Source organism: Oncorhynchus gorbuscha, linkage group LG05 (genome assembly GCF_021184085.1).
Source record: "Oncorhynchus gorbuscha isolate QuinsamMale2020 ecotype Even-year linkage group LG05, OgorEven_v1.0, whole genome shotgun sequence".
Classification (NCBI taxonomy): domain Eukaryota; kingdom Metazoa; phylum Chordata; class Actinopteri; order Salmoniformes; family Salmonidae; genus Oncorhynchus; species Oncorhynchus gorbuscha.
In genome coordinates, this window is record NC_060177.1 from 19,895,430 (window position 1) to 20,039,608 (window position 144,179).

The 144,179-nt window shown below is 43.0% G+C and overlaps 5 protein-coding genes and 1 non-coding gene across 7 annotated transcripts in view; 3 read left to right on the forward strand and 3 right to left on the reverse strand.

Annotated features, from left to right (window-relative positions):
* The first annotated feature begins 24,946 nt into the window (after window positions 1–24,946).
* Window positions 24,947–51,110, forward strand: LOC124035634 (leucine-rich repeat-containing G-protein coupled receptor 4-like). 2 transcript variants are annotated; one of them, XM_046349186.1, is made up of 19 exons: window positions 25,602–25,729; window positions 27,612–27,638; window positions 33,871–33,942; window positions 37,508–37,579; window positions 39,802–39,873; window positions 42,085–42,300; window positions 43,904–43,975; window positions 45,212–45,280; window positions 46,330–46,401; window positions 47,509–47,580; window positions 47,846–47,914; window positions 48,096–48,167; window positions 48,276–48,341; window positions 48,468–48,539; window positions 48,752–48,823; window positions 48,972–49,097; window positions 49,265–49,362; window positions 49,482–49,535; window positions 49,633–51,110. In XM_046349186.1, exons 3-19 carry the CDS (start codon window positions 33,881–33,883, stop codon window positions 50,979–50,981), a joined length of 2,685 nt encoding a protein of 894 aa, XP_046205142.1. In that variant the 5' UTR covers window positions 25,602–25,729; window positions 27,612–27,638; window positions 33,871–33,880; the 3' UTR covers window positions 50,982–51,110. The 2 variants fall into 2 exon arrangements, with proteins under 2 accessions (XP_046205141.1, XP_046205142.1); XM_046349185.1 differs by lacking the exon at window positions 27,612–27,638 and having other exon boundaries at window positions 24,947–25,729.
* A 4,754-nt stretch (window positions 51,111–55,864) lies between these two features.
* LOC124035635 (myosin-binding protein C, cardiac-type-like) lies at window positions 55,865–97,954 on the reverse strand. Its single transcript, XM_046349187.1, is given in 35 exon segments — window positions 55,865–56,313; window positions 56,734–56,754; window positions 58,191–58,377; window positions 58,654–58,790; window positions 60,551–60,710; window positions 61,747–61,886; window positions 62,210–62,405; window positions 63,761–63,849; window positions 65,709–65,876; window positions 66,439–66,573; window positions 71,242–71,430; window positions 71,755–71,859; window positions 72,263–72,422; window positions 73,225–73,272; window positions 73,890–74,029; window positions 74,155–74,184; window positions 74,266–74,372; window positions 74,471–74,636; window positions 77,416–77,582; window positions 79,626–79,731; window positions 79,935–80,059; window positions 80,419–80,421; window positions 80,647–80,779; window positions 81,039–81,208; window positions 83,008–83,010; window positions 83,148–83,207; window positions 84,788–84,836; window positions 85,019–85,136; window positions 85,350–85,498; window positions 85,655–85,732; window positions 86,071–86,199; window positions 89,300–89,437; window positions 89,440–89,547; window positions 89,550–89,603; window positions 97,776–97,954. Coding segments are annotated over 35 exon segments (3,843 nt in total). The 5' UTR covers window positions 97,801–97,954; the 3' UTR covers window positions 55,865–56,263.
* On the reverse strand, window positions 62,967–63,021 carry LOC124036778. Its single transcript, XR_006839030.1, has one exon. It is a non-coding gene; the product is annotated as a U7 small nuclear RNA (small nuclear RNA).
* A 2,950-nt stretch (window positions 97,955–100,904) lies between the features above and the next one.
* LOC124035636 (transcription factor PU.1-like) lies at window positions 100,905–110,986 on the reverse strand. The gene is made up of 5 exons (XM_046349188.1): window positions 107,191–110,986; window positions 106,499–106,589; window positions 105,574–105,761; window positions 103,102–103,261; window positions 100,905–102,944 (listed from the first exon to the last, which is right to left on the reverse strand). The coding sequence occupies exons 1-5, from the start codon at window positions 107,236–107,238 to the stop codon at window positions 102,622–102,624; spliced, it is 810 nt and encodes a 269-aa protein (XP_046205144.1). The 5' UTR covers window positions 107,239–110,986; the 3' UTR covers window positions 100,905–102,621.
* Window positions 110,987–122,479: 11,493 nt separating this feature from the next.
* LOC124035637 (zinc transporter ZIP13-like) lies at window positions 122,480–134,923 on the forward strand. Its single transcript, XM_046349190.1, has 11 exons — window positions 122,480–122,572; window positions 122,696–122,861; window positions 123,953–124,300; window positions 125,514–125,627; window positions 127,955–128,088; window positions 130,772–130,894; window positions 131,145–131,234; window positions 132,097–132,147; window positions 132,365–132,497; window positions 132,868–132,967; window positions 133,117–134,923. Exons 3-11 carry the CDS (start codon window positions 123,976–123,978, stop codon window positions 133,190–133,192), a joined length of 1,146 nt encoding a protein of 381 aa, XP_046205146.1. The 5' UTR covers window positions 122,480–122,572; window positions 122,696–122,861; window positions 123,953–123,975; the 3' UTR covers window positions 133,193–134,923.
* A 7,750-nt stretch (window positions 134,924–142,673) lies between these two features.
* The window catches only part of LOC124035638 (transmembrane protein 178B-like), a 9,939-nt gene continuing 8,433 nt past the window's right edge, over window positions 142,674–144,179 (forward strand). Inside the window, exon 1 of the mRNA XM_046349191.1 lies at window positions 142,674–143,358. Coding sequence (XP_046205147.1) covers window positions 142,956–143,358 — 403 coding nt within the window. The 5' untranslated portion in view covers window positions 142,674–142,955. The remainder of the gene's footprint in view (window positions 143,359–144,179) is intronic.

The following is a 144,179-nucleotide window of genomic DNA, read 5'->3' on the forward strand; positions in this document are numbered from 1 at the left end:
CTTATTTCTTATTTTTTTCTTTGCACTGGTAACGTTCTGGTCATGATGGTGAATGTAAACGGGGGACCAAATCCCTCAGTTACCATTATATGTTCTTCTCGGCTGTCGACTTATAAGGTTAACCTATTCTCTCACACTGTTCCCCCTGAGCTGTCAGCCATTACATGACTCACTAACATGACTGTGCTGCACACAACATCAAATGCTATGGCATTGGGATTTTTTATTTTTTATTTTTTTTTATTTCACCTTTATTTAACCAGGTGGGCAAGTTGAGAATAAGTTCTAATTTACAATTGCGACCTGGCCAAGATAAAGCAAAGAAGTTTGACACATACAACGACACAGAGTTACACATGGAGTAAAACAAACATACAGTCAATAATACAGTATAAACAAGTCTATATACGATGTGAGCAAATGAGGTGAGATAAGGGAGGTAAAGGCAAAAAAGGCCATGGTGGCAAAGTAAACACAACATAGCAAGTAAAACACTGGAATGGTAGATTTGCAATGGAAGAATGTTCAAAGTAGAAATAAAAATAATGGGGTGCAAAGGAGCAAAATAAATAAATAAATTAAATACAGTAGGGAAAGAGGTAGTTGTTTGGGCTAAATTATAGGTGGGCTATGTACAGGTGCAGTAATCTGTGAGCTGCTCTGACAGTTGGTGCTTAAAGCTAGTGAGGGAGATAAGTGTTTCCAGTTTCAGATATTTTTGTAGTTCGTTCCAGTCATTGGCAGCAGAGAACTGGAAGGAGAGGCGGCCAAAGAAAGAATTGGTTTTGGGGGTGACTAGAGAGATATACCTGCTGGAGCGTGTGCTACAGGTGGGAGGTGCTATGGTGACCAGCGAGCTGAGATAAGGGGGGGACTTTACCTAGCAGGGTCTTGTAGATGACATGGAGCCAGTGGGTTTGGCGATGAGTATGAAGCGAGGGCCAGCCAACGAGAGTGTACAGGTCGCAATGGTGGGTAGTATATGGGGCTTTGGTGACAAAACGGATTGCACTGTGATAGACTGCATCCAATTTGTTGAGTAGGGTATTGGAGGCTATTTTGTAAATGACATCGCCAAAGTCGAGGATTGGTAGGATGGTCAGTTTTACAAGGGTCATGGCAGCATGAGTGAAGGATGCTTTGTTGCGAAATAGGAATATGATGAATAGGATGAAACACCCCCTTTGACAAAAGTAGTCTATGAATATAGCATTGTTTTGGTTCATACCCAAAATCTCTTTTGGTGTCAAAGTAATTCAACACAAGGATCTATCTTGTTGAAGAAATATGGATGAGCTGAGGTGTTGCCTATGAAAATAGGCTTCTAGGTGTGTTGAAACTCAGTGAAGAAGCCCACCCAAAACGACTCTCTAAAACAGCCAGCATACTCTTTCACATTTTTATTTTATTTTTTATTTCACCTTTATTTAACCAGGTAAGCTAGCTGAGAACAAATTTTAATTTACAACTGCGGCCTGGCCAAGATAAAGCAAAGCAGTGTGACAATAACAACAGTCATTGGCAGCAGAGAACTGGAAGGAAAGGCAGCCAAAGGAGTTGTTGGCTTTGGGGATGACCAGTGAGATATACCTGCTGAAGTGTGTGCTACAGGTGGGTGTTGTTATCGTGACCAGTGAGCTGAGATAAGGCAGAGCTTTACCTAGCATAAACTTATAGATGACCTGGAGCCAGTGGGTCTGGTGACGAATATGTTGCGAGGGCCAGCCGACTAGAGGTATACAGGTCGCAGTGGTGAGTGGTAACACATTAACATACACTATCAAGTGTACATCCTGATAATATTCTTGGTAACAACAATACAGCTTTAAAATAATTATAATTCAAGTGTTCTGCAGTATACATAGGGAGGTGTGGTGCATATTGGGATTGCAAGACAACGAGCCAGGAAATACAACAATTTCACTTGGGTGCCGTATAGTGACACATTTCGGGGAGTGTCCATGAAATAGGTGTTTCTTTTGCGTGTTGACTTACATCTTGTTGACTTGGAGACAAAAAAGCAGCTGAATGGAAGAGGACATTCAGTCTACCCTTGAAACTCGAAACCATTGAAGAAGAGAGAGAGAGAGGCAGAAGGAAAGAGCTGAGAAAGCTTGAAGAACCATGAGCCTTGTGTTGCATAAGGCAATGAGTCACACTCACTGTTTGGATCTTGGGAACCGATAGGAAATCGTTCCGTTGTCTCTCAGTGGGGAGGGTTTTTTTTTATCTGAAAGAAAAAGGAATACTGGTGGTGATTTGAGAGGAATGCAAGAGATGTCTTATTGGGGATATATATATATATGTGTGTGTGTGTGTGTGTGTGTGTGTGTGTGTGTGTGTGTGTGTGTGTGTGTGTGTGTGTGTGTGTGTGTGTGTGTGTGTGTGTGTGTGTGTGTGTGTGTGTGTGTGTGTGTGTGTGTGTGTGTGTGTGTGTGTGTGTGTGTGTGTGTGTGAGTGAGGGGGGGTGTTGAGAGATACAAAGTAAAGGTACACCAAATACAGGTAGGTCTCAGGAACATACAGTACTGTAATCTACATTTGGAGAGAGTTGGGCAAACAATGCATGAATGTTCTGTAAGCTGTCAGGAGAGCAGTGAGGGTCTAATGATGTACTTGATCCAACAGCATTCATAAGCTGTGATCATCATTAATAACAGAGGGAAAGCTATTGAGTAGGGAGTATAACTGGCACTGACAGTATGTCTCTGTATGAGTATGTAAGTGTTGGACAGCCCACAGGTTTCCATCTATCCAGCAGTGGTAATATTCCTATAGCCAACTCAATTAGATTACAATGGTACTCTGATTCCCCTCCCCACTCAAGGGTCTGACTTCTTTTCTCTAGAGGCATTTGGTCAGGAGAAGTATTTCTATACAGCAGTCCTCAGAGATATATTTCTGAAATCTCACATAATGTACATATGTTAGAGAGAACATGTTTGTTTGATTGTATTAGAACCACCACTTTCTCCAAATGGCGTCACAATACAGTCTGATAGGCCATTGTGAGTCATTCTAAAACTCAATAGTCCCATAGAATGCTTCATGCAGCTCCAGGAGATGACGTCAATCTGCAGGCACTGTTATTTCATCTCTACAGGGTCTGTGACCATGAAAATAACATTACAAAGCAGCTGACTCACCTGATCTGTGGCCCTAAGAAGATTCACACCTCTTAGTGATGAATTGCAGTGTGAAGATGAAACCATTTCTTTCTCTTCGTTGGGCCTAAAAAAAAGCTGCTATTCCACCTCCAAAGCTTCTCATAGAAATACACCTTTTTACCGCTGACAAAATGTATGTTTGAACATGTACGTACGACAACACAGAAAAATTGAAAAATAATCTGTCCAAACATTTTTGTGCCAGGGATTTTCTTTTTAGGCCAAGCATTTCCCGTCTTCCATCAAGAGGGTAAGCATTTAAGTGAACTAGCATCCACTGCACTGATTCCACCCCCCTGCTCATTGCCATGTTAAAATTACACCAATGTTTCAGTTCATTGTCTACGGCCAGTGCACTTTGTGGGTACACAAAGGGGGAGCAGCATGGTTTTCTGGCGCTTCATCATTTCCAATGCTGTTTCACAATGAGCCGACAGGATTAGCCAAACCTACCCATCAGCAGTTCTACCAGATTGAGAGGTTGGAAATTAATCTGACAGCGTGCTTTCAAAAAAGACCCTGGAGCTAAAGGACACATGGGCTTTGATATGTGTTTCTGCATCTCCTTGGTTTGCCTGTTTCAATTATTATTCAATGAATTGTGGTTCAGACTATTGGGGGTAAGTTTGAACACATGAACTCAGACACATTCTCTGTGGTTTCTGGGACTCACATTTGAATTTAGCATGAATCTGGTATGGTTTTCACACTCCTTTGCCATTTCATCTGAGTAGATCTGTGACCGATTTGTGAATCTCTTTTTTGAGCTGAAGCTGCAGTCAAATAGTAACTCACAAGTTTATGGCCAATTTGCATCTCAGTTGTCAATTCAGGAAGTGATGTAATTTTCATTTTCATAACATAAGATGTTCATTTTTTCCAGAGGATTCATTATTTGAATTGTAGAAAGGCATGGCTGAATGGTACATGAATGGACAATTTCCACTAAGGACCAATGTTTTACCAAAAGGGCTCAGACTTGCTCAGTGGACCTGCTCTGACTTGGGGCCAAGACCAGGCCACTGGCACTTTTCAGCTTTCATTTACATAACAATGGCTAACTGGGTACATGGATTAACACCTTCTCACAAAGCAACTGTCTTGATGATGCAGAAGTTGTTGATTCTGCTCTTCACAAGTCCTCAGTGTCAGCCCTAGCTATGGAAACACATTTCCCACAGAATAACACTAGAACTAACATTAACCTAATCACTGGTGACACACTAATGCTGTATAATGGAAACCCCCTAGAATTGTGATGTAATATGAATATTTTGCTTGTATGAGTATGAGTCAGACATATTTTCATATCTGCTGAAAATGTTCTGAAAATGTTCTCTGTCAAATCAACTTTACTAAATCAAACAAAAATATATAATGATCTGTTGTTCCATTGTATTGTTTACTGAACTGCCTGTTTCCTACAAAAAGGTTAGACAAATAGACAACTCATTTGACATTTCTATCTTGGTGCAAGCCCTCTATCCAGGAGTTCACATTAATAGAGTACTGTAAGTCATGAATTTATGATTTGGGCCAAATTCCTGTGTATTTTTGCAATTCCATAAATGTTTTATAGAGAATAATTCTCACAACATTATGCTATAACTGCAAACCAGTTAGTAACTTCACCACACATTCTTATTGCGGATGACAATCTGCACCATACATCCCATTACAACACAGACAGTTGAAGAGACAGACCAGGCTTATAGCTGAGGTCATCAACTCATGTTAAACAACAGCGTTTATTGTGTTGATGGTGTAAATGTCTGATGATATAAATCACTTGAGGCGAGTAACAAAACAGCCATTCATACCCAGTCACAACCAGTCATACCAGGCTTAGAGAATGAATGACAGGACCACACTAGTTGACCATCATATGCATGTAAATTGGACCGTCAAGACTCTTTGAACTCTATGGCGACAATGACAGATATTTGCTTTGTAAAACTTGTGGTTTCACTACCATCGCTATCCAAACCACAAGCCCCATTCCATTTCCATCTCGGACCAATCAAATTCATCCTCTGTTTTGTTCCCTGACAACAGGTTCTCAGTCAATACGGCTCTCTGAGGGGGCCAGTGGATGATATAATTGGTCCAGCAGACACACATTGTGATGTAATTGGTCCAGCAGACACACATCATGTGAGCAACAACGCATTGGCAACGACCATAGCCTCAATGCCTCCATTGACTGGTTACAAAAACGGACAATGCCCCAAGGTTATTTACGTAATGATGCCTGAGCAATACGACAAATATCTGTGCTTTCTGAAAGAAATTCATTTCCTCATAAGTGAATAATAGTTGTGAATTTATTAACAAATTTGTGTCTGTTTTGTTCTCTCATCCTCTGTGTCTGTGATGTCCTTCTTCTGCCAGCTGTATTCTACAGACAACCACTGCTTTATGATGGCCTGACAGCGACCATTGACCATCCACAGGCCTTTCATCAGGTGATCATCATGGACACATCTCTGAGGACAGACTGACAGCGTCATCTGGTGTTAATGCCTTCCTTTGCTCCCTGCTGCCAATATCTTAGGTCTCACACTCCATAGGCCCCTAAGGGGACTGTCTTCCTATTGAAAACTATGGCTGAAGGAAGAAAAGAGAAAATGATTGTCGGTGACACATTTTCTGCCACACAAAGAATCCTTATTGGAGTTGACTGTGAGGACTGGATGTCTGTAGAGCAGAGTGGAGATAACATGACTGGGGCACGGCTCATTAGTGTAAACTGGATCATCACAGTGAGGATAAATGGACATTTTGGCCTGTCCACCTCCAATATGGAGAGCAAGTGGAGCATTTGGAATGAGACCAATTTAGCAGCTTAAGATAACCAGCATACACAGATGCAATAATCAACTACCTTCCTCAAAATAACATATTTATTTCACTCAGTTAAATTAATCCTTTGACATGAAATACATTTGAGTGTTATGCAATAACAATGTATTTCTGCAGTGCAGTTACGATTCCCAGCCTGTCTTTTCTTCTCCTGTAGGCCTACATGGGAGACTAAGAAAAATCTTAGTAGAACTTTTAAATACTCACCACTAAGTGGTACTATTTCTCTACAGAAGAGTTGAGCCCTCTGTTTCCCTCACATCGGGACAAGATGTGGTGATATGAGAAAACAAGATACTAAATGTGCAAAAGATATCATGACATCTTATGTCACTAAATAGCATGTATCGAGGCAGTGTCATTTTCCATGTATTGGAAATAGTTATGATAGGTGTATGACATACATTACCCATCAAAAGTTGACACACCTACTCATTCAAGAGTTTGTCTTTATTTTTATACACCATAGAATAATTTAAAAACTCTGAAATTGTTACACCCTGACCTGTTTCTCCTGTCTTTGTGCTTGTCTCCTCCCCCATCCAGGAGTTGCCCATATTCCCCATTATCCCCAGTGTATTTATACCTTCTTTGTTTGTCTGTTGCCAGTTCGTTTTGTTTGTCAAGCCTACCAGCGTTTTTCCCCTTGCTCTTGTCTGTTTCTAGTTCCTGTTTTCTAGTTTTCCCAGTTTTGACCATTCTGCCTGCCCTGACCCTGCCTGCCGTTCTGTACCTTGTCACATCACATTGGATTACTGACCTCTGCCTGCCCTGAAACTGCCTGCCGTTCTGTACCTTTTGAACTGGATTACCGACCTCTGCCTGCCTGTTGTTTTGCAAGTAATAAACCTTTGTTACTTCGACACTGTCTGCACCTGGGTCTTCCCTAAAACGTGATAGTACCAAGAACATGTCCACCCAAGAACATGTGCGCCACATCCGACAGGTCCGCCAACGCCTCCTGGAGAACCAGCTTTTGGTGAAAGCAGAGAAGAGCGAATTTCATCGCTCCCTTGCAGTCCCTGGTCTCACATATTCCTGGACTTTGTCACGGGTCTCCCCCTGTCTGATGACAAAACCGCCATCCTGACAGTAGTGGACTGGTTTTCCAAAGCTGCCCACTTCATTCCTCTCTCCAAGCTACCCTCTGCCAAATAGATGGCCCAGCTCATGGAGCAGCAAGTCTTCCAGATCCATGGACTCCCATGGACATGGTCTCCAACCGGGTTCCTCAGTTCTCGTCCCGGTTCTGGAAGGCGTTCTGCACACTCATTTGGCTGTCGGCCAGCCTGTCCTCCGGGTTCCACCCCCAGTCCAACAGCCAGTTGGTGCGAGCCAAACAAGACCTGGAGATGACTCACTCTGCCTGATCTCTGCCAACCCCACCAGAGTCAGCAACTAGTGTGGGTTGAATATGCCCGCAACACCCTTCTTTACTCTGCCACGGGTCTCTCGCGCTTTGAGTGTCCTGGGTTATCAGCCCAGAGGAGAGATGCTGGGTCTCCACTAGGGACATTCTGGACCCAGGCCTCATCGCTAATTTCTAACGCTGACACACCGATCAACCAGGTATGCACCCAGGTAGGATGCCAGGTGGTGCCCCTAGAGGGGGGGGGTACTGTCACACACTGACGTGTTTCACCTGAATTTGTGCTTGTCTCCACCCCCTTCCAGGTGTCGCCCATCTCCACATTATCTCCAGTGCATTTTTTAAACATTATTTTTATTTCACCTTTATTTAACCAGTTAAAACCTCTAGTGAGGTTTAGGGGTAGCCAGGTGGAAAGCATGGCCAGCCGTAGAAAAATGCTTATTGAAATTCTCAATTATTGTGGATTTATCGCTAGTGACAGTGTTTCCTAGCCTCAGTGCAGTGGGCAGCTGGGAAGAGGTGCTCTTATTTTCCATGGACTTTACAGTGTCCAGAACTTTTTTGCGTTTGTACTACAGAATGCAAATTTCTGTTTGAAAAAGCTAGCCTTAGTGTTCCTAACTGCCTGTGTATATTGGTTCCTAAAGTCCCTGAAAAGTTGCATATCACGGGGGCTATTCGATGCTAATGCAGAACGCCACAGGATGTTTTTGTGCTGGTCAAGGTCAGACAGGTCTGGAGTGAACCAAGGGCTATATCTATTCCTAGTTCTAATTTCTTTGAGTGGAGCATGCTTATTTAAGATGGTTAGGAAGGCACTTTTAAAGAATAACCAGGCATCCTCTACTGACAGGATGAGGTCAATGTCAATGCTACTTAATATAATGTTTACATACCCTACATTATTCATCTCATATGTATATACTGTACTCTATATCATCTACTGCATCTTTATGTAATACATGTATCACTAGCCACTTTAAACTATGCCACTTTGTTTACATAACCTACATTACTCATCTCATATGTATATACTGTACTCGATACCATCTACTGCATCTTGCCTATGCCGCTCTGTACCATCACTCATTCATATATCTTTATGTACATATTCTTTATCCCTTTACACTTGTTTGTATAAGGTAGTAGTTTTGGAATTGTTAGTTAGATTACTCGTTGGTTATTACTGCATTGTCAGAACTAGAAGCACAAGCATTTCACTACACTCGCATTAACATCTGCAAACCATGTGTATGTGACAAATACATTTGATTTGATTTGAATATCGCAATTCACATGTCCCTAACACACCTTGACAAGAAGAACACCTATGTGTATGCGAGGATGCTGTTCATTGACTACACTTCAGCATTCAACACTATTGTTCCCTACAAGCTCTGGACATCACCCTCTGCAACTGAATCCTGGACTTCCTGACGGGCAGACCACAGGCTGTGAGAATTGGCAACAACACCTCCTCCACACTGACTCTTAGCACAATGACCCCCAGGGATGTGTCCTCAGCCCTCTGCTGTACTCCCTGTTCACCCACGACTGTGTGGCTAACACCAACTCCATCATCAAGTTTGCTAATGACACCACAGTTGTAGACCTGATCACTAACAATGACGAGTCAACCTATAGGGAGTAGATAAGTGAACTGGCATAGTGGTGTCAGGACAACAACCTCTCCCTCAACGTCAGCAAAACAAAGGAGTTGATTGTCGACTTCAGGAAGCAGAGGAGAGCAGTTTTAAGTTTCTCGGCATCCACATCACCGATAACTTGACATGGACCAACAGCACCACCACGCTTGTCAAGAGGGCGCAGCAGTGCCTCTACTTCCTAAGGCATCTGAAGAAATTTGGCATGCCCCCCTGGGTCCTCTCCAAATAGTACCACTGCACAATTGAGTGCGCCCTGATCGGTTGCAAGCACAGCAATACCGTGATGAGATCCTGAGAACCCCAAAGAACCCTTTATTCTAAGAGTGTAGGCGCCGTTTTGAGTAGATGTCCTGAATGGGTGGGAGCACGGCCTCAGAGATGTTCATCACCCGTTGGAGGGCCTTGCGTTCATGGGTGGAGCATTTCCCTTACGAGGCCATGGTTCAAATTGTCATCAATAAAATGCAATTGTGTTTGTTTTCAGTAGCTTATGCCTGCTCATACCAAAATCCCACAGCCACCACTGGGCAGTTGTGAGGCCGGTTGGACGTACTGCTAAATACTCTAAAACAACGTTGGAGGTGGCTTATGGTAGAGAAATGAACATTAAATTATCTGGCAACAGCTTTGTTAGACATTCCTGTGGTCAGCATGCCAATTGCACGCTCCCTCAAAACATGAGACATCTGTGGCATTGTGTTGTGTGACAAAACTTCACATTTTAGAGTGGCCTTTTATTGTCCCCAGCACATGGTGCACCTTCTTTATATGCCACACCTGTAAGGTGGATGAATTATCTTGGAGAAATGCTCACTAACAGGGATGTAAACAAATTTGCGCACACAATTGGAGAGAAATAAACTTTTTGCGTGTATGAAACATTTATGGGATCTTTTATTTAACTCATGAAACATGGAACCAACACTTTACATGTTACATTTATATTTTTGTTCAGTGTACAGTAGTGGCCAAAAGTTGAGAATTACACAAATATTAATGTTCACAAAGTCTGCTGCCTCAGTTTGAATGATGGCAATTTGCATATACTCCAGAATGTTATGAAGTGTGATCAGATGAACTGCAATTAATTGCAAAGTCCCTCTTTGCCATGCAAATTAACTGAATCCCCCAAAAACATTTCCACTGCATTTCAGCCCTGCCACAAAAGGACCAGCTGATATCATGTCAGTGATTCTCTCGTTAACACAGGTGTGAGTGTTGACGCGGACAAGGTTGGAGATCACTCTGTCATGCTGATTGAGTTCGAATAACAGACTGGAAGCTTGAAAAGGAGGGTGGTGCTTGGAATCATTGTTCTTCCTCTGTCAGCCATGGTTACCTGCAAGGAAACACGTGCCGTCATCATTGCTTTGCACAAAAAGGGCTTCACAGGCAAGGATATTGCTGCCAGTAAGATTGCACCTAAATCAAAAATTTAGCGGATCATCAAGAACTTCAAGGAGAGAGGTTCAATTGTTGTGAAGAAGGCTTCAGGGCACCCAAGAAAGTCCGGCAAGCGCCAGGACCGTCTCCTAAAGTTGATTCAGCTGCGGGATCAGGGCACCACCAGTACAGAGCTTGCTCAGGAATTTGCAGCAGGCAGGTGTGAGTGCATCTGCACGCACAGTGAGGCGAAGACTTTTGGATCATAGCCTGGTGTCAAGAAGGGCAGCAAAGAAGCCACTTCTCTCCAGGAAAAACATCAGGGACAGACTGATATTCTGCAAAAGGTACAGGGATTGGACTGCTGAGGACTGGGGTAAAGTCATTTTCTCTGACGAATCCCCTTTCCGATTGTTTGGGGCATCCGGAAAAAAGCTTGTCCGGAGAAGACAAGGTGAACACTACCATCAGTCCTGTGTCATGCCAACAGTAAAGCATCCTGAGACCATTCATGTGTGGGGTTGCTTCTCAGCCAAGGGAGTGGGCTCACTCACAATTTTGCCTAGGAACACAACCATGAATAAAGAATGGTATCAACACATCCTCCGAGAGCAACTTCTCCCAACCATCCAGGAACAGTTTGGTGACAAACAATGCCTTTTCCAGCATGATGGAGCACCTTGCCATAAGGTAAACGTGTTAACTAAGTGGCTCTGGGAACAAAACATCGATATTTTGGGTCCATGGCCAGGAAACTTGCCAGACCTTAATACCATTGAGAACTTGTCGTCAATCCTCAAGAGGCGGGTGGACAAACAAAACCCCACAAATTCTGACAAACTTCAAGCATTGATTATACAAGAATGGGCTGCCATCAGTCAAAATGTGGCCCAGAAGTTAATTGACAGCATCAAATCAAATCAAATGTTTTTATATAGCCTTTCGTACATCAGCTGATATCTCAAAGTGCTGTACAGAAACCCAGCCTAAAACCCCAAACAGCAAGCAATGCAGGTGTAGAAGAACGGTGGCTAGGAAAAAATCCCTAGAAAGGCCAAAACCTAGGAAGAAACCTAGAGAGGAACCAGGCTATGTGGGGTGGCCAGTCCTCTTCTGGCTGTGCCGGGTGGAGATTATAACAGAACATGGCCAAGATGTTAAAATGTTCATAAATGACCAGCATGGTCAAAATAATAATAAGGCAGAATAGTTGAAACTGGAGCAGCAGCACGGTCAGGTGGACTGGGGACAGCAAGGAGTCATCACGTCAGGTAGTCCTGGGGCATGGTCCTAGGGCTCAGGTCCTCCTCCGAGAGAAAGAAAGAGAGAATTAGAGAGAGCATATGTGGGGTGGCCAGTCCTCTTCTGGCTGTGCCGGGTGGAGATTATAACAGAACATGGCCAAGATGTTCAAATGTTCATAAATGACCAGCATGGTCAAATAATAGTAAGACAGAACAGTTGAAACTGGAGCAGCAGCATGGCCAGGTGGACTGGGGACAGCAAGGAGTCATCATGTCAGGTAGTCCTGGGGCATGGTCCTAGGGCTCAGGTCCTCCGAGAGAGAGAAAGAAGGAGAGAAGGAGAGAATTAGAGAACGCATACTTCGATTCACACAGGACACCGAATAGGACAGGAGAAGTACTCCAGATATAACAAACTGACCCTAGCCCCCCGACACATAAACTACTGCAGCATAAATACTGGAGGCTGAGACAGGAGGGGTCAGGAGACACTGTGGCCCCATCCGAGGACAACCCCAGACAGGGCCAAACAGCATGTCAGGGCGGATTGCAAAGGTTGTGAAAAAGAAGGGTCAACACTGCAAATATTGACTCTTTGCATCAACTTCATGTAATTGTCAATAACAGCCTTTGACACTTATGAAATGCTTGTAATCATACTTCAGTATTCCATAGTAACATCTGAAAAAAATATCAAAGACACTGAAGCAGCAAAATTTGTGAAAATTAATATTTGTGTCATTCTCAAAACTTTTAGCCACGACTGTATATAACCAATGAAAGCAAAGAACCCTGAGGGTTCTATCCCTACCTCAGATGGTAATGGGGATTTTAGAAAAAAACGAAAGCTAACCCAGTCACATCAAACTCTGAAATTACAGCTATTGTTCCCTTTTAATTTGTTTAGGCTGTTTTGCATTGATATTTACAGTGGGGCAAAAAAGTATTTAGTCATCCACCAATTGTGCAAGTTCTCCCACTTAAAAAGACGAGAGAGGTCTGTAATTTTCATCATAGGTACACTTCAACTATGACAGACAAAATGAGAAAAAAAATCCAGAAATGCACAGGAGTTTGCTTTGGCGTTTAGGACCTTGGCTGCCGGAGCTGGATGGAGCGATAGGGCCTTGATCGACCATTATCGTTGTAGTCTACGCGAGGACGTCCGTTGGGAGCTGGCCTGTAGAGACACCACCCTCACCTTCGACCAGCTGGTAGACATGTCCATCAGGCTGGACAACATGCTGGCTACTCGTGGACGTCTAGATCAGGGTCTGGTTGTTCCATCCTCCTGCACTCTCTCTCCCGAACCTATGGAATTGGGGGGTGCGCAGGGTGACCCGAGGGGCTTCCCTCTCGAGCACCATCTATGGTTGCAGAGACCACACTGCTGGTCGGTGCCGGGTTGGTTCCTTTGGGAATAGAGAAGGCAGGCAGGGCACTCTGGCATCACCCCAGGTGAGTAGGCACCATTCTCATCCAGAGCCCTCTGTTGCACTAATGTTTGTCACTTTCCCGGATTTTTCTGCGGTATTATTGCCAGGACCGGGCCGGGGGAGTGGACGAAGTTCGTGCCCTGGGCATGAATGGCCCAGAACTCGCTACATCACTCCTCCACTAACCTTACCCTAATACACATTGAAAAGGAGTATCAGCCGGTTCTGGCTCCTTGGCATCAGAGTCAGACCGAGGCTCCTGCGTTGGACAATTGGTTTCGGCGTGCTGAGGAAACCTGGGAGGCAGCCCACGTCCACCTTCAGCGTGCCATAAGGCACCATAAATTTGGCGCAGACCGTCGCCGCAGTGAGGCCCAGGTGTTCGCACCAGGGGACAGGGTCTGGCTCTCGACCCGAAATCTGCCCCTCCGCCTGCTCTGCCGGAAGCTGGGTCTGCGGTTTGTGGGGCCGTTTAAAGTCCTGAGGAGAGTGAACGAGGTATGTTATAGGTTACAACTGCCCACTAATTACCGTATTAACCCCTCGTTCCATGTGTCTCCTCAGGCCTGTGGTGGCTGGCCCGCTCCAGGAGGCTGAAGTGTGTGATGTTCTTCTAGACATAGCGGAGGTCCCGGCGTACTCTGTTCGATCCATTATGGATTCGAGACGTCGGGCGAGGGTCCTTCAGTACCTCGTGGACTGGGAGGGGTACGGCCCAGAGGAGAGATGCTGGGTTCCGGTGGAGGATGTGTTAGATACTTCCATGTTAAAAGAATTCCACCGTCTCCATCTGGATCGCCCTGCACCTCGCCCTCCGGGTCGTCCCCTAGGCCAGTATCGGGGGGTGCTCGGCGGTCGATGTCACCGGTCTTCTAGCCATCATTGATCCATTTTTCATTTGTTTTGTCTTGTCTTCCCACACACCTGTTTTCAATACCATTCATTACCTGTTGTGTATTTAACCCTCTGTTCCCCTCATGTCTTTGTCAGAGATTGTTTATTGTCAGTGTTGTGTTTATTGTATAGGTGCGCAACATGTCCTCGTACCCATGTTTGTTTATATTCTATTCTTATTAGTGTTATGGAGCATGTTACGTGGACATTCATTAAAAGACTCCACTTTACACTCCTGCACCTGACTTCCCTCCCACAAATACACACAAGTCTGACATTTATTTAACTAGGCAAGTCAGTTAAGAACACATTCTTATTTACAATGACTTCCAAACTCTAACACAGACGACGCTGAGCCAATTGTGTGCCGCCCTATGGGACTTCCAATCACGGCCGGTTGTGATACAGCCTGGTATCGAACCAGAGTCTGTAGGGATGCTTCTAGCACTGAGATGCAGTGCCTTAGACTGCTGCGCCACCCGGGAGTCTCTCAGTGTCTGTTGGAAGGCAGACTGAACCAGGTTTTCCTCTAGGATTTTGCCTGTGCTTAGCTTAATTTGGTTTATTTTTTATCCTGAAAAACTCCCCAGTCCTTAACGATTACAAGCCATGGCATGATATAATATAAATATGGATGGTGGTACTTAGTAATGTGTTGTATTGGATTTGCCCCAAACATAACACTTTGTATTTAGGACAAAAAGTGAATTGCCTTTGACAATTTTGTGCAGTATTACTATAGTGCTTTGTTGCAAACAGGATGCATGTTTTGGAATATATTTATTCTGTACAGGCCTCTTTCTTTTCACTCTGTCAATTAGGTTAGTATGTGGAGTAACTACAGTGTTGCTTCATTCTCAGTTTTCTCCTATCACAGCCAATAAACGCTGTAAATTGTTTTAAAGTCACCATTGGCCTCATGGTGAAATCCCTGAAGGGTTTCCTTCCTCTCCTGCAACTGAGTTAGGAAGGACACCTGTATCTTTGGGTGTATTGATACACCAAGTTTAATGAATAATTTCACCATGATCAAAGGGATATTCCATTTCTGCTTTTGTTTTTACCCTCTACCAATAAGTACCCTTCTTTGTAAGTCACTGGAAAACCTCCCTGGTCTTTGTGGATGAATCTGTGTTTGAAATGCACTGTTCGACTGAAGGACCTAACAGATAATTGTATGTGTGTGGGGTACAGAGATTAGGTAGTTATTTAAAAAATCATGATAAACACTATTGCACACAGAGTGAGTCAATGCAACTTATTATGTGACTTTAAAATGTTTTTTTTTCACGAGTATTACAGAGGAGAGAGTCCTTTATCACACATCCATCCTCTATCGCCTAGGATCAGCGATGGATCAGATGATGATGATGGAGAGGATGGATCGTTGGGAGAGGAATGGTCTCCCTACTACCCCACCGACCCTCCCACCAGCAACTCTCCAGCAACTCTACCATCTCCCCCATCTGGATCCGGTTCCAGCGCTCTGCGCATTACGCCTCCGAGGGAGTACGATGGAGCAGCGACGGGGTGCCAGGGATTCCTGCTTCAACTAGACCTCTACCTGGCCACCGTTCGGCCGGCTCCCTCAGAAGAGGAGAGAGTGTGGGTCCTCATCACATGCCTTACCGGTAGAGCCCTGGAGTGGGCTAATGCGGTGTGGAACGGGCTGGAGCAGGGTGGAACGAAGGGCCCTGATAGACCATTACAGATGTAGCCTGAGAGAGGACGTCCGTAGGGAGCTGGCCTGTCGGGATACTACACTTAGCCTGGATGGACTGATAGACCTGTCGATCCGGTTGGACCATCTGCTAGCTGCTCGTGGACGTTCTGAAAGGGTCCTGTCAGTTCTACCTCCTGACCCTCCTGCTCCTATCCCGATGGAGCTAGGAGGGACTGCGTCTAGGGAGATTGGAGGAGGAAGCTCCTCCTGTACCAGTTGTGGCCGGAGAGGGCACACGTCTGGTCGGTGCTGGAAGAATTCATCTGGGAATCGAGAAGGCAGGCAGAACACTCCTCGGTCACCCCAGGTGAGTAAGCACCACACTCTCCCAGAGTTTCCTGTTGGTCACATGTTCCTATTAATTTGTTTCCTTAATTATTCTCCTTCTCTCCACTGTTAGATTCAGGCACAGCTGGAAACTTTATAGATCGCGGACTCGCTCAGAGGTTGAGGATTCCGTTAGTAAAAGTAGACCCCCCCTTTTACCGTGCACTCTTTAGATAGTCGACCATTAGGGTCTGGGCTGGTGAGGAAAGCCACAATTTCGTTGGAGATGATTACGCAGGGGAATCACAAGGAGCGAATTAGTTTGTTCCTTATCGATTCACCTGCGTTTCCAATTGTACTTGGGATTCCCTGGCTAGCTATTCATAATCCTACGATTTCATGGAAACAGGGAACTCTACAGGGGTGGTCTGATGAGCGTGCAGGCAGGTGTGTAGGGGTTTCCATCAGTGCGACAACGGTGGAGAGTCCAGACCAGGTTTCCACCTTGCACATTCCAGCTGAGTATGACGATTTGGCTATCGTTTTCAGTAAAAAGAAGGCGACCCAATTACCACCCCATAGGCAGGGGGATTGCGTGATAAACCTCCAGGGTAACGCTGCACTCCCCAGGAGTCATGTGTATCCTTTGTCCCAGGAGGAGAAGGTGGCTATGGAAACTTATATCACCGAGGCTCTGGGACAGGGGTACATTCGGCCCTCCATGTCACCTGTCTCTTCGAGTTTCTTTTTTGTGAAGAAAAAAAGATGGTGGTTTACATCCGTGTATTGATTATAGAGGTCTAAATTCCATCAATGTGGGTTTTAGTTACCCACTACCTCTCATTGCTACGGCAGTGGAATCATTTCACGGAGCGCAGTTCTTCACTAAACTGGATCTCAGGAGTGCTTATAATCTGGTGCGTATTCGGGATGGAGATGAGTGGAAAACTGCATTTAGCACTACTTCTGGCCATTATGAGTACCTCGTCATGCCATACGGTTTAAAAAATGCTCCAGCTATATTTCAATCCTTCGTGGATGAGATTCTCAGAGACCTGCACGGACAGGGTGTAGTGGTGTATATTGACGATATTTTGATCTACTTCGCTACACGCACTGAGCATGTATCTCTGGTTCTTAGACGACTGCTGGAGCATGACCTGTATGTGAAGGCGGAGAAATGTGAGTTTTCCAAACAATCAGTTTCCTTCCTGGGTTATCGCATTTCCAGCTCTGGGTTGGTAATGGAGGGTGACCGCGTAAAGGCCGTGCGTAATTGGCCGACTCCGACCACGGTAAAGGAGGTGCAGCGGTTCTTGGGGTTTGCCAATTACTACCGGAGGTTTATCCGGGGTTTTGGACCGGTGCGTTTACAGTGGTCAGCAGAGGCGAACGGAGCTTTTTATAAGTTGAAGGCGATGTTTACTGAGGCGCCGGTGTTGGCGCATCCGGACCCTTCTTTGGCGTTTATAGTAGAGGTGGACGCATCCGAGGCTGGGGTTGGAGCGGTGCTCTCACAGCGTTCGGGTGCGCCACTGAAGCTCCGCCCCTGTGCCTTTTTTTCGAAGAAACTCGGGCCAGCGGAGCGGAATTATGATGTGGGGGATAGGGAGTTGTTGGCTATGGTTAAGGCCCTGAAGGTGTGGAGACACTGGCTTGAGGGGGCTAAGCACCTTTTCCTTATCTGGACTGACCACCGTAACCTGGAGTATATCCGATCAGCTAGGAGACTGAATCATCGTCATAGAATCTCGTATAGACCAGGTTCCCTCAACACTAAGGCCGACGCGCTGTCAATACTCTATGACACTGAGGACAGGTCCATCGATCCTACTCCCATCATTCCGGCAGCTAAGCTGGTGGCACCAGTAGTATGGGATGTGGACGCGGACATCGAGCGGGCGCTAAGGGAGGAACCTGCGCCTCCACAGTGTCCGGAGGGTCGTAGGTACGTGCCGCTGGTTGTTCGTGATCAATTGATTCGATGGGCTCATTGTCTACCCTCGTCGGGTCACCCAGGTATTTTTAGGACAGTGAGAGGTCTTGAGAGGAAGTACTGGTGGCCCACTTTGAGGAGGGATGTGCGATTCTATGTTTCCTCCTGTTCGGTGTGCGCCCAGAGTAAGGCTCCTAGACACCCGCCAAGAGGTAAATTACAACCTCTTCCCGTTCCACAACGGCCGTGGACCCATCTATCGGTGGATTTTCTTACTGACCTTCCCCCCTCTCAGGGTAACACAACGATCCTGGTCGTTGTGGATCGGTTCTCTAAGTCCTGCCATCTTATCCCATTGCCCGGTCTCCCTACGGCCCTACAGACTGCGGAAGCTCTTTTCACCCATGTCTTCCAACACTTCGGGGTGCCCGAGGATATAGTGTCGGATCGGGGCCCCCAGTTTATCTCCCGTGTTTGGAGGGCATTTATGGAACGTCTGGGGGTCTCGGTCAGCCTGACCTCAGGGTATCACCCGGAGAGTAATGGGCAGGTGGAGAGAGTGAACCAGGAGGTGGGTAGGTTTCTGCGGTCATATTGCCAGGACCGGCCAGGGGAGTGGGCGAGATATATTCCCTGGGCAGAAATAGCCCAGAACTCACTAAGCCACTCCTCTACCAACATGTCACCATTTGAGTGCGTGTTGGGGTACCAGCCAGTCCTGGCACCGTGGCATCAGAGCCAGACTGAGGCTCCTGCGGTGGAGGAGTGGGTGCAGTGCTCTAAGGAGATCTGGAGGGCTGTCCAAGAGTCATTACGCCAAGTGAGTATAAGGCAGAAGAAGAGCGCTGACCGTCACCGCAGTGAGGCCCCCGTGTTTGCACCTGGGGACAGGGTCTAGCTCTCGACCCGAAACCTGCCCCTCCGCTTGCCCTGCCGAATGCTGGGTCCGCAGTGTATAGGGCCATTTAAAGTCCTGAGGAGAATAAACGAGGTTTGTTATCGATTATTACTTCCTTCGTATTATCGTATTAACCCCTCGTTTCATGTGTCTCTTCTCAGGCCGGTGGTAGCTGGTCCCATGCAGGAAGATGAGGTTCCGGAGGTTCCTCCGCCCCCTCTGGACATCGAGGGGTCCCCGGCGTACAAGATACGAGCTATTCTGGACTCGAGACGCCGGGTGAGGGGCTTGCAGTACCTCGGTGACTGGGAGGGGTACGGTCCGGAGGAGAGGTGCTGGGTTCCGGTGAGGGATATTCTAGATCCATCTATGTTGAGTGAGTTCCATCGCCTCCGTCCGGATCGCCCAGCGCCTCGGCCCCCGGGTCGTCCCCGAGGCCAGCGTCGGCGCGCTGCGGGAGCTGCGCATCAGGGGGGGGGGGGGGTACTGTCACGAGTATTACCGAAGGTGACTCCCCTTCTTGTTCGGGTGGCGCTCGGCGGTCGTCATCGGCGGTCTACTAGCTATCGCCGATCCGTTGTTCTGTGTTCCTTTAGTTTTGTCTAATTGGTATCATCACCTGTTTCTTGTTTGGTTGTTAGGGTAGGGTTATATATAGTTTGTTCAGCCCGCTTCTGTTTCGTGCGGGCTTGTTCGTCTGTTTTGTTGTTTGATTGTATTTTTGTTTGTATTTGGGTTTCACGCTGTCCGTTTATATTTCTGATCAATTGTTTTCCTACTTTTGTTCATGTTATGTTTCCGGGACATTAAAGTGTGTTTTTTTCCCACATCTTTTGCTCTCTGCGCCTGACTCCACACCTCCCCACTCATTTATCGTAACAGTTTTATTCCTGAATTTATTTAGGCTTACCATAACAAAAGGGTTGAATACTTATTGACTTAAGATATTTCAGATTTTCATTAAAAAAAACATAATTCCACTTTGACATTATGGGGTATTGTTTATAGGCCAGTGACATAAAAACTCAATTGAATCAATTTTAAATTCAGGCTATAACACAACGAAATGTGGAAAAAGTTAAGGGGAATGTGAATACTTTCTGAAGGCACTGTATCTATATATAAGAGCATAAGTGTGGAGGACTAAATGTTTTGAATATTAAGGCACATACAGAAACTCTAAATCCAAACTGGTTTCCAGAAGGCTACTAAGGGAGGCACATCATATGTTTAAAATGGGGCTCTTTGCCCTTTTGCAGATTAAAACCGCACATTTATGGTGGATTGACAGTGTAATCCTATTTAAAGTGTCTTCCTTTTAAAATAAAAGCCATACAGAGTTGGCTGCAATTTAAATGTCATCCTCCAGAAAAGGTAGATCAAATATTACAGCAAAACTTCAAGATTGAGTTTATTAGCAAGTGTATCGGTGATGTTGTACCCATGGCGACAATTAAAACCTTCCCCTAAACAGAAACCGTGGATTGATGGCAGCATTTGCGCAGAACAGAAAACACGAACTACTGCTTTTAATCAGGGTAAGGCAACCGGAAACATGACCGAATACAAACAGTGTACCTATTCCCTCCGCAAGGCAATCAAAAAATCTAAGCGTCAGTATAGAGACAAAGTAGCGTCGCAATTCAACAACTCAGACACGACAGATGTGGCAGGGTCTACAGTCAATCACGGACTAGAAAAAGAAAACCAGCCCTGTCGCGGACCCGATGTCTTGCTCCCAGACAAACTAAACAACTTCTTTGCTCACTTTCAGGACAATACAGTGCCACCGACACGGCCCGCTACCAAAACCTGCGGACTCTCCTTCACCGCAGTCAACGTGAGTAAAACATTTTAACGTGTTCACCTTCGCAAGGCTACTAGCCCAGACACCATTGTTCCTGTTCCCAAGAAAGCTACAGTAACTGAGCTAAATGACTATCACCCCGTAGCACTCACTTCCATCATCATGAAGTGCTTTGGGAGACTAGTCAAGGATCATATCACCTCCACCCCACCTGACACCCTAGACCCACTCCAATTTGCTTACCGTCCCAATAGGTCCACAGACGACGCAATCGCAATCCCACTGCACACTGCCCTAACCCATCTGGACAAGAGGAATACCTATGTAAGAATGCTGTTCATCGACTACAGCTCAGCATTTAACACCATAGTACCCTCCAAACTCGTCATTAGACCCCGCCCTGTGCAACTGGGTCCTGGACTTTCTGACGAGCCACTCCCAGATGGTGAGGTGAAACAACATCTCCACCCCGCTGATCCTCAACACTGGGGCCCCACAACGGTGTGTTCTCAGCCCTCTCCTGTACTCCCTGTTCACCCATGACTGTGTGGCCATGCACGCCTCCAACTCAATCATCAAGTTTGCAGACAACACTACAGTGGTAGGCTTGATTACCAACAAAGACGAGACGGCCTACAGGGAGGAGGTGAGGGCCCTCGGAGTGTGGTGTCAGGAAAATAACCTCACAATCAACGTCAACAAACAAAGGAGATGATCGTGGACATCAGGAAACAGCAGAGGAAGCACCCCCCTATCCACATCGACGGGACAGTAGCGCTGAAGATGGAAAGTTAAGTTCCTTGGCATACACATCACGGACAAACTGAAGAATAAGAAGGCGCAACAGCGCTCTTCATCCTCAGGAGGCTGAAGAAATGTGGCTTGTCACCAAAATCACAAACTTTTAGAGATGCACAATCCAGAGCATCCTGTCGGGCTGTATCACCGCCTGGTATGGCAACTGCTCTACCCGCAACCGCAAGGCTCCCCAGTGTAAAGGGTGCGTGTTGGTGGCAGGAAAGTCAGGCGCAGGAGAACGAACTTAGTAAAAATGGAGATGTTTAATAAATGCTGATAAAATTCCAAAAACCAAAATGTACAAAATAACAAAAGTGGATACAAAACCTGTCGCACACCAACATAATACATGTACATCACATACAATCAAACAATCTCCAACAAGGACATGAGGGGAAACAGAGGGTTAAATACACAACATGTTATTGATGGGATTGGAACCAGGTGTGAAGGAAGACAAGACAAAACCAATGGAAAATGAAAAATGGATCAGTGATGGCTAGAAGGCCGGTGACGTCGACTGCCGAACACCGCCCGAACAAGGAGAGGGATCGACTTCGGCGGAAGTCGTGACACCCAGAGGGTAGTGAGGTCTGCACAACGCATCACTGGGGACACACTACCTGCTCTCCAGGACACCTACACCACCCGATGTAACAGGAAGGCCAAAAAGATCATCAAGGACAACAACCACCCGAGCCACTGCCTGTTCACCCCGCTATCATCCAGAAGGCGAGGTCGGTACAGGTGCATCAAAGCTGGGACCGAGAGACTGAAAAACAGCTTCAATCTCAGACATCAGACTGTTAAACAGCCATCAGTAACATTGAGTGGCTGCTGCCAACATACTGGCTCAAATCTCTAGCCACTTTAATAATAAAAAATTGGATGTAATAAATGTATCACTAGTCACTTTAAACAAATCCACTTTATATAATGTTTACATAACCTACATTACTCATCTCATATGTATATACTGTACTCTATACCATCTACTGCATCTATGCTGTTCGGCCATCGCTCATCCATATATTTATATGTACATATTCTTATTCAATTCCTTTACACTTGTGTGTATAAGGTAGTTGTTGTGAAATTGTTAAGATTACTTGTTAGATATTACTGCATGGTCAGAACTAGAAGCACAAGCATTTCGCTACACTCGCATTAACATCTGCTAACCATGTGTATGTGACCAATACAATTTGATTTGATTTGTAATTTTGAAAGAATTGGTAAAATTGTCACACAAGCAACTAACAACAGTGTATGGAGGTGTATGCTCAATACAAAATGATAACCAACGGCGGCTCTGCCACAAAATTGGAAGAGGCAATTATTTAAGGAAGAAATGTAAGAATTAGTGTCTGCCACTCATTTAAAACCATAAATGGCTTAAAATGATTAGTATAAATAAAAATTCAATTTTACCCAAAATTATAATGATATTTCCCATTGATTGATTGTGTTTTTTCAGATCCCCGAACAATACAGTTTGCAGATCCATCTGAACTCTGATATTATGACATAACAACCATTCCTGGACCTGACTCCAAAAGTGAGCCACAGATGGACAGTACCAGAAAAGATATTCTATTGATTCTGTTTGCTTGTGGCAGTCTGCACAGGGCTGACTGTTCAATGCCCTATATATTGAACATTATTTTTGTAGCAAGTGTTTTATATAATAACATAAATTGAAACAAACAGATTGATGTGTTAATTGTTGTTTTTTAATGTTAGTTCATAGACCCAATGCCAAGGTATTAGGACATCAAAGACCTGTTCCCAACTGACTGGAATTCTATGCGACATAGCTGTCAAATCTTTTGACTTTAAGTCAAACAGAATTTTTATTTATACTAATCATTTTAAGCCATTTATGGTTTTAAATGGGTGGCAGACACTAATTCTTACATTTCTTCCTTAAGTAATTGCCTCTTCCAATTTTGTGACAATCTAATATTGTATTACATACTCCATTTAACATCAAGGGATCCAAAACTTGTAAAATGTGTCACTTAAAACCAATGCTTTGATAAACCTGCTATGTTACATAGATATTTGCTTTGTCAATGTGCTTCTGTTTGGACAATTTCCTTCTCAAACAATCTATCATAACATGTGCCTTTGCACCTTTCACTTGCAAAATTATGCAAATATATTTACATGAAAACTGACAACCTTGCAGGATCTTCCTCTCCATCCGAACAAACTTAGCTGCTGTTGCGTTCACACACAGTGGCGGAATGTATGTTGCATGTTATAAGTATGTCACCAACATGTGCACTACTAACAGTTAGAACTTATTGGATGACATTGTTGTGACTGTCATTTTGGGGCATGAAAAATGTATGGCTTTTTGAAAACACTACATTAATAACCGACTCCACGATACCACGACTCTTTGACGTAAGAGAAACTTCAATTGAAAAGACAGAGTTCTTAATATTTTGTTGAGCAACATATTGATCAAACCCATATTCTAAAAATGTCTCTGTTGTATTTAAAAAGCACTGATTATCGTATGGGTATGACAAAAACTGTGTTATGAGTAATGCACAAGAAAAGGTCTTGACAATGAATGCTCTGAGCTCTGTGATGTTATTCATGCTGATGTCACTGTGGACCCAAACAACAAGTGTCATGAGCGGAATCAGTATTTCTCTCAGGTATGAAACAGAACACTGCCCTGATTCCCATGATGCTCAGAGCATGATGTGTACCCCTGTGTCTCTTTCAAAGCTGGTATTGCCGATTGTCACAATAGTTTGTAGAATTAACGGACCAAGGCGCAGCGTGTGTAGAGTTCCACGTTTAATTCATGAAACTCACCATAATAATGCAGAACAAATTAAACGTGAAGTCAAATGCAGTGCTCACAGGCAACTGCACACAAACAACAAGATCCCACAAAAACCCAGTGAGAAAAGGCTGCCTAAATATGATCCACAATCAGATAGAGCGATAGACCTCTGATTGGGAACCATACCAGGCCAACATAGAAATACAAAAACTAGAGTACCCACCCTAGTCACACCACGACCTAACCAAATTAGAGAATAAAAGGCTCTCTCAGGTCAGGGTGTGACACCGATGGTGGCATCCTTCTTCGCTGGCTGCTTAGTTCGGAGAGATGGCTGGTTCTACAACGTTTATCAATCATATGATAAAATATAAATAACCTGACAATTAGGCCTATCTAATAATAAAAACTACATTTCACTCAGTTGGGATTCATTAAAATAATAATGGTAAGCCTACCATTATATCAGATATTGACCAATTACTACCACAGGTCTAACCTGAGATGGTACCACACTCAAAGAAATGACCGAGGTGGAAATGAATTGATCATTTAAATTAATTGTTACACAATTACAAACGTATTAATTGCAGTATGTTGCTTACTAAAGCAAAAGTGTGACGTTGTGAAATCATTAATATGTAGGTCAATATTAACATACTGTATTCAGCAGATCGTGTGGCAGGTTGTCCGGCAGGGTGCTTACCGAGTGAGCAAGAAAAAGCGGGCTGCTGGTGGCAGGGAGCAAAGGAAGGAAACGTGAGGAATGGCTGAAAGCTGACTGTGTTTTTCTACAGGAAACAAATCAGGAGGGAAACGATAGCAAAAATAACGCACCTAGTGTTTCCCATTTCGGTTGGAGAATTGTACTGAGGCTTCTTATTTTGTCCACGCACGGATCCGTCTGGTTTGCTGATTTAATGGGACAACGAAAACGGAAAAAAGCTAAAGGTGTCGATTTTGTCGTCTGTGTGGACGGGTGATACTTATTTTTATAGGACCAACACTCCACACGGGATGAATATGAGGACACTTAGTGCAAGGTAAACAGCATTGTTTGAGTAAAGAAAATGTTCCAGACTTGACAAGGGTAGTTAAGGATATATGTTTGGTGGGACTGATGCATTAATCCTTGCAGTGGTCGACTACCTATCAATAATAATACGTATTCAAGCTTCTTGGACAAGCCATCACAACCGAGCAGTCACGCGAAAAGTAGCCTGCATGTCCTTATAAGAGAAACGTAAAGCCATTTTTGCTTAGTCTGAACAGAAGGAAAACATGCGCGTGTTTGTCATCTGGATATTTTTGCGGTTGTTTTCACTACCGGATGGTGCGGCTGGTCAAGGACAATCCACTCCGGCTATTTGTTCGTCCTCATGCAGCTGCGACGAGGACGGAGGCGCCGATTGTTCTGGGAAAGGACTGACCACTGTCCCAACTGGTCTAAGCGCCTTCACCTATTATCTGTAAGTATCAACACACATTTAAACTGTGTAATAAAACACGATTAAACCTATAATCAATATCTCTCCCTAGTTAGGACGTGTTTGTAACGGTAAGGTCGGCCACTACTTACTCGAGTAAGTACTGGAGCAAACTTTTGCACGATGGCTGTCAATTAAGCAAAATAATCGAGTGCGTTTTTACAACTTTGGGCTGTGGATCAGTTATTCAACTGATAGCAAACACATTGTTGTGGTTGGTATGAGAGAGCAAACACAAAGAATGATGAACAGCCAGAGGAAAAGTAGGCCTTAAAATTAAAGGTTGATACAGTATATACAGTATTGGCTAGGCAATGGTTGCCAAATGGTTCATGCTGGTCCAAACTCATTCACTTGCTGACCTTTCCTTGATATGACCCCTCTTATACCCTAGTATTTTACTCTACTGAAAAGCATACAAGCTATAGCATATTCCTTGTCCTGCGACCTGGACTTTCACTTTCTTAGACTACAGCCATGATTTTTTACACTTATATTCAGGGACATGTGGAATAGTAGCCCATCATCCATGTAAAGTAAGAAGGTCTTAATTAGCTGATTCTTCGGCCTGTCTTGGCTCTGTAGTCTGGACTGACTCTGTTGAGATGTAAAGGAATAGAACTAAGAAGACATTTTGTGCCTACTGCTGTGAGAAGTCTGAGGTTTGATCCAGCACAGGCATTGACAGAGGGAACCTCATGATGCTTTGGTGTAATCCTTTTCATTTGGCCTTTATAAAATTGGAGATCAAACATTAACAGATCCCAGAAATACCTGCCTGAGACTGTTTATCCTGAATGCGACTCCACTCACCAACTCCCATCATGGCAGAGAAAGTGTATGCCTACCCCTAAAAGACAACACTTTGGACACACTTACCCATCTCAGAGACAGTTGTTGTGGTTGGTTTTCTGATATTTGCATTGCATATCCTTTACATGTGCATTACATTTCCTTTACAAAGTGATGCAGGAAAACCTTTCAAATTCATCTTACAGGGAATTCAGAATGACCCAGAATTCACCTCCGAATGTGTCAGTTCAGTAACACTTTACTGTAATAATGAAGTCTTATTTACTTCCAAAGTTTCCTAAATTGCAATATTGTGGCTCAAGCAATTTATCAACATGGGGAAAATGTGCAATGTTAAATTATTTGTAGACTATATTTTTAACAAAATAAAAATGTTCTGAATCTTGTTCAGGAACCGCCGAAAGGAAAAAGCTGTTGTGATCAACACAAAATAACAACTAAACCAAAAGCCCTATGACATGGCTCTTTTAGTTAGCCTACAGTTGATTTTAAGGAATGATGACTGTTTCTTTTCTGTATTCCCTGTGATTCCGCCATCATATCTGTCTTTGTCTCTGTAGCAAGAAAAGCGAGTTGCTCTGTACTACCTTACTAAAAAGAGAGAGCATTACTAACTGAGGAGAAACTGAGACTGGGACTACATAGTTAATACATTTCTGGTTAACTAGCCTTAAAGGTTTCACAATGTCTTAGTTAATGATAAACAGAGCAGCCGCCCAAGGGCGTCAAAGGGTCTATGTGTTATTTATTGAAGGTGGATGAAGGAAATGTGCTTCCTAATGTGGAAAAGAAGGAAGGATCTGACCTTGAGAAGACTACCCTCTGGGCACACACTGGTTGAATCAAAGTGGTTTCCATGTTGTTTCAATGAAATTACGTTGAACCAACGTGAAATAGATGTTGAATTGACGTCTGGGCCCAGGGGTATTGATACAGAACAGTTTCATATCCAAGACTGAATGAGACATTTAAATATATACAATATCACCATCACCTTTATTTACATAACATAAAAGCTGAGGGGTTGGTTTTTACCTTTGTTTCCACCTAGGTGCCTGAACATTACACCACATTGACTGTAAGTACATTTTATTGACTTCTTGAGTTAATTAATATCCAGCAGAATTGTAGAAATACACACGCTCTAGAGTTGACCCAATGAACTGCCAGTGTTGTTTTGTGTCAGGTAAAATGAAGAGAAACAGTGGTATTTACCAATATGTCAACCTAGACACAGTGTAGTGTATGTATGCTGTTATCAAACATCATGATTTTTTTCAGACTTACATGTAAGTTACCAACATATCCCCAAATATTGTATTACAATTGTGATGTCTACTTATTACGATTGGAAGTGTGGGCTTGAAGGCTTCTTGTGCACCTACACTGAGCAAGGGTTAACCAAATGCTTTGTGACAGCTTTTTAGCTCATAACTACGTGATATATTCAGTTCAAGCCCTCAGAGTATTTGACGGGTTGCCTTGGAGCAATTCCACACCAACAGAGTGATTTTTCACTTTAAAATGCATGTCAAACAAAAAACAATTATTGCAAACAAATGATACAACTCCATGCACAGGGACTACCTGGCAATTTCCTCTGACAATTCAAGTAAATGTGTTTTTGTAAAAGGTACAGTGGAAATTATTAAAAGTGGTCAATCATTGGTTTTTGTTTGAAATGCATGTTATAGTAAAAATATTTGTCTGTTACTGTGGAATTGACCCTTAGTGCAGCTGTCTCTATTTCTCTCTCTTTGTATTTCTCTCTCTCCCTCTCTCCATTAATGTCTCTTCTCCGTCTCTTATTAAACTCCCCTTCTTTCCATTCTTTCTGTGTTTTGGTGAGTAGAGGGGGCAGGGGTCATGATGGATTAGTGCGACACATCACAGCTGTAGAAATACTTTTTTTGTCAGTGTTAATTCACAGGGAGGCTGTGCTGAGCTGGTAATGCTCCTAACCGGAAGTGAGCTAATGTTTGTTTAAAGAACTAAACAAAATATTCACCTCCATAATGTTAATTTAATCCCAGTTAGCGCTCATCAAAGGTGGAATTACATCCTTAGTACTCTTCTAGAAATATATTTTGGTAACACTTTTACATTAGGTTGCTTGTTCGCTGGCATACTAATATATTCATTGGGGTACACATTATCTGCTGTGACGTTTAGTGGAAATTATAAGCTTTTTTGCTCAAACAGCAGAAACACAGGGATCAATCAGCAAGACGGGCAAATAGTGAAGCTTGAGTAAAGGAAATACTGAAGGGAGAGATTAATGGACAGAAAGAGACAGTGAAATTGACACACACACACACACAGAGTGAGAGATAATGACAGAAGCAGACAGGTCCAGCAGTCTTACAAGAGGCACATTGCAGGCCCTGCTGTCCCCAGAGGTGGGAGAATGGTTTCCCAGAAGGTTGGCTTTGTTTGTGATTTTCCTCCTGCTGTGATTCCATCCAGTACAACCTGCCACCCCATGAATGTACTGAAACTGTTGTACATTGAAGCTGAGAGGAAAATGGAAGGCAGCAGTTCTGTTATGAAGAGAACTTACAGAAATAGGAGCACAAACAGTAACTTCATCTTTTGAAAGTCAGGCCTTGGAATTCTGGAATGTCTTCTTAAATTGGAATAGTTTCAGACAGTTATGACTAGACCTGCTCTTGTCCTGCATTTGTAGTTATTTAGAGCGGTACTTCAAGTTTTTATTTCATGTGTGGTCATTCTTCAAAATTATTAACCCATATACTTAGTCACAAAATAATATACAGTACTGTACATTGCCACTTTCATTGGCAATATCCTACAATACTTTAACATTTATGCATCTGTTGATTTACATAATCTTACGGAATTTGACACAGACAGGAATTGGCCTGTGCCCTTTGTTTTATCAGTCCATAAATCAGAGTGTTGGGTTGGCACCAGCCAGCAGCCCAGGGGAAGGTTGGAGAGGTGGAGCTGCCTGCAGCATGTTGGTGTGTACATTACGTTTTTTATTGGCAGCTGAAAATGAGACTCTCCTGCCTGAGGACAACAGGTGGGGAGAAAGAGAAATACATTCTGGAACCCCCTCACCCTGTACACCAATTTCCCCTCTGACAGAAACGAGTGACGAAAAAACATCTGTCTCTTGAGGGCTTGGTGACTGTGTGTGCACTCTCGCTCTCATGTGTGCGTGCGGGGGGGGGGGGGGGCATGAGGGTTTGGGATAGGAGGGGTTCACTTCTCACATCTCATCTCAATTGAAGTCCTTTCATAGTGTGAACAAGCACAAGTTTAGGGGAGGGAGGGGATAGGGGGACTAATGCCCTTTCACTCACTGGTCCAGCTAGCTCACTTGCCATTGGTGCCCTCTATCCATCTTAAGCTGAATGATACTTTTGTTCATGGTCAGCAGAGGTGAAAGGAGCCAGTCACTGGTTCCTGCTCCCAAACAGGATGACTACAAGATGGTAGAATGTTTACTCCCCCCCCTTTTGCTCTGTCTCTTTCTCTCTCTCCCTTATACACAACTCTCACTCCTTTTTTACTTCTAATCACTTACTCATCTTCACAATTTTTATCCTCTTTTTCCATAGTCCTCTCCAACTCTCTCATCATCACATTCTCTGTCAATCTCTCTCTCTCTTGGTTCAATTCAATGTTGTTAATTGGCATAAAAAGCATACATTTGAATAGCAAAATAACTAAGTTTAATGAAAGCCAACGACAACAACTCCCATACCCATATCAATCATTTCTCTCGCTCTGTCTCTCACCGTTTTAGGACTGACATGTTTGCCTTGCAGGCTGGTTGTTTGCACTCCAGCTACAGCGAATCAGTCTCCCCTTGTACCCATGTGGTAAATGCTTGACCTTCTCTGCACTCCCATGGTGGAACACTCTGCCCGTTTGTGTATACAAAGTGCCCTTGTTCATTTCCAGCATGGCAGCCAGGGAACCTCAGCCATCTTCCTCAATTCTCACCACCTTCACCTCTTTAATCAATAAGAAACAGCCGGCTGAGAAAATAGTTACCCATTACTTGCATTTTTTCCCACAACTCTGCTGTCAAGGGACCAGGGGGCTAAAAAGCCAAAGCATTACTGAGTTTGCTTTACTTCGGAGGTAGTCAATGGTAGCAGGTGGTTGGGTTGGTGCCCGGTTTGGCTTCTCTACCTCAACAAATGACGTACCGGCAGGATATCGATTTTCATTCAGATGACATTAGCCGGCTAAATAAACACTGCCAAAAGGTATTGAGGAAGTGAAGTTGTCCTCCTTTTGAAGATCACCTTGGGATTCATGGTACATCTGAACTAAGGCTATGCCTCCTTGAATCATGGCCCTTGCTGAGACTACATCAGATACTTTTTACACTTGCTACCTTCAACACCCTCCAACTCATCACCCAGAGAACTTCAAAGGACAGACATAGTAACCTTTTTTCCCAAATCTCTATCTTAGTTATCTGCCGTTGTCCTGTCTGTCAATCCTTGCTGTTCTTGGCACGGTAGCTTCCCCTCCCTCTCATGGCTCTATGCCAGCCAGTGTCTGATCTGCCCACACACATACCACATATACACGCCTTGGTTTTGGAGTCGCTTTAAGTTGAATCTCTTTTTGGTCTGCCTTTGCCAAGCAGTGCAATCTTTCCATGTATAGTTCTCTGTCTATAATGTGGAGCTCTGTGGTTGTTGTGTGGCTTTGCTGAGCTCCTTGTCTGGTCTGTGGACAAACACCAGTAGCCTGTGTAATTGTGAGGGGAAAGCTAACTCCGAGCTCAGGTTAAAATCATTCTGACCAAGATTTGTTTCGGATCAAAATGTTGTCAGTAAATCAGTGAATTGGGAGCATAAACAGTGTGCAGGCCTTCTTCATTAGCCCTCCACCAAAGTCTTTTAAGGATGTGCTTATAACCACAAGCTTTTCTAAAACCATGCTCTAACCATCAGAGACCGCACAATAAGCAACTAAATAACAAGTATAATTTCTCACTTGCCAGAGACTTGAACAGGATTTGACGTCTTTTTGACCCTCTTACCATGGAGAGATTGTGGATGGCTTTGAGATAATGCTGAGATAATATATTTATTCTCATCTTGCATCATAGCAGATGAATTATTGCTTATTTTTTTTAAATTGTTTCAAAGGTATAGATTTTGTCTTTGACATTGACCCCAAAAGTGAGTTTGGAAAGGTATCATGTCTTTTAGCAGACACTTTTTTCTGAGTAAAGATGATCTGTGTGTCTCTGTTTACTTGGATAGGCAGTGAATTCCCAGGGAGTTTTAAAGGTGCTCTGTTGAGACTTGACAACAGCCTCTGCTGCCGGCTCCCCATACTTTCCTCTTTTTGATGTCTTTGTCACTGATCTCCTTTTTTTTCTGTAGGGAAATCTCGCTTGAGAAGTGAAACTTTTGGCAACTCTTGCTAGAAATGTGATTCTTTCCGTTTCCCACCAAGGCTGATATGAGCCCAAAGTGACACCTTTGCATTATTTGATGTCATGTTGACATTTCATACCCTCAGAACAGTGGCATGTCACTGTTTTGCTTCAGAAAGAGTGCTGTCTTTTCTATATGTATCACAGCTGTATTTCTAGGTAGGTCCCCTGATGACCAAAGCAGCTGGGAGGGAGGGTGACAGCATTCACAGACCACCCCTTTCATCCTGTCCCTGTGGCTGCCTGCACTCTTGACCATGGCAGCCAACAGCCTGTGGAAGATGGTTACAGAGTGTGGGTGTAGGGGTGCTGTCAGCAAGACCGAATGTATCCAAAGGGACCGCCGGGAAAGCCTTCCAAATAGTGGCCACACAACGCCCCAAGGAGAGTTCGTAGGGGGGTGGATCAAGGTGGAAGCTCCATTGTACAGCGCCTCGAAGGCAATTGGATAAGCTAGGTAACCTGGAGATGGGGAAGATAGATGGCAGGGATGATGAGGGCCTTTGTAGTTAGAAATGTGGGGGGTGGGATTGTGGCGGCCGATATTATCCTTTAAGGATCCAAAGTCCTACATGCACACACATGCAAGACGTTGGGGAGGCCTGGTAGTGAAATTCAAGATTGGCCCTTTTATTATTATTTATTTTATTTTTTTCGCACCAATTTCGTAGTATTCAATTCTTTCAACTCCCGTACGGGCTCGGGAGAGATGAAGGTCGAGAGTTATGCGTCCTCCGAAACACAACCCAACCAAGCCGCACTGCATCCAACCCGGAAGCACCAATGTGTCGGAGGAAACACCCTAGCGACGTGCGATGAGACAAGGATCTCCCTACCGGCCAAACCCTCCCTAACCCGGACGACGCTAGGCCAATTGTCCCCATGGACCTCCCGGTCGCGGCCGGCTGCGACAGAGCCTGGACTCGAACCCAAAGTCTCTGGTGGCACTGCGATGCAGTGCCTTAGACCACTGCGCCACCCGGGGGGCCTAGATTGGCCCTTTTTTGGGGGTTTCGCTTCATTATCAAAATCAGGATGTTTTTTTCAGTCCTGTTGTGGTTCAACTCTAACATCTGATGTCTATGGACTCCTCTTTGAAACCAATGAATGGATTCCTAATCAAGATGAGAGTGGCCCGAAGTTAAAAGCTACTCTCTGTTGTGGAACACAAGGGAATTGTTATGGTGTCATACCATTTTTGCTCTCTTTTTTATTGGAAGTAAAGATGATCTGTACTAATCTGTAGGCTGCTTTAGGATCATTCTAAAAAACAGTTTACAGTCTTTACTAAACCTGCCTATATAACAATCTCTCATCAATTCCTAGAACTTTAGTTGGATTCGATGACAATTTTTCCCTACAGTTACTCTCTATGTATTACATATGTAAGTCACATACTGGATTAGTCAGGTGGGGAAGAAACGTGAGTGCTGTCTGCATAGTTGTCGTGCTGCTACATGCCTGTCTTTCTCTGCAGTGAGTTGGAAAAGTGAACGTCCCCTGGGCAATATGAGGAGGGTTTCTTCAAGGGTTTACAGTATTGCTGGGGACCTGTTTTGGCCCAAATGAAGCATTATACTGCTGGGGAAGATGACAGCACTTCCCCTCTACCAATCTACAGGAAAACCAAAATAACAGTGTTGAAAGCATGCTTCTGAGCAGTTACTTCCTAGTTATGCCTCAAAAAAGATACATGTGTTACACACAACCATGGCATCAAACATTATATACTATTTCTGCAATTCTCTGTTGTTGTGTCTTTAGGAGTATAAATCCAGCTTGATTGTTTGAGATTTGAATTGGATTCAGGGCTGTGTTCCGTTTCTAACCTGAGAGAAATGCTGATTCACTCATGACACTTGTTGTTTGGTTCCAGTGACATCAGCATGAATAACATCACAGAGCTCCCGGCATTTGTCTTCAAGAACTTCCCCTATCTAGAAGAACTGTGAGTATTCATCTTTCCTAGTACATTACCCACTACAGTTTGTCACATGCATATGATAATCAGTGGTTTTCAACCACAACAGACCAGTTGTATTATGTGTTTGATCAACAAGTTGCTCAACGAGATATGAAGGACCTTGTAGTTTCTCTTACACCAAAGAGTCATGCCTTGTGTTTCCAGAAAGGGCAAGTTACACCATGATGACTATCAAACAGTACCATGACTATAGGCTACGTATGTTTCCAGAGAACTTGTATGTGAGATGCATCACATTCTTTCTTTCATTGTATTTTCTTTGAGAATTTACAGGGTGGCAACCGCATGTCTCAGTTCTGGGACCCATTCAATGAGCATATCTAATCTTAGTGTGTTTGTCCTTTTTTTACTCTTGAAATACCCCTCTGTCTGGTTCAGAGCTAGAAGTAAAGATAAGATCTGTCTACCTGATATCAGGTAACATGTCACCCTGAGAATGCAAAATGACCAGCTAACATTATTCTGCTTCTGAGCCCATGTTATTTTAGCCTGTCTGTGTCTATCATCTCGGACAAGTCTTTGCTCCCTTTTCTTCTGAACACTAGGTCTACTTCATCTGCTCTGTCAAAGGGCAATTTACATTTCATCGCATTGTAAGTGGAGGAATGCAAGGCAGGAAGGAAGAAGGCAAAACAATGGTTTCCATGACAACCTGGCTAAAAAGGCACTCTCGCTGCACTCCACCACTCAACATTACCTTTCAGGCAGGGGCAGGCTCCTGCCCAGTGTCATATATACTTAGTGAAACCTGTTCTCTGGGTTCCATCCTGCTCTGGAGCTGAGCAGTAGGCTTGGGAGATACCGTATACCGGGATATTTTTCAAAATACTGTCTATCATTTTCAATACTGTTTTTTAAAAAATGGGGTGCGTTTTATTGATTTATTATTATTTTTTATTTCACCTTTATTTAACCAGGTAGGCTAGTTGAGAACAAGTTCTCATTTACAACTGCAACCTGGCCAAGATAAAGCATAGCAGTGTGAACAGACATCAGAGTTACACATGGAGTAAACAATAAACAAGTCAATAACACAGTAGAAAATAGAAAAAAAGAGTCTATATACATTGTGTGCAAAAGGCATGAGGAGGTAGGCGAATAATTACAATTTAGCAGATTAACACTGGAGTGATACATGATCAGATGGTCATGTGCAGATAGAGATACTGGTGTGCAAAAGAGCAGAAAGGTTAATAAATAAAAACAGTTTGGGGATGAGGTAGGTCAATTGGGTGGGCTATTTACCGATGGATTATGTACAGCTGCAGCTTTCAACTATAAGAAATCCTAAAATGTGTCAAAATCAATTATATCCGGCAGAGGGCTCCAGCTACGCATTTGGTTTGCTAACTTGCAAGCTGAGTGGCTAGATTTCAAGATCAAGCTTCTTGGTTACAGCAGAGATATTCAATCCCCTCCTGGATCAGGATCCCTGTTGCCTAAATTGTTCTGTACCCCAAAAAAACTAAACAAAAAAACGAGTTTTGTTTTGTTTGAATTAGCTCCCCTTGTGTACACTGCCGATAATCCCGCATACCCCGGTATGGTACAGAATCGGTATCTCGTATGAAAATCAGGATACCGCCCAACCCTACTGAGCAGCGCTGTAGGGCCTAGCAGTTATTTTTGTGCTTCGGAATGCTGTTTTGTTGACAGCTGTCTAGAGTTTTTAATTTGTGTTTGTTTAGCCTTATCCTCGAAACAAATCATAAGGTTTCATTAAGTGAACTGAGAGGATGGCGTGGTGGTGTTGTCACTGAACCACAGCTCCAGCCCTGAGGGCTTACTGAGAAGAGAGGGGGACATGCCCAGAGAGAAACATTCCCTCTCTGATAGTCACGCAACCCTCCTTCATACACACCTCCCATCCTGAACAAAGCGCAACACAGCCTAGCTACCATGCTGACCGATAAAGAGATGTAGGGGGGAGTCCCCCTCAATTTGTGTTTGTATGTGTTTGTCTCTGTACACATTTGTCTCTATGAGCGTGTGTTCCTGGTCTCTTCACCTTCTGATGTTGAAGTGTATGTTGTCTACCAGTGAGTTTCTTAGTGAAATAGAATGGTTGTGGGAGTGGTGCTACAGAATGGATTTAGTCTTTCCTCAACAAGGCTTAGCACATTCTTCTGCCTTCATCAAAGCCTAGGGGGACGTGTTCTGAATTTGTTGACAGAAAGGGAATGGGTGGGAGGTTCTTCACCCTGAAACATGAAGGACGTCTTAGCAATTTGTTAGCAGGCCAACGTGTGGTGGCTTGGCCATAGACATGTGGGCGTTTACCAGCTCCAAGACTGGATGTAAAGTTTACAGTACCATATAAATGTGGCAGACACACTAACCACATACAATTTGCACATGAATCCTACTCTGCTTTCAAACCTGATGCTTTGTTACTTGAGTCCTAGATTAATAATTAATAATTGTCAGTAGTTGGGCTTGCAGTTGCAGCAAACTTAGTGCAAGAGAGTCAACAGGTAGGCTTAACATATGTGCATGAAACTGGCCCCTTTGACTACAAGTACTTCAACAGTTCATTTACTGCTGGGAAACAATAAAAATGCTGTCAAAAGGAAACAATTCCGTCAATGAATAGTTGATAAAGACTCATGAGAAGCCAAATTGATTTGGGTGTTTGATGGTGAAGCGTGTCCTGTGGAATCCTGTGGTTTGAGCCAGAGCCAAGTCAAGTTGTAGAGCATGTACCATTATATAACCTTCCAAATCCAGCCATGTTTGTCAACCACAACAAATATTATTTTAAACATGGTCTGCCATTGGATCACAGTGGAAGTGTGCCACTAGCATTTGTGTGTTTAGACTAGAGACCCTGTCATATGATCCTGTCTGGTTGTTAAATGATGGACCAACTGTGTTCGACATCCCTGGAAGTGTGTCCCCGAGTAGGCCCCAGTAAGGGGGTGCGTTGTGGGGTTGTATTAGGGCATGGTGGGAGTTGTTACTCAGATTCCCCAGGCTCTCAGTCTCACACCCAGCAGCTATTGGCTGCAGGGGAATCTAATGCCACCCAGCTCAAGTTGCAGAGGGTGATAAATCTGGTGCTAATCTCCCAGGCCAGATTTGGTGGAACTATGAGTCCCTGACATCCCGCCCCCACATGATTATTCACATTGCCAGTTCTTCCTGATATCCTGGCTGGAAGGGAAGGGGAGGTAGACCAGGCCCAGGAAGGGAAACCTAGGCCCAGTCCTAATGTGTCCACTCTCCCCAGAGGGTCTGGTGAAGTGACAAAATGCTGTCGCACTGACACGTCTCTCTGGCACCCCAGGCGTTATGTTATGTTATGCTATACTATGCTATGCCTGGTGACACAAACTGGAGCCTGTGGGGTTTTTTTTGGTCAATGATTTTCAATCTTGTATGTATTAACATTTCAAAGTGAAGCTGTTAAATTGAGAGCTTTGAAAGTTGTACCAACAACATATAGATTACTATATGAATCATTGCTTTCGATGCAATCATGAATTGATCACCATCTTTTTCTCTCTCTCTTCCTCTCTCTCTACCTCAGGCGACTGGCAGGAAATGACCTCTCATTCATCCACCCTGACGCTCTGTCTGGACTGCATCAGCTCAAAGTCCTGTTAGTGTGCCGCTCATTGGTCCTCCACACACACTTACAACACGTACACACAGACAAACACTCATGTAATACCTGTATGTTCTGTGACTGTACATTGAGCCAAGGGTTCAAAGACCAGTACTGGTGAGTGCTCGGGCACAACCCACACAAAATCAAACACACAGACGTTCACATGCACACACCTGTAAATAAAACTGGTGAATGAAATAAAACGGAGGTGTTCACTTCCTTCCCAACGAGCGGTGGCCATGTGACGTGTGTGAAGAGGCAGGAAACCAGAGGGCCTGTTCCCCTGGGCCCTAGCCTGCTTTGACGACAGAGACTACTGATAGTAGAGAGGAAGGGAGATAGTCACCATAACCACATCTGTGTCCAGTAGAGACTAGAATCGACAGATGGATACTAACGCTCATCACTACAAGGTCGAGTACTCACATGCCACATAAAAATTACTACAGTTTACTGTTTACTGTAGAATACTACAGTACTTACTACAGTGTGTAGTATAGTATACTACAGTATCTCTTGATCATGTGTAGTACGAGTAGTATATAATGTTGTAGTATACTGTTGAATACTATAGTATATACTACAGAATTATCCACAAAAAACACTAGTAAATATTGCTGAAATGTCAGTCAGCCAAAACCTTTTTTTTCCACTCCCCATATCCCAATTTGTGCCCCCTGTAAGTGAGGTAAGTGAGAAAAATACAGGCCAAGGATAGACCATATATACTGAGTGGACAAAACATTTCCGTGACATAGACTGACCAGGTAAATCCAGGTAAAAGCTATGGCCCCTTATAGATGTCACTTGTTAAATCCACTTCAATCAGTGTAGATGAAGTAGATTTTTAAGCCTCAAGACATGGATTGTGTATGTGTGCTAATCAGAGGGTGATTGGCCAAGACAAAATATGTAAGTGAGTTTTGAACTAGTTATGGTAGTAGGCGCCAGGCGCACCGGCTTTGGTGTGTCAAGAACTGCAATGTTGCTGGGTTTTTCACGGTCAACAGTTTTTCCAGTGTATATCAAGAATGGTCCACCACTTGAAGGACATCCAGCCAACTTGACACAACTGTGTGAAATTTGCTCTTTTATTATTTGTCCAGTATGTTTTGTCAAAGAGAGAACCCCCCCACTTCTATGTCATAGATGATAAAACAAAAACACTTTAGTAAATACTACAGTAATGACTGCAAAAATACTATAGTATAAACTACTGTTTTTTACTACAGTATTTATACTACAGTAAACCGTAAATACTACAGCATACTACAGTATTCAATGTAGTGTTTTTGCAGACTTCAGACTGCAAAAAAACAATACAGTGGGTAAGTCTGCAAAAACACTACAGTGAGTGAATACTATACTATTCCTACCATAGTATACACTAGTATTCTTTCATATGGGATATGCATGCAGACACAAACGTGTGTGCTCAGAGACACACACATCCTCCCCACAGTCAAGTATACTGTAATGCATAGTGTACACTCTACTTCACCCCGAACCCATACACAAGCTTATGAAACAAAGCCTGAGGTGCTAGCTAGTTAGTCAATGATTTTGACCCTTTATAGAGATAAGAGGTTGAGAGGCTGTAACACTTTGTGATCCTTTTGTGTTCATTTTACATGACATTTTAGTCATTTAGCAGACGCTCTTATCTAGAGCGACTTACAGTAGTGAGTGCATCCATTTTCATACTGTGTTCACACTTTAACTCAATACAGAGCTTATCTTCTCATTCTCGTACACACCACGTGACGGCTTGTTGCATCACTAGCCGGCTACCACCTGGTTACTCAACCCTACACGTTAAAGGTTGCTGTCCTAGATACATAGACATTGAATCACTGGTCACTTTAATAATTGAACACTAGTCACTTTAATGATGTTTACATACTGCTTTACTCAATTCATACCGTATGTATTCTACTGTAGTCAATGCCACTCCGACATTGCTCGTCCTAATATTTATGTATTTCTTAATCGATTCTATTGCTTTGAGATCTGTGTATAGTTGTGAATTGTTAGATATTACTGCACTGTTGCCGCTAGGAACACAAGCATTTTGCTACACCCGTAATAACATCTGCTAAATATGTGTATGTGACTAATAAAATGTGATTTGATTTGGTTGTGCAGAAATTGTAATGAGGAGGCATGTTGGTACGACCACAGTTCAGGTTATAAAACTGTGTTCTCTCCCTCAGGATGTTGCAGAATAATCAGCTGAAGACTGTTCCAAGTACAGCTATAAAGAACCTCTACTCTCTGCAGTCTCTGTGAGTCCCCCTATCTCTTCACCCATCTGGAAACACACACACACACATCTTTTAGAGACTTGAAATGGCAAAACTCATGGACATCACAGGCATAATCATGACATTTACAATGGGAAGCATTCACTCTACAATGCAATTGACCTATTAGCTTCCTCTAGACTTGCCTGCATCATTGCACTAACCTTTACACAGCTCACACATAACCATCTGGTTACCATGCTATCTTTACCCCCCACCACGTTGCATTTACCAACAGTTAGACATCATCTATTTATTTATGTGGTTGATTTTTGCCTGTATGGGTTTGAAATGGATGTGTGTGTGGGTTATGTTTCCTAGACACTGCAGGGCTCTCCAGTGCAGCAATTGTAATTATTGCTTTGTGACCTGGAATTTTAATTCAGGTACCAGTAGAAAAATTAAGGATTCTAGCTTTAATACCTCAAATATTTTTCATTGTGTCCTTGTCTTTGTGTCCGCCTACATTTTTCAACTTAGGCGCGCACATGTGCTCCTTGTAAAAATAGTCCACGTAGAACCCTGCACTGGTTTCCAAATCCCCAGCTCCTCAGCGTCTCTTTTCTTTTGACTTAGTGACTCTGTGACTCTGACTCTTCTTTTTAACTTAGTGACTCTGTGACTACTGCATGTCACTCGACGAGGGACTATGACTGAGCATTACTCCATCTTTGTTTCCCTGTGCCTCTTTTGACTCTGACTGTGAATAGTGTAGGATGAGTTCCAGCTGGAAGCCTGGTCCGGGACATGCTGAAAATCCAGCTTTCTGCCATTTATCACCTCTCCAGATCCTTTCCCTCAGTCCCACGTTTTCCCTCTCTTTTTCCTTCTCTTTTTTTTGCATGAGTCTTTTCTCTCTTAGGGGCTAAGGTCTGTAGCTGAAGTAATATGTTTTGGCAGAGCCTAGCTGGGTTTGTATAATGCCTTTGAGAGTTAGATGTCAATCATCGTGCCTTTCTGCTTCCAACACAGACTCGTAGGGAATTTAGAGGGAGAGAGAGATATGGAGTCATGGAGGTGGAAAGAGAGCGAGGGAAGAGGAGATTGAAACTTAGAGGGAGTCTGTGGAAGAGCAGAATTACAAAGGGATAGAGCTTTTGTTGCGAGGGAGAGAGTGAACGTTGTGATACTACATTAAGGAGCAGGTTTCATGAATGAGGAACAGAATGTGCAGCACCAGCCAAATACAAAACTAGTAGAAACCTTGAGTGTAGAACAAAGCTATTTAAAACCTTTTGATTGTAGTCTTCACCAGAGCAGTTTAAATAGTTAGAAATAAATGCAGAATATTTATAAGAGTAATGAAATTCCAATTTGTATAGTAACGCCATGCTTTCTATACATACGTTATAATGTAGTTGTAACGGTTTTCCTCCTCTTCTGAGGAGGAGTAGGAAAGATCGGACCAATGCGCAGCGTGATAAGTGTCAATATTTTAATTAAATATATCCGAACACTGAATACAAAAGAACAAGAGAAATAAATGAAAACCTAAATGGTTCTGTATAGTATAACATAGACACAGAAAACAACTACCCACAACCCATAGTGGGAAAACAGGCTGCCTAAGTATGGTTCTCAATCAGAGACAACGATCGACAGCTGCATCTGATTGGGAACCATACCAGGCCAAACACAGAAATACAAAACCTAGAATACGAAACATAGAATGCCCACCCCAACTCACGCCCTGACCAAACTAAAACAGAGACATAAAAAAGGAACTAAGGTCAGAACGTGACAGTCGTAGGCTATCCAATGGCTGATTCAAATATTTGCAGTTGATAAGATTAAGGGCAATGGAAAGCTGTTAAAAATGGAAGACCGTAGTGTTAATGTTTTTCTACTGAGGCCATAGAAATACCTCATAAATACCATTCCTTACATGGCCCTTGATTCTCTCTCTCTCTCTCTCTCTCTCTCTCTCTCTCTCTCTCTCTCTCTCTCTCTCTCTCTCTCTCTCTCTCTCTCTCTGTCTCTGTCTCTGTCTCTGTCTCTGTCTCTGTCTCTGTCTCTGTCTCTGTCTCTGTCTCTGTCTCTGTCTCTGTCTCTGTCTCTGTGTTATGTGCTGTATCAATATGAAATGTCCTCAACGTGAGAATGTTAATGGTGGTGAATGTGTGACAGGATTCACATATTGGTGTGACATAACTAGTAAGATAAAGGTTTCTAAAATCTCTCCCCCCTCTGCAGTCGTCTGGATGCCAACCACATCACGACTGTGCCTGAGGATAGCTTTGAGGGCCTGCAGCAGCTCCGCCACCTCTGGCTGGATGACAACAGCCTGACTGAGGTCCCAGTGGGCCCCATGAGACACCAGGCTAACCTGCAGGCTCTCACCCTGGCACTCAACCACATCACCCACATCCCCAACAATGCCTTTGCCAACCTCTCCAGTCTGGTGGTGCTGTGAGTGTTGCAGATTTATCTATTCCAGACCTGGGTTCAAATACTATTTTAAATCTTTCAAATACATTTAGCGTTTGCTCTAGCTTCTCTGGTGTGCAAGAGGGACAGGGTTTGGACTCCTTGTGATTATTCTATTGGTTCCATTGTGCCAGGCAAGCTTAGTAAACTCAAGATAGTATTTAAACCCATGTCTGAACAATTCAAGTCAAAACAGAGGATCTGTTCTGTGCTCCTTCCCATATGGGAGAGTTTGGGGGGTTCAACTCATTGATAGTATACTGTAGATTCAGATGTAGCACATGCATTAGATATTTTTGGTGGAGATTTACATCTGTTGGACGAGGAAAATGTAGGAATCATGGGTAATAGAATATAACTTATTATGAAAGACTGTTACATGTAACTATTTTAATATTTTTAAACAGTGTCAAAGGAACTAACCCTCAGATTACACTTCTCTACCATTCAAACATTGCAGATGTTCAAATCCATTCCACTCCAAGTCAAATTAAATTCTCAGTTAAATACATCAACATACTGTATGAAGCCATCACTTACTGTGGAATGCCCCTACAAACACAAACGCACGCATGCACACGTGCACGCGCACACAAACGCACGCACGCTCGTACACACACACACACGCACAAGAAAAATGCTATGGCTGCAGGGCCCAGTTAGAGGGAAAAAGGACAGAGCTGTGTCCCTAGTGGCTGGCAAGAATAAACAGGAAGAAAATACCTTGAATCCATCAGCCTTCGACACACCAGCACTCACAATGATACCTGACTTACCAATCACTGTGGTCTCTGGTGATAGCTGCAGAGGACATTTACCTGATGAATAGATTGAATTGGGTCTTTACTATCAGGCAGGGAGTGTGGGAGATGTGAAAAGGCAGATTGAGCATTTTGTTTTTATGTGTGTTGTATGTCAATAAGAATTGCTATATTATATCCTGCTTAAAAATCCAGACAGGTGACCTCTCGAGTGGCGCAGTGGTCTAAGGTACTACATCGCAGTGCTAGCTGTGCCACTAGAGATTCTGGGTTCGAGTCCAGGCTCTGTCGCAGCCGGCCGCAACCCGGGAGACCCATGGAGTGGTGCACAATTGGCCCAGCGTTGTCGGGGTTAGGGAGGGTTTGGCTGACACTAGCGACTCCTGTGGTGGGCCGGCTGCAGTGCAGGCTGACACGGTCGCCAGGTGTTTCCTGTGTTTCCTCCGACACATTGGTGCGGCTGGCTTCCGGGTTAATTGGGTATTGTGTCAAGAAGTAGTGCGGTTTGGTTGGATCGTGTTTCAGAGGATGCACGGCTCTCGACCTTCGCCTCTCCCGAGTCCATACGGGAGTTGCAGCGATGAGACAAGACTAACTACCAATTGGATACCATGAAATTGGGGAGAAAAAGGGGTAAAAAAAAATATATATATATATATAAATAAAGATGGATTCCTATTAAAACCTCCCCGCATGTTCAATCACACAGACTAGATATCCTGTACATGTTCCTTCTGTTGTTCAATGTCCCTTTTGGCTCGTCTGCAACAGTGAAGTCTAATTTGAGCCGGGAATGGAATATAAATATATCCTTTATCTTCCAGGCATCTGCATAATAACAGAATTAAGGAGATTGGGGAGAGCTGCTTCACGGGGCTAGAGAACCTAGAGACGCTGTAAGTGCATTTGAATACAAACTCATTAACAGTGTGTATGAGCCACTCACCCCCCACACACCCAGAGCAGCCGGGACGTCAGTGTGTATGAGCCACTCACCCCCCCACACACACCCAGAGCAGCCGGGACGTCAGTGTGTATGAGCCCCCCTTCCCCACACACCCAGAGCAGCCGGGACATCAGTGTGTATGAGCCACTCACCCCCCACACACACCCAGAGCAGCCGGGACGTCAGTGTGTATGAGCCCCCTTCCCCACACACACACCCAGAGCAGCCGGGACGTCAGTGTGTATGAGCCACTCACCCCCCACACACACCTACACACCCAGAGCAGCCGGGACGTCAGTGTGTATGAGCCCCCTTCCCCACACACACACCCAGAGCAGCTGGGACGTCGGTGTGCATGAGCCACTCACCCCCCACACACACCCACACACCCAGAGCAGCAGGGACGTCAGTGTGTATGAGCCCCCCTTCCCCACACACACCCCAGAGCAGCCGGGACGTCAGTGTGTATGAGCCCCCTTCCACACACACACACCCAGAGCAGCCGGGACGTCAGTGTGTATGAGCCACTCACCCCCCACACACACCCACACACCCAGAGCAGCCGGGACGTCAGTGTGCATGAGCCACTCACCCCCCCACACACACCCACACACCCAGAGCAGCCGGGACGGCAGTGTGTATGAGCCCCCCTTCCCCACACACACACCCAGAGCAGCCGGGACGTCAGTGTGTCCACTTCCTCCTGTAATTGCTCCAGGATAAATGGAGCGGAGTCCGTGATGGCTATCTGCACTACCCTCCCATTGTTCGCTTCCTCCTGCGTCGCCAGCCTGAACAGTGACACAACATCTTTAGTCCGGAGGGGACAGAGACATTCTGACCTGTGGTTTAACAGCAGCCATATTAGACGTACCATGGCTGTTACAATTATTTTTGCAGTGTCAAACTCACTCACAACGTTGACACTGATAAAGCATAAAGAGAATGGTCTTACTTACTATAGGAGCCTACCTTATATTATGAGCACTCCAGTCTGTCATGGGAACGACAGTACACTTGGCTATTTTATAGTGTTGTGCCTGAAACTGGAAGATCAATATTTTACTATCGTTAAGGTGACCATATGTTTGCACAGCACTGCTAGTGAATGGTTACAGTATGATTGAGTGTGCTGTGGTGTGTGGTGTAATGATTATGAAACTCCCTGCTCCTTTTGGCCCCTCAGGGATCTTAACTTCAACAACCTGATGACCTTCCCAGAAGCAATCCAGGCACTGCCCAAACTGAAGGAGCTGTGAGTACTGTCCCATGACAAACACATGCACACACACACAGTCACAAATGGAAGCACACGCACACGCGCCCGTCACTGACACACAGGGATGCACATGCGTACACAGATTCCCTTTGTGAGATTTTGAAAATCTGAAATGTCAACTTTGAGTGATTAGGTTGTTTAGTCAGTAAGTGACACGTGGCCTAGAGTTGATATCATTTTCTGCAAAAAGAGGAGACCCCTCGTCTTTTCTCCAGTGTAACTGTGGTTGCGTGCAGGCTGCAGTGTTTTTGTAGAAATGTGAGCTGTTGATGTGTCTCGGTGGAGCTGTGAACCTTGGCAGGGGGAGCTGAGAGATTAATGATGGGGTCTGACTAGTGCCCCCAAGAATACACTCCTCTATCTGTTTTCCTTACCTTTGTTGCTCTCCTCTCCTGTCTGTCAGCGCTGTAGTAGAGAGAGAGGCTGTCTAAATGTTCCTGTACAATGGTTTCTTGATCCCTTGAACTTGTGATGGATCTAAGGGACATGTCTACTAGATAAAAGACGCAGGCACATTAGGTACATTACCTGGTCTTTGTTTTCAGTGTCACTGGGACATCTTGAACAATAGATCATGACTTCACAACGTTTCATGTGGACAGTAACAACTGTTCTCCAGATGGTGTCCTTTCATATTTCTGATGGAAAAACAATATTGAACAGATATGGAATTTACCATGTTTTATGACAGCAGTATATATTAATTAGCAGTAAAACCTTCAGGCAAATAATTGACATGTTATAGATTGAAAGATGCCATCTAATGGTGAAAACTGGAATTAGCCACATTAAGTGCAGAAATCAGGAAGCTGTAGCACACAGAAGCTGTGCATACAAAATTAGTGGTCATTTACATATTGGCAACTATAACAGTTTACTTAATTTGGACCTCTCGCTTTTCCTAATCACAATTTGTATCTTGTTCAGCTGTTGCAACTGTATCATTGCATATTTAATATTCCACCTTCATCCCAAAGATTGTGGTTAGAATAATTTTCACTGTGTATATTTTCACTTTCCTCCAGTGGATTTCACAGCAACGACATAGCAGCCGTACCTGAGGGAGCCTTCCACAAGAACCCTTTGCTCCGCACCATGTAAGACCATACTTCAAAGCCAGTCCGACAGTCAACAAATACTATAGAATAGAACCTTAAGCCTTCACACATTCATGTACTAGCACAGTGTTACCCAACTCCAGTCCTCCAGTACCTCCAACGGCACACATTTTGGTTGTAGCTCCAGTCAAACTCACCTGGTTCAACTCATTGAGTGCTTGATGATTAATTGACCAGTTGAATCAGGTCTGCTTGTCCGGGGCTACAAAATATGTGTACTGTTGGGGGTAGTCCAAGACTGGAGTTGGGAAACACTGTACTAGTATGTACAGTTTATCATATTTACACACATAACTGTCTCAGTGACTGACTGACTCACTGCACCAAGCTGGTAATATAGTGACTGACTGACTGCACCAAGCTGGTAATATAGTGACTGACTGACAGCACCAAGCTGGTAATATAGTGACTGACTGACTGACAGCACCAATCAGGTAATATAGTGACTGACTGACTGACAGCACCAATCAGGTAATATAGTGACTGACTGACAGCACCAATCTGGTAATATATTGACTGACTGACTGACAGCACCAATCAAGTAATATAGTGACTGAATGACTGCACCAAGCTGGTAATATAGTGACTGACTGACAGCACGAAGCTGGTAAAATAGTGACTGACTGACTGCACGAAGCTGGTAAAATAGTGACTGACTGACAGCACCAATCTGGTAATATAGTGACTGACTCACTGCACCAAGCTGGTAATATAGTGACTGACTCACTGCACCAAGCTGGTAATATAGTGACTGACTCACTGCACCAAGCTGGTAATATAGTGACTGACTGACTGACAGCACCAAGCTGGTAAAATAGTGACTGACTGACAGCACCAATCTGGTAAAATAGTGACTGACTGACAGCACCAATCTGGTAATATAGTGACTGACTGACTGACAGCACCAATCTGGTAATATAGTGACTGACTGACAGCACCAATCTGGTAATATAGTGACTGACTGACAGCACCAAGCTGGTATAGTGACTGACCATGGGCCCTATAAGATATTTGTCCAGAAGATGGTGCCATTATCGCATAGTAAATTAGTTTACTGTCAGTGTCCTCTTCTCTTATCCTCCCCAGCCACCTGTATGACAACCCCCTGTCCTTTGTGGGAACTTCAGCCTTCCAGAACCTGTCTGACCTGCACTCCCTGTAAGTCCCTGTCCATATCTGTTAGAAAGCCAAGTCTGGTACTCTGAGCATTGTATACATAGTGTTGTAAGGATCTCTGAATTAACTGCTTTACAATAACAGTGTATGAAATCACCATGTGATACAATACACTGTACATTGCTGGTGCTCAGATGCTTTTTCATACAATGATCTAATGTTACGAGTGGACAGTTATTCCGACTAAAGTTAGTCTCTGGTCTGTCATACCTGTTTGTGTTCTAACCCTGTGAGGTATGTGTTTCAGGATGCTTCGTGGAGCCAGTATGATGCAGGAGTTTCCCTGTCTCACTGGGACTAACAACCTGGAGAGTCTGTGAGTACACAATACAGCAGATGCGTTACATCAACATACACAACTGACACTGACCAACAATGTTAGAATGAATGTGTTTGTGTTAGACAGATTGTTAGTGATTAGATTTTTTTTCTGCCTTGTTTGAGGTTAAGTGAGACCGTTTGTCAGTGGTAATTAAATCCGAGTGTTTCTTTCTCAGTACTTTGACAGGCACAAAGATTGCTGCCGTACCGGTTGAGCTCTGTGAGGATCTCAAGGTGCTGCGGACTCTGTAAGTATCCCCAACCTCACCTCTCACCCTTATCCTACCTTATTAATCTGTTTCACATAAATGCTGGTGACATTCCAGATTACATTATTTCATCCTTTTGCCCATCAGAGACCTGTCCTACAATGAGATTGAGGAGCTGCCTTCCTTCCAGGGCTGTCTAAAGCTGCAGGAAATGTGAGTACGGTATATTGTTGGGAATGTGATCAAGAGCACAAACACATTTTTAAACATTACACTCAAGATGACCCCCATCTTCTATCTTTTTCTGAGTGTATATTCTGTGTTCTGCCCTAATTATAGAAGCCTGCAGCACAACCACATCCAGCAAATCGACAGGGACACATTCCAGGGCCTGTCTGCCCTGCGCTTGCTGTGAGTACACACACACACACACACACTCACACACACACACACTTGCAGCCTATAGTACCTTGAGGCTTAAAGGTGAAGGGCCTAAGTAGATCTAATTGGAAATGAACTCAGTTCTGCTTTCACTAGCTCATGCCAGAGGCTAATTTAAAAAAGCATGCTTAATTTGCTGCCCTGATTCTGAACACATCATTAAGTAATTTTCTTTACTGCAGGGACCTGAGTAGAAATGAAATGAAAACCATCCACAGAGATGCTTTCCTCTATTTGACGGTGCTAACAAACCTGTGAGTAGGACACTGTACTGTGGTAAAAACTACATCCGTTCTCATACAAGTCATGATAACAAATACATTACTGTTTAAACAAATGTGTACATATGCTAGTAGTGTATTCCAGGAATGTATGTATGCTAATATGTCCTGTTTGTTTTAGAGACCTGAGCTTAAACTCGCTGACCAGCATTCCAACAACTGGACTGAGTTCCCTGAACCAACTGAAACTCACTGGAAACCTGCAGATGAAAAATGTATTTACTGCAAAGAGCCTCCCCAAACTAAGGTTAGAATCCCAGTAATTCATCCAAATGACCTCACACTGTCCTGAACTAGATGTGAACTCACTGTAGAGCCAAACCCAATTCACTTACAGTAACTAAACTTAAGTCCAACTGTGAGGTTGGGGTCATGCAAAACTTTGAATGATAATGGTCCTATTGTGGTCTACAGGTCAGTATCAGTTCCCTATGCTTACCAGTGCTGTGCATTTGTGGGATGTGATTCTTCAACAACTTCCACTGATGAGGAGGACATCAAGAAGGTTACAGGTAAAATATGTCATCATGACTGGTGATTAGACCACTCTTGGAATAATAAAAAAGTATTATTCAGAGGAGGGATAAAAAGTATATTGAAATTGGTTAGCTAATTCATCTTTGTGTTCTAGGTGGAGAAGAAGTGGAGAGGATATCGATGGTCATGCACTGCTCTCCCTCTCCAGGTAAACCACGGCCACTTTATTGTCATCTACAGCATTGAATTCGGTACATCATCACATCTCTTACTAACTGAAGGCTGACTCTGTCTCTCTCCTCCAGGAGCCTTCAAGCCCTGTGAGCACCTCCTGGGCAGCTGGATGATCCGTCTGACTGTGTGGTTCATCTGCCTGGTGGCCCTGATCTTCAACACTCTGGTGCTGGCAGCCACCTTCTCCCGCCGGGCCTTGGCCCTCTCCCCTGCCAGGCTGCTGGTTGGCCTCCTGGCCCTCACCAACCTGCTCACTGGGGTCTATGTGGGGGTGCTCACTGTCCTGGATGCTGCCACCTGGGGCTCCTTCGCTGAGTTTGGGGTCTGGTGGGAGACGGGGGTGGGCTGCCGGGCAACAGGGGCCCTGGCGGTGTTGTCCTCAGAGTGGGCTGTGCTGCTGTTGCCCCTGGCGGCTGTGGAGCGCAGCGTGGCGGTGAGGGCGCTCCTGGGGAAGGCCATCTCACCCAGGAGGAGCAGCGAGAGAGGGGTCGGGGAACGACGCTTCGCCCTGGCGGCTGCTCTCCTGGGACTCCTGGCGGCTGCAGCAGCCTGCCTACCACTCTTCAGTACCAGCGACCCTTCAGCCTCCCCTCTCTGTTTACCCTTCTCTGGTGGTGAGGGCCCTGCGCTGGGTGTCACTGTGGCCCTGGTGCTGCTCAACGCTCTGGCCTACCTGTTCACAGCAGCAGTGTACACCCAGCTGTACTGTGGCTTGGGCAGGGTGGAGCTGGCAGACCAGGAGCAGGCAGGGGCCGTACGCCATGTGGCATGGCTCATATTTACCAACTGCATCTTCTTCTGTCCTGTGGCAGCCTTCTCCTTCGCCCCTCTACTGGCCAGGTCTGGCACCGCAGGGGGCCCTGAGATTGCCAAGTCCATCACGCTCATCTTCTTCCCCCTACCGGCATGCCTTAACCCCGTGCTCTACGTTTTCTTCAGCCCCGCCTTCCGGGAGGACTGGCTGCGGCTGCGGGGCCATGGAGCTGTGGCCCGGGGGGTGAAGGCTGGGCAGTGTGCAGGGGGCTCTGGGGTCATGGATGGGGACGGAGACTCCTCCACACGGCTGGGCTATGACTGTGGGGTGTACTCCCAGCTCTGTGGGGAAACAGGCATGTGTGAGCGCTGCCAGGCGGCTCTAGATGCCAGGACCTCTTCCTCCTCATCATCAGTCTGCAGACACTTGGTAAAGTCCCACAGCTGCCCTACCCTCTCAGCCGGTGCGGCAGTGGGCCAGCGTACGGAGGGATACTGGGCAGACAGCGGCACCCTCTCTGCCCAGTCAGAGTACGCTGACGAGGGGGACTCGTTTGTGTCCGACAGTTCAGACCAGGTGCAGGCCTGTGGACGAGCCTGCTTCTGCCAGAGCCGAGGGCTCCCTCTGGTCCACTACGCATACAACATACCTCGCATCAAAGACTGAGAAACTCTTCAGGTGTGTGTGTGTGTGTGTGTGTGTGTGTGTGTGTGTGTGTGTGTGTGTGTGTGTGTGTGTGTGTGTGTGTGTGTGTGTGTGTGTGTGTGTGTGTGTGTGTGTGTGTGTGTGTGTGTGTGTGTGTGTGTGTGTGTGTGTGTGTTGGACACTATAACAAAAAGAAAGGTTTGTGATACACAACAAAACATGTGCAGGGTCCCTGCACACAAATAATTCAGGAAGCACTTCTTTAATCACTGTGTGAACCAGAGTTAACCGTCACAAAAAGGGAATCTGGCATTAAATGAGACTTCTTTGAGACCTGAGACTTTTGGTCAACTCTTGTTTTGCCCTTCAGGATTTACAACTGATTCCCGTGTGTGATAACACCAAACTGGCTGTCAAATGTGTAACAAAAGAGGAAACCTTGCCACCAGTGCCTGCTTCTTGGTTTAGAGCAAACTTATTGTCAAGGTGTTACAAGCCTGAATTCACCTGTCACGTCTCTTGCTAAGGCAAGGATCTATGTGCCATCTTTTTGTAGTTTGTTTTGTGTTATATGTACATTGTGTTTATATGTTGTCATTCCCTGGTCTGTCGATTTCAAAAAGCCTTGCCATAATCGCTATTCATTTGTATATGTAGCAAATGTAATCATAATCCTCATTCTAGGGTTGTTTTTCATATGGGAATGTAACTGAAAGGAGAATTGTATGGAAGCGGCTTTAAATGAAGGTGTTAAATATAATCTGACAGCTGCATTTTCAGCCCTCCCTTTGTGAGCCAACTGACTGTTCATGCATCTTCACATGCCCTGTATTCATTCCTCAAGAGTACAAGTCCAATGACTTAAATGTTTACTATCTTTGTCAATAAGTGTCGTCAATTCTTCCTCGCTATGAGTGATAAAGTCTTGGGTGTCCCGTGGGAATGGAAGAGAGCACGGTTTTATCAACAGTCTTCCCAGGTGGTTGTGGAGACTTTTATGACTTTGTTTTGTCTCTTGGACTGAAAATCATTTAGTTGAACTGTGCTTTACCCCCAGGGTCGTTCTAATTTATTGCTTAAAGAGGAGCAGAATGTCTGGGCCATGGACAAGGTTATTTCAGGTGCCAGGAAGTTGGCTTTGAAAGGTGAGTGCAGCATGTACCAAGTGCAAGCTAAGCCTCTGGTGCTGAATGTTGATGGCACACAAAGGCTTTCATTTCTGGATTGTTCTCTGAGACAGATCGCATTATAGTAAAATATATATATATTTTTTCTTCTCTGAAAATGGACATAATTGTTACTCACCGCCCATTAATTATGATCAAGATGCACACAAGCCCACAGCTCAGCTGTGTTGCCAGTGTAATGGATATCATGGTGTACGTTATGATATAATAACAACATATGTTTCACTATGAAACATTTTATTGGATCAGGTTTGACTGTAGGGGAATATCTGTTTGATGTGCACGAGCATGACTTTGCATATGGGGCCTGCACCATGCCACACCCTAGGAGCTTGTATCCACATGTGTAATTCATGTGAGCGCTCAGGAGATTAGGCAATGTAGGGAAGCCTAGACTCCCCTCAACACTTTGTTAATGTGTCCATATTATCAAGCTCATTGGCTATTGAAATGATATCACAAATGTTCTTATTTTTGAATGGATTTGTCAATGTTTTGACTGAGTGTATTTTTAACCCCAACCAACTGTCCAGATTGTATTGGAGATGTTTGAAGCCCGTACATGCAAATTCCAAATCGGTGTGTATTGCTGTTTGTTTATCCATATTTAAATTATTTTTGATAGAAAAACCAATAATTAAGAATGGGATGCATTGTCTAACCATGGGAGCTACCTCTTCTACTTTAGTGGCTACCAGCAGTGCTTTGTAAGGTGTGTTCTTATTGATATTTTGTTATTTTGGTTTGAACTGTAGGCTTTGTTTGTAAATACATCGTTGTACAGCGTCACTGAATTTAAGTCTTGCTTTTAGTGGGAGGAATGTACAGTATGTACTGTATACTGTGATTTTTGTAAACCAAACTATATAAAACCATTTGCTTAAAAAAATGCTTTATCTACAAGATTTCTGACACACACACTCTCACTCATGCTTATAATTTATTTGCCCCACAGCGACACACAGTTGAGTTGGACTGATTTTGACCTTGTCAGGACGGTCAGTGTTTTTCTTTGCCTACAGTGTTAGGTTCTGTCTGACTGACTGACCATAGTGCCACTCAAGGGTGCTGTTGAAATTGTCAAGGCTATAAATGTCCCACAGGGCACTGGCACCTCTCCCAATTGGCTCCTCTGGCTGAGTTTCAAATCAAATTGTCACATACACATGGTTAGCAGATGTTAATGCGAGTGTAGCGAAATGCTTGTGCTTCTTGTTCCGACCATGCAGTAATATCTAACAAGTAATCTAACCTAACAATTTCACAACAACTACCTAATACACACAAGTGTAAAGGAATGAATAAAAATATGTACATAGAAATATACGAATGAGTGATGGCCGAATGGCATAGTTTGTTCATAGTATTGTTTAAAGTAGCTAGTGATACATTTATTTTTCCATTATTAAAGTGGCTAGAGTTGAGTCAGTATGTTGGCAACAGCCACTCAATGTTAGTGATGGCTGTTTTACAGTCTGATGGCCTTGAGATAGAAGCTGTTTTTCAGTCTCTCGGTCCCTGCTTTGATGCACCTGTACTGACCTCGTCTTCTGGATGATAGCAGGGTGAACAGGCATTGGCTCGGGTGGATGTTGTCCTTGATGATCTTTTTGGCCTTCCTGTGACATCGGGTGGTGTAGGTGTCCTGGAGGGCAGGTAGTTTGCCCGCGGTGATGCAGTGTGCAGACCTCACTACCCTCTGGAGAGCCTTACGGTTGTGGGCGGAGCAGTTGCCGTAACAGGAGGTGATACAGCCCGACAGGATGCTCTCGATTGTGCATCTGTAAAAGTTTGTGTGTTTTTGGTGACAAGACAAATTTCTTCAGCCTCCTGTGGTTGAAGAGGCGCTGCTGTGCCTTCTTCACCACGCTGTCTGTGTGGGTGGACCATTTCAGTTTGTCCGTGATGTGTACGCCGAGGAACTTAAAACTTTCCACCCTCTCCACTACTGTCCCGTCGATGTGGATAGGGGGCTGCTCCCTCTGCTGTTTCCTGAAGTCCACGATCATCTCCTTTGTTTTGTTGACATTGAGTGTGAGGTTATTTTCCTGACACCACACTCCGAGGGCCCTCACCTCCTCCCTGTAGACCATCTCGTCGTTGTTGGTAATCAAGCCTACCACTGTAGTGTCGTCTGCAAACTTGATGATTTGAGTTGGAGGTGTGCATGGCCACACAGTCATGGGTGAACAGGGAGTACAGGAGAGGGCTGAGAACGCACCCTTGTGGGGCCCCAGTGTTGAGGATCAGCGGGGTGGAGATGTTAACTACCCTCACCACCTGGGACGGCCCGCCAGGAAGTCCAGGACCCAGTTGCACAGGGCGGGTCGAGTCCCAGGGTCTCAAGCTTAATGACGAGTTTGGAGGGTACTATGGTGTTAAATGCTGAGCTGTAGTTGAACAGCATTCTTACATAGGTATTCCTCTTGTCTAGATGGGTTAGGGCAGGGTGCAGTGTGACTGCGTCGTCTGTGGACCTATTGGGGCTGTGAGCAAATTGGAGTGGGTTTAGGGTGTCAGGTAGGGTGGAGGTGATATGGTCCTTGACTAGTCTCTCAAAGCACTTCATGATGACGGAAGTGAGTGCTACAGGGCGGTAGTCATTTAGCTCAGTTACATTAGCTTTCATTGAGAACAGGAACAATGGTGGCCCTCTTGAAGCATGTGGGAACAGCAGACTGGGATAAGAATTGATTGAATATGTCCGTAAACACACCAGCCAGCTGGTCTGCGCATGCTCTGAGGACACAGCTGGGGATGCCGTCTGGGCCTGCAGCCTTGCGAGGGTTAACACGTTTAAATGTTTTACTCATGTTGGCTGCAGTGAAGGAGAGCCCACAGGTTTTGGTAGCGGGCCGTGTCAGTGGCATTGTATTGTCCTCAAAGCGAGCATTGTGGGTAAAAAATAACCCTGTTGATGGTGTCCATGCCACCTGATTCACACTGAGTGCCCCCTGTTTCTTTAACACATCCAAACCTCAAGGGGTGTGTAATAACGTCATGATGGGGGGGCTTACTGGAAGTGTATAAGTGCACATGAACTAAGGTCACATTCAAGACCAATCAAATCTACACCAAGTTTGACAATAAGAATGTGTTTATGTTTAGAAAATGTGTTGTGTGAATGTATGCTAGTGGATGAAGGTAGGTGGTTGGCAGTGGACCTCAGAAACCAACAGGAGCAGCCTTCTCTCTCACACCCTGTTTGGAAATGGATTTGGCTTGACCAAACATTTCACCTCCCAGCGATGCACCCACAGGGGGAATGGGACATTCCAGCTGTTCCAACACTCCCCACACCTCATCGCTGGGCCTAACACATTAAACATATTGCTATATCCTCTTTTGGGCTTAGTTAGACTTTGTTACGTTAATACCCAGCAGCTTTTGTTCATTCCCTCTGGCATTCAAGCGCCAGAGCATCAACTGTTTGTTGACCTCATAGTGATCATGTTCTGTGGGTAGGGCAGCATGAGGCACACGAGTGCTGCTCCACCTGTGTATTCATCTCTGTGTTAACCCCTGTCCACTGTCTGTATCCCATGTTAAACAATGGTGGGGTTTTATAAGGCCTCACTAGCGAACAGGCCACACCAGAGATAGTGGTTTACTTAAGTTGCATTATAACCAGTTCACAGCTGGGAATATGAGTATGGTTGGGTACCCTACAAACCTGGGATATACTTGTATTGGAATAAGTGAGAAAAAAGTGCCCACTGCCCGATGACAAAGCTTTGCATTTATTTTTCAGACATAAAATAAATATTCTATGCCACTGATACTCAATAACCCTTTTCTACAAAGAATGCGAGAGTGAATCAAACAATGCAGTCCTTTGCTACTCCTCAAATTATTCCATGAAATAAATAAAGGTACAATAACACAATGTGGATGAATGTAGTTCCTTGGATGACCTATGTAAGATGATTTCACAACAGGGAACCGGGAAGATTGGCATGTGCACATAACGGGGTGGTAGTGGGACACAGGGTAATGAAAACTAATGGATTATCTCTGGTCTCTTCACATTGAGCTGTAGTCTGGCGGGTGTCCCAGTGGAGGTCCGTGTAGGATGAGACAGGACATCCATCCTATCTTCAACCGGCTTCTTTACACCTAATCAGCCTTGTTCATCTGCTTATCCCTCTCCTCTTTGGTGATTTGAGCTGCAAGGCAATTAGTCTAAGTCGTGAATCATATTTCCAATTAAAAAATCAAACATACTAGAACGTATTTGTTGGTGATTAATGTAGGACTGATAATACTTCACAATTTTAGAATTTATTCAATTGAATTATTGTCTTTTTACATTTTAATTCTAGACTATATCAATTTATAATATCCATATATTTTACCTTCTCGTACCCTTAAATTTAGTGAGATGGACCTTGCACATTGTTACATACAGTAATGTATAGTACATTTACATTTTAGTCATTTAGCAGACGCTCTTATCCAGAGCGATTTACAGAAGCAATTAGGATTAAGTATTTTGGCACACCTTTTATTATTTTCTAATTAATACAAATGAAACAATTCTATAATAATGGGATTGACCTCAGTTATTATTAAGTGTGGGGGCTTACCTTGGGGGAAAGTGCCAGGTGCTGGGAATAAAATGGGTAGAAGCATGACAGGACACAGCATGGTGGGGTTACAGACAGAAGGAGAGACACACGTCAGAGGAGATGGATCATGTCATGGTGGCAGGATCCATTTAGAACCTTTACATGTATTCCAGTGTACATTCTAAAGGTCCGTCAGGGAGTTAATATACCCGTATGAAGACATAACGATATGTCTGTATATGTTAACATGAAATCTCAAATAGGAAGAATAGATTTACTGTATTTGCCCACTAGAACATACAATGATTACCATGATACATGTTCTAGATTTGAACATGCCATTTAACACGTACAAGTATAATTCTTCCATCTCAGATTTGATGTCCAAATGTAATATTTCATAAGGAAACCACCAAACATGTTTCAAATATGAGTTGGGGAGCATTCATATATTATGACATTTTCAGACATTCATATATGACTTCATATTTGATGGACAGATATGTACTAAGGGTACCGGTTCCAGACAGGAAACAGAGTGAAGTACACAGGAAGATGGAAACCTTTACAATTACATCCCTATTTACGGTGGTCATAACTGTAACAATCACCATGTACACTCAGTGGCCAGATTAATAGGTACACCCATCTAGTACCGGATCGGACACCACAGCCACCAACCAGCCTGTACTCTTGACACCAGGCAGGATGGTGCCATGGACTCATGCTGCTTACGCAAAATCCTGACTCTACCATCAGCATGACGCAACAGGAGCCGGGATTCTTCGGACCAGGCAATGTTTTTCCACGCCTCAATTGTCCATTGTTGGTGATCGCATGCCCACTGGAGCCACTTCTTGTGTTTAGCTGATAGGAGTGGAACCCGGTCATCTGCTGCAATAGCCCATCTGTGATAAGGACCAACGAGTTTTTCATTCCGAGATGCTGTTCTGCACAGCACTGCGCCGTTATTTGCCTGTTTGTGACCAGCCTGTTAGGTTGCACCATTCTTGCCATTCTCCTTTGACCTCTTATTAATGAGCTGTTTTCACCCACAGGACTGCCGCTGACTGGATGTTTTTTGTTTGTTGCACTATTCTTGGTAACCCCGAGACACTGTTGTGTGTGAAAAGTCCAGATAGCCGGCCGTTTCTGAGATACTGGAACCGGCGCACCTGTCACCAATGATCATATCACGCTCAAAGACACTTCGGTCACATGTTTTACCCATTCTAACATTCAATCGACCAGTAACTGGAAACCTTGATGCCTGTCTGCCTGATTCATATAGCAAGCCATGGCCACATTATTCATTGTCTCTAGGAGTGAACCATTTTCGTGAACAGGGTGGTGTACCTAAAAAACTGCCCACTGAGCACACAAGAATGACAATGGATTTGGCAGTTGGTTGGCAGGCCAGGTGTGTTAAGGAGCTCACCAGCAGAGAAAAGGTGAGTACTGTTAGGGATACTTACGGCGAATCTCCAGCTTGCAATCCACTGTGTCTTCTCCACTGGCGTTGACTGCTTTGCACATGTACACTCCCCCATCAAATGAGCAGGGCTTGCGGATCTCCAGGGTGAGTACGCCCTGCTTACTGAACATACGGTACTTGGCCTCGTTGGAGATGTCCATCTTGTTTTTGTACCATGTCACTTTGGGCTGAGAGAGAGAGGTTACAATGTGAACTAGATTTGCCTAGAGTAATGCATATGGCAAAACAATGAAATAATGTCTATCTGCTATAACTAAGGCTCATAGTTTTTACTGGTCAGGACATGCTTGTCATCCCCCTACAGTACCAGTAGCAGACATGATGATAATGTAATAGTCGTGCTGATTTGATGGTGATTTTGATGGTGATAAATCACTATATCATTCATGGTTAGCAGCATAGCCTTTGTCCTTGTCATTCTCGCTTGTATAGGGACACCTCACCTTGGGGATGCCTCTGACAGAGCAGCTGAGGGTGGCGTTGTAGCCTGCTATGACTGAACGACTCACTGGAGGGTGTGTGAATTTAGGTGCCTCGGAAAAGTCATGCTCCTTGTAAGTTGGAGGCTTGTACTCGAAACCTGGTGAACAGATGAACAGGTGCAGTGCTCAACTTATGTTCAGAAAGTTTATGGGTTTTTACACAGGTGGCAGCAGGCAATGTTTTTTTTAATGAATTTCATGTGAATGCTAATCCTACATAAACTCAGCAAAATAAAATAAAGTCCTCTCACTGTCAACTGCGTTGGGGGTGGGGGGACTCCAAATCTAAAGTAACAGTCAGTATCTGGTGTGGCCACCAGCTGCACAAGTACTGCAGTGCATCTCCTCCTCATGGACTGCACCAGATTTGCCAGTTCTTGCTGTGAGATGTTACTTACCCCACTCTTCCACCAAGGCACCTGCAAGGTCCCGGACATTTCTGGGGAGAATTTTTTAAATTTTTTTTTTATTTTAACTTGGCAAGTCAGTTAAGAACTAATTCTTATTTTCAATGACGGCCTAGGAAAAGTGGGTTAACTGCCTGTTCAGGGGCAGAACGACAGATTTGTACCTTGTCAGCTCGGGGGTTTGAACATGCAACCTTCCGGTTACTAGTCCAACGCTCTAACCACTAGGCTACCCTGCCGCCCCAATGACCTAAGCCCTCACACTCCGATCCAACAGGTCCCAGAAGTGCTCAATGGGATTGAGATCCGGGCTCTTCGCTGGCCATGGCAGAACATTGACATTCCTGTCTTGCAGAACGAGCAGTATGGCTGATGTCATTGTCATGCTGGAGGGTCATGTCAGGATGAGCCTGCAAGAAAGGTACCACATGAGGGAGGAGGATGTCATTGCCTGCAATGACAACAAGCTCAGTCCGATGATGCTGTGACACACTTCCCCAGAAAATGATGGAGCCTCCACCTCCAAATCGATCCCGCTCCAGAGTACAGGCCTCGGTGTAACGCTCATTCCTTCAAAGATAAATGCGAATCCGACCATCACCCCTGGTGAGACAAAACCGCGACTCATCAGTGAAGAGCACTTTTTGCCAGTCCTGTCTTACCCAACGACGGTGGGTTTGTTCCCATAGGCAACATTGTTGCCGGTGATGTCTGGTGAGGACCTGCCTTACAACAGGCCTACAAGCCCTCAGTCCAGCCTCTCTCAGCCTATTGCGGACAGTCTGAGCACTGATGGAGGGATTGTGCGTTCCTGGTGTAACTCGGGCAGTTGTTGTTGCCATCCTGTACCTGTCCCGAAGGTGTGATGTTCGGATGTACCAATCCTGTTGCGGTGTTGTTAGACGTGGTCTGCCACTGCGAGGACGATCAGCTGTACGTCCTGTCTCCCTGTAGCGCTGTCTTAGACGTCTCACAGTACGGACATTGCAATTTATTGCCCTGACCACATCTGGAGTCCTCATGCCTCCTTGCAGCATGCCTAAGGCACATTCACGCAGATGAGCAGGGACCCTGGGCATCTTTCTTTTGGTGTTTTTCAGAGTCAGTAGAAAGGCCTCTTTGGTGTCCTAAGTTTTCATAACTGTGACCTTAATTGCCTACCGTCTGTAAGCTGTTAGTGTCTTCCACAGGTCCATGTTCATTAATTGTTTATGGTTCATTGCACATGCATGGGAAACAGGGTTTAAACCCTTTACAACAAAGATCTGTGAAGTTATTTGGATTATTACGAATTATCTTGGAAAGACAGGGTCCTGAAAAAGGGACGTTTATTGTTTTGCTGAGTTTACATACACAATGACCATGTTAAATTTATAACTATTGTTTGTTTATAGTTATGATGTCAGGGTGGTATTACTGTCATGAACAGTGTGCCAGGTATGGGAGCCCACCTGTTTTCTGGATGTAGGCACTGTCTGCTGAGAAGCAGGGCTCTAGGCTGAGGCCTACCATGTTCACAGCGTAGATACGGAAGATGTATTCATTCCCCATGATGAGATCAGCCACCACACAGTTAGTACGCCTATATAGCTCATAGACAGTGTACCATTCCTGAAAACCAACCACATTTGAGTCAAACTCTTCATTTTTAATTGAGACCACATTTTAGGGCTACCACAATACTACAGAACAACTAAACCACACTGTCAGTGTAACGTGTCTTGAGAGAATGAGAATGCATGCCAACTCCTATGAGTGTTTGCCAAACAAAGGGGCCCAACTGTGTTATATTTAGCAATGGGGCATCTCTGATATCCAATTGAGATATTGTTCTTTGTAACATGATAATCTCATATCTCACAGCCTGCCATTGTGAGATGGAAGAAATTAATTGGGTCTAATAATGACTTGTGTGAAACCTGAACCGGGAGCTTTTTATTTAGCCACTAACCTTGCAGCTCAGAGGTACATTGGGTTTCCATCACTACACAGACAAGCCATGTCCAGTATGAGGCCAAAGCTAGGGGCTAAAAACAGGGCGTGCTTGGCTTGCTGTGCTCTGGGTGGCTGCCTGGGGTGGTGGAAGGTGGCAGTTGGAGCTCAAACAAACAGGCCCAGAATGCAGTTATCCTTGCCCACAAAGACTCTCTGCCTAGCTGTGGCTGACTGTGTGTCACAAGGGAGGGTAAAATCCCCCTCGTGACCATGTAGCATTCTTCCCATCACATAGTGTACATACATTAGTCAATTATGGCCATGTGTCAGAGAGCTTAGCTACCTTGCCTTGGCAATGGCATGGTTATTAAACCCAACGTTCTAACACTCAGAGCTTGGCATAGTTCACTCTGAGCCCAGCCAGAGAACTAACAGATAATTATCAGCCAGCTCGCCCTCTCTCACACACACACTGGGATGACCTGTGTGTCAGTTAGAAAATTAGTATTAGCCTAATCGTGATTTAGAATATAGATCATGCTTTCCTGAACCTGACATGTGTGGGGCAGTGTATGATCTTCGTATAACCTTACTCATCTAGTATTGTCTGACCAATATGAATTGCTAGTTTTCTGTCATATATGAACCTCTTGCACAAATGAATGAGGAGAACATTTTCTTGTTAGACACTGCCCAGCAGATTGACTCTCACCATGGTCTTCTTGTCAGCCTTCTGAATCATGTAGCCGGTTATTTCACAATTTCCATTGTCCTTGGGTGGCTTCCACTCCAGAGCCACGTTAAAGCCCCAAACATCCATGATCTTCAGTTTCTCTGGAGACCCAGGCAAATCTAAAGATAAGAAATAATATTTATCGAGTCAACATACTGTACAATAACTTTACCTTAAACTCCAATTCAATCAATCACAGAGAAAGGTAAACCACACGGTGGGTACACGTAGAATATTGTTTACGCTGTATTTTAGGAGCAGGTGTGGTTTTGTTTCAATATCCAATGATAATGTCGGCAAAGGGACCAGCTTGAGGGATGTGTCGGTTTCATAGTTAATAACTCAGATACAGCATAAACCCATTATGAGTGAACTGATAGTGCCACTGATCAATCATAAAACATTTCTATTCCAAACCATTAGAGTTGTGAGGAGTCCTCACCGACTATCTGAATTGAGATGCTGGCTGTGTCCTCAACATTCTCAATCTGCAGCTTGACTTCATACTTCCCAGAGTCCTTCCTCTCTGACTTGCGGATGAACAGGATTGTGTCAGTGTCGCTGTTCCGGACGCTGACCTGCTTCGGGTTCAGATGCTCCCCATCTTTACTCCAGGTGATCACAGGCCTAGGCTTGCCCTAAAATAAAAAATAATTGAGATTGGAAATTAAACATTCTAATATTTTTAAGAAAGAAAGATTCTGGAGGACTGCAATACAAGTAAGTTAATATGTGTGAAATATTGGTTTTCCTCAGTAACCTACGTTTACTAAATTATCATTACAGTTCCAGGGGTGATGATGACTTCAGTACATCTCCAGACCAAGACATTTGAAATATGATATTGTTCAGATATTTTTATGGCAGATTTGAACCTAGATAAGTGTGCCTAATAGATACAGTAGATGGTGGTACATTTGGCGGTGGCCCAGACTCCTTGGCTTGTGGTTTTCAGCAGTTACTCACTATGAGCTGCTTAAGAGAATCATGTCTGTATCAGTTATCAGTCTGTCAATTGCATGTGTTACTAGGATACAGTTTCCAAACTGAAGCTGTATGTATTTATAGACTTGAGGGAAAAGCAGAAACAAATAAAGAGACAGACTGTAGTATCCTGTAGTATTTACTGTAGTGTTTTTGCAGTCATTACTGTAGTATTTACTATAGTGTTTTTGTTCAATTATCTTTGACATACAAATGGGGGTTTTCTCGTTGAGGAAACCTACTGGACAAATACTAAAAGAGCAAATGTTCCCAAAACATGTAGGTAGGTAGGACTGGGGTCTGAATGAATAGTTCAGAGCCTCTGCTCTTTTCTATAATCTGTAGTGAACACAGTATGGTCTATACTTGGCATGTAGGTTTCTCACTTAGGGGTGGCACAAATTGGGTTATGGGGAGGGGAAAATGAACATGAAATACTGTAGTATTACTACACATAAACTGTAGTGTTTTGCAGACATTACTGTAGTATTTACTACAGTATTTTTTGGGTGCGGATAAAACTGTTGTGTTTACTATGGTATTCTACAGTATACTACAAAATGCTATAGCAAATACAGATGTATGATCTTATTTGGGCCTGTTTGCTACAGCAGGAAAATAATTCTGCAGTATCAGAACATGTGAATTATTATGTGGATTTAAATTAATGGACATTTCTGTTGAAAAATTAAGCCTTTTTAAACCTCAAATACACTACAAGTGTTCAATATCTTGCATTCTAGAAAAGTTATCCTAAAACAGGGTGGTCAAATTAAGATCTGTACTACACATGACTGAGGGATACTACAGTGTGATTAATTCTATAGTAAGTAGGCCTAGGCCTACTGTAAACTGTAGTATTTTTTTATGTGGGTAGCACCATATCCATAAGGAAATAGCAATTTCTAGTTCCAAAATCATTCAGCATATTTCTCTTATGGGCAAGGGCACCAGCATATATACAGTCCATTCATCCTATAGAGTGTGAAGGGTGTACTCTACCCCATACCTGGAAAGGGATCACAAGGTTGATTGTCTCCTCCACTTTCTTGATGAGGGTCTGTCGGAGATTTCTAGGAATCCAGATTTTGGGTTTCTCTGTAAACAAAATTATCATAAAATGTCAATGAATAAAGTTGGGCTGGCTTTAGGACCATGCAGACACCTCGGAGTGGGCGGGAAGACTGTTTGCCTGACTGCAGTGAACAGCACGACTTTTCTCTCAAAACAGTGCCGAGGTAGAAGATAGCAGTAATTGACTAGGTAACAGCTTGAAACTAAACTCGAGTTTTGAATTTCGTTGCTGAGCTAGTGCGTAGCAGCTAATTGCTCTAAGACATGTTGCTGAAGAATGTTATTTATGTCCCTTATCAACTGAGGTGAATGAAGCTACAGCAGCCAGGGTGATAATGGCTGGAGTCAATTGTTGTCAATTGCTTGTTTTTGTTGTTCTCTAAATAGCATTAGGAATGTAGGAATGCAGTAAATAGAATAAATAAAGTTACTTTGTTATAGCCTACTCTCGGTTTACCTGAAATTATACCAATGCCATCAGTACCCTAAAGCTCGGGGCCTAGCCGTCTCGGGGTGTGCTACTCCACTGCTTATAACTATACTTTTTCAGTATCTAAGATGTGCCAGCTATACATTTGGTTTGCTAACTTGCTAGCTAAGTGTCTAGCTCGCGAGATAAAGCTTCTTGGTTACAGCAGAAACAATCAAATGTCTTTGTGTTTGCCAAACATTTATTTGTGCCGCAGCAAACTGATTAGCCTTTTGAGATACTGTAGTTATAGAACTTTATGAGCTGGGCTGTCTGTCCTTGCAATTAGTTTATGTTCGCTTGCGCTTGTTAGCATTTAACTAGCGTCCACTATGGGATTTTTTTGGGGGAAAAAATACTGGCCATTGTGTGCACTGCCAGTAATACCGTATACCCCGTTATGGTACAGGAATGGTTTGAAGGTATGAAAATCTGCATACCGCCCAACCCTAGGTGGTTCATGGCTCAGACTTTTCCCTGAGACTGGGAGTACCACAATACCTTTCAACTATCACTTTTAGCTTGATGGCACCATTACTGGTCTAATGAGTTACTGTTCATAAACATGGACCAACTGCCTGTGTGGTAATATAAAGTGTGAGTTGACAACATCAAGTGCTTGTCAGTGCAATTCCATGGTAACAGTAGCACAGACTTTCACTTTAAAATGTATGTCAAACAAAAACCAATAATTGGAGAGTTAAACAAACCATACAACTCTATGCACAAGGAATACTTTTAACAATTTCCACAGAAAATGTTGCAAAAACACATTTACTTGTAGAACAATGCAGATGAGAGTTTGTGTTTCAGTTACCAAACTTGGCATCTGCACTGTTCTACAAGTAAATGTGTTTTTGTTTAACTTTGCAATCATTGATTTTTGTTTGACATATTTTAAGGTGAAAAATCTGAGTCTCAGTGTCACTCTGTTAACGTGGAATTGCCTTACTGCCAATCAGCATTTAGTGATAGTATCATCCTGTCAGCAAGCGGAAAGGCCGGGGGCTTCAGTGTGCATCTGAGACCTCAAAATACATCTCACAGCTAATCTGTTAGGTGCTGAGAGCGAAATAGCTGATGACCTTGGCAATGTATGTATGTTCCCAAACATGATCTGTGAGCCCTGAGATCCATGTAGGGTAGTGGAGGCTTACTTCAAGCCTCATCAGCTAAATATCTCAAACTGTAGAGAAATAGGAGAGAGGAGACAACAGCAGGACACCCCACTTACTTTCCATTTCAACCTTTGGGTTTTGAACAAACTCATGATGTCTCACACTTACAGTGCAACTTCCCTGGTAAAAAATGTATTTATGTTTTGTACATGTTCGGACTTTACTCTCATTGTATGGGAGGGAGGGTAAAATGGAAAAATTGGGATTTGTTTTAGTCAATCATGGGGAATGCTTACGCATGATCTCGCGGATAGTGACGGCCTGTGCTAGGGAGGTAGGTGCACTGGGCCCTGCTGTGTTGTAGGCTCTGACACGGAACTGCATCTTCTCCCCTGTCGGCAGGTCCCGGATGATTACAGATGTCCTCTCTGTCAGACCCTCGAAAGCTGGCACCCATTCATCAGCTGTGGGCAAGAGATGGCCAGACAGACTTGTCAAAACGCAACATCCGAAGAAATCTCAGTGCCCCATCCCTATATGTCATCACAACTAGGGCTGCCTGCATGGATTGAGTTAGAACATTGACGTGCAGCTGGCCAGCATAGTCAACCCTGAAGGGATTGCTTTAATTACATAAGCATTGTGCTAATGGTCCCTGGCTCAAACCACTCTTGACAATTTAGGTCCTTGGTGTTGTCAGACTTAAACCAAAGCTTTTTACATAATGGCTCGTCATGGAAAGTGTGATACATCTTGCAAGGTAGAGGATTGTCGTTTTATGTAAGAGGGTCAAATGTTGGACATTTTCCTGCATTTGGATTTGTTTGGATTTATTTGACTGTTTTTATATATTGTTAGGTTGGTTTTTAAATAATGTGTTCCTAACTGAAATACTCTCTTCAACAGCTTTCATGCCATCCTCCTCCTTATCTACCCAGATATTGTGTGTGTGTGTGTGTGTGTGTGTGTGTGTGTGTCAGGGATCAAAATATTGAATGCCAGACCCTCCTGGACCCCAGTACTCACAGCCCTCCTTGCAGTACTCGACCCCATAGCCATCCAGCTCAGACGAGCCCAGATGCTCCGGGGTTCTCCACTTCAGTGAGACGGTAGTGTCACTGATGTCATCCACGCACAGGCCGACGGGCTCACTGGTTGGGGCTTAGAGAGAGGAGAGAGAGAGGGACACAAGAAAGGAAGAGAGGGGGAGATCAGCAACATTATGCTAGTCTAAATAAGAAATAAATGACAAGAAAAAAGACATCAATAGCTACATATGTTATGTCACAGTATGTGACTGTAAAGAAGACATGTTGCAAAACAGAATGAAACATTTCAGTGTCCGCAGGTGTCAAGGCAGGATATTTTTTATTGTGGATTTACTGCTACCTGTCACTGATGCCTCAGCATCAAGGCAGTTTAACTTCGCTGCAGATAAAGTTTAGTGTTGCTACAGGTAACAGCCATATAAACTAGGGTCCTCCAATAAAAGCATGAGTCACTTCCTGAAATACAGTATCTCCAACCTTACCGCAACCCATGTGTTAAGCTCCCCTGCAGGCTAGCTGACATGGAGCTAGCACATTGGAGATTTAGTATGGACCTTGCAGGCTCCCAAATGGCTCCCGAGTGGCGCAGCGGTCTAAGGCACTGCATCTCAGTGCTTGAGGTGTCAATACAGACCCTGGTTTGAATCCAGGCTGTATCACAACCGGCTGTGATTTGGAGTCCCATAGGGCAGCGCACAGTTGGCACAGCTTCGTCCGGGTTTGGCTGGTCATTGTAAATAAGAATTTGTTCTTAACTGACTTACCTAGTTAAATCAAGGTTTAAAAAATGTAAATGCTGGACAGGGCTTTCAACCTGGTCTTAGAGCATTTTGTATTATTCTGTACGCAAATCCAAGCCACTCCATTTAGGATGTTATGTATTCATTTGTGGATGTCCATTACCCATTTCATATGACATGTTTACTAATTATTACATGTTACAATTACTAATTACAATTCGTATTACATGTTATGAATTTCTAAAACGAACAATGTGTTACGAACAATATATTACGAATTTGCAAAACGTATGATATGTTAGAAATTCTAGCTAGGTGGCTGGGGGGTTAACGTTAGCTAGCTGGCTAACTTTAGCTTGGCTAGGGATTATGGTTTGGGGTTAAGTTTATGAGTTAGGTTAAAGGGTTAGATCAGGGGAAGGGTTAGCTAAAAGGGTTAAGGTTGTGGTTATCTAACATGCTTAGTTGCAAAGTAGCTCAACAATCATAAGTAGTTGAAAAGTTGCTAAAATGCTAAAGTTATCCATGATGAGATTCAAACTCACAACCTTTGGGTTGCTAGACGTTTGTGTTATATGCCTACCCATCTACCCCGACCAACCACCCAACTTTTTTTTTCCTTAAGTAACCATCCGTCTTATGTAACCATCAGTGGAGGTTGCTGAGGGGAGGCCGGCTCATAATAATAGCCAGAACAGAGTAAATGGAATGGCATCAAACACATAGAAACCACGTGGTTGATGTATTTGATACCATTCCAATTATTCCGCTCCAGCCATTACCATGAGCCCGTCCTCCCCAATTAAGGTACCACCAACCTCCTGTGGTCACCATACCAAACATGACATATCATACTAATATCAGTGTTCTGGATTTACCTTTACTATGTTACGTCTAGTCTGAGACAACGCTGCAATACTAGACTAGCTGCATCACTGCTACTATGGAAACCATTCAGTCCCTATAAATTTTAATGTCATGTTCAAGTCACAATTTTTCTTAGAAAATGGGTAAATAACAATGGAGAGAATCTCACATTCTTTGTTTACATCCAAGAGTCTAAAGATTTATTTCATGAATAATCCTCCAAATATCAAGAGAGAGAACTGAGGTCATTTGTCATTTGTCTTGTCATAGCTGATTTGTACCACATAAACAGTTTGTATGTAACAACACAATAGCACATAGAGACAACCTGCAAAAGCAGCCTAAAATAAGCTCATGCTGACAGCCATCACAGGTTGAGTTACAGAGTTACCTTGCCCCCGAGCCCATGTCACAGGTTAACCAGAAAGGGGGACATGTAGGCACGTACTAGAGGTCAGAGGTCAGTCTGTGTTTAAAGGGACTGAATGGGAAAGACCTACGGGCAGTACAGGATCACAGCAAACAATACTTTGATAAACATCCTTTTCATATTTTCAGCCAATACACAAACAACAACACAGGAAAATCTGTTAGTAGAAAACGTTTTTTTCTCTTTTGCGCCTGTGAGTTTTAATACAGAGAGACAAAATATACATGAAACAACAAACATCTCTGATTTACCAATGAAGGTGGCACTGTCCGTTCCTACTTATATTGCCCCTTACAATAACAGTTAAAAGGAGAACAGAACTACAGCCAGGGTTTACCTTCTATCTTATTATCATCATCATTAAAGAAAACACAGTATTTATTACAGCACAAACCATGCCCCTGATAGTTGACCCTAGCTTAGAGGAAAATAAATCTGCCTACTCCTTGGAGGTTCCGGCTCTGGTACGGGCTCTGGTGCCGGGGCAGGCTCTGGTGCCGAGGCACCCTCTGCAGGGGGAGCTCTATCGGCTGGTGGGTCTCCTTCTGACGAAGAGGCCTCATCCTCAGCTGGGGCTCCTTCAGCTGGGACTGGCTCTGCTGTGGGTGCTGCTGGCTCAACAGGGGCCTCTTGTGCTGGTTCATCTGCTGCCTCTGGCTTGGCCTCCCCCTCTGTCGGTGCCTTTACTGCACCATCCACTGGAACCTCCTCCGTCGCTGGCTTCTTCTCGGCCGTCTTTGGCAGCATTGGCTTGGTCATCCTTGAATAAGGTTAAGATAGTGCTGTTCGAAGTGAGTTTGTTGTACTCCTCCTGTTCCTTGTCTCCCACACGCCTCAATCTACTCTGCTGCTGCTCCTCTGTCTCTCCCTCTCTGTTCTGTCTCAGTAATAGCACTCGACAGCAGCAGTTCAGCTGGGTCAATGTCCTCACAGAGCAGCCTCAACAGTAGCAGCTCGCCCCTGTGTTCTAAGCAGCTGGTCCCAGCCCCGCCGTGCGCTTACATGCCATTATTTATAGAGGGGGATGCCACAGATAGTTTCCTAATCAGCTGTCTTACGAGAGATGGGTCCGTCCGGATACCTCGATGTTCACACTCACATCCCGGAGAAGGTAGAAGGGGACCCAATGTAATAGAATAAGAGACAATGCAAAATAGAGCCCCTTAATTCCACCAGACTCTGATTTCTGTCCTGAAAACACCTCCAGTCTTATTTTAGCCAGCATCTATCCAAACATGTTTTTCTTACAAGCACAAGTCTGCATGCCATGGGAACCAAATCTCAAGATGACCATGTGTTGTTGTTGAGTGGTTAGAGGTGCCCGTTGTGATTACATAGCAGACCTTAACATGGCTTAGGGGATATGTAAACTTAACTCTCAGTAGCCAAACCCCCAAAACAATTCACTTTAGTGATAGACCGCACTGACGTCAATACTTCAAGATGAAAACAGTTTTGCACATTTTCAATTAAAAAACGTTTAAAAAAAATACATAACTTGATACATCAAATTGGGAATTTTGTGACATTAATGCAACTGTATTATCAAGGAAGTAATATCAACATTATCTTCAGAGAATACAGGTATGTAGTTGCAGTCAGAACAATGGGGTTGTTTCATCTGTTTTTATGCTCTGTTTATGTTCCTTGGTCCGCTCACAGCAGGTCAGTGTGAGTGTAAATCAGACATCAATCATCTCTGCCAGGACAAAAGTTGTGTTATGTGACAGTGTGACAATACCTGCACACAATAGTATGGTTATTGTGAATAGTCAGATGAATATAATAGTTTGATTAAAACGTTTACATGCAATGCAAGAAGAACGATTCTCCTAATAATCCTGTTTACATGGACACATCTGAAATCAGGCTACCTGAAGGGACTTTAATAAATGCACAAAATCACCAATCAAAATAAACATTCTACCACAGTGACCATATTATTTTTGGGAAGCCTGTTTGATTCTGAGTCCGGACATATACAGTTTGTATGTGAAAACTATTTCTAAGATGCATACTTTCAGTTTGCACACACAGGTCATTACTTCTCTGCATTATTCATCTACATGGGCTAGCTCAGGCTGTGTTAGGTTACAGTATGTGAGGTGAATTGTTTCTCATAAGTAATGGTTTAATGTAATTGATTTGGCATAATACATGATTGCGTTGTAAAGATACATTCTTTCAGACCACTGCCCTCTTGTGGTAACTTCCCTCGTCCATAAGAGGGATGATTCCGCTTTCTGGTGCTGGCACTTGTGCAGATTAAATGCACTGCTGGAACTCCGATGAAGCCGTTTACACATGTCCTAATAACTCAAAAGATTGCTTAGAAAACCCAGTGTTTTAATTGGCGTATGTTTACTTTGATTTTGACCTTACGCCGATTAAGAGTAAGGTATTTACCTGACTATTACCATACTGGTCCTATTGCCATAATAAATTTAATATCGAATTATTAGTTTGCATGTAAACGTAATCATATGACTGGCAAGTGACTGATACCTTTTGCTGACCTGGCCCCACCAGAGCACGCGCCTATACGATGACCATCTAGCCCATGAATCATTCTCCACCGCTACACCAACAAGTTTTGAAAGCTGACACCTATCTGTTTGCATTTTTTAATGACCTGATTGTACGAGGTGCTACATGGAACAAAATGTATTTCCCCATCCCTCAAACAGGCAAGTTCAATTTCATAGATGTACATAAAAGAAAATCACATAGGAGGGGAACTCACCCACTGGGATGAAGGGTTGTGAGGCAGCGCTGTGGCATGACATGCCAATGGCGTTCACTGCATAGACACGCATCTCATATTCCACACCTTCTATCATCCTCTTGGCCTCGTAGGTAGTACCAGTGTAGGGGTCAAAGTTCAGCCTCATCCACCTGTAACTCTTCTTCTTCTTCCTCTCCAGCACATAGCCTGGGAAGAAAAAGTCAAACATTGTTACTGTAGACATCACAGGAGGTTGGTGGCACCTTAATGGCTGCAGTGGAATGGTGTCAAATGCATCAAACACACGGTTTCCATGTGTCTGATGCCGTTCGTTCAGTTCCGTTCCAGACATTATTGTGAGCCGTCGTCCCAGCAGCCTCCACTGATAGACATGTGACTGTAGCTATCAATATACTATAATCAAACTACTCATATTTTTCTCTGTACATGTTCGCTGTAAACAAGTGAGCATTGTGCATGCCTGAACATAAGATCTGGTAAGACATTATGCACGCTACTGTATATCCTCACCAATGATCGGGTTGCCACCATCTGACTTAGGGGTGTCCCACTGGACAACGCAGGAGTCCTCTCCAACACTGAGGATCCTTGGGGCAGAGGGAGGGTCTGGCGCATCTGAGGAAAAGAAAGGGCCATTAAAAAACATGAATAAGATAACTTGGGACTATAAGGTTCTATCTGCAAAAAGATGATTCTGAGATAGTTGGCTTTAAAGTTTCAAACCTTCATTGGTTTGAATGGTGTCTGCAATTTTTATCTAGTATTATTTTGAACTTAACAAAATCATTGGGGGTATATAGAGTACTAAATAGGTAGAGAACATTGAACAGTATAAGCCTATGACAAAAACTACATTTGGACAAAAATGCAGATAGAACCTTTGTCCCAATCTCCCGAAGTGTAAAATACAGAATAAGCAAGGTACAACCTGATTCAACTAATGTCTCTCATCTCTTTGACTAATGACCAAAAGAAAAATGTATCAACAAAAATCCTTGTGACAGTGGTTGTATCTTACCAACAACTTTGACGTTAATGTCAGCTTTGTCCTCCCCAGCAGGGTTCCGCACAATCACAGAGTAGAGGCCCTCGTCCTGTTTATCCGCTCCCTCAATAGTGAAGATACAGTGTCCCTTGGTGCTCTCCACGTGGAGCCTTCCATCTCCCTCTGTCATCACCTGACTCATCAGGACAGCAGATCATTAGTGGAGTCATTCTCATTCAACTGAACTAAAGGGATCAATTCCAATTCGTAATGCAACCGTTTATATCATCTGATCTGGGGTGTATTCATTAGTGCACACCGTTGCAAACAAGAGTTTCTTAAAGGACAAATTCAGGTAGGTCCCTCCTTGCTTCGGCTTGCTTGCTTCCAGTCTGTTGTAGTGAACATACCCTTGATGATACTGTTTATTGTCAAAGCCAAAAAAGGATGAAATACACTTTCCCAGACACATTGGCTGGAAAGGATTTACCTGGTCATGCTTTTTGGCATGAAAACCAACCACACTGGGAGGTTTACTCATAGACTCAGCTGAAATGTTCATGCAAAAGCAGCTATAATACTTACAGTTCTGCCATGGTGTCACCCCTTCGATGTCTTTCATTTCAGCAAAAGATTTCGAACATGCTCTTACCTGTTTGTCATGAAGTATGAAACTGCATGCATTGTTTAATTAGCATTGAATGCTGTGGTATGTTATCAGGCACCATGTTGCCACCCAGGCCTCTATTGGCACAGACAACATAAAATCATTGATGTTTTTAAGTGAACAGTGTGTGAGAGCATGAGGAATAAAAAGTAACAGGGATGTCAGAAGAGAAAGGACAGCATGAGACTGACAAAAATGCACAAAACGAAATATACGTCGGAAAGAGATGCATTTTTTGTAACCCAGGTGTTATGGAGAGAAGCAGTAACACAGAGATTGAAAGGAGACATGCACAGGCCTCAGCGTAGGTGTTTAGGGCCACACTCACATCCCCATCCTTGATGCTCCATGTTTCTGCCGCCACCTCAGAGCCAGCCTACATGAGCAGAGTAAAGCAGTAAGGGTACTGAAGAGGAGGCCAGAGGGTATTCCCCTCTTGTTCTCCCCAACTAACCTCCCGTTCCCAGCAATCAACCAGTCACCTGAGGGCATTTAGGTCATGTGATCACCTGCAGCCCTTCTACCTGTTGGGATGGGTGAGGAATGGACCTTCTCACCATGAAAGTGAAACAATTAGTCAAGACATAAATTAAAAAGGTTGACAATGGAGAACATGGGAAACCAGAGTTGAAAGTGGAAAATAAGGTCAATCCCATAGCTGATAGTGAAAAAACATGGAAAGAAGCATTAATAATTAAGCTAGTCAACAGTACGTGGCCACTAGGTAGTGGAAGAGTTAATTGTATGAGTGAACATACAACGTATCAGACAGCTTATGACTTACTAACGGAGCAGACAAAACAACATGGTTCAGTCTTCTCACAGCAAGCCTTACCTGATCATCTGTACAGTCATTGGAACTGAGGTAGTCTCCCCTAAACATCCACTGGCCAGAGGCCAGCATTCACACAAGATTTGGTTCTGGGCTGCCAAGATTGGAATAGAAGCTATGTGCTAGCCTGTTTGGCTACCGAGGAAAACCAGCAACTTTACCTTTTCTCCCTTTGTCCAGACCACAGTAGGCGCTGGGTCTCCAGTGATGGGCACGTCCAGTCGCAGCTTGTTCCCAGCCACCACCACTATGGTGGAGTCGGCTGTGTGACCCATGCAGTCCAGGTGGATCTTTGGAGGATCTTCAGGAATAAAGAATGATGGACATGCAACATATGTAAATTTATTCTTAATCCGGCAATCCACGATATATAATCCTTGCAATTGAGTAAGAGGCTGCGAGGATGAAGAATAAACCATGGCATACCTTGGCGAGGCACATAATCAATCTTGACCTCTGAAAAGCAGACAAACACGCAAATAATTTATTAGATGAAAATGATCATTTTGAAATGACATGGTGTAATTGTAAAAGTACCCAGGAAGTTGAGTTTGGCTGAGAGGTTGAATGCGTATCCCTCTGGAACAAAGGTGTAGTCACCCTGGTCCTCGGGTTTGACATCATCGATAGTGAGTTTGTGGATCCTTCAGTGAGAGAACGTAATTTTCACTAGTATTTGTCCAACTACTCAACAAACCTTCTGATCCTACCCAGTACAACAGTATGGATACCATATTCTCACCTGCCAATGTGTGTAATATGGGTCCTGGCATCAGCCTTCACTTCCACTCCGTTCTTGTACCAGATACCCTTCACAGTCTCATCTGAGACCTCACACTTAAACACAGCCTTGTCCTTTGCCTTCACTGTGAGGTCAGCAATGTTCTGGTACACCTCCAGTTCCTTCTCTAAAGAGTCAGAGGTCAGAGATGATTCACAATGTATGTTGTATATGAAGTATTTCAGAGTATGGTGTGTTCATTATGATTCTATGTTTTTCTGGGAGACTTTTACTAGGGAATCCTAGGTGACATGGATATACTGTATAACTTATACAGTATATAACAACACCAGATGCATAGAGGATAGGGCATCTGATCCACACAGGAAACTAATACTTTTAGACATCAATGGAGGCTGCAAGCTCAAAGTCTATCAACATAAGAGAGAGTACGAGACAGTTAAGGGTAGTGGACAGGTAGTGTCCGCAATGATCAATGTAAACTACTCCACTCCTAGTGAAGGTTACAGCAGAATGAAGTTATCTGACAGGAGCAATGAGAAGCTGCTACCTAGAGCATAATGGCAGCTGGTAATTCTTGGCAATGGCTAAATTTGAATAGAGGCGCATATAAACTATTGTTGCGAGGCGGGCCAGACACCAGACATTATCTTTAAATTCAACTACACGCAACACCCCCTGAGCGACACACAACAAAATAATACACACAAGATACTTGTGTATTCAGAGGTTTGTGCTTAGTCCCCTCCTGTACTCCCCATTCACCTATGACTGCGTGGCCACGCGTGACTCCAACACCATCATTAACATCACACTGCAACACACACACGGACACACACAGAAAACACACACACACACACATGCATATTGACGCCACACATACATTCACATTCCACCACACTCCACATAGGCTGCTGCTGCTCTCTGTTTATTATCCCTACCTACATGTACTGTACATATTACCTCAAATCCGCGACTAACCCGTACTCCTGGACATTTACTCAGTACCGGTACCCCTTGTATATAGCCTCATTATAGTTATTTTATTGTGTTATTATTTTTCCTTTTGTCCATGTAGCAGAAAATTCTTACTTCATTTTTAGAAAACCCTGCATTGTTGTTAAAGGGCTCCTAAGTAAGAATTTTATGATAAGGTTGTATTTGTACTTGGCCCATGTGGAAAACAAAATGTGATTTGAATTTGTTTTGGTTTAATAAAAGTACATATACAAACATACATGTCTGTTTATATACAGTACCAGTCAAAGGTTTGGACACAACTACACACTCAAGGGTTTTTCTTTATTTTTACTATTTTCTACATTGTAGAATAATAGTGAAAACATCAAAACTATGAAATAACGCATTTTGGAATTATGTAGTAACCAAAAAAGGCTATTTGACCAAGAAGGAGAGTGATGGAGTGCTGCATCAGATGACCTGGCCTCCACAATCACCTGACATCAACCCAATTGAGATGGTTTGGGATGAGTTGGACCGCATAGCAAAGGAAAAGCAGCCAACAAGTACTCAGCATATGTGGGAACTCTTCAAGACTGTTGGAAAAGCATTCCAGGTGAAGCTGGTTGAGAGAATGACAAGAGCGTGTAAAGCTGTCATCAAGGCAAAGGGTGGCTACTTTGAAGAATCTCAAATATAAAATATATTTGGATTGTTTAACTATTATTATTCTATTCTATTCTATTATTCTAAAATGGTAAAAATAGAGAAATACCCATGAAGGAGTAGGTGTGTCCAAACTTTTGACTGGTACTGTACATCTACATCCAAAATGTTCCCACAAAAATTGCAGGTCTAAGTTTAGGACAGCAAAACCAATGTCTGCACTCTGCAGCTCTTGACATCAATGACAGAGCATTTATGGCCATGTTAGGATTGTAAAACTTAAGCTGATGTTTAGCTAAGAGATGGTGGAGAATGGGTGTTTTTAGACGTCATAATGACATGGCTAAGGTTCTGTCACAGTTGAAAATGCTGAAGTGACATTGTTAATTGGTGGTTGTTGTTCAATCACGTAATGGTTTAAATTAATGTTGTTATTTAACTTTTGTCCTACGTTCGTTTTCATTGAATGGTCATCATCCAACGTCTCTACCACGTCTCCTGTGGATTGATTCCCTATGCTCGCTGGAATAGGACAACATTTTTAGTTTGCTGTATTCCCTATCTTTTTTAAATATCCCTATAAATATACACCTATTGGCACGAATTAGATATACACAAGAAATTAAACACGCAGTACAACGGGACAGAATATATATATATATATATATATATATATATATATATATATATATATATATATATATATATATAGAGATAGAGAGAGAGAGAGAGAGAGAGAGAGAGAGAGAGAGAGAGAGAGAGAGAGAGAGAGAGAGAGAGAGAGAGAGAAAGAGAGAAAAAACAGAGAGAGACAGAACCCATACAGAGAGACAGAGAGAGTGAGAGAGAGAGAGACAGAGACAGAGACAGAGACAGAGACAGAGACAGACAAAGACACATATAGACAATTGAAGGTCACCTGCGCCAGCCTGTACCCATCAGATAAAATATATGGGCCATGTCTTCTAACTTCAGCTGGTATTTAAACAGACTTGTGTTTGTGCTGTAACCTTGACATAGTGACATGTTTGATGGCGTGGGCAGCCATGTTTCAAGGTTAGGCAGAACAGGGGCTTGCTTGGAGTGACAGGAACACAAGAGTAGGCTGGGTCTCGGTGAAGGGTGAGGAAGATGATTCACATTGTTTTTTTTAAATCTTCAGCCCAGTACTATAGTTCAAAGATGACTTTGTCTGTCTTTAAACTGGACATGCTTTATGGACTGCAGGTGGTTGGACCCCCGGATACTAGCTATCATGTTCAACATTGTTGAGCAGAGATGTATTTCAATCTGTTGTGTTGTCTGACGTGAGCACTTACCCGACACCATGAGTTCAGACATAGATTCACCACCATTGGTTTTAACTGTGTAGTGGCCACAGTCCTCCTTAGTTGCCTCATTAATGATGAGGACGTGCTTGCGCCCATCTTTCTTGAAGCGGTACTTGAAGGACTCATCCCTTGTCAGCTCCACACCATCTTTCTCCCTGCATAGACAGAGCACCACATGAACTCTAGCAGTCTCAAATTCTCCATTATTGTCTGATTAATTGAATCTACATTTCTACATTAACATATATATATATATATATATATATATATATATATATATATATATATATATATATATATATATATATATATATATATATATAAAGCAACACTATATAAAGACTATATAAACAGTCACTATAACAGGTGTCACTATAACAGCTTTGATTTGAGACAGTATCTAGTGAATGTGTTACAGAGTTGCCGATGTAACACTGTCAGCCATTTTGCATTACAAATCGGCACTGACAAATGTTCTCAATATGTCACTTTTCTGAATGGTCATCACTTTACCACAACTATTTAATTTTCACCAATGAAGGCACCGTTGCACAGGTATTAATTAACAGTGGTTTGCCTAAAGAAACAAATTGGTGGATAGATATTTATTTATGTGCCCATGATTAGGCCCAATTCCAGGAACAACACAATGTTTTATTTTGGATGGTTGACCATAATTCACGATTGCTTTCCCGCTAAAGGACAGGGGGCGTGCTAACAGCCCTGTGTGGCTGATAATTTACTGCATGTTGTGATATCCAGCCTAGCCCTGTGGCAGATATACTGTGACTGAGATACTGTGGCAGAGACCCTGTGGCAGAGACCCTGTGACAGAGACATTGTGGCAGAGACTATGTGGCAGAGACACTGTAATATATAGCCCATCCCTTTGGCAGAGACACTGTAATATATAGCCCAGCCCTTTGGCAGAGACACTGTAATATATAGCCCAGCTCTTTGGCAGAGACACTGTAATATATAGCCCAGCCCTTTGGCAGAGACTCTGTAATATATAGCCCAGCCCTTTGGCAGAGACACTGTAATATATAGCCCAGCCCTTTGGCAGAGACACTGTAATATATAGCCCAGCCCTTTGGCAGAGACACTGTAATATATAGCCCAGCCCTTTGGCAGAGACACTGTAATATATAGCCCAGCCCTTTGGCAGAGACACTGTAATATATAGCCCAGCCCTTTGGCAGAGACACTGTAATATATAGCCCAGCCCTTTGGCAGAGACACTGTAATATATAGCCCAGCCCTTTGGCAGAGACACTGTAATATATAGCCCAGCCCTTTGGCAGAGACACTGTAATATATAGCCCAGCCCTTTGGCAGAGACTCTGTAATATATAGCCCACTTTGTGTAATATATAGCCCAGCCCTTTGGCAGAGACACTGTAATATATAGCCCAGCAGAGACACTGTTATATAGCCCAGCCCTTTGGCAGGCAGAGACACTGTAATATATAGCCCAGCCCTTTGGCAGAGACACTGTAATATATAGCCCAGCCCTTTGGCAGAGACACTGTAATATATAGCCCAGCCCTTTGGCATGTAATATATAGCCCAGCCCTTTGGCAGAGACACTGTAATATATAGCCCATCCCTTTGGCAGAGACACTGTAATATATAGCCCAGCCCTTTGGCAGACACACTGTAATATATAGCCCAGCCCTTTGGCAGAGACACTGTACCTGAGACACTGTGACAGGAAGGTCAGCATCTGTCTGTCAATCAGGCAAGTCACAGCCTGGGGGTGACTAACATGTTAAAGCCATGAGCGACACAAATGCCATCTACCGGACATGTGAGGAATGTGCACCATGCAGTGCAGACTCAAAAACGACATCTGTTTCAACCCTTACAACCAGAATAATGTTATCCTCAAACCAAGATCTGATGTGTGGATTAATTCTAACAAGGGAAACACAAAATACAGCTATTTCCTATATGAAACCTAATGTACCACAATGTCACCATATTATTTATTACAGCCATCTGTTGTGTCTATCCGAGTTGTTGTGAAGTGACGTAATGTGAACAGTATGCCAGACCATGCTTTTGATGTCCTCGGTCAGGGACTTGGCACTTTGTAAATCTTAAAATACTGTCTGGTATGGCACCCATTGTTAACCTCCTCACACCTTCTATGGTATGGAAGTGAGTTTGATTTGTGGGTTGAGGGAACGTCTTACCATTTGACTGTAGCCCCTTCTTCTGACACCTCACACTCTAACTCCACCCGCTCACCCTTCATGACCATCTGGTCCTCCAGATGACTTGTAATAGTGACAGGAGGCTCTGCAGACACACAGAGAAAGAAACAGTAAGAACCACCATTATACCACCAGGCACTTTAGCAAATAATCATATTTCCTTTGTTGTGTTATGATGCTATCTTAATCATCACGCAGGCACAAATATAATGTCAGTGTGAAATGCATTCAAACGAAACATTGATGTTGGACCATTGATTTTCCACTTTCAGCTTGTCTCACATGCACCTTTGACAAAGAGCTCTGTGGTGCACTTCTCATCTCCGACCACACAAGTGTATGTGGCATCGTCTGACAGTGAGCAGTGGTTGATGGTGAGGTATCGCTTGTTGCCAACACTCTCAAAGATGTACCTGGTAGATGGACAAGAACCTTCATTATCCACTCAATTATTCACTAGCACCTTTTATAATAAAATAAATGTTCCTTATTGACAGATATAGAAAACATTAAAACCACAATAGCCTTCTGTGTAACACTCTTCCTGTTGATGATACATTGTATAGATAGTTGGTAAATTGGTTGATAACAGTTTAACATCAGTCATCATCATGTTGTCAGAGTAGACAGCAGTGTGGAGACCCCAAAAAAGCTTCCATATTTACAATGGTTGACAGTCGTATTCCTCTCTAGCTTATTTCAGCCCTTTGCTACTGTCGGTACCTAGCAAAACAATCTCAGATGTGCTGCTTGAAATGATGAAAGCACTTACTTGCTGTTCATGAAAGGTCAGTAAGATCAGCACAGTCCATCCATGTGTTGTGTCGGGGGAGAGAAGAGGAACGTTAGCATGACATTATACAGCAATCTGAGAGATAGCTAATTGCATTGTTGAGTTGCTGAATAAACATGTGTTGTACACACATTTGTAAGAGATGGTACATCAGTAATTCCTTCTAATTGAATACAAGCTCAGAAAACCCTCTCCACTGATGGCTACCTTCCAGTTGATTGAATCTCCTGCCCATTCTTCAGCCATTTTACATCTACGTCTTCATTGGCCACCTCAATGCATAGTTTCATTTTATGCCCTTTTTCTACCTGGTAGGCAGGGTCCAGCTTCTTTAGGAAAACTGGAGTTTGGAGACACAGACACGTGAGCAATTACTTTTCCTATAGTTAACAATACTGATCTGCAGAGGTAACATTTAGCTGTAAATACAGATACAGTAGCTAGCTTCTACAATGGAGGCTTGCATGGAGGGATGACTGAAGGGATGAGTACCTAAATGGGTATTTGCGGTGTCCATTTTAGGGCGGGTTCAATCTCAGGATGCATAATGTATGAGCTGAAGGATAAGTGATGGTTTTCACAAAGATAGAGATACCAACCTTCACTCTTCTTTTCCTCCTTCTTCATCTTCTTCAGCCTCTTCAACATCCCACGCAGGTCTGTTATGCCATACTGGAAGGCGATCTTCTCATACTCACTGGCTGGAGCCTTCTGGAGGATTTCCCATACATCCTCATCAGGCTCATTTTTGACCTGGGTCTTAGAGGCACTGGCACAGAAAGAGGAGACAAGGGGTCAAGGTAAGGCACTGTCTGAAGCCATCACTTAGCATTATCATTAGGCTACATTACTGACCATGCACAATAACAGTTAGGTCTATCCATGCTCAATAGGCCTACTTATACATTTTCTTCATTATTCGCAATTTTCCATTACAATTTTTCATTTGCATTCAGGTTTCACTCCAAAACTCATTGCAGTCTTCACATAACAGTCAGAACGCATATTATTACATCGACAGTAATTGTTTCTTACCGATGACCTGGTGAACCTTTAAAAAAACTGCTGCACTCATTCCGAAGCAGAACCCAAGCGACAAACCAAACAGATTAATACACACATCAAATATGATTTGCAGTACCCAAAATCGAATTATAGCACCCTAGAACCCACCCATGAAGACCGCAAACAAGCGCAACAACTACAACAAATATGATTTATGCTGCAATAGTCTGCAGACATACAGAAAAGTGTCATAGCTATTGTAAATGATTGAAAATGAATCCCGATTAATCAGAATTATATAGAACATCAAATCCCAATAATTGATACTGCATTATGAACTTAGAAAAAAACATTCACATTTTCAACAAACAAGAGACCCTAAAACAATGTGCTTGCCAGTATAGGTCAATGCATGACATCAAGGTAAATGCCAGGGCATGAAATCCACTAGACTAGGAGATGGGTTTGACATTAAGGGATTGAGTAAGATGGAACAATGTTTGTGTGTGATGGGGCGGAAATAAACCATTGCTTTGAAAACAGGCGGAGTTGTGACTGGATATGGAAGGAAGGTCTGGAGAGTCAGTGATGACTCATTGTGATGATGCAGTGACACTCATAGGGAAGAAACAGGTGGAGTTGTGACTGGATATGGAAGGAAGGTCTGGAGAGTCAGTGATGACTCATTGTGATGATGCAGTGACACTCATAGGGAAGAAACAGGTGGAGTTGTGACTGGATATGGAAGGAAGGTCTGGAGAGTCAGTGATGACTCATTGTGATGATGCAGTGACACTCATAGGGAAGAAACAGGTGGAGTTGTGACTGGATATGGAAGGAAGGTCTGGAGAGTCAGTGATGACTCATTGTGATGATGCAGTGACACTCATAGGGAAGAAACAGGTGGAGTTGTGACTGGATATGGAAGGAAGGTCTGGAGAGTCAGTGATGACTCATTGTGATGATGCAGTGACACCCATAGGGAAGAAAGAGGTGCAGACCACAAAGTGTTGTGAATGCTTCTATTGCATTCAGATGTGTGCTAAATCCCCTGCACTCTTAGAAGAAAATGTGCCATCTACAACCTAAAAGGGTCCTTTTGCTGTCCCCGTAAGATAACCCTTTGAAGAACCCTATTTGGTTCCAGAGAGAACCCTTTTGGGTTCCATATATAACACTCTCCACAGAGGGTTCTACATGGAATCCAAAAGTTTTTTTTACCGGGATCCAAAAGGGTTTTACCTGGAACCAAAAAGGGTTCTACCTGGACCCAAAAATGGTTATCCTATGGGGACAGCCAAAGAACTGTTTTGGAAACTTTTTATCTAATAGTGTAATGTGTTCTAGCTTGTGTGGTAGAAGTGATAGAGTCTTCTACAGGGCATGAGGTATGTGAGTGTGCTAGGCAGAAGTAGTTTGGGACCAGTGTGAGATTAGCAGGAGGACTCAAGATGCATTGTGAGTAGGCAGCAAGACTGACCTGAATTCAGGTTAGTGAAAAAGTAACTGGGAAAACATGTCCATTAATCCAATCTCTTGGGTAAACTAGTAGTAGTCACTTACTTTCTGTATAGGGAGGGGGACACAAAGAGAGATGGACACAGTGAGATAACATGCCCAAGAGAAACAAGCTTACTGATTTGGAAAATAATGATGTTACTCAACTTTTTGTTCTGAAATAATCAGAGATAATTCACACTCACCTTTTCTTCAACAAGGCACTGAAGTCCAACTCTCCTGCTTCCTCACTTCCATCCACACTGCTGTAGAAATATCAGCGCCAATAACACAATGTCAGTACCCTATCAAAACAATGTATTCTGACAGTTTGGTTATCATCATCAACATAAGAGATGAGCGGCACCCTTTAAAACAACATCAAACATGTTGTCCCCCACGAATGATGCCAAAATCAAAAACCCCATGAAATCTGTATTCCACACTGATCAATGGGACGAGGGATCTCAGGGAGAGGAAAGCCGTTTTAAATGTGTCTGGAAGTGTTCATCTCCTCCCTCTGATCTCTGAAGCGATCAGGATTAAACGAGGGCCTGGTGGTTTATGTGGTAGAATTACAACACACGGCGGTGACTTCCTCCAGTGATATCTCTCATCCGACAGCCCTGGAGAACCAGTGCCACAGAAAAGCCTGTGTGTCTTAACACATCCTGGCACTTTCAATGCCATCAAACCATGGGCAAGACCAAAACTCACTACGTCGGCTCACTGTTTGTGCAGCTGGCTCCGCTGTTTTGATAAAAGACCCCGTGGTAGATCAGAGAGAGAGAGTTTGAGTGACATATAACGTTGGTGTGCTGATAAGCTGCTTGTTAACCCAGCCTATTGTACTCTCTCACCTCCAGACCAGAAGCTGGTTCTGTCAAAGTTGACACAATGACAGTGTTCAAGCTGTCAAGCTAAAGGATGACCCAGTGTATTTAACATCTATGGTGGTCTCTTTAAAAGATGAGTTAGGTCAAACCTTGTCTCTTTCACACCATGGCAGTCTTCTCAAAATTCAGCAAGGACGTTACATATTTCCATAAACTGGCTCTGTTTGACCCAAAAGGAAAGCAGAGAAAAAGAGGGACTGAAAAGCTTTCCCTGAAGTCATTTTGGTAATCAGAGGCCCCAGTGTTTGGATATGAACCCCCAAGTTGCAGCAAACCCTCACTACCTTCCTGACGGTACACTTCTCTTCCTAGTAGCTCCACTCCTGACAAGTTGGCATTGCCAGATAGTTATTTCTCTCACATATCCAATATCTAAAGATACTATTACACCCCGTTTACCTATTGTGTATTGGCACATACTGTATACAAAAAAGAGAAGCATGTAAATAACCATCCAACAATATGCACAGACTGCTAGTTTGGGGCTGTCTAGAAATGCTTTAGATAATACCATTGCACAAAGTTGATTTGTGTTGTTTTGTTGATACAGCTTGCTAAATAACAACTTGATATACCTTTCCTTTAATCCTTCTCACTTTCTCTCACGCACACACACGAACACAGACACATGAGTAGAGGCTGCTGAGGGGAGGATGGCTCATAATCATGACTGGAAAAGAGAGAATGGAATGGCATTAAACCATGTGTTTGATGTATTTGATACCATTCCATTTATTCAGCTCTATCCATTACCTTGAGCCAGTTCTCACCAATTAAGGTGCCACCAACCTCTAGTGACAGACACAAGCACACGCACGCACGCACGCACGCACGCACGCACGCACGCACGCACGCACACACACACACACACACACACACACACACACACACACACACACACACACACACACACACACACACACACACACACACTTTTTTTCTTAGCTTACGTGCGCCTGAAAGCTGCCCTGATGTCAAACCCTTCCACAGCCCGGGCCTCTGAAACATGATAGAATAATCAGTTCTCTTCTCTATCATTGATTTTTATACCACAGGTACTATAAAAAAACAACGGATATTTACTGTATGCTTTAGCAAGGAAAGGCACTAAGGAGAAAATAAGAACAATTGTAGTTTCTGTTAAGCTGCCCCTAGTGATTGTATTGTGTGAGGGCACCCACCATGCACTGTTAGGTCAAAGTTGCAGCTGTCAAACTTGTCCCGGGATGACACCTCACACCTGTAAGCTCCAGCGAAGCTGGGCTTGGCTGCAATGATCTGCATCTCAAAGGTGTAGACCTGAAATCAAAGGCCAAATCATTCCTGGTAATAATAATGTCAAGAAAAACCATAAAACCTCTGAAGTTTTTTGCCAGGCGACCTCTAGGACTTTCCTGAACAACTTTTAACAGCTCATTGCAGTGTCCAACCTGTTCTTGTATCATGATGTTCAGAACTGTACATTGGTGACAACAGTATGTAACATGCTCATGCATGGGACAAAAGTCTAACCTTAGAGTTACGATCATAAAGCTCCTTGAGCTGCAGGTTCTTTCCAGACTTGCTAGCCAGGTCCATCCACTTCCCCTTAAACCACTTGATGGTGGGCTTCTTCAGCAGTGAAGCAGCATTCACTTTAGCCACAAAATTAATGTTCTCACCTGGACAGAACAGTAGGCAAACATGCTTTGACATGCCCATAGCATCTTTATGAATGGCTTGCATGAATGGCTATGATCTCTGGGGTACTGTTCCTCACTAAGTTGCTCTGGAGGAGAGTGTCTGCTAAATGGCTAAAATGTAATGGTGTCACTCACCCACAGCGACCTCCCCACTCTGGGGTTTCTCTGTAAACAGGCCAGTGAGGTCAGTCTTCGTGTCAGGGGCTTGACTTTCTGAGAAGGGAACAGGAAAATGTTAAACAGGACAAAGCAAGGGAGAAGCCGGGAGCAAGTAAACTACCAAGGATAGTTATACCATCTGTTTTTTGTTGGTTTTTTTTTCTAGACAGAAGCTCTGTTGAAGGCTGATACAAAGCTAAATTGTGATACCAGCAAGTGCAGTGCACAACTTTTTCAGTGAAGTATCTTACAATGTCTCCATTGCCATGCATTGTGACCCTACAACATCACCACCAGCGTGTATCCAGTAGCTCAAAGGATCAGTGGAAACAATCTGTAAACATTGGTCTAACCATCAAATCCTGGAGTGTCATGTGGCTGTATATTGGCACCTGGCTGAGATGCTGCTGGTGTAGTGTCCGCTGCTGCAGGGGTCTCTGCTGGGGCTGGGGCCTCCGCTGGAGCTACAGTGTCTATAACAGCTGGATCTGGAGCTGCTGGGTCCCCACCCTGGGCTTCCTCTGGTAACAAATAATTTACCATGGGAGACTCATAGAACTGAATGTTTCTCGGACTGTAGGCCACACACACTAAGTCTACAAAACATTAGGAACACCTTCCGAATACTGAGTTGCATTACACCCCCCCGAAAGACCCTGAAAAACTCAGATAATACTTTAATTCCACTTGACTCACATTTTAATTGCATAGACAATCCTGTGAAATCCACAATATCAAAAGTGTCACACAAGCAGGAAGATGGCATGGTTGGGGGAGGCATTCATGCAGGAACCAATGAGATGATCGGGAGGGGGCATCATGCAGGAACCAATAGGATGCTCAAGGGGTTACATTTTGTGGTGAAGCTTAGCCTTTGCACATGTTCTATTAACTCATAAAATGTCTTAACATTTGAGAGCGCTTTGTTTCCGTAGGCACATGTTTGATGTTGTTTTCCCAAATTGATAAACATGTTTGTTAAATCTGTTACATATCAACGTACAGTAATTGCTAGCGTTACAAAATTTCATTCCCTTACCATTTTTTGCAACATTGCACACATTTTGATTAATGTTTGGTATGCCTACGATATGTTGTTGCATTTCATTGACTATTTCTTCACCTCTAAGTGGGCACAATGTTTATAGAGCATATGGACTTTTGCAAGACTCACAAGGCAAGAGATCATTTTATTTCCATAAAAAGTGTTTGTTAGCTGTTTGTCCATGGCGCTCCCCATCTGTTTCAAATGTGCAGTAGTCAATGAGAGAGTGTTGAATTTGGTTAACAAAAAATGGAATTGCTCATTTGCTACGTGTGGCTTATTTGATTGAATAGAAGTTCCGTAATGGTTAGGTTGTTACGAATGCATTACGAATGCACTAATATGAGTGAATGCACGTGGCATTTCGGCAACTTTGAAAAAAACAACTTTATATCAGTTGTGCCTGTTGTCATAGAGATAGATAGAGGACTCATCATGGATATAACCCGTTTTAACATGGACATTGCCATTGAGGGTTCCACCATTTTAAATTTGTCAACTAGGTGGGGATTCCTAAGAGTTGGGAGCAATCAGCCAATAAAGAAGAAGAAAATGGTTTACTTTAAAATGGAGACAGCCTCAATGGCGCTGCCCAGATGGTCACAGACGCTATAATGGCACAGATATACAGTATATCTCTATGGCCTGTTGTTCATACAAGTATCTTCCCTCTCATTGGCTAGAATGGTTCCACCTGATCTCACCTCTTCCTGCCTGCCTGCCTTCCATCTTTAAAGGACAAGTATTTCCATTGATGGAGCGGTCAATCGACTATCTTGTCAATACAATAGACAATCTTTTGGTAGATGGCTCTGAGTGGGCCTATCTGTAATGTATTTGTGTGCGGGTGCATTCTAAGAATGCAGAATACTTAGAATACGTGGACAACTACAAATACTTAGGTGTCTGGTTAGACTGTAAACTCTCCTTCCAGACCCATATCAAACATCTCCAATCCAAAGTTAAATCTAGAATTGGCTTCCTATTTCGCAACAAAGCATCCTTCACTCATGCTGCCAAACATACCCTTGTAAAACTGACCATCCTACCAATCCTCGACTTTGGCGATGTCATTGACAAAATAGCCTCCAATACCCTACTCAACAAATTGGATGCAGTCTATCACAGTGCAATCCGTTTTGTCACCAAAGCCCCATATACTACCCACCATTGCGACCTGTACACTCTCGTTGGCTGGCCCTCGCTTCATACTCGTCGCCAAACCCACTGGCTCCATGTCATCTACAAGACCCTGCTAGGTAATGTCCCCCCTTATCTCAGCTCGCTGGTCACCATAGCATCTCCCACCTGTAGCACACACTCCAGCAGGTATATCTCTCTAGTCACCCCCAAAACCAATTCTTTCTTTGGCCGCCTCTCCTTCCAGTTCTCTGCTGCCAATGACTGGAACGAACTACAAAAATATCTGAAACTGGAAACACTTATCTCCCTCACTAGCTTTAAGCACCAACTGTCAGAGCAGCTCACAGATTACTGCACCTGTACATAGCCCACCTATAATTTAGCCCAAACAACTACTACTACTATTATGAAGGATTCGACTGTGAATTAAATAAGTTCTGATGATTATTATGTCTACTTTAGACTATTATTCCACACTGTAGGCTAATTAATGAATATGCATTTTACATGACCAGTTATGGGTGAACTATCATTTTGACAGAGGTATGTCCCAGGGGGAGCTAAGAGAATGTAATCGCCTGTTTGTTTCTTCTATTTTTGGGGGGGCAGTTTTGGTCATTGTTAGGAGGCTGATGTGAGCCTGTTATACCCTAACCTGAGTCTGGAGTAGACATATTTTCCTGCCTCAAGAGTTATGAGAAGTTTGGAAGTATCTATTTTGGATTACTTTGTCAATATTGGCAATTGAATGTCTGGATCACCATTGACATAAATAAAAGCATAACTTCTGCACCTGGAACCTGCCTGCCTCTTGCAACATTTCTGCCCTTACCACTGCCACAAGGTCCCTATTTAACACATTTGTCTACGCTTATCTTGCACATATGTCCATTTATCAACTTTGAACGGATCAAGTTTCCATGTGCACTGTGTTATCTCCTGTCAGATGCCTCTTGCGACTATCTATCCTGAGCACTTGCTGCTGTGGTTACTCATCAGGAAACAATCTGTTTGTGCCAGGCCAGGGTGAAGGTCATCAGGGAGGGTTTGATGTGAATCACAGCAGCCCTGGACAGGCTGGAGCTGCTCCAAGTCTGAGCTCTCCACAGCCACTCTCTCTCTCTGACCCCAGGCATTTTATCAAACCACACACAGCTCCTACTGCCAGGCTGAAAGGGTTGCTGTGTGGTCAACTATGAAGGTAATGTTACAGTACACACTGTGCTCTGTGCTTGATGAAATGAAACATAGTGAGTAATTGTCTAAAACAGACTGTGATTGAGGTGATAACAAGCAGCAGTGCAACAAACAGTGCTCAGTGTTCAAAACACATGTTTATGGTGTTTGGTGGCCTCTGTGCTCGGTGCTCCTCACACTGTGCTCATAGTTGAGTATGGCTCTGGAAAAAGGTCTACATCCTAACAGACTCCCACCTTCCTTCTCCTTCACTTCCAATTTGACTTCCTCCATGACTTCTTTCTCTTTCACCTTAAGGTCAAACTTGACTTTTGACCCACAGGCAATCACTGCATAGGCAGTGCCGTCCTCCTTGGTGACTGCTTGGATGGTAAGTGCTTGTTTCCATCTGCCTTGATCACATACTTGTCGCCAGAGGCAAGGTCCTTTGTGTTGCTCTGCCTTCTCACCTTCACATCAGGCTTCCCTGCCTCTGTCTCAAAACCACTGTTGCCCCTTCCTCTGCCACCTGAGTCTTTGGTTTCTTGGCAAATGTTGAGACTCGAGAGGGAGGGATGGGTCAGAATGAAATAATTCAGTTTAAGATGCCCAGTTTGTCATGGATTTTTGCAGTAAATTGTGATGTAAAGCCTTTGAAGTGCACTATGATACACCATAGCAGTTCCATCATCAAAAGGAAGCTCTTCAGACAAATTACAAATAAGGTTATACATTGCATTCAGAAAGTATTGTGACCACTTTCCTTTTTCCGCATTTTGTTACATTACAGCCTTATTCTAACATGTATTCAATATGTTTTTCCCCTCATCAATCTACACACAATACCCCATAATGACGAAGCGAAAACAGGTTTTTAGAAATGTTTGCAAATTTATTTTAAAAAATGTAGGATTCAGACGCTTGGCTATGAGACTCGAAATTGATCATCCTTGAGATGCTTCTAAAACTTGATTGGAGTCCACCTGTGGCAAATTCAATTGATTGGACATGAATTGGAAAGACACACACCTGTCTATGTAAGGTCCCACAGTTGACCGTGTATGTCATAGCACAAATCAAGCCATGAGGTCGAAGGAATTGTCCGTAGAGCTCCGAGACAGGATTGTGTCGAGGCACAGATCAGGGGAAGGGAACCAAAACATTTCAGCAGCATTGAAGGTCCCCAAGAACACAGTGGCCTGCATCAATCTTAAATGGAAGAAGTTTGGAACCCCCATCGGGACCATCGGGTGACCAACAACCCGAAGGTCACTGACAGAGCTCCAGAGTTCCTCTGTGGAGATGGGAGAACTTTCCAGAAGGACAACCATCTCTGCAACAATCCACCAATCAGGCCTTCCATGGTAGAGTGGCCAGACGGAAGCCACTCCTCAGTAAAAGGCACATGACAGCCTGCTTGGAGTTTTCCAAAAGGCACCTAAATGACTCTAAGACCATGAGAAACAAGATTCTCTAGTCTGATGAAACCAAGATTGAACTCTTTGGCCTGAATTCCAAGCATCACATCTGGTGGAAACCTGGCACCGTCCCTACGGTGAAGCATGGTGGTGGAAGATTCATGCTGTGTGGATGTTTTTCAGTAGCAGGGACTGGGAGACTCGTCAGGATTGAGGTAAAGATGAACGGAGCAAAGTACATAGAGATCCTTGATGAAAACCTGCTCCAGAGTGCTCACGACCTCTGACTGGGGCGAAGGTTAACCTTCAAACAGGAAAACAGCCCTAAGCACACAGCTAAGAAAATGCAGGAGTGGCTTCAGGACAAGTCTCTGAATGTCCTTGAGTGGCCCAGCCAGAGCCCGGATTTGAACCCAATCGAACATCTCTGGAGCGACCTCAAAATAGCTGTGATGTGACACTCCCCATCTAACCTGAAAGAGCTTGAGAGGATCTGCAGAGAAGAATGGGAGAAACTCCCCAAATACAGGTCTGCCAAGCTTGTAGCATCATACCCAAGAAGACTGGAGGCTGTAATCGCTGCCAAAGGTGCTTCAACAAGGTACTGAGTAATGGATCTGAATACTTATGTAAATGTGATGGTTTTTAAAATACATTTGCTCCCCCCCCAAAAAAACTGTTGTTTTGTCATTATGGGATATTGTGTGTAGATTGATGAGGGGGGGAAATGAAATACATTTTTTGAATAAGGCTGTAAAGTATCAAAATGTGGAAAAAGTCAAGGGGTCTGAGTACTTTCCGAATGCACTGAATAGAGCCTTAATTGTACCACAGTCTTGAATTCAGTTGAATGAATCTATTGAAATTGATAAATGCTGAAAATGCTGATTTTATCATTGCAATCATCTCTGCATTGCAGTGGGTTAATATCAGAGCTCTCCAATGTGTTGTTAATGAGAGGTTGATTGTCTAATACATTTCTCCTCTCTGTGAGTCGTATCAGGTGTTTTATTACCCTCTAACCAGAGAATGGTTTCCAATCAGCCCATTACATCTCGAATGAAATGACCTCCACATAGAGCAAGATGTCCCTATGGGTTTAAATACAGAATGCATATGTGCCCCACTAATAAATGCACTCAGCAGGCGACCCCAGTCACATTGACACAGGTAGCACAGTAGAGGGATTAGTGAGACTATTTTAGTTGTGAAGCGAGCATAGAAAGAATGTTACACCTTTGCTGGGCTTCCAAGTGTGCTTCTTTTTTTCAGGCTAGTGATGACTGGTATCTCCTCCTTAACCTTAACAGTGTATTTATTGGGCCTATTTATATTACATTTCACTCCAATTCCTCCATATAAAGTAAAGTAAATCAGAAAAAAATATAATATGAGGGTTGAAACATAATTTGAACTAACAAAAAGGAAAAGGAAAAAGGAAAAACAACAAGCAAGCGAAGCAGCTAGCTAGCATTAGGACCAGGAAGTGTTTACCCAATGAACTTATATTCTTGTTTTATTTCAGTCCAAATAGTTCACCACAAACTATTTCTCCATCAGTTGGGGAATTCAAAACCACTTTGCAGTGCAAAGCATCTTTGTATCAGTAGAGAGACTAATTCTTAATTTAAAAGATACTTCAATAAAAATCTGATTTACAGAATAATTATCTGTTGATAGCAGGGTCTTGATGCTAATACTAAATGACTTAGGGAGATCTTGAACACTAGATGTCTTAGTGACATACTGTATCTGAGTAACAGATTCTGGGAGGAGGCTGCATTGTCTTCTGATCTGTTGAGTTGCTTTTTCCACAGTGAATGGCAATGCATGTGACCCAAAAAAGTGGAAAGTAATTTGTCGGGTTGGCATCCTGTGAGGCATTTCTGGATCATCGGCACGAGTGATGTTTACACATGAACTCAGTGGTGCATGAGATGATGCACTCTGAATTTAGAACTTTGGCTTACATACACTCCCCGATGCATTTATTTGGACAGTGAAGCTAAAACTTTGAGATAAAATGTTTTATGAGGCGACTGTACATAATGTCGCCTTTTATTTTGGGGTATTTTCATACATGTTTTACCATTTAGAAATCAACTTACTTTATGTACCAGTTGCCATACCAGGCAGTGATGCAACTGGTCAGGATGCTCTCGATAGTGCAGCTGTAGAACTTTTGAGGACCCATGCCAAATCTTTTCAGTCTCCTGAGGGGGAATAGGTTATGTCGTGTCCTCTTCACGACTGTCTTGGTGTGCTTGGACCATGTTAGTTTGTTGGTGATGTGGACACCAAGGAACTTGAAGCTCTCAACCTGCTTCACTGCAACCCCGTCGTTGAGAATGGGCATAACGGGATTTCTTATAAGCTTCCGGGTTAGAGTCCCGCTCCTTGAAAGCGGCAGCTCTAGCCTTTAGCTCAAGGCGGATGTTGGCTGTAATCCATGGCTTCTGTTTGGGGTATGTACGTACGGTCACTGTGGGGACGACGTCATTGATGCTCTTATTGATGGAGCCAATGACTGATTTGGTGTACTCCTCAATGCCATCGGATGAATCCCGAAACATATTCCCAGTCTGTACTAGATAAACAGTCCTGTAGCTTAGCAACTGCTTCATCTGACCACTTTCTTATTGATCTGTTGCGTCCTGCTTAAATGTTTTGCTTGTAAACAGGAATTAGGAGGATAGAATTATGGTCAGATTTGCCAAATGGAGGGTGAGGGAGAGCTTTGTATGCGTCTCTGTGTGTGGAGTAAAGGTGAAGTTTTTTTCCCTCTGGTTGCACATTTAACATGCTGATATAAATTTGGTGAAACAGACTTAAGTTTCCCTGCATTAAAGTCCCCGGCTACTAGGAGCACCGCCTCTGGGTGAGAGTTCTCTTGTTTGCTAATGGCGGAATACAGTTCATTCAATTTGTCTTAGTGCCAGCCTCAGTCTGTGGTGGTATGTAAACAGCTACGAAAAATACAGATGAACTCTCTAGGTAGATAATGTGGTTTACAGCTTATCATGAGATACTCTACCACAGGCGAGCAATAGCTCAAGACTTCCTTAGATATCGTGCACCAGCTGTTATTTACAAAAATAAACTTAGCAAAAAAAGAAATGTCTATTTTTCAGGACACTATCTTTCAAAGATAACTCTGCAGTTGCAGACCACGTCTAACAACACCTGCACAGGATCGGTAGATCTGAACATCACACCTGCGGGACAAGTACAGGATGGCAACAACAACTGCCCGAGTTTACACCAGGAATGCACAACCCTCCATCAGTGCTCAGACTGTCTGCAATAGGCTGAGAGAGGCTGGACTGAGGGCTTGTAGGCCTGTTGTAAAGGCAGGTCCTCACCAAACATCACCGGCAACAATGTTGCCTATCTGCACAAACCCACAGTCGCTGGATAAGACAGGACTGGCAAAAGGTGATCTTCACTGACGAGTAGGGGTTCTCTCACCAGGAGTGATGGTCGGATTCGCGTTTATCGTCGAAGGAATGAGCTTTACACCGAGGCCTGTACTCTGGAGCGGCATCGATTTGGAGGTGGAGGGTTCGTCATGGTCTGGGGCGGTGTGTCACAGCATCATTGGCCTGAGCTTGTTGTCATTACAGGCAATCTCAACGCTGTGCATTACAGGGAAGACATCCTCCACCAGGCTCATCCTGACATGACCCTCCAGCTTGTCAATGCCACCAGCCATACTGCTCGCTCTGTGCGTGATTTCTTGCAAGACAGGAATGTCAGTGTTCTGCCATGTCCAGCGAAGAGCCCGGATCTCAATCCCATTGAGCATGCCTGGGACCTGTTCGATCGGAGGGTGAGGGTTAGGGCCATTCCCCCCAGGAATGTCCGGGAACTTGCAGGTTCCTTGGTGGAAGAGTGGGGTAACATCTCACAGCAAGAACTGGCAAATCTGGTGCAGTCCATGAGGAGATGCACAGCAGTACCTAATGCAGCTGGTGGCCACACCAGATACGGACTGTTACTTTTGATTTTGACCCCCCCTCCCCTTTGTTCAGGGACATATTACATTTATGCTAGTCACATGTCTGTGGAACTTGTTTATGTCTCAGTTGTTGAATCTTGTTATGTTTATACAAATACTTACACATGTTAAGTTTTCTGAAAATAAACGCAGTTGACAGTGAGAGGATGTTTCTGAGTTTACATAGCCCGCCGCCCCTTGTCTTACCAGACGCCACTGTTCTATCCAGCTGGTACAGCGTATAACCAGCCAGCAGTATGTTGATAGTGTCGTCGTTCAGCCATGACTCCATGAAGGATATTACAGTTTTGAATGTCTAGTTGGTAGTGTAATCTTGTGCGTAGGTCATCTATTTTATTCTCCAAAGATTGCACGTTTGCTAGCAGAATGGAAGGAAGTGGGGGTTTATTCAATTGCCTACAAATTATCAGAAGGCAGCCCGCCCTTTGTCCCCTTTTTCTCTGCCTCCTCTTCATGCAAATCATGGGGATCTGGGCCTGTTCCCGAGAAACAGTATATCGTTCGCGTCGGGCTCGTCAGACTCGTTAAAGGAAAAAAAGTATTCTGCCTGTCCGTGTTGAGTAATCACAGTCCTGATGTCCAGAAGTTATTTTTGGTCATAAGAGACAGTAGTTCCAACATCATGTACAAAATAAGTAAGGAAATAAGCTACAAAAAATGCAAATAAACAAACAAAAATCAATCGATTGGGGAAATGTAAAACATCTGTGTCACAGCAGATTTCCTCCTCTTCCTCTGAAGAGGTGAAACAAGAATCAGACCAATACGCAGCGAAGTAGGTGTCCATGGTTTTTAATAAGAAAAACTGACCATGAACACATATACAAAATAATAACGTGAACTAACCTAAACAGTCGCGTGTGGCACAAACACTGACACAGGAAACAATCACCCACAAAATACCCAAAGAATATGGCTGCCTAAATATGGTTCCCAATCAGAGACAACGATAGACAGCTGCCTCTAATTGAGAACCAATCTAGGCAACCATAGACATACAATTTACCGAGACAGGAAACAGCCCCATAAACATACAAAAAGACCTAGAAAGGAAACAGCCCCATAAACATACAAAACGACCTAGAAAGGAAACAGCCCCATAAACATACAAAACTACCTAGAAAGGAAACAGCCCCATAAACATACAAAACCCCTGGACAAGTCAAAACACATAAATCCCCCATGTCACACCCTGACCTAACCAAAATAATAAAGAAAACAAAGATAACTAAGGCCAGGGTGTGACAATCTGCCTTCTTCTCCGGCTTTATTATAAATACCCTAAAGTAAAAGATGATATTCTGTACTGTCGCTTCATATAAACCACTTGATCTCAAATCCAAAATGCTGGAGTATAGAGCCAATTTAAGTTTTAGCTTCACTGTCCAATGTGTAGGGGATTGTAAATATGCAAAGTCCATGCAGACTCATTTGGTAACAATAGGCTCCATAATGATCCAGAATAAAATGACAGTGGACTGTATTCAATATAACCTAGCCATGTTTATGTAGTAGCTCTGTTTACACAACTCCTGCCACAGCACATATGTGCATTATTCCAAAAATGTGAATTCTGTGAGAACATTTTACAGGGAAAAAAAGGCTTTTTATAGGGTGATGCAGAAACACTGCAATGTGAGAGGATGGTTGGACAACTGTCTTCATGAGTTCATGGGGGTGAGTATATAAGTGGTCTGTACTTTTATGTTAATCCTATTGTTGCTCTGCTTTGTAACCAAAACTGGGTTGACCTCTACTGTATGTGTTTTAAAACATTGAAAGACATGCATTGCTTAGCACATGGACCCTTTTCCCAAGGGCTGGAGGATGGAGGAGGGTGTGGTCAAAGAAACACAGTATGGAGACAGCGTTACTTTTCTCACACAGGAGGAAGAGGGGGTGTTACTTCTCTATTTTTAAAAAGGCTTGGAAGTAACCACCAGTACATTGCATTCGGAAAGTATGCAGACCCCTTCCACTTTTCCACATTGTTTTACGTAACAGCCCTATTCTAAAATGGATTCAATTAATTAAAAACAGAAATGCTTTATTTACATAAGTATTAATACCCTTTGCAATGAGACTTGAAATTGGGCTCAGGTGTATCCTTTTTCCATTGATCATCCTTGAGATGTTTCTAAAAACTTGATTAGAGTCCCACCTGTGGTAAATTAAATTGATTGGACATGATTTGGAAAGGCACATACCTTGTCCGTAGAGCTCCAAGGCAGGAATGTGTCGAGGCACAGATCTAGGGACGGGTACCAAACCATTTCTGCAACATTTAAGGTCCCCAAAAAACAGTAGCCTCCATAATTTTTAAATGGAAGAAGTTTGGAACCACCAAGATTCTTCCTAGAGCTGAGCAATCAGTGGAGAAGGGCCTTGGTCAGGGAGGTGTTCCACTGTGGAGCTGGGAGAACCTTCCAGAAGGACAACCATCTCTGTAGCACTCCACCAATCAGGCCTTTATGGTAGAGTAGTCAGACAGAAGCCATTCCTCAGTAAAAGGCATATGACAGCCCGCTTGAAGTTTGCCAAAAGGCACCTAAGGACTCTAAGACCATGAGATGGAACCTGTTCTGATGGAACCAAGATTGAACTCTTTGGCCTGAATGCCAAGCATCACGTCTGGAGGAAACCTGTCACCACCCCTACGGTGAAGCATGGTGGTGGCAGCATCATACTGTGGGGATGTTTTTCAGTGGCAATGACTGGGAGACTAGTCAGGATTGAGTGAAGGATCTGAATACTTGTGTAACTGTAATATTGAAGTTTTGTATTTTTTTATAAAAATCTTGCTTTGTAATTATGTGGTAAGTTTTTGCTTTGTAAATATGTGGTATTGTGTGAAGATTGATGAGGGGGAAAAAACGATTTAATCAATTTTAGAATAAGTCTGTAACATAACAAAATGTGGAAATAGTCAAGGGGTCTGAATACTTTTATAATGCACTGTACACTCCCTTTACAGTTTCAATGGATCAAATAGAGATAAAAACTGCACAGAAGACATACATAGCTAATATGAAGCTGAAGAGGTAGGCATTGGTAAAGTTCACCCTTGTAACAGCGACAACTTTCAAATGTCACCTCTCTGAAATGCAACTGTGAAGACAATAATCTATGACATGAGATGATCAGTGATCAAAAGTCCCACCAGTCCCACAGGTTGGGAGGGATTTGTTATTACAGAGGGAAAAGGGAGAGGAAGTTTAAAAAAATCCAGTGACGTCTTTAGATAGCAGCTGGAGATGCTGCAGTTAAACAAGATGGAATCTGATCAAGCACACTTACCTGTTTTTTTGACCGGCTCTGGCATCCTGATTGAACGTTTCTTCCAGAAAGTAACCAACAATAACTTACACACTCCTTCCTAGCTCACCCCTTGCGTTTAATAGTGGGGTTCCTGAGCAACCCCTCTTCACAACAGTACCAACCCACCCTCTTTTGTCACGATGTCTAGACCCAATCCCCTTTCTGTCCGGCAATGAGATAATAGACGTGCATCCCCTCATCCCTCCCTATCCTTCTACCCCACACTCACACAACCCCGGACCTCTCTGACCTCCTGCAGACCATATTTCAACCATCCCTTCTCCCGACACCGCAGCTGCATGACAGGCGAGGCGAGGGAGGTAGGGAATGGGAGGCGGGGGGTTAAATTTAGAACCTGAGTCCAGCGAGGTCTCCTGCTCTTTCTAGATTTGTGCCGCTGCCTGGCCTTGCAAAAAGTAGTAGCCGCTTCAGAAAACAACAGACAGGAGGCTAGAGTAATCCTTTTATCTGTTGGCAGGAATGTGACTGCTTTTCCCCTGGTGAACCAGGATTTCCAGGAATCCTTCCATGGCTGTCCGAAGCCTCGGCTTGGTGGCATAGCGAGGACATGACAGACTAACAGACTGACTGGAGTAAAGTATTATGGAGTGTTAACTGTGGAGGCGGTTGAGCAACCACACCTTAGTGGAGTATTTTGGGATACTAAAGGGATCTGACCCTGATCCTTAACATTACATCCTGATCCATTTTAGGACTTTTCTTTTTGTTGTTTTACCTTGGCCTTGTGTCTGCCCAGTTTTCTGAATTGTCCCAGCTATTATTGCAAACTACCTTATACTTCCTAAAAACAATACAGTAAAAGTCAAATGTTTGGACACACTTAATCATTCCAGGATTTTTCGTTATCTGTACTATTTTCAATATTGTAGAATAATCGTGAAGACATCAAAACTATTAAATAACACATATGGAATCATGTAGTAACCAAAAAAGTACAAATATATTTGAGATTTTTCAAAGTAGCCACCCTTTGCCTTGATGACAGCTTTGCACACTCTTGGCATTCTCTCAACCAGCTTCATGAGGTAGTCACCTGGAATGTACTTAAATGAACAGGTGTGCCTTTTTAAAAGTTAAATAGTGGAATTTCTTTCCTTCTTAATTGAGTCAATCAGTTGTGTTGTGACAAGGTAGGGGTGGTATACGGAAGATAGCCCAATTTGGTAAAAGACCAAGTCCATATTATGGCAAGAACAGCTCAAATATGTAAAGAGAAACAACTGTCCATCATTAACTTTAAGACATGAAGGTCAGTCAATTCGGAAAATGTCAAGAACCTTTAAAGTTTATTCAAGTGCAGTCGTAAAAACCATTAAGCGCTATGATGAAACTGGCTCTCATGAGGACCGCCACAGGAAAGGAAGACCCAGAGTTACCTCTGCTGCAGAGGATAAGTTCATTAGAGTTAACCGCACCTCAGATTGTGAAGCATTCATTTGGGCTGCAGAGTTCAAGTAACAGGCACATCTAAACATCAACTGTTCATCAAAGACTGCATGAATCAGGCCTTCATGGTCGAATTGCTGCAAAGAAACAACTCCTTAAGGACACCAATAAGAAGAAGATACTTGCTTGGGCCAAGAAACACAAGCAATAAACATTAGACTGGTGGAAATCTGTCCTTTGAAAAAAAATGTTTTATAAGACACAGGGTTTTCTTTATAAGACACAGACTAGGTGAACGGTTGATCTCCAGAAGTGTGGTTCCCACAGTGAAGTATGGAGGAGGAGGTGTGATGGTGTGGGAGAGCTTTGCTGGTGACACTGTCTGTGATTTATTTAGAATTCAAGGCACACTTAACTAGCATGGCTACCACAGTATTCTGCAGTGATACGCCATTCCATCTTGTTTGTGCTTAGTGGGACTATCATTTATTTTGAACAGGACAATGACCCAAACACACCAGGCTGTGTAAGGGATATTTGATCAAGAAGGAGAGTGATGGAGTGCTGCATCAGATGACCTAGCCTCCACAATCACCTGACCTCAACCCAATTGAGATGGTTTGGGATGAGTTAGACCGCAGAGTGAAGGAAAAGCAGCCAACAAGTGCTCAGCATATGTGGGAACTCCTTCAAGACTATTGGAAAAGCGTTCCAGGTGAAGCTGGCTGAGAGAATGCCAAGAGTGTTGAAAGCTGTCATTTAGGAAAAGGGTGGCTACTTTGAAGAATCTAAAATCTAAAATATATTTTGATATACAATATAACTTTTACATCATTTCATAGTTTCTATAATGTAGAAAGTAGCAGAAATAAAGAAAAACCCTTGAATGAGTATGTGTATCCAAACTTTTGACTGGTACTGTATATGCTTTCATTTTCAACCTTGTTTTATTGCTCAGTAATAAATGCCGGAGGGTTCACTTAAATCAATCCTCACTGTTTCTATGATTTTGCATTATTCAATTGAATTATTCTAACTATATCCCTGTCCTTTATGTCTCCTTTTCAGTTGTATTTATTAATTGATTTACCACAGAGGAACTGTAGGGAAAATACACTTAAAACTATTATCCGTCTCTTGATGGTGGCCTCCCTGGATACCTCACTTTGTGTCACTTTTCACTGCAGACTGTGCCCTGTGCTCCCATCATAGAGCTGTGTCAGCACCCAGAATTATTTACACCTACAGGCTTCAGCTGCCACATAACTGGGCTGGGGGTGGGTGGATGGTGGGGGACGGGGCGGCCTTGTCTGCTGCCAGTGGGTCCAGTAAAGTCTCCATGGCTGCCCACGTCTATATATTATCTGGCTCGGCCACTGGGGTTCTGCGTAGATGGCTGTGATTCCCAGAGGATTTGCTAAAGCCAGTCTGTGATGTGCTGGAACAATGCGAGGATGAGTCGACTAAAACCACATGACGTGTGAGAAATAGAAATGCTTTCGAGTTCATCACATGCAGATATGTAACTGAGTCATGCCAACATCCAAACATGCCAACATGCGTTATACAGAGAGCACATAGAGTACGGATGAACAACTGGTCATATACACTTTCATACAGTTCAAACAGGGGTCTATGATTGAGAGCATGGGAGAAATATCCCTGTGTTGGTATTATCTTTTTATTTTTTATAATATGTTTATTATTTTACAATAAAAAATAAAATAAAAAAGACAGCAATACTAACAATGACATTCATTGTACTGTTGAATGGGATGGCCAATTTAGAGGACAAAACAAACTTAACTCACACATACACAGAATAAAACAAAATCCCATGAGGTGGTACATGTATAAGAAGACAGCATCTAGTCATTACAAGCAGTGTAGTTAAGCCAAAAATAGATATTGAGTGGAGTACAGCACAGAGTAGCAGCAGATCGTCAGCCCAGTTATGAAGCGGGTCTAGACCATTTATCCAGATTCGGCTGCCATATTTTGTAAAACATTGGACTTCTATTAGAGGTATTGTATCGAATCTTTTCCATATGTATTACATTCCCTAAATCCCGTAACCACATTTCAAAGGTGGGTACAGTCTCCAGTTTCCAAAATTGCAATATGAGCCTTTTGGCTAATAGAGTACAAAGAGAGACAGCTTTCCCTTCGTGGTTATTCCCATCAACTGTACCAAACAGAGCGGTCAATGGGTCTGGGGCTAGAGTGTTGGTATTCTTAGGCTAGGAATAGATTGCACCTTAGCTCAGAGGAGGCAAGGGTCTGTGCTTCATCTTTGAACACAAGCAGATGATAAGGGCTGGGTCACAAGCCTCTTCACCCTCCCCCATTTCAGGAACAAGTCAATGGGATGTGACAGGGAAGTAATAGTCAAGGGGAGGGTCCGGAAAGGTTGCAGGTTACGTCTCCCAATGTTCAGAAGGGTTTACTTCCCAAAGTCTTGAGCTAACATGAGTTAGTATGTAATACACATGTAATACCATCATACAAATATGGGCGGCAGGGTAGCCTAGTGGTTAGAGCGTTGGACTAGTAACCGAGCTGACAGGGTACAAATCTGTCGTTCTGCCCCTGAACAGGCAGTTAACCCACTGTTCCTAGGCCGTCATTGAAAATAAGAATTTGTTCTTAACTGACTTGCCTAGTAAAATAAAATAAATAAAAAATATACAAGCTTTATACCACTGAATACTCAAATCTGATTAGCAAAAGCTAACGTATAATATGTTGTGTTTGTATGCCGCTACAGCAAAGGTTAAGCAATAGGAATTGCTTATCCAAAGTCAGTGCATTTCAGAGTATCAAATCAATGTCATTAATGCTAAAGAGTTCTTTATCAGTCTTTTTGTTTGTTAACGTTGCATCCAAGTCTAATTGATGTCAAATGTACACAATGGCCAGTGAGTCCAACAGTGCGTAGAAGAAAGGAGATCTCTGAGGACTTCTGGTGGTCATCTGTATTACCACTCCTGTAAGCATTCTGGTGATAATGATTGACAGTATCATTTAAAACAGCCCTATTTCTAAGTGCTAATGGAATGTGAAAGGTCCAGATGTGTGTGTGCAATCATTGAGTCAAAATGACGTTCACAAAAATGCTTTTTACAAGAGCAGCAAAAACAGTTATTGTTGATTTGAACACAAAAAATAATTATTACATTGATAACCATCTTGAATACTATATACAGTTAACTATCTCTCTCTCTCTCTCTCTCTCTCTCTCTCTCTCTCTCTCTCTCTCTCTCTCTCTCTCTCTCTCTCTCTCTCTCTCTCTCTCTCTCTCTCTCTCTCTCTCTCTCTCTCTCTCTCTCTCTCTCTCTCTCTCTCTCTCTCTCTCTCTCTCTCTCTCTCTCTCTCTCTCTCTCTACCCTTCTTCAGGACTTCCACTATGTTTCTCCCTCTACAATTGGGAATATGGCCTCCTCTCCAAGTGAGACCTCCCCCCCAGCACTTCACCACTGAACTGATAAGTCAGCTTCTTCTTGACCTTTTTGACCTCGCCTGTCTTGCCGTAGTTGCGAAGAGCCCGTGCCATCTTCTGGTAGGTCATTTTCTTGCGGTTGCCCTTCTGTACGCCCCACCGATGTGCCAGTGCCTCCTTGTGTTTTGAGGAGAACTGGAAGGTGCCCTTGTCCCTGTCCACCCACCAGATACTGTCCTTCATGTCCCCATTCCTCAGCAGATCCAGCAGGAACTGGTACAGACGGATCTTCTTCTTGTTGCCTATATTAATGTTGACAAAATGACAAAATGGTTAAACATGCAATGAATCAGTTGAGGATGTTCCCTAACTATGACCTACATGGAGTAGGATTATTGTGACCTCAAAAATAAAAAATATGTGAGATATTAGTTATGCATTTATGAATTAATTCCTTACCCAATTCTCCCCTTGTTACGTGGGCGATGTGGTCCCTCAGACACTCCTCATCAGACACTTCTAGTGGAGGGCTGCGGCCTCCTGGCTCCTCGTCGTCTGAGCTCCTCATCGTCTGAGGAGAGGGGTGCAAGTAGCCCATGGCACGAGGGTAATATGGCACCTTGGACACCACAAACAACAATAACCATGTAGTCATTACAATAGAAAACCATCATTACAATTACAATACATTCTTTTTGGAGCAGTATTCACTGAGAAATTACAACTAAACAAATTAGATACCAGGCTGATCATGTTATATACACAGTGAGGCGCAAGTGTTATTAATGACGGCAACCATTTTTACTCCCCCAATCAACTTTGCCCACCACAGGTGGCTGGTAGCACCTTACATTGGGAGGAAACACTCCATTCCAGCCACCTGTGTTGCAGAACAAATCCGATTGGTTTCGAACTCTGAATCTTGTAAATAACTTTGAGTTACAAGTTGTAATGTTTTAAAATCATGTTTGTGTTACAGTAGTCAAACAAATGTGACAGTATCTCTAAGATACAACTGGTCTCCTGACTTGAAGCCAAGAGTAAAATGTAGAAAACTAGCAACCTTATGCTGAGCTAATTAGAGCAATAAAGCTAGCTAAGCATTTAGCAACCTCTTAGCTACTCATGTTGAATTTATAAATAGAATGTTGAGTCATAGAATATAGCTAGCTAGGTCTTGAATATACCTGTACATCCCATTTACTTTATCAAAGTATTTAGTTGAATAAGCTATATAAACTTCTGGGGGAAGAAAAGTAAAATGCTAACCTAAATGTAGCTTAGCTGAGCAGAGACCTACTGCCTTCTAATGTTGAATTATAAAATAAAAATAGCTAGCAAGTTAGGTCTCAAATATGCTAGTAGGTCAGTTAATATTTGTTTTATTAAAAGTGTAGTTGAATAAGCAATATCAACAACAAAAAATGGAACAGACTGTTTATGCTACCCTGGGGGCAGAAATGGTAGTTTGGGTCAAGATCACTTGGTGCCCTAAGGGTAGACTTTAAGCAGACTGGAATAAACTGTTTAAATTCTTCCCCGGGGGCAGTAATGTTAATTTGGGTTAAGATCACTTTGGTGCCATAAGGGCAACCATGGACATATGGTCATTTCCATGTAAAAGGACCCATGAACAACAACATGTGACGTTCATAGGAGAAATTAAGACAGATATACATTTCAATAAAGCAAATGTTACCTGACTTACTTGTATATTTGACACCTAATTAGCTATAGTAGTTATATTTTTTCCTTCAACATGAGTAGCTAAGGTTGATAAATGCTTAGCTAACTAGCTTGCTATGATTATCTTAGCATGTCGCTGCTAGCTTGCTGCATTTGACTGTTTCAAGTCAGGAGACCAGTTGTATCTTAGAGGTATTGTCACATTTGTCTGACTACCCGTAATAACAACTTGTAACTCAAAGTTTTATTTACACGATTCTCAGTTTAAACCTTCACCATGTTTTTAAGAGCAGTATATCTGTCAACCTTGACCTGTTTCTTGACGATATAATCATCTCAAGTTAGCCCAGCGGTGGCAAAGATTATAGGGCTCCTCTCCGCTGCATGAGGTGTGATGTGTGGTTGCTGTTACAGCAGTTGAATGTTTGGCCGTGTAAAATCCTGTCCAAGCATTCAGCACACAGTTCTAAAAACCCACTGTTTCTACTCTGAGGCAGTATTTCAGTTCCATTCACAAATATAAAAGGCATCTTAAAGGATATTCTCATCCACACTCATTAATTAATGCTCTCTGTTTAAAGTGTAATATTTACAATGTTACAATTTAAGATTTTACACTAAGAAGACTGACAATGATTTGTGTGTGTGTGTGTGTGTGTGTGTGTGTGTGTGTGTGTGTGTGTGTGTGTGTGTGTGTGTGTGTGTGTGTGTGTGTGTGTGTGTGTGTGTGTGTGTGTGTGTGTGTGTGTGTGTGTGTGTGTGTGTGTGTGTGTGTGTGTGTGTGTGTGTCATAATGTTGGGGAGGCCACTTCTGTTTAAAAATATATATTATTTGTTCATCAGCCGTTAGTGAGTTGGCAGATTATAGTTCTGTAGCAACACCAGCAGGCCCCAGTTAGGAAAAGGCCACAATATCAAACCATCTGTGTGTAGGCGCACCCTACATCCTCCACGCAACACAGCTCACCAGTAACAAACAGTAGACCAGATACACCTTTCATAGTCATATCTTTATCTGAAGCCAGATGGTTGATTTTATGTTTACCTGTTATTAAACCTTTCTGAAGCATTGCTATTGCACTAGAGGGGACATGTAAATAAATGATGCTACTTACTTTAGTCCTGAACATTCAGAACATTCTCTATTAGTCATGTACACTACATCTGCTTGAAAAGAATGACCAACTCCAACGCTCTGTCTGTGTTAGAGGAAAAGAGAGGTCAGGGGTCATGGGGTGGGCTCACCGGTGGGGGTAGGGCATGGTTGTGTCCCCCAAGGCCAGGGTCCAGAGAGAGAGTGTCAACATCGCTGTAACGAGCCATACTGGGTAGATGTAGTTGCTGGACACTCTGGAGCTCAGTGAAGTGGCCCCCTTGGAGGTTGTCAAAGTCCAGAGGATGGGCATGATGAGTGGTGTGATAGTCCCAGTGATCTGAGTAGAGAGAAAAAAATTTGGTTTAAAAAGTGTTCAGCAAAATATTTTAGGCAGTTTCCTGTTCACACATCTTTGCTTTGGCAGTTGTCTTTTTCTTTCTTTTTAGCCCGAATGTCACAAATGTGTTAAAACGTTCCGCATGTACACATGTTTTAGTGATCTGTTGTGTTCGGTCCTGACACTGCACCAGAGACTTGCCATTATTATTTTGTAATAATTTAGTTCGTTAAATGGAGCAAAGCCTATATAATTCTACAGCTCGTACTAGTAAATACCAGTTTATTCTTGGCAGTAGGATCAGTTGATTACAGGAGAAAATACAACTGAACCTCTCCATTTCAATAAACCCCAGGGGGGGAAAGTTATTCTACGACTGTAGGTTGAGTGCCTGACAGAAATGGCATCTGTTTCCTGTACTCCATGGGGGCAACATGGTTGGCTCCAGCTGCAGTGTCTTGATACCTTTTATGTAGAGTATTGTCTTTAATATAGCTACTGTGTGTGATAGCCTCAGGCCTGGTCAAACACATATCTAGTTGGGCCGGCACTTTTCACTTCCGTATAAGTGATATTCAGATTGTTTATTTCATCTACAATTATGTGATGGTAAGTTCATCAGAGAAAGGGAAATTAATTTTAAAAGTATATCATTGTATCATAGTTATGAAGATTATCAATAGATAATACAAGAGGTATTAATACTAGGAAAAATGTTGTAGTGTTTTAAAGCTCACCTCCTTGACTCTCTGCATCGATGACATACGGATATGAATATTCTGACATCTGTTGTCTATAGATGTCGGGTTCGTACATGTCCTCTGATGGCTGTTAAAACAAAAATAATATCCTCAACTGAAATCATAACAAAACTTCACATAATGTTTTACTATTGTTTCCAAGGAACTGACACTCAACATCTATATACACATTTTCTTTCTTCCCTTGATGTTTGTTGATAATGACATTGTTGAACAACATTTTGAGCTTTTTAAACTTCATTGACATTTTCTACAATACTTTTGCTGTTTTTTTTTCATGGTCGGTCATAACCTTACAAAATGGATTTTTGTGAAACAAAACATATTGCTATATGTATAAACTATTATGTTAGAAATATTGTTCTTTTGACAGTATGTAGACCACAAAAGTACCAACATTGTGTACCAGTTTAAGAGTTTGAACATTAATGACGTTACAGTAATCTATTAACATATTTTAATTCATTATCATAACTTGAAAAATGTAACGTTAATATGAAATTCAAACTTGAATTCAGTGAGCTGACAATGCTTGAGATGCATTTTCTGTATAAGTATATCCTGTGGTATATAAACAAGTACATAAGCTCAACAAATAACCACATACCTGTATATACTTGGGCCTATAACTGAATGAACACAAATTGTTTGACACATTGTGTACTTACAGGACCAGGTGAGATGAGGTACCCCTCCATTCTGTACGGATGCAACATGAAGGCTTCTTCTTGAACCGACCTACTTCAGGCACTTAGCTTCAATTGTTTCTCACACTCTTTCAAAACTTTTCCCGCACCATTGCACAACGTTTACCAAATTTCCTCTCACCAAACGAAACCCAAAATGTCTCCCTCTGCCTACACAGCTTTATCCACTTGTAAGTCAAGCTACTCTCTGGGACTCAAATTTTGTCTAATAAAATAAAATAAATTAGCCCTACTCAATGACTGAAAATTAAAAGGGAACCTGATATTTTGACTTCTGTATATCTTTGTGGGTGTACACATCTCAGTGTGTCTGGTGGCGGTTCCTGGTCATTGGTGATCTGTCAGGGGGAGATTCTAACATCTCACATTTATTAAGGCTCAATTGCGTCGCCTCTCAAACCAGCCAATCATTTCAAGGCCTGTCTCAACTGTCAAGTCTTTTAGCATAGCATCATCTGTCAGTGGGTAGCATCTTTGCATCTCATTGTGACCAAATTTCGCCAACCAAATTTTTTTTTTTTTTTGTGGCTAAAGTGCAGGTATCCATATTCATATACCTTGCATACACTATGGAAATCTAGATGAATATTACAAATCTAATATTAAACCTGTTTACCATGTTTCAATGCCAGATAACTAAACATTGTCATTTCACATTTTAAACTGGTTTAATTCCTACTTCTCAGACCAGTATCAGTGTGTACATTGGATGTGGTGTTCAGCAAGGTTCGGCACTTGTACCCGTTATTCCCTATACTATGCTATCCCTTCAAATAAACGTAGTGGTGTACATATGTCAATTAAAAAAACAAACCAGTAGCTTGAGTTGTAGCCATATCAATGAAATAATGACTCACATACATCGATGAATTCTGCTGCATTTCTATCCAAACAACTGTTTTATCTGTGTGTAGATTAGCTGGACAGATAAAATCATGCCACTTCCTTTTTGCAATCCCGCAACAGCTGTGGAGATTAAGGGAGAGGAGATAAAACACCTCCTGTGACAATAGTAGTGTTGTTGGGGGGATTCTTGAGAAATCGTAAATATAATATTTTCTGACCAAATGTGTTTTTCTCACCAAAATATTCTTCCTCACAATGGGTACAGTGTACAGTAGCTCTGCTACTAGACTCAGATTACCCTCTCTCCTGATCCTATGGGCCGGTTTACAGGACACAGTATGAGAATGCTTTTTTATCCAAGACTAGGCAGTGTCTGGGAAACCAGCCCTATCTGTCTCAGGTATCTCTCCCTGACACAACATCTCTGTTTTAACTTGAAGAGAAGTGAGGACACAAGCCAAGCCTCCAACTGACAGGCTTATGTAGATTTTGGACAGCGGAAGAGTGCATCAGTCTGATAATGACCAGGTACTTGAAATACTGTAGATAGTAAGATTCAAATCACACTGAAAATAATTTTTGGAATGATTATTACATTCCCTTGGTTGTTCAAAGCTTAATATAACATACAACCAAAAACCCTGTAGTCAATATTGTTTTTATTATAGATGTCCATGTATTCTATTGTTTTTCCTCTCCTTTATCTCTATCAAAGACTGTGTTGAATTTTCTGTGAATTGTTATAACCTTATCTGATAATGTTTTGATGTGCTACGTAGCACCAAATACAATGCGTTCTTTGTTTAATAATCAACATTAACAAAGGCAAACAATCAGTTTGACTTACTGGTTGCAGTATAACAATCTTAATTTGGTAGACCTGTGCATTTGATGTTGGTGTACTTTGTTGGATTTTGGTTTACGTGGCTTTTCAGTTTGCCTTGCTTGCATGGTCTGGGGTTATAATTTGAGTCCCCTGCATCCTTCTCTACCACTTGTGTGGCTGCTGAAACCACACAGCCTGTCCATGGCCCCCATGTTAATCACAGCTGTCTGAGCAAAACTGATGACATTTAGTATTAATACACTATGTGCGTTACAGTAAGCCCAGCACGCTATTTTCACCACGGCTATTTTCAGAGCACACAACGACTCTCTTTTTGAATATATATTTTTGAATATATATTTTTTTCTCTAACACAAAAATATGCTGCTTTGTCAGAAATCATTCAGGTTTCCCAGATCTGTTTAAAACTATTAGGTGGAGATCGGTGGACATCTCAGTAAGAGGTCAGTCCTTCAGCCTCATGGACAGCACTATAGTTAGTTTGACGAGTATGATATAGTGTAATTTCTGTTCCCCTGTACCTTGCTTTACAGAGTACATCCACATACAGGTCTACTACATACTACATAAGGCGTCAGGCCTTTGAACAGCTAAGATAAAACCTAACAGACATCATTGTGCTCATCCCATTTTGTGAAAGACAAGAACACACTTTCAATTCTGTGTTTGAATGAATGGCTCAATACATAAAATGCGTGTTTCTCACAGTGCAAAAACTGACAGGAAATAGGCAGATAACATTCAAACACAATCAGGCCTATAATTTGGTTTAACATTTCTACTGTTAGTCAACTTCAGTCTTGACCATCATCATCATCACACACACACACTATGTAAAAGAGGAACTGGGAAATTCTCTTTTAGATTCAGTTCCTTATGGGGAGGGGGGTTGCTGTGAATGACTCCATTTGTGTGTCTAAACTTCAGTATGATCTAGGCCACAAAACTTAAAATATAAATCTACAGGGGTATTTCAGTGATTGTCTTGTCTGATCACATTGGGCCTTTTCATACAGTAAGGAAACATCATATGTATCGTATCTTATCAGTCCCTGACAGATCAGACCAGCTTCTTTCTTTGGTAAAACACAGTAAATAAAATGCCTACTGTGTTTGGTTTCCACCAACGACTTGTGGACAAAGAGCCTGGACCCAGATAAAGTCTTTTACTGGATTATAAATACTTAATTAATGGCAATACTTCATAAAACATGCTTTTTAATACAAAACTAGGTCTGGGAAACCAGCCCAGAAGTTCAGAGTGCAACTTCGCTACAGGCACGCGGATGCTGTTGTGTTTAATGTATCACTTGCACCCATGGACGCTTTGGTTTTAGGCTACGAAAGCGAGCGACTGAGTACTCGACAACTTGAGATGTTTTAATGCAGTTATGTTCACAAGATGCATATCTCTGATGGCTAAAGCATCCTTATAAGCAAGCAGTAATATTGACACCTCTTACTTCACAGCCCCCTATGTCTTTAATACCCTGAGTTCTCAGGGCCGCAGTGTGACATTAGTGCTAATTTAGCAATACAGAAAATACACTGGAGGGGGACTCAACTTACTGTTTTGAGTTAGAATAGTAGAATACACAAGGTACAATTTTGACATGTGGTTTTGCATCAGCAGTTTTTCTATTGTTATGTCAGTCACTGACAGTCAGTCAATTAGCCCCTGTCAGCTAAATATTTGTTGATTGTTATGAGTCTAGCGGCCAGCTACTGTATATGAATTTCTAGTAATCATGGTCCAATTACTAACTGCGGAGCCCCCATTGATTTTGTTTGTCACTCTTACTCAAATATCATGTTAAAAAACTGCAACCATTTATCTCCACCCAATGGCAAAATTAGTAGAATTGCATGAAAAGTTAGATATTGCAGCTTACATTTTTTTCACTCTGTTTGCTTGCAAAGGTGGCATCCCTTTGCTAGAGTCTTTTGCAACTGACTGCATGTGTGGGTATGGATGTGGGTACGCAGACCGAGTTCGGATGTTTTGCGGACCCATCCCTGGTCTAAACTAATTTGAATGTATTTTTAAATATTTTTTACAGGCTACAGTTGAAGTCGGAAGTTTACATACACTTAGGTTGGAGTCATTAAAACTCATTTTTCAACCACTCCACATATTTCTTGTTAACAAACTACAGTTTTGGCAAGTTGGTTAGGACATCTACTTTGTGCATAACACAATTCATTTTTCCAATAATTTTTTACAGGCAGGTTATTTCACTTATAATTCACTGTATCACAATTCCAGTGGGTCAGAAGTTTACATACACTAAGTTGACAGCTTGGAAAATTCCAGAAAATGATGTCATGGCTTGAGAAGCTTCTGATAGGCTAATCTACATAATTTGAGTCAAATGTAGGTGTACCTGTGGATGTATTTCAAGGCCTACCTTCAAACTAATTGCATCTTTGCTTGACATCATGGGAAAATCAAAAGAAATCAGCCAAGACCTCAGAAAAGGAATTGTAGACCTCTGCAAGTCTGGTTCATCCTTGGGAGCAATTTCCAAATACCTGAAGGTACCACGTTCATCTGTACAAACAATAGTACGCAAGTATAAACACCATGGGACCACACAGCCGTTATACCGCTCAGGAAGGAGACGCGTTCTGTCTCCTAGAGATGAACGTACTTTGGTGTGAAAAGTGCAAATCAATCGAAGAACAGCAAAAGACCTTGTGAAGATGCTGGAGAAAACATGTACAAAAGTATCTACAGTGCCTTGCGAAAGTATTCGGCCCCCTTGAACTTTGCGACCTTTTGCCACATTTCAGGCTTCAAACTTAAAGATATAAAACTGTATTTTTTTGTGAAGAATCAACAACAAGTGGGACACAATCATGAAGTGGAACGACATTTATTGGATATTTCAAACTTTTTTAACAAATCAAAAACTGAAAAATTGGGCGTGCAAAATTATTCAGCCCCTTTACTTTCAGTGCAGCAAACTCTCTCCAGAAGTTCACTCTCTCCAGAATCTCTGAATGATCCAATGTTGACCTAAATGACTAATGATGATAAATACAATCCACCTGTGTGTAATCAAGTCTCCGTATAAATGCACCTGCACTGTGATAGTCTCAGAGGTCCGTTAAAAGCGCAGAGAGCATCATGAAGAACAAGGAACACACCAGGCAGGTCCGAGATACTGTTGTGAAGAAGTTTAAAGCCGGATTTGGATACTAAAAGATTTCCCAAGCTTTAAACATCCCAAGGAGCACTGTGCAAGCGATAATATTGAAATGGAAGGAGTATCAGACCACTGCAAATCTACCAAGACCTGGCCATCCCTCTAAACTTTCAGCTCATACAAGGAGAAGACTGATCAGAGATGCAGCCAAGAGGCCCATGATCACTCTGGATGAACTGCAGAGATATACAGCTGAGGTGGGAGACTCTGTCCATAGGACAACAATCAGTCGTATATTGCACAAATCTGGCCTTCATGGAAGTGTTGTTTAAAGTTTGCCACAAGCCACCTGGGAGACACACCAAACATGTGGAAGAAACATGTGCTCTGGACAGATGAAACCAAAATTGAACTTTTTGGCAACAATGCAAAACGTTATGTTTGGCGTAAAAGCAACACAGCTCATCACCCTGAACAAACCATCCCCACTGTCAAACATGGTGGTGGCAGCATCATGGTTTGGGCCTGCTTTTCTTCAGCAGGGACAGGGAAGATTGTTCAAATTGATGGGAAGATGGATGGAGCCAAATACAGGACCATTCTGGAAGAAAACCTGATGGAGTCTGCAAAAGACCTGAGACTGGGACGGAGATTTGTCTTCCAACAAGACAATGATCCAAAACATAAAGCAAAATCTACAATGGAATGGTTCAAAAATAAACATATCCAGGTGTTAGAATGGCCAAGTCAAAGTCCAGACCTGAATCCAATCGAGAATCTGTGGAAAGAACTGAAAACTGCTGTTCACAAATGCTCTCCATCCAACCTCACTGAGCTCGAGCTGTTTTGCAAGGAGGAATGGGAAAAAGTTTCAGTCTCTCGATGTGCAAAACTGATAGAGACATACCCCAAGCGACTTACAGCTGTAATCGCAGCAAAAGGTGGCGCTACAAAGTATTAACTTAAGGGGCTGAATAATTTTGCACGCCCAATTTTTCAGTTTTTGATTTGTTAAAAAAGTTTGAAATATCCAATAAATGTCGTTCCACTTCATGATTGTGTCCCACTTGTTGTTGATTCTTCACAAAAAAATACAGTTTTATATATTTATGTTTGAAGCCTGAAATGTGGCAAAAGGTCACAAAGTTAAAGGGGGCCGAATACTTTCGCAAGGCACTGAATATCCACAGTAAAACAAGTCCTATATCGACATACCTGAAAGGCCACTCAGCAAGGAAGAAGCCACTGCTCCAAAACTGCCATAACTGGACTACGGTTATGTTTGTTATGTTATGTTTGGAGGAAAAAGGGGGAGACTTGCAAGCTGAAGAACACCATCCCAACCGTGAAGCACGGGGGTGGCAGCATCATGTTGTGGGGGTGCTTTGCTGCAGGAGGGTCTAGTGCACTTCACAAAATAGATGGAATCATGAGGTAGGAAGATTATGTGGATATATTGAAGCAACATCTTAAGCCATCAGTCAGGAAGTTAAAGCTTGGTCGCAAATGGGTCTTCCATATGGACAATGACCCCAAGCATATTTCCAAAGTTGTGGCAAAATGGCTTAAGGACAACACAGTCAAGGTATTGGAGTGGGCATCACAAAGCCCTGACCTCAATCCTATAGAAAATTTGTCTGCAGAACTGAAAAAGCATGGAAGCCTACAAATCTGACTCATTTACATCAGCTCTGTCAGGAGGAATGTGCCAAAATTCACCCAACTTATTGTGGGAAGCTTATGAAGGGCTACCTGAAACATTTGACCCAAGTTAAACTATTTAAAGGGAATGCTACCAAATACTAATTGAGTGTATGTAAACTTCCGACCCGCTGGGAATGTGATGCAAGAAATGAAGGCTGAAATAAATCATTCTCTCTACTATCATTCTGACATTTCACATTCTTAAAATAAAGTAGTGATTCACTGACATTTTCAACATTTCCCTGATTGAGTCTATAATACCAACATGTTTCAAGCAGACCACCATAGTCCCTGTGCCCAAGAACAAAGGCAACCTGCCTAAATGACTACAGACCCGTAGCACTCACGTGCATAGCCATGAAATGCTTTGAAATGTTGGTAATGGCCCACATCAACACCATTATCCCAGAAACCCTAGATCCACTCCAATTTGCATACCGCCCAAACAGATCTACAGATGATGCAATCGCTACTGCACTCCACTCTGCCCTTTCCCCCCTGGACAAAAGGAACACTTAAGGGAGAATGCTATTCATTGACTACAGCTCAGCGTTCAACACCATAGTACCCTCAAAGCTCATCACTAAGCTATGGATCCTGGGACTAAACACCTCCCTCTGCAATTGGATCCTGGACTTCCTGAGTGGCCGCCCCCAGGTGGTGAGGGTAAGTAGCAACATATCTGCCACGCTGATCCTCAACACTGGAGACTGGAGCTCCCCAGGGGTGCGTGCTCAGTCCCCTCCTGTACCCCCTGTTCACCCATGACTGCATGGCCAGGCACGACTCCAACACCATCATTAAATTTGCATACGACACAACAGTGGTAGGCCTGATCACCGACAATGACGAGACAGCCTATAGGGTCGAGGTCAGAGACCTGGCTGGGTGGTGCCAGAATATCCCTCAACGTAACCAAAACTAAGGAGATGATTGTTGACTACAGGAAAATGAGGACCGAGCACGCCCCCATTCTCATCGATGGGGGAGCAGGTTGAGAGCTTCAAGTTCCTTGGTGTCCACATCAACAACAAACTAGAACGGTCCAAACACACCAAGACAGTTGTGAAGAGGGCACGACAAAGCCTATTCCCCCTCAGGAAACTAAAAAGATTTGTCATGGGTCCTGAGATCCTCAAAAGGTTCTACAGCTGCAACATGTAGAGCACTGCCTGGTACGGCAATTGCCCGGCCTCTGACCACAAGGCACTACAGAGGGTAGTGCGTACGGCCCAGTACATCACGGTGGCTAAGCTGCTTGCCATCCAGGATCTCTACACCAGGCGGTGTCAGAGGAAGGCCCTAAAAATTGTAATAGACCCAAGCCATAGACTGTTCTCTTTACTACTGCCAAGTCTAGGACAAAAGGGCTTCTCAACAGTTTTTACCCCCAAGCCATAAGACTCCTGAACAGGTAATCAAATGGCTACCCAGACTATTTGCATTGTGTGCTACCCCCAACCCCTCTTTTTACACTGCTGCTACTCTCTGTTTATCATATATGCATAGTCACTTTAACTATACATTCATGTACATACTACCTCAATTGGGCCGACCAACCAGTGCTCAAGCACATTGGCTAACCGGGCTATCTGCATTGTGTCCCACCCACCACCCGCCAACCCCTCTTTTACGCTACTGCACTTCTCTGTTCATCATATATGCATAGTCACTTTAACCAGATCTACATGTACATACTACCTCAATCAGCCTGACTAACCGGTGTCTGTATGTAGCCTCGCTACTCTTATATCCTTGCTACTGTATGTAGCCTGTCTTTTTACTGTTGTTTTATTTCTTTACCTACCTATTGTTCACCTAAAACCTTTTTTGCACTATTTGGTTAGAGCCTGTAAGTAAGCATTTCACCTGTTGTATTCGGCGCGCGTGACAAATAAACTTTAATTTGATCCTAACTGACCTAAAACAGGGAATTTTTACTAGGATTAAATGTCAGGAATTATGAAAAACTGAGTTTAAATATATTTGGCTAAGATGTATGTAATTTTCCCACTTTAACTGTATAATAGTGGCAAAAGTATTGCAAAATAGTCACAATGTAGGCCTACATTTCTAGTCAGGACTATATTTGGCTTTAACTGATACCTTTGATTACTTATATGTCATAATCTGTCAGTTTAATTAGGACAGACAGAGAGCCTCTACCAGACCCCTGTGGCTTCACACTTTCGGGTCACGAGAACTACCCACAGACCCTCTCACAAGGGGATGACATGCAAGACCACTGACTGTGGAAAACAGGATACATAGACCGTCGCAACAGGAAATGTTGCACTCCGTCTATCTATTCTGTTTGACCAAAATTTCTCCAGATCAATGTCCACACTGTGCTGGTTTTGACATAAATTACGTAATCATCCTCTGACAAATTCTCTTGAACAACTAGAGTAATTTAGCTTGAATAGTTGGAAACATGTTATAGCCCAGTAAAACTTTCGCTCACACTTTATTTGGATAGTCCGGATTTTCCAACTCACTAGGTTGATAAGCAACTTCTTGCTAAGGTCATGGTTAGGGTTAGGTTCAGAATAAGGGTTAGGATAATGGTTAGGTTTAGAGCTAAGGTTAGTAGATAGTTAGTTGAAATGTAACTGATAGTGTCTGTAGAGCATCTACAGATGGACTATCCAAATAGTGTTACCAAACATTCTTCATTCTAGTTATTATTTAAAGAGTACTGTTATTAGTTTTGATGTGATAACAACATATTCTAAACCAAGTAATTACATTTAGAAGAAACAAATGAAGACAAATGTGGACACAAAGTATTAGCTGCCAGTGATGACCATCGGTCTACTGCCTAGATGTTAGCTAAATATATCTTTTAAAGGTCAATTTTTACTCTTGATGTAACCCATTGACTCTCAGTCAAAAATAAAATATACTATTAACGATCAACAAGGGTAAATTAGCATTTATTATTCAACAACTTATTATGCAAGACTATCAAATCAAATAATGGATAAGGATAAAATGCAAACAACTGTAACCCAGTGATCTACAAAGGCCAAATTGCCTCTGTCATTAAATCAACTTTTTCCTACATTAAATAAAAAGTAGCAAGAATACCAACACTAGTTATACAGATATATCTCTGAGCTGAAACCAGCAGAAAAACACATTTCATAACATTACAATCTGTATAAAAGGATGCTCATGGGAAGAAACGCCTCCTGTCTCTCTCAGTCCAGCCAGCCTCACTCTTACCGTCACTAAGTCTTCCAGGAGCAGCATGGATAGTAGTACTCTCTCTGTGAATGCAGGAGAATCTCATTCAGTCGGTTAAAGCAAATTGCCACAGAGGGCAAGAAATCAGAGATTTCTATAACTCACTGAATTAACTAGGGAACTAAAAACTTCCTTAATTTTACCAATTTAAGATGGAACTCAAAAGATTTTCTTCTTCTTCTCCTTCTCCTTCTTCCTTAAACCAGATGGTAACTAAACAGCTTGCCACAAAGCAAAGCTTGATTAGAGGTAGTGGTCGATGTAGTCGTCTGTGATCTGATTTCTGCTCACTCTGTGGAGCCACTTGCTCCTTCCAGGCCTTATACTGCAGGTGCAATCCAGTAGTATGCCATAGAATCCATTAGATTACCATATGATGAACTGAACACCAAGGGCCCTTATTGATTTGGATGTATATCAGAGAGTTGTTTATAATAGAATGGAGTGGACACACTGCTACGGGAGTGGGTTATCCGAATGTAAGTCGTAGTTATTTGTTTTGTCTACTAAGAAAATAAATAACTGGTTGTATGCATATGTCAGAGGATAATCAGAATATCAGATCCCAAAAAAACATTCTCAAAAATGAGAGCAACTGTCAAGAAAATTATGGTTTTGAGGGCATGGCCAGAATAGACAGGCCACAGAGAGGACCCTGACCCTGTTTTACTGCCTGACTGTCACCAGCAGTTTCGTTGGCCGTCATCTCTTTCACAATGTCATGGAGCCGCCCCTGACAGGCGTGCAAGGGGACATCCAGATTTCTCACTTCTTATTCCCGATTCCTCATTTTCCCCAATGCACTCAGCTTTACAAGATCCAACCATCAGACAAGGCTTGGATAGAAGATAAAGTTAAATCACATGGCCGATTGACAAGCACGCACACACGCACGCATGTGTGTGCACACTATGTTTTTCCATTAAACTCTACTTCATGTACCCTTGTCCCACCAGCCATAAGTTCCTGTTTCTATATGCATTGCTCAAGTCAGGCAGGGATGACTCATAGTGCGAACATTATTCATGTCCTCTGTTATCTTAACCTCTCACAAACAATCTGCATGTGTTCTCAAGGCCCTCGTGTGTCCTTTGTGTTGCACAAAAAAGTAAAACATTTTTTTTGAAGATGGTAGGGATAAAAACACAGCAAACAGAGGACATAGAAGGCACAGTATGTGGGTATGTACGGTGTATTGTGGTGGAAGGTGGGGTGTGTGTTTTTTTGTTTGGAAAAGTTGGAAATGCCAGAGCCCATACGTGTCTGCAAGCAGGAGTTGTGACAGAGAGAGCTTTAAATTGTGCAAATATGGGATATACATTTGAAAATAGATGATAAATATTGCCTGATCATGATGGAGCGGTCCCCAACCCTGTACCCTAGACACCCACCTGAGCGACCCACACACTAAGGAGAAATCCTTATCTGTTTTAAAGGCGTACTGAAAGTAGCCTATATGCAGCCAAGACAGAAAAACAAAGGTGGTCAGTGACCCACTAAAGCAGCACTGCCCTCTCAAGTATCTGAGCCTGCATTGCAGGATTGGTCCAATAAAGCCAAAGCCCCCGGATGGCTGAGCACAATATACAAGGAATTTCTCAAAGCTGCTAATGAGAACCTTGATGACCTTGTACCTAGTCGGTAGGGATTATGCTGGGGTGCCCCACCCAGGTAGTGTCAGTGCTGGCAACATAAGCTGCTGCAACCCATGGGGAGGGGATCACACTTGAACAATCAGAGAAGGGGAAAATGATTGTGGCCCCTGTGGGACTAATTGGAAAATATTCAGTGTGTGTGTGTTTCAGGGTAGGGGGGTGTATCTAAACGCCATTAATTAGGACTTTACATTGGTTAATCATTCTCCCCATTGTTGCTCAATTTGCATGCCTTCTCAAACAGCTACAATTGTACAGTTGAAGTTGGAAGTTAACAAATACCTTAGCCAAATACATTTAAACTCAATTTTTCACAATTCCTGACATTTAATCCTAGTAAAAATTCCCTGTTTTAGGTCAGTTAGGATCACCACTTTATTTTAAGAGTGTGAAATGTCAGAATAATAGTTGAGAGAATGATTTATTTCAGCTTTTATTTCTTGCATCGCATTTCCAGTGGGTCGGAAGTTTACACTCAATTAGTATTTGGTAGCATTGCCTTTAAATTGTTTAACTTTGATCAAACGTTTTGTGTAGCCTTCCACAAGCTTCCCACAATAAGTTGGGTGAATTTTGGCCCATTCCTTCTGACAGAGCTGGTGTAATGGACACAGGTTTGTAGGTCTCATTGCTCGCACAAGCTTTTTCAGTTCTCCCCACAAATTGTCTATAGGATTGAGGTCAGGGCTTTGTGATGGCCACTCCAATACCTTGACTGTGTTGTCCTTAAGCCATTTTGCCACAACTTTGGAAGTATGCTTGGGGTCATTGTCCATTTGGAAGACCCATTTGCAACCAAGCTTTAACTTCCTGATTGATGTCTTGAGATGTTGCTTCAATATATCCACATAATTTTCCTACCTCATGATGCCAACTATTTTGTGAAGTGCACCAGTCCCTCCTGCAACAAAGCACCCCCGCAGCATGATGCTGCCACTCCTGTGCTTCACGGTTGGGATGGTGTTCTTCGGCTTGCAAGCATCCCCCTTTTTCCTCCAAACATAACCATGGTCATTGTGGCCAAACAGTTGTATTTTTGTTTCATCAGACCAGAGAACATTTCTCCAAAAAGTACAATCTTTGTCCCCATGTGCAGTTGCAAACCGTTGTCTGGCTTTTTTATGGCGGTTTTGGAGCAGTGGCTTCTTCCTTGCTGAAAGGCCTTTCAGGTTATGTCGATATAGGACTTGTTTTACTGTGGATGGAGATACTTTTGTACCCGTTTCCTCCAACATCTTCACAAGGTCCTTTGCTGTTGTTCTGGGATTGATTTGCACTTTTCGCACCAAAGTACATTCAACTCTAGGAGACAGAACGCGTCTCCTTCCTGAGCGCTATTACAGCTGCGTGGTCCCATGGTGTTTATACTTGCGTACTACTGTTTGTACAGATTAATGTGGTAACTTCAGGCATTTGGAAATTGCTCCCAAAGATGAACCAGACTTGTGGAGGTCTACAATATATTTTCTGAGGTCTTGAGGGTTTCTTTTGATTTTCCCATGATGTCAAGCAAAGAGGCAATGAGTTTGAAGGTAGGCCTTGAAATACATCCACAGGTACATCTACAATTGACTCAAATTATGTAAATTAGCCTATCAGAAGCTTCTAAAGTCATTACATCATTTTCTTGAATTTTCCAAGCTGTTTAAAGGCAGTCAATTTAGTGTATGTAATCTTCTGACCCACTGGAATTGTGATACAGTGAATTATAAGTGAAATAATCTGTGTGTTAACAATTGTTGGAAAAATGACTTGTGTCATGCACAAAGTAGATGTCCTAACCGACTTTCCAAAACTATAGTTTGTTAACAAGAAATTTGTGGAGTGGTTGAAAAATAAGTTTTAAGTGTATGTAAACTTCCGACTTCAACGGCAGCGTAGCCTAGTGGTTAGAGCGTTGGACTAGTAACCGGAAGGTTGCGAGTTCAAACCCCCGAGCTGACAAGGTACAAATCTGTCGTTCTGCCCCTGAACAGGCAGTTAACCCACTGTTCCCAGGCCGTCATTGAAAATAAGAATATGTTCTTAACTGACTTGCCTGGTTAAATAAAGGTAAAATTAAATATGCATTCGCATATCAAGTCTCTCCTGAGTTGGGCTCAGGGATGTTTGTGGGGGAAGGCTGGTGTGTGTGTGTGTGTGTGTGTGTGTGTGTGTGTGTGTGTGTGTGTGTGTGTGTGTGTGTGTGTGTGTGTGTGTGTGTGTGTGTGTGTGTGTGTGTGTGTGTGTGTGTGTCCCACGTCTGTTGCTATGGGGCAATGATGTTAGGGACAATCAGAATAATTGTTTGCAAAATAATTACTTGCCAAAAATGAAATGTTTGTAATCCTGGTTATAGGTAAAATCCTTCATATGAACTGACAACATTATTACGCATATTATTTGTTAATTTTGGAAATAAATTAAGACATGTAAGAATTTTTAATATACATTATATTTACCCCCAAAATATGGGGAATTGGAAATGATGCAGACAATTACATTGATGGAAGCTACAATCTATCTGCAATATTAAAGCTAATCTACCCCCTTAAAAAATGTGTCTGCATTATTTAAAAAATATACAATAAAAGAGTAGAAACAGTGTTATAGATTAATGTCATACTTTTTCTTGATACAATGTTTTATTCTAATCACACACTCAGGCAGGTATTTGAAAGAGGTCTCTGAGCGCTACTCACCCATCCTTGGACAGGTGCTGTCTACGGAAGTCATTGGCAGTTAGTTTGACGGCCTTCTCTGGCGTGACCAGAGTCAGGTTCACAGCAGCACCTATTGGTCAAAGAAGAGAGGCGCAGAATCACACACAAACGTGTGGGCGCACATACACATGCACGCACACACACTTCCATTGGTGTGTCAATCAGTATGGATCTCACAAATAATCTTACGGAAGAGTTATCATTACAGAGGAAATCTTCTGAATCATTCCCAGGCTCAAGAGAGAGAGAGAGCTGTCTGGTGGACGAGATTACTGAGTGCCATACCTTAGAATATCTAGAAACTTCTGTACTGTAACTGTCAAATGCATCATCTGCTGGTCGAACTAGAAAGGCATGATGATACAGTGTAGGCCGCATGACATTTTTGTCAGGAGTCAATTTGTATTCCATAGATCATGGCGTTAACTGCATCATGAATCATAATGCCTGGGTCCCCAATATTTACTTCACCATCCATCACCTTCCAGGTCACTGGTACAGTGTGAATACAACAACACAAGCCTTGAAAACCTTTTGGCACAGAGGGTGCCTTTTTGCCCTGAAGGCAAAGTTTCTGTCCCATTTGGCTGCATTTAAATAAGCTAAATAAGCTCTCCGATTTTGAAAGCACAACATGGATGTATAATCATGTTCACTATGATTTCTTAATCAACATTAACATGTTATTGCCCTGGTGGAATGTTTAATGACATTTCATTTTTCACCATATAATATAATAAAAGAGTAGTGCTGCGGTCTAAGACACTGCATCTCAGTGCAAGAGGTGTCACTACAGTCCCTGGTTCAAATCCAGGCTGTATCACATCAGGCCGTGATTGGGAGTCCCATAGGGCGCGCACAATTGGCCCAACGTCGTCTGGGTTTGGCCGTCATTGTAAAGAAGAATTTGTTCTTAACTCACTTGCCTAGTTAAATAAAGGTTTAATAACATAAATAAATGCAAATTATGTCATTTAAGTACTCTTTCCACAACTGTATTTAAGATACATGACTGATACAAACATTCACATGAAACAGAAGCATTATTACTGGACATAAGCCTACAGCACTACAGGCTAATGTCAAACCTGGGGTGTAGCCATTACACCGATTCTGTTGCAAAGCGTTTGGCAACAGAAACCGTTCACTCTAAACGGAAAACGCAAAGGAGTTTATATTGGACAAATCCAGGTAGGTGCTCCCCGTTTGCTGTTTGGTTCTTAAATGGTAAACCGTTTCCGTAATGAATAGACCCCAGAAACGTACATCGCGAACATAGGTGCCTAAACTACATTTTGTCATCCCTCCTGTCAGGAATAAAAATACACTTCCGGTGACGTGGCTCCTCTGGAAAAGGGGAAGCCGTGGCAGGAAAGTTAGCTGCGGAATCAGCTGGAGAGTGGAACAGCAGCTCTCGCCTACCTCACTGAGCTGGATGGCAGGGACACACTGGTGGAAGAACTTCAGGAATCACAACAGGGTAAAATATATTAATATCACATTACTTATTAACTTTTTCTTGTAAGTTGACTGCGTGATTTTAGCAATCCAAACTAACTTCAACTTAAGGTTTGAAATGCTAACGTTAGGCTTGGCTAGTTAAGCGTGCTCGCTGAGTTTGTTTATAGACAGCCATTTGGGCGTCACGACCAGAACTTTCCAAGTAGCAGAGCGAATTAAATAGCAACTGGTTGCCAAATAAACAGTAACCTTTATTAAGTAAAAACAAAAGTCACCTAGCTAGCTAAATAAATCCATGCGATGCATATCTAACGTAACAGATACAGCTGTTGCTACAGTGTGTGAGATGTGTTACATTGAAATTAACGTTAGCTGGCCCACAACTTGTTACAATTAGTCAAAATGTTAATGTTTGGGCCTTTCCGGAACGTGTGCAACACTCGCTTGTGCTGTGTCGTCTCAACTTTTACTGCGCGAGCTGTCTGGCATCACAACAGCATATCATCAGCATCTCATATCTATCGTTGACGTAAACAGCACTTTACTCGTTCCTGCAAGCTATGTTTGCGAATTCTTCACATGGCCTCCAACTTTTTAGTGTTGTCTTTCTCCTTTATTATATTTGTGATTTTCGTCGACCGTGAACAGCGCTCTGATGAACACATTCAAAATGCGATGCAGGCGCGCTGACGTGTAGATGGGGTACCGCAGGCCAAGGGGCTCGCGGGCATTATCACACACAACCATGTAAAGTTAATATAATATTTAATTGTTCAAGTCATGATGCTGTGTAATAGGTCCTCTTAGACACGTTTTCTTAGACATTAGCAGACCTAAGCAGTTGCTCATGGAGCACTTTTTCCATCTGTTTTGGTGGAATGACTACCCTACCAAGGGATTTATTTTTCCTGTCCATTTTTAGTCATCACCCGTTACTGGTCACACACAATATTGCAACCTTAGCCAAAAATGTCTATAGAAACTGTTTGGCAGTGAATGCGCATTCAATTTATTTGAGAAAGCATCTATGTTGAGTTAAGAATGCATGTAGGCTTCTCTACGTTATATGATTACTTCTCCATCTTGCAACATTGTCCTTGTTGGTTGCAGGTGCTCTCTGGAACGAGGGACGGATGAAATCAGGAGGTGGTAGGCCCAGCTGGGCATTGGCTGCACTGTTCACTGGTGCTGCCCTGCTGGTCATCTCCTCCAGAGGGGCATCCAGTGGGAAGATGATGTCCCAGGCAGCCATGGCTCATGCCACAGCCACAGCTGCTGGATCAGGCCCAGGGCTTCCAGATGAGTTCCTAGGCTTCCAGGCCTTAGCTGACTTCTTTGCAAGTGAACGTGCTGATGTCTGGCTCTGCTCTCTGGTTGGGTCTGTTGCTGTAGGCCTCACTGGAATTTTCCCCCTTCTTGTTATTCCTATTGAGGCAGGAGCGGCCCTCGAGACAGCGGGTAAGTTGTGACCTAAACTGATATGTAACCTTGCTGTTAGCCAGACTAATGTAGGCCTACTATTTCTTCTGAAAATGAGCCACACTGGTTATGCCTTGATCACCACACCCGTAATTAGACATCCTGAGGTAGCCTACAGTGACTGACTTACCATTAAGCAGAAGAGGCAAATGCCTCACATCATCAAGGGGCCCTTGTGAGCTGGGCATAATTTTTTTATCATAGAATACAGTTCTGTACTGTTTTTTTCTGAAGAGCCATTTAAATGTGGAGCAATGGCACCTCTATTTTTCTCTGAGGAAACTGCTGCTTATGAGCTGAACAATGTGCTTCTGAACTCTGCATGACCACACCCTTTTAAACACAGCCTTCACGTAGAATATATAGAGGCCACAGTCACTACCTCCAAAGCTGCGTTGCTGATTTTTGTTGTTGCCTTGAGTATTTAACCATGTTAGATACCAGTACTGTTTATGTGCATAAAGTGTTAAACTGTAACATTTTGGTCAAATGTCAATGATTCCTTTGCACCATTGGGATTATGCTTTTAGCTCGCACAAATCCTGCAGTTTGTTTTTTAAAAATGACCAGAGAAAGTAATTCTAAAGGTATCACTGACATAAGCCTTGTTTGATAATGGATAAATGTGTCAATGTGAATGGTACTGAATTGGGTGTGTCCTCATTTCCATGCTGTATTCTTCACTCTCAAAGAAGAGAAACCAGGCCAATATGTATTGCATTTCAACATCTCTCAGAAAACACTATTAACACTGAAGGCCACTGGCTTTGCCTGTCCTGGTCCTTTGTGCTTATTAGTATTGGTAAGGAGAAAGTCGGATCACTAATGCCATATTGTAATACAATAGCAATGGCAGTTGCATCCTCTGAAGGTGTTCATTCAGACGTTTAAAAAAAATCGAGCCCATAAATTGAGAAATGACCCAGTAGGCCTATTTATTTAATTGTCATAGTCATACTTCATACAGAGATAAAAATGTTTAAATAGACAAACATGTAATGGCTCTTAATTTTAAAGCTAGAAATAGAAAATCACTTATTTTGCAGATTTATTTAAATGAAGCCTGTAAATGTTTTAGCTCAAACAGGGAAGAACCAGCATTTTTTTGTATATCATGGATGATACAGCCTACCTCAACTACACTTCATAATTGCCATCTCTTTCTCTCTTGTTACACTCCGTGTGTTTCCAGCTGGCTGTCGGAAGCTAAAGCAGCTTCTGAGCTTTGCCATTGGTGGTCTCTTGGGTGACGTGTTCCTCCACTTGCTCCCGGAGGCTTGGGCACATTCCCACTCCTGCAGCCCAGGTGAGTCAACCTTCTCTCTCAGGCACCCTCCTGTTCTTTCTATACCCTTTATCCCTCCTGGAGACATCCCTATTCAAATTAACTGTGCTTATTTCCCTCCACCAGTATACCTCTTCTGGCCCTTCACACAGACCAGTGGAATGCCTGTGTCCTTAGGCTTGCATATCACTTATCTGACATGTCAGCAATATTGTAAAGATAATCTGTTTGCTAAAACAATTGATTTCGACACTTTTCAAACTGACAGAGACAGAGAGAGAATGACTGCTTACATTCCCAGTATACTACATTTAATTTTTCTAATAAGTTAACATTGGAAGTGCAGATATTCTCATCAGTATTAATGATTTGTCAAATATAGCATTTTACAATGACTCTTCAAAGCAGTTTTAGTGCAAACATATACACTGAACAAAAATATAAAGGCAACACTTTCAAAGATTATACTGAGTTACAGTTCATATATGGAAATTAGTCCACTGAAATAATTTCATTAGGCCCTAAAGGTTAAATTAAATAAAATAAACAAATATTCACATGCCTGGGAATACACATATGCAGTTATTGGTCACAGCTACCTTTAAAAAAAAGAAGTTGCGGGAATGAGTCAGAACCAGTTAGTATCTGGTGTGCCCACCATTTGCCTCATACAGATCGACACATGTCCTTCACATAGAGTTGATCAGGCTGTTGCTTGTTGCCTATGGAATGTTGTCACACTGCTCTTCAATGTCTGTGCGAAGTTGCTGGATGTTGGACGGAACTGAAACACTGTCGTACACGTCAATCCAGAGCATCCCTAACATGCTCAAAGAGTGACATGTCTGGGGAGTATGCAGGCCATGGAAGAACAGGGATGTTTTCAGCTTCCAGGAACAGTTTACAGATCCTTGCAAAATGGGGCCGTGCATTATCATGCCGAAACGTGAGGTGATGACAGCTGATGAATGGCACGATAGTGGGCCTCAGGATCTCTTCACAGCATCTGTGCATTTTAAATGGCCATTGATTAAAATGCAGTTGTGTTAGTCTGTAGTTTATCCCTGCCCATACCAAAACCCAATGCTACCATGGGGCACTGAAGGTGAGCATTTGCCCATTGAAGTTGGTTTTGACGCCGAACTGCACTCGGGTCAAGACCTTTGTGAGGACGACGAGCATGCAGATGAGCTTCCCTGGAACGGTTTCTGTAGAAATTCTACAGTTGTGCAAAACCACAGTTTAGTCCGTTGGCTGGTCTCAAGACGATCCCGCAGGTGAAGAGGCCGGGTGTGAGGGTCCAGGGCTGGCGTGGTTACACGTGGTCTGCAGTTGTGAGATTGGTTGGACATACTGCCTAATTCTCGAAAATGTTGTTGTGGGTGGCTTATGGTAGAGATTAGCATTCAAGTCTCTGGCAACAGTTCTGCTGGACTTTCCTGCAGTCAGCATGCCAATTGCGCGCTCCCTCAACTAGAGACATCTGTGGCATTGTTATGACAAAACTGCAGGTTTTTAGTGGCCTTTTATTTTCCCCAGCTCAAGGTGCACCAGTGTAAGGACCATGCTGTTTTAATCAGCTTTTTGAGATGCTACACCTATCAGATGGATGGATTATTTTGGCAAAGGAGAAATGCTCACTAACCGGGATGTAAACTAATTTGTGCACAACATTGAAGAAATACAATTTTTGTGCATATGGAACATTTCTGGGGTCTTTTATTTCAGCTCATAAAACATGTGACCAACACTACGTGTTGTGTTATATTTTTGTTCAGTGTCTTTTTTTGTTGATTTTAATTTAGCATTACCAGGGATGCGTTCAGAAGGACGCAACATTTTGGAACATTCACATAGCATATATTTCTGTGTACACACATGCTTCTCTGTCAAGTATTGCAGTTTTTCCAAACTCCAGTACCCAGTCCTCCAGTATTTAAAAAAGAAAAGAAAAAGAAAAGCACACCTGATTTAAGTGAACTAATCATCAAACGCTCAATGAGATTAATAAGGTGTGTTTGCATTGGTTACTGGCATTGGGAAACACTGATGTATGCTCTATTCATGGCATTTCTATCTGCAATGTTTGACAACTGGATGTAGCCCAGGATTAAGTTTCCCAGACCTGAGGTCCTCTGGTTGTCATGTATAAATACACTTTAAAATGCTTTGCTGATTTCTATGAAGTCCTCGGTGGTGATGAGCAACCCTAAGCCATGCCTGCATTCCACTGATCCTTGTGAAAGGGGGTCTCTATACAATCCTAGAGAAAGTTTTCCAATTAGTTAGGCTCCATTTTAACAGGGATGACAATCTCACACTGTCTCTTCCATCCTCCCTGTGTTCAGATGAGAGCCAGCTCCACTACAGGACCCAGGGCCTGTGGGTTATCATGGGCATGCTGTCCTTCCTTCTCCTGGAGAAGATGTTCCCAGATGAGAACAGTCAGGAGGACTCCATTGGTAACAGCCAGCATGTCCCTGTGAGTAGTTCAATGCTGTTTTATTGTCCATGTCTACATGAAAAGTGCAACAGAGTCGAGTCAATGCACCGGATACAACTTTAATAGCCCCAAATTATTTAAAGGAATAGTGGGCAGGTCTTTCCAAAGAAGGTTAAGGTCATGCATCTAATTACACACCTCATCTCATATGCTGGAACCCTCACATATTTATTTAGTTGTGTCCAGTGCACCAGTGCTCTTTAATCCCTTCACTGGTACCACAGTGACACTGCTCTTGGGGTGGCTAGTGGATCAGTTGGCTGTATCTAGGGCTTTCTGTTTGATCTGAGCCGGTCTTCAGTGGGTAACTCTGACCTAAACTTAAACAAGGCACATTAGATCATCTTGATTGATAGTGTTGTAGCTGAAGAAACCACAATCAGTTTTTATTCCACTCTTCAGTGATTAATCATTAGTATTTTGACTTCAACAATCAACTTCTGAATTTAAGCCGCTTTAAGGTAGTGATTAAACAGTGCTGTGATGACACATTATGTCCTGAATGGGAATCTCCCAGAATTGTCTTATTTATAACTTTATAAGTGGAGTTGGAGTCCAAATGGAAAGTAAGAAATCAAACTATTCCAATTTTCTACAGATTTGAATGTGAATATTATAAAATATTAATTTAAAAAATATATGCCCATTTTCCCACCAGAGGTTTGTTTCTATCAAATGGGTGTGTTGTGGATAAAAAGGCTGTGATGCAGTGTACATAGAAACCACTTGGTGCTAAAGTTAGTCATGTACCGACTAAAAAAACATAAGGTCAATGTGTTTCCATTGCATTTTCTATCGATTTGGTTTTTCACACAAACTCTTGTGATAAATGGCAAACGTGCCCAATCAAGTTTTGGCATATTCTCTATAGACAACAGCTTGCTGATAAAGTGGACAGGTTAGGTTATAGGATTGGATGGATAAGATCATTTTTATTTCTTAATTGGCAGCTAAGTACAAATCATGTCACTAGCATACATAATAAGATCCTCAATATTTATTGGAAAGGAGCATCAAGCTCATGACTGTGCACCACCCTGTGAAGTTCATCATAACTTCTTTCATCTGAAGCCTAATAAACTGGGCAAGCTTTTTCAAGTTAGGACCACACATCATAGCATCAACTTGACTTCAAATTTACCTCGACATGATGGTAATACTATCAAAAATAGCGCAATAAATAGTTTCCACCAATTTGTCGCATAATTAATTTCAGACACAAAGATCCCACCATGTCGAACAAACATATTGTCTGTTGACAATTATGAAATTGTACCGACACTTTTTCCATCCCAGCTGTCGTGATTTTTTTTTTTTTTCACTCTAACTTTAATCTGGATTGAAACATGGTTACTGATGCAACCTTATCGATCCCCTACCTCCACGAGCAGGGACCCATTGTGCCATAGCCCTGAGTCGATCTGCTAGACACGCTTGGGATCAAAGCTGTATTCTATCTCCCCTCCATTTCTCTAATACCAGTGAGACCCTTTTTCATATGGGATTTGGAGTGGGTATTAGTGCAGAGTATTAGCTTCGGGATTCTTTTGATGTTTTGGGGTATGGAGTGATTTTTGATGGTGCATTGAGTGAGTTGAGATGTTCTCTGCTCTGTAGAAATGGGAGAGCTTCTTGTGGCATATGTAAAACAGCGGTACACAACTGCAGGATTTTGAAGGCCTTAATGTCTGTAGGGTTCCTTTTTTATCCATCTTATTTCACTGATATAGTCAGCTCTAACTTGCTGATGAAAAGGTAAGGGTGAGAACCAGCATTTTAAATCATACTGCATTTGTGATCCCATATGCGAAAATGTTCTGTTATTCAAATGATAATCCTTAATTTAATTGCAGGTATTTGTTTCTTACTCTTGTGCCCCATACATCTCGCAAAAGTTGTGTGTACCACTTTCCTCTTCCTTCTCTTTTGCTCAGGAGGAGGAAGATTGGCATCCATGTCTGGTCTCATTCATTGTAGCTATTTATAGAGATGGGGAGGAAGCAGCTGCTACATCTACTTCAGAGAGGCCAGAGGAGTGTGTTCAGGGGTGTATAGTGAGATTCGGGGTAGATCAGTGCTCATTCCACAAATGGAGTCTTATCAAGCATGTTTCGATGTTGTTATCAAGATGCCGTTACTATTCAATTCAGAGACATAGGTCATGAATCACGATCTCACTTGGTGTCAAACTCTCACTCTCCAATGAATTACCCAGCCCACTCACACATTAGGGGACAGATTGATATTTGAGAAGATATTTAACATTTCCCAGCCAGATTTACAATACAGTAGGCTATTTGCCTCATTTAATTTGACTATTAAATGCCGCTGTCCTGTAAATGGCTCTAAACGAGGAAGGGACCAGGAAGTCAGCACCGGTCTCTGGAAAGGAGAATGGCCTGGGGTAGAATGAATTTGTTTTTTGTTAAAAGCACGCAAATTCAGTGGAGGATGTGATGACTGCGACAGGAATTTTAGGCTGTAATGTGCAGTCTGTGGTTGGAGGAGATAAGCTATGGTTGACATAGAAGAAACACAGTACTGTAGGTTGACTCAATGGAATGTATAGGTGTAGTGTATTATGTAAACCTTTGCATGCTTTAGAATTTCCTGTTGATTGGGCTAATACCTGTTTGTTTTTTTTGTCACCCCTTCTCCTCAGACCTCCCATAGCTCAGACTCCAGTAGTGAGGCGTTGTCCCACATCAATGGGCACCATTCTGATACGTGGAGCTCGCCCTGCAAGACAAAAAGCAGCTTGCAGGAAGTGCCAAAGAAAATAAAGGTACGTTGGATCAAATGGGTAAAGTTTGCCTGACGGAATATTGTTCATTTTAACAAGCCATATGTAAATGACAAAAGGGAGAACAATCTGGAAATGTCCATTTTTGATTAAGAGCCACTAAAATGAAATCCCCAGAGCCACCAAACTGATCCTTTGTACTAAGTAGCCCCTTTTGCTTTGTGTATATGACTTCAGTGTGAGTCAGCTGTGGGATCCTGTATAGACTTGGTTCTGTGTCTCTATCTGGCAGACGAGCGGGTACCTGAACCTGCTGGCTAACTGCATTGACAACTTCACTCATGGCCTGGCTGTGGCAGGGAGCTTCCTGGTCAGCAGGAAGGTGAGTTAGTCTGCAGCACAAATATCTGCAATGAAGTATGTCCAGGTGCTATATACTAAATAGTCCCCATGTGTGGGTTTTTAATAAATGCTAATTAAACCTAATGGCAGTTACTAATTTCAATGCAAGCATTTCAACAAAATGCACCGTGGTCATGAACAATGCATACAATACTTCAACTTAGAGCAGACTTATTACAGACTACAGTATGTTATGAAAGGCGGTTGTTTTGGCATTTGAGGCTCGTGCCCATGATTGGCAGAGGACCCAACCCCCTTGGCAGACTTGTAGATAGCTGTATCAGTGCTCACTTAGTCATAACATTCACCATTCTCAGCTCAGTCCACTATGAGCATGATACTGCACCCCTGCTTAAGAGACTAGTTTCAACAACACAATTCTATGATTTTGATACAAAGTACGGTATTGTCATTATTACAGAACATTGAGTCAGGACACTGAATTCTACCTCGCTATTTTCTGAAGTATGATAATGATTACATTACCCACGGTTGTGGGTGAGAAAGTCCAGCTGGAGAGGCATAAGGCTAACAGCATGAGCCAAAGGGAGAGTTTGCCAGAGAGGAAGTGAACTAGCTAGATGTCTCTACATCGCTCACACACATGGGCATCCCACTTATTTTGGTTTCCATCTGCACTCATATTTCTATATGCAGGCATGATGGTGTTTATCAAAGTAGAAGCCCAGTTGGATGCATGAAACAAACATTGTCATGTATATACACTGTAATGTAGTACAAGAGTCGTTATCAGTTTGAGTAGTATAGGATTGGAAACATGTCTTGTACGTATATATTTTGCAGAGCCTGATCAGAGACCTGTTCTATGTGTTTCCTGACAGGTTGGGTGTCTCACCACCTTTGCCATCCTGCTCCATGAAATTCCCCATGAAGTAAGTTCAAACTTGCTATTTTTAGGGGATGTGACCTATTTTTTTGTAACATACTTCATGCAATGGAAGCTAATTATGACTGATTTTGAGTCATGAATTGATTCAGTTCTAGTTGATATCCCCATCTTTTTTTCTTCTTACATAAATGGGCTCTGTGACGCATTGCTTATATGTGAATCTGTGACACATTGCTTGCATGATGTTTGCTCATCTCTAGGTGGGTGACTTTGCCATCCTGCTGCGTGCAGGGTTTGACCGCTGGAGTGCCGCCCGCATGCAGCTATCCACAGCCCTGGGAGGGGTGCTGGGGGCCTGTTTTGCCCTGTGTGCCCAGTCTCCCAGAGGGACAGGTGAGCCACCTAGTATCCTCCATATACAAAACAGCAGCAGAGCACTGAAACTACAGCTCCACACCAGGTGCTTGACTTGGACTGAAATAAGGAACAGTATTTATTTTGGGTGCCGGTACTGTTTTTATTTATGTGCAAGAGATCCACAATACTTTTGATTGAATATTCTATAAGCGGTGCAGGAGCTAAAGCAGTAGACCATTAAGTGCTGGTATTCTGCTCCGGTGAGCTCCTGCCCATGTCGAACTGTCCACACCCTCTGTATAGGCTAACAAGGAACCATAGTCTTCAGTGCTTTGGCAGCCAAGCAGCATGGAAAGCTTTGTTTAACTATTAAGCCAAACCTTTCACTCCACTTTATCCTGTGTAGAAAATGCAACAGCATGGATCTTACCATTCTCCTCGGGAGGCTTCCTGTACATAGCCCTGGTCAACGTGGTGCCTGACCTCCTGGAGGAGACCAGCCTCGGGTATGTACACTGGTCAGTCTGGACAGCCACTGACCACAATGCAAATACCCACTAAGAGACTAAATATGCAGAGGGGGAAAAAGTGTTACACTAATATGAGAATGAATGGGCAGGCACTGAAGCAAAAAATGTTTCTTATTTTTTCCCAGACACTCCCTGTTGCAGATCCTGCTCCTGTGCTGTGGCATTGCCGCCATGGCCGTCTTGTCTGCCGTAGTGGATTGAGCTCAAAAGACAAGCCTGCTTTACCAAAATATAATTGAAAACATCACCGCAACATTCACTGGACTGGGACGCAATCCCACTTTCTATAAAGTTAAGTCCTCCGATTGCATTCAGTTGCCCTTTTTATTATATTGAACTTTTTTTTATACTCCACCTAGTGCCAAAACATCCTATCAACATGGACGCGATCTGACAATCAGAACGGCACCTTGAATCATGATACCTGCTTTTTCTATCAGGACTCTAGACCAACTGTGTCCACCTTGTCTGCTGATCTCTGACTACTGTCTGTGTGGACACTAACGTGCCAAACCCAGACAGAGACAGGCATTTTGAAATGGCAAGAGAGCTAAAGAAAGCTTATTGAAGCTTTCATGGAAGTGACTGGACTATCTGAGAGCATCAGACCATAATGGGCAGACACTCAGTCTCAGTCTTTATTGCACACATACTCAAACAGGTCATATCAGACACATATGAGCAGCTCATGCATACTGTACAAACTTAATCTCACATGGCTTTACCATATTTAAATGCGTACACATTTCCTTACATTCTTCATATTGTATGCTCATGTGCTGCTTTCTATTTGTCTCTTTCAGGCTAATTTATATTTATTGTGTCTTATTGTGTCTTATTGGTTTCTGTATCTGCTTGTACTGCCTAGTATTTATTGAATTATTTCAGAATGTAACATGGTGCAATGTTTTTGTCAAATTCTGTTGTGACTTCCATCACGCACCATTGTGTTTTCTGTACGGTTAATCTGTTACATTGATGTATATTCAAGCAAAAAGAGCATGTATTTTTCAATTGCATACAATGCTAATTTGTTAAGAGACACTCAACTCAGACAGATATATTTGAAACTCCTTAATTATGAGAGCTTAATTTCAGGAAAATATGATTTAGAAATGTTATAATAATATTATGCAAAATATTTTTGTGGTCTTGATTTTACTATATAGTGCTTTCAGAAAGTATTCACACCCCTTGACTTTTTCCATGTTTTTTACAAAGTGGGATCGAAAACATATATATATATTTTTTTAAGCAGCAATCTACAATACTCGCGTCAAAGTTTTAAAGAAATAATTTTTAAAAAATATTGGAAAATAAATCTCTCTTGATTAGTTAAGTATCCAACCCCCTGAGTCTGTTAAACACCTTTGGCAGCGATTACAGCTGCGTTTCTGGTTTCTTCTAGGATTTTGTCTGTGCTTAGCTCTATTTAGTTTATTTTTTAACCGAAACAACGTATTCCTTGCTGTTGACAAGCACACAACATGATGCAATCATGTTGAGAATATGAAGTGCTACACTGTTGTGTTGGACCCAAACATAATGCTTTGTATTCAGGACAAAAAGTTCATTTCTTTTCCACATTATTTTCAGTATTACTTTAGTGCCTTGTCTCAAACAGGATGCATGTTTCTAAATATTTGTCGTCTTTTCAGTCTGTCAGTATTGTGGAGTAACTAAAGTACAATGTTGTTCCATCCTCCATTAAACTCTTATTTTAAAATTGCTAATAGCCCCATGGTGAAATCCCTGAGCGGTTTCCTTCCTCTCTTGCAACTGAATTGGGAATGGCGCCTGAATCTTTTATCGTGACTGGGTATAATGATACACCGTCCAAAGTGTTAACTGCATCATGCTCAAATGGATGTGTAATGTCTGCCCCCCCACACCCTATTATTGCGCAGAGTCCGTGCAATTTATTTGACTTGTTAAGCACATGTTCACTCCTGAACTTATTTAGGCTTGCCATAAAAGCGTTGAATACTTAATGAGTCAAGACATTTCAGCTTTTCATTTGTAAAGATTTTTTTATTCCACTTTCACATTATGGGGTATTGTGTGTGTGTACATCAATGACTCAAAACCTCACATTCTAAATTAAACATTTAAGTTAACAAAATGTGGAAAAAGTCAGTGTGAATACTTTCTAATTGCACTGTATTCACTCTTGGTAGTTGCATGCGCACAAGTTACACTAAGTGAAAGCTATGGAGATTATGCATCAATATGTTATGCAATCAAAACAATAAAATTCCACACTAAACATGTTTTCTGTAAGCATATGTTCTGCAGCAAAGAGTCCGGGCTTAAAATGTAATTGGAGCCAGAGGGTGGTATTGATTGTTCACTCTTGACAAGAACCCGTTGCCATAACGACTCCCTTGCACATTACCTTCCTTAGTCCTGTGAGAAGCCTGTCTGTGGGAGCCTTCCTGTGAGAAGATACTGAAGCTCTGTTTATACCTGGTTCTAACTCGCACCATTTATCCTGTTGTCCACATTCTGATTGTGCCCACACCTTTGGACAGGGGGAGATGATTAAAAGATGCACTGTGATCTGGTTGTAATCAGATCTTCCTGACTACCTCCTGAGGTAGTCAGGCACGCATTGGGAGAATCTCAATTGAATACTCCGCACGATTTCGACTTGCCTTTGTAAACCCATTGGATGAGAAAGCCAGAGGTCCCTCCCTGACATCCTCCAATGGAAGAGGCGAGTAGAGAGGATGCAATTTAGATTCTCCCATAGTCACCAGAATCAAATCAAATTTATTTATATAGCCCTTCGTACATCAGCTGATATCTCAAAGTGCTGTACAGAAACCCAGCCTAAAACCCCAAACGGCAAACAATGCAGGTGTAAAAGCACGGTGGCTAGGAAAAACTCCCTAGAAAGGCCAAAACCTAGGAAGAAACCTAGAGAGGAACCGGGCTATGTGGGGTGGCCAGTCCTCTTCTGGCTGTGCCGGGTAGAGATTATAACAGAACATGACCAAGATGTTCAAATGTTCATAAATGACCAGCATGGTCAAATAATAAGGCAGAACAGTTGAAACTGGAGCAGCAGCACAGTCACGTGGACTGGGGACAGCAAGGAGCCATCATGTCAGGTAGTCCTGGGGCACGGTCCTAGGGCTCAGGTCCTCCGAGAGAGAGAAAGAAAGAGAGAATTAGAGAGAGCATATGTGGGGTGGCCAGTCCTCTTCTGGCTGTGCCGGGTGGAGATTATAACAGAACGTGGCCAAGATGTTCAAATGTTCATAAATGACCAGCATGGTTGAATAATAGTAAGGCAGAACAGTTGAAACTGGAGCAGGAGCATGGCCAGGTGGACTGGGGACAGCAAGAAGTCCTCATGTCAGGTAGTCCTGGGACATGGTCCTAGGGCCCAGGCCAGTTGAAACTGGAGCAGCAGCATGGCCAGGTGGACTGGGGACAGCAAGGAGTCATCATGTCAGGTAGTCCTGGGGCATGGTCCTAGGGCTCAGGTCCTCCGAGAGAGAGAAAGAAAGAGAGGAGAGAATTAGAGAACGCACACTTAGATTCACACAGGACACCTGTATAGCACAGGAGAAGTACTCCAGATGAACAAACTGACCCTAGCCCCCCGACACATAAACTACTGCAGCATAAATACTGGAGGCTGAGACAGGAGGGGTCAGGAGACACTGTGGCCCCATCCGAGGACACCCCCGGACAGGGCCAAACAGGAAGGATATAACCCCACCCACTTTGCCAAAGCACAGCCCCCACACCACTAGAGGGAAATCTTCAACCACCAACTTACCATCCTGAGACAAGGCCGAGTATAGCCCACAAAGATCTCCGACACGGTACAACCCAAGGGGGGGGGGGACCCAGACAGGCCGACCACAACAGTGAATCAACCCACCCAGGTGACGCACCCCCCCCCAGGGACGGCACGAGAGAGCCCCAGCAAGCCAGTGACTCAGCCCCCGTAACAGGGTTAGAGGCAGAGAATCCCAGTGGAAAGAGGGGAACCGGCCAGGCAGAGACAGCAAGGGCGGTTCGTTGCTCCAGAGCCTTTCCGTTCACCTTCCCACTCCTGGGCCAGACTACACTCAATCATATGACCCACTGAAGAGATGAGTCTTCAGTAAAGACTTAAAGGTTGAGACCGAGTTTGCGTCTCTGACATGGGTAGGCAGACCGTTCCATAAAAATGGAGCTCTATAGGAGAAAGCCCTGCCTCCAGCTGTTTGCTTAGAAATTCTAGGGACAATTAGGAGGCCTGCGTCTTGTGACCGTAGCGTACGTGTAGGTATGTACGGCAGGACCAAATCAGAGAGGTAGGTAGGAGCAAGCCCATGTAATGCTTTGTAGGTTAGCAGTAAAACCTTGAAATCAGCCCTTGCTTTGACAGGAAGCCAGTGTAGACAGGCTAGCACTGGAGTAATATGATCAAATTTTTTGTTCTAGTCAGGATTCTAGTAGCCGTATTTAGCACTAACTGAAGTTTATTTAGTGCTTTATCCGGGTAGCCGGAAAATAGTGCATTGCAGTAGTCTAACCTAGAAGTGACAAAAGCATGGATTAATTTTTCTGCATCATTTTTGGACAGAAAGTTTCTGATTTTTGCAATGTTACGTAGATGGAAAAAAGCTGTCCTCGAAATGGTCTTGATATGTTCTTCAAAAGAGAGATCAGGGTCCAGAGTAACGCCGAGGTCCTTCACAGTTTTATTTGAGACGACTGTACAACCATTAAGATTAATTGTCAGATTCAACAGAAGATCTCTTTGTTTCTTGGGACCTAGAACAAGCATCTCTGTTTTGTCCGAGTTTAATAGTAGAAAGTTTGCAGCCATCCACTTCCTTATGTCTGAAACACATGCTTCTAGCGAGGGCAATTTTGGGGCTTCACCATGTTTCATTGAAATGTACAGCTGTGTGTCATCCGCATAGCAGTGAAAGTTTACATTATGTTTTCGAATAACATCCCCAAGAGGTAAAATATATAGTGAAAACAATAGTGGTCCTAAAACAGAACCTTGAGGAACACGGAAATGTACAGTTGATTTGTCAGAGGACAAACCATTCACAGAGACAAACTGATATCTTTCCGATAGATAAGACCTAAACCAGGCCAGAACATGTCCGTGTAGACCAATTTGGGTTTCCAATCTCTCCAAAAGAATGTGGTGATCGATGGTATCAAAAGCAGCACTAAGGTCTAGGAGCACGAGGACAGATGCAGAGCCTCGGTCCGATGCCATCAAAATGTCATTTACCACCTTCACAAGTGCCGTCTCAGTGCTATGATGGGGTCTAAAACCAGACTGAAGCATTTCGTATACATTGTTTGTCTTCAGGAAGGCAGTGAGTTGCTGCGCAACAGCCTTCTCTAAAATCTTTGAGAGGAATGGAAGATTCGATATAGGCCGATAGTTTTTTATATTTTCTGGGTCAAGGTTTGGCTTTTTCAAGAGAGGCTTTATTACTGCCACTTTTAGTGAGTTTGGTACACATCCAGTGGATAGAGAGCCGATTATTATGTTCAACATAGGAGGGCCAAGCACAGGAAGCAGCTCTTTCAGTAGTTTAGTTGGAATAGGGTCCAGTATACAGCTTGAAGGTTTAGAGGCCATGATTATTTTCATCATTGTGTCAAGAGATATAGTACTAAAACACTTGAGCGTCTCTCTTGATCCTAGGTCCTGGCAGAGTTGTGCAGACTCAGGACAACTGAGGTTTGGAGGAATACGCAGGTTTAAAGAGGAGTCCGTAATTTGCTTTCTAATAATCATAATCTTTTCCTCAAAGAAGTTCATGAATTTATCACTGCTAAAGTGCAAGTCATCCTCTCTTGGGGAATGCTGCTTTTTAGTTAGCTTTGCCACAGTATCAAAAAGGAATTTTGGATTGTTCTTATTTTCCTCAATTAAGTTAGAAAAATAGGACGATCGAGCAGCAGTAAGGGCTCTTCGGTACTGCACGGTACCGTCCTTCCAAGCTAGTCGGAAGACTTCCAGTTTGGTGTGGCGCCATTTCCGTTCCAATTTTCTGGAAGCTTGCTTCAGAGCTCGGGTATTTTCTGTGTACCAGGGAGCTAGTTTCTTATGAGACATTTTTTTAGTTTTTAGGGGTGCAACTGCATCTAGGGTATTGCGCAAGGTTAAATTGAGATCCTCAGTTAGGTGGTTAACGGATTTTTGTCCTCTGGCGTCCTTGGGTAGGCAGAGGGAGTCTGGAAGGGCATCAAGGAATCTTTGTGTTGTCTGTGAATTTATAGCACGACTTTTGATGTTCCTTGGTTGGGGTCTGAGCAGATTATTTGTTGCAATTGCAAACGTAATAAAATGGTGGTCCGATAGTCCAGGATTATGAGGAAAAACATTAAGATCCACAACATTTATTCCATGGGACAAAACTAGGTCCAGCGTATGACTGTGAGAGTGAGTGGGTCCAGAGACATGTTGGACAAAACCCACTGAGTCAATGATGGCTCCAAAAGCCTTTTGGAGTGGGTCTGTGGACTTTTCCATGTGAATATTAAAGTCACCAAAGATTAGAATATTATCTGCAATGACTACAAGGTCTGATAGGAATTCAGGGAACTCAGTGAGAAACGCTGTATATGGCCCAGGAGGCCTGTAAACAGTAGCTATAAAAAGTGATTGAGTAGGCTGCATAGATTTCATGACTAGAAGCTCAAAAGACGAAAACGTCATTTTTTTTTTTGTAAATTGAAATTTGCTATCGTAAATGTTAGCAACACCTCTGCCTTTGCGGGATGCACGGGGGATATGGTCACTAGTGTAGCCAGGAGGTGAGGCCTCATTTAACACAGTAAATTCATCAGGCTTAAGCCATGTTTCAGTCAGGCCAATCACATCAAGATTATGATCAGTGATTAGTTCATTGACTATAATTGCCTTTGAAGTAAGGGATCTAACATTAAGTAGCCCTATTTTGAGATGTGAGGTATCATGATCTCTTTCAGTAATGACAGGAATGGAGGTGGTCATTATCCTAGTGAGATTGCTAAGGCGAACACCGCCATGTTTAGTTTTGCCCAACCTAGGTCGAGGCACAGACACGGTCTCAATTGTGATAGCTGAGCTGACTACACTAACTATGCTAGTGGCAGACTCCACTATGCTGGCAGGCTGGCTAATAGCCTGCTGCCTGGCCTGCACCCTATTTCATTGTGGAGCTAGAGGAGTTAGAGCCCTGTCTATGTTGGCAGATAAGATGAGAGCACCCCTCCAGCTAGGATGGAGTCCGTTACTCCTCAGCAGGTCAGGCTTGGTCCTGTTTGTGGGTGAGTCCCAGAAAGAGGGCCAATTATCTACAAATTCTATCTTTTGGGAGGGGCAGAAAACAGTTTTCAACCAGCGATTGAGTTGTGAGACTCTGCTGTAGAGCTCATCACTCCCCCTAACTGGGAGGGGGCCAGAGACAATTACTCGATGCCGACACATCTTTCTAGCTGATATGCACGCAGAAGCTATGTTGCGCTTGGTGATCTCTGACTGTTTCATCCTAACATCGTTGGTGCCGACGTGGATAACAGAGACCTTGGGTTCGCGCCCAGGCTCTGTCGTAACCGGCCACGACCGGGAGGTCTGTGGGGCGACGCACAATTGGCCTAGCATCGTCCTAGTTGAGGGAGGGCTTGGCCGGTAGGGATATCCTTGTCTCATCGCGCACCAGCGACTCCTGTGGCGGGCCGGGTGCAGTGCGCGTTAACCAAGGTTGCCAGGTGCACGGTGTTTCCTCCGACACATTGGTGCTGCTGGCTTCCGGGTTGGATGCGCGCTGTGTTAAGAAGCAGTGCGGCTTGATTGGGTTGTGTATCGGAGGACGCATGACTTTCAACCTTCGTCTCTCCCGAGCCCGTATGGGAGCGATGAGACAAGATAGTAGCTACTAAAACAATTGGATACCACGAAAAAGGGGTAAAATTCAAAAAAACAAAAAAAAGATATTCTCCCATAGTGTTTGGATATCTTACAAGTGTAGATGGATCTGGACTGTGAAATCATTTATAAATCATCAGTATCAGACCTTCTAAAATCATTGACTTATGGCATGTATTTGTGTCTTAAAATAAACACTATTTTGAAAGAAAGTCAAATAATTTACATACAGGGCGGGACCAAGAAATGTAGTCACAATGTGGACACATTGGACAGCTATGAGAGACATTTTAATTTCATATGTAGAATGTGGACTTGACCAGGACAAAATACACATGTTAGTGCCAGGTATAAATGAGACATGAATGACAACTTATACCGCAAAGTGAGAAAATCCATAAACTTAACACCGCTGACCTCGAGCATAAATCGCCTCTGACTGTCTATCGGAACATTGCACAACATATCTAACAGGAGATAGATAGATCTTGATCCCATTAGGTCCTAGGAAAGACAAGTCCAGTTCAAGATCAGCGGACCTCCAAACTAAAATCTGGCACACTTTGAAAAATTATACACAAGCCTTGTCCGATGTAAATGTTTGATACCTTGTTGTATTTAAAGGGATCATGTATTGCACATGGTATACGCAGAGAAAACAAATGCATGTAAGTCTTTCAAGGACATCTATTGTTGCACTATTGAACAATGTGCTGATTTTCATTGCTATCTTTACCTCCCTTTACCTCAGATGAACAATTGAGACCCATATGCGCAATTTTGAATAGGAATATGTCCCCAAAACTTCATTGGTAACATTTTACACTGTTGCTCTTATACTCGTGTAATGACAATGTAATTACTCTATTAACAATGTAATTATTCAAGAAATAACATTTAATATGTACACCTTATTGCTTTGTATTGTAAATTAAAACCTATTCCTAAGTACTGATTGAATGTCTCTCCGATGTTGTGTAAAACTTTTCTTTGATATACGTTAGCAGTGTTTTTGGATCAGCCGAGCCTGAGTGAAGGAGGAATATAGTTTTATTCGTTTTAAATATTGATGTTATCATATAGCCCAAGGGTCTCCAACCGTCTTCCTGGAGAGCTACCCTGCTGTTGGTTTTTACTCCAATCCCAGTTGCAACTAACCTGGTTCAGTTTATCAAGCAGCTAATTATTAAATCAGGTGTGCTGGATTAGGGTTTGGATGGAAACAGGGCTGGAGAGCCCTGATGTAGGCCTTGGGAATCCCTTGGTCAGTGTGTCTCCATGTTGTTTTATACATTGAAACGTTCACTATATGGAAAGGCTGTGGGCTCAATTCAATCAAATCTACATTGTGGAAGTTTGTAAACAAAGACACCAATCATTGCTGTGGTAGGTCCAATTGAATTTCAGCCCGCACCTGTCTCTGTGCGTTTGTCAACTGTGCACAGAAAAGGCTTGTAATGAAATAAGTTGGGTTACAAATAGGTTTTGATCCAGCATGTGGTCCATGTGCATGTTTCTTCATGATACATAAAACATGGCCCAATATATATACTTAATATGATAGTAAAACAACTGTGTCAGGTCCTTACAGTTGTAGCAGATCACAATGTCCCAAATAATAACAATAATACTACTAATAATACATATGATAGAATTAGTATATTAACACAATGTATTCGTATTTGATCAATCATACATGTTTACCCCTAGTATTATTATTATTATTATTGAACAACCTGCAGGAGATATATTGCCAGTGCTTAGTTTCTTCCCATCCTACTGAAACCCGAGAGGAGAGAGAGTGCATTGCATCACTACCCACTCCTCGCAGCATTGGTCGCCATCCATCCCCTCTCCTCTTTCCAGTACCAAAACAGATGGTGGAAAAATCATCACATCTGCCGGGACGCACGACAACAATAGACAGCATCTAGCCCAAGATAACCGGGGCGTCCATCATGTTTGCTGTCCAGAGCTCCATGAGGGTGTGAGCGCCGTCGGGATTTTTGACACGGGGTACCATCACGGCAGCCGAGGATTCTTCTCGCGACTGTCTGGGCTCTCCATCGAGTGGGGAAGATGGCCGCCATGAAAATTTTAACCAGCAGTGGGCTGTTCTTAGCGTTCTGTGCGTTGGGGTTGCTAGCCATGGCAATCTGCACCGACTTTTGGTATGAGACAGATGCGCGAAGACACCGAGAAAGGTGTAAAAACTACGCCAACAAGAGAAACGACCCGGGGTACATCTATATCTCAAATAGCAATCTCCCCCTCCAGATGCCCCCAAAGGGCATTGGAAGGAAAGGTAACAGTCCAAGTGCCGGAGCTCAGCCTCTTATTAGGGAAAAACGGCACTTTCTGGCCGCAGCGTCAGCTATGGAGTCCCACTGCAGTCGCCAGTTCAATTCAACCATTTCTGGGCTCTGGAGAAAGTGTCATCGAGATGGATTTGACCTGGAGACAGAGGATCTCATATATAAAGGTAAGGGTGCTACAGCTAATAGCCCACATCAGGCCCTGGTGTGATGTGGTACTGATGCTGCTCACTGAGTGTAAGCATGATGCTCAGGTCCTCACATCCAAACTCATATTTGGTCATATTGATACCATGGGCATAGGATTAACTGATGCTCCTAACTGCCACTCTAGGGCCGTTGTCATAATGATATTTTACAAGAGGAGTTTTTGTTCATCATTGTAAACTACAGTAGCAAATAAATAATCATTAAATCATCTAGATGGAAATGCCAGTCGTGTACGTGACGCCGAAGACGTGGCACTTGCGTATTTTTTACGCTTTGTGTGTACACCGCTGTCCATGGTGCTGAATTTATTTTCAGGCTTTGCGCTCAGTCTGTTCGCCTAGCAGCAGCACACAATGGCGGAGGAAGGGGTCTTCCCTTGTAAAAGCGAAACGATTTGTCTCAGGTGCTATTTGGACTGTTCGATTTTGCTGAGTGCATTTGGCATCTGTTACATTAAAATACTAGATCATGTGTTATGGGTGATGCGTCGATTGTCACGGGGGAGACCGAGAGAAGACCAAGGACTGAATTATTGATAAACATCCTGCTTCGTGGAAATTTTGAGCTGTAAGAGAGGAAAGCATAGTGCATGAAACTCTAGCAGAACGGCCTCGTCCGACACACGACAGCAGGGCTTTCTGTGCAATGCCATGAGGCGTTCATGCCTGACTACTCTGAGATTCTGAAGAGTGATGAGAGAACACCAGCATTAATGTTAGCATAAACACAGTACCTTCGTTCAAGGAAATTCAGGACACTGAATATTTTTGAGAATTCC

Coding starts and splice junctions, on each gene's coding strand:
- LOC124035634 (XM_046349185.1), top strand. CDS start 25,542: ATGCGCGTGTTTGTCATCTGGATATTTTTGCGGTTGTTTTCACTACCG. Junction 47,915..48,095: donor ACTAACAACCTGGAGAGTCT/GTGAGTACACAA, acceptor TTTCTTTCTCAG/TACTTTGACAGGCACAAAGA. Junction 48,168..48,275: donor CTCAAGGTGCTGCGGACTCT/GTAAGTATCCCC, acceptor TTTGCCCATCAG/AGACCTGTCCTACAATGAGA.
- LOC124035636 (XM_046349188.1), bottom strand. CDS start 107,238: ATGTTGCATCCGTACAGAATGGAGGGGTACCTCATCTCACCTGGTCCT. Junction 106,590..107,190: donor ACCTCATCTCACCTGGTCCT/GTAAGTACACAA, acceptor TTGTTTTAACAG/CCATCAGAGGACATGTACGA. Junction 102,945..103,101: donor CGTAACAAGGGGAGAATTGG/GTAAGGAATTAA, acceptor ACATTAATATAG/GCAACAAGAAGAAGATCCGT.
- LOC124035637 (XM_046349190.1), top strand. CDS start 123,976: ATGAAATCAGGAGGTGGTAGGCCCAGCTGGGCATTGGCTGCACTGTTC. Junction 132,498..132,867: donor CCAGTCTCCCAGAGGGACAG/GTGAGCCACCTA, acceptor TATCCTGTGTAG/AAAATGCAACAGCATGGATC. Junction 132,968..133,116: donor CTGGAGGAGACCAGCCTCGG/GTATGTACACTG, acceptor ATTTTTTCCCAG/ACACTCCCTGTTGCAGATCC.